The sequence below is a fragment of the Myotis myotis genome, unplaced genomic scaffold (genome assembly GCF_014108235.1).
Source record: "Myotis myotis isolate mMyoMyo1 unplaced genomic scaffold, mMyoMyo1.p scaffold_m19_p_8, whole genome shotgun sequence".
Classification (NCBI taxonomy): Eukaryota; Metazoa; Chordata; class Mammalia; order Chiroptera; family Vespertilionidae; genus Myotis; species Myotis myotis.
In genome coordinates this window covers 43,607,106-43,728,884 of record NW_023416390.1, presented here as the reverse complement: position 1 = coordinate 43,728,884, position 121,779 = coordinate 43,607,106, and the positions used below count along the sequence as shown (strand labels likewise).

At 38.6% G+C, this 121,779-nt stretch overlaps 1 protein-coding gene across 2 annotated transcripts; it reads right to left on the bottom strand.

Annotated features, from left to right (window-relative positions):
- Positions 1–14,427: 14,427 nt before the first annotated feature.
- On the bottom strand, positions 14,428–118,114 carry ATF2 (activating transcription factor 2). Of its 2 annotated transcripts, none has more exons than XM_036319012.1 (14): positions 117,956–118,114; positions 102,914–103,004; positions 92,778–92,852; positions 90,548–90,617; positions 82,339–82,435; positions 79,134–79,252; positions 78,867–78,995; positions 76,233–76,411; positions 75,601–75,715; positions 73,400–73,486; positions 59,119–59,268; positions 53,140–53,346; positions 42,717–42,822; positions 14,428–14,534 (listed from the first exon to the last, which is right to left on the bottom strand). In XM_036319012.1, the coding sequence occupies exons 3-14, from the start codon at positions 92,807–92,809 to the stop codon at positions 14,443–14,445; spliced, it is 1,383 nt and encodes a 460-aa protein (XP_036174905.1). In that variant the 5' UTR covers positions 92,810–92,852; positions 102,914–103,004; positions 117,956–118,114; the 3' UTR covers positions 14,428–14,442. The 2 variants fall into 2 exon arrangements, with proteins under 2 accessions (XP_036174905.1, XP_036174904.1); XM_036319011.1 differs by lacking the exon at positions 14,428–14,534 and adding an exon at positions 34,155–36,697.
- Between the last annotated feature and the right edge of the window lie 3,665 nt (positions 118,115–121,779).

Here is a 121,779-nt window from a genome sequence, read left to right as displayed (position 1 = left end):
CCATGTTTTCCTTTCAAGCACCTATCTTTCCACAAGTGATTCCCTTCTATTGATTTCTGAAGGGCCTGTATATGCCCTTGTCCTCTCCATGCCCTTGACCGGAATCAAACCTGGGACCCTTCAGTCCACAGGCCAACGCTCTATCCACTTAGCCAAACCAGTTGGGGCTGTTTAGAAGGAAGATAAAACAACCTCAAAAAGAATTGTTTTCAATTTTCAATTGAGGGCTTATTTTAAAGCAAATAGATGAACCTGCTGAAAGGGAGAAAGAGAGTGAGGAGGGAGTGTGGGAAAGAGAGGCTTTGTCATGACTTCCATGTGAGGGCAGCCTGGGACCCCTTTCTCCAACCTCATCTCCTTCCATCCTTTCTTTCACTTTATGGCTGGAACACATCATAATTCCCCAACTTGTACCCTATTTCAAGCCTCTGGGGTCTTACGTGGACTGCTCTGTGTCCAAATAGAGTTCTTTTTCCCTCCTTTTGGTACAGGTTCAAAACCCTCTGCCTTTCTCCTTTCCTTCTTGCAGCGGTTCTCAATCTGTGGGTCGCGACCCTTTCACAGGGGTCGCCTAAGACCATCGGAAAACACATATATAATTACATATTGTTTTTGTGATTAATCACTATGCTTTAATTATGTTCAATTTGTAACAATGAAATTGGGGGTCACCACAACATGAGGAACTGTATTAAAGGGTCGCGGCATTAGGAAGGTTGAGAACCACTAGGGAAAAAGAAGAGAGGAGAAGAGCCCTGACAGGTTTGGCTCAGTGGATAGAATGTCGGCCTGCTGACTGAAGGGTCCGAGGTTCAAAGGTTCAATTCTGGTCACGGGCATGTACTCTAGGAGAGTCTTTCTAATTACCTTTTCCTGTCTGTGTGAGGTACCCCCCCACCCCCTGGGGCCCAGTGCTATCCTGTGCTTATCTCTGTCATGGTTCTAGTCATATTGGATGGAAATAATCACCCTGATCCTCTTTTCTAATTAGATTGTGGACTCCTCAAGGACAGGAGGGTCTCTTACTCATTTTTTTTTAAATATATTTTTTATTGATTTCAAAGAGGAAGGGAGAGAGAGAGAGAGATAGAAACATCAGTGATGAGAATCATTGATTGGCCGCCTCCTGCATGCCCTCTACTGGGGATCGAGCCTGCAACCCAGGCCTGTGCCCTTGACTGGAATTGAACCCAGGACCCTTTATTCTGCAAGACAATGCTCTATCCACTTAGCAAACCATATAGGGTGATGACTCAGCACTACTAACATGTGGGGACAGATAAGATGTTGGGCTTGTCTTATTTCACTCCTTCTTCCATTCCCACGTGGAATCTTGGGTTGTCAGCCATGTCTCTTGCTTTCTTCTCTATTCATCGAACACCAGGTTCATCTATTTCAGTGGTTCTCAACCTTGGCTGCCTCCAGAATGAGGCCCAGAAATCAGGATTTTAAAAAGATTCCCAGGTGATTCTAATGTGCAGCCAAGGTTGAGAACCACTGTTGTAAATGATCCTTATTCATCACATATGCAACTTTGGTATCGGTTGGTTTAGTACAATCACTCAGGAGGGAGGAGACAAGGGAGAGAACATAATAAATCTAACTTCGTTGAACTATTCATTGGTTTCTGGTGATTTTTTACTATTGGGTTTGATTTCAAGAAATAGTTCCTAAGGAAAAAAACATTGAGAATGGACTCCCTCCAAAAGAAAAAAGAAAACATACTCCCCAAATGGTATAGAAAGAAGTATGTTCATGTTCTCCACAATGAGCCATAAAATCATTCTTCTCTGGTTAAAATCTTCATGGGCCTTAGTAGAAATCAGTGGACCAAAGACACTCAAGGCCAGAGATGGTGGCTTTCAAGATGAACTCTGATCTGACGCTTCTTCCCGTTCTCTTTTGTGTTGGTTCTCTATGGTGTGGAAGAAACTTGGAAGGGAAGAGAGAATTCTCAGTGAGTGTAGAAAAGAATAGATTCAGGCCACGTGAATCTATTCTTGAAAGAGAAACTTAGGTGGTAATTTATTTTACTGTGTTCAGATTGTCCCTCCATCCTTTCTGTGTCACACTCCCTTCCAGGTTCCTGTATCCCCAGGTTTCCCTTCAATGCTAATGTGAAGTGAGCTCCATCCTTAACCTTCTGGCTTCTTTACCCTCCTTCCCATAACCACCCGGGGTCACATCAGTTCTTTCCCGCTATTCTGGTCAGCTTTCCCCAACCCAGTGGTCAGCAAACTCATTAGTCAACAGAGCCAAATATCAACAGTACAACGATTGTAATTTCTTTTGAGAGCCAAATTTTTTAAACTTAAACTATATAGGTAGGTACATTGTTATTAACGTAATTAGGGTACTCCTAAGGCTTAGGAAGAGCCACACTCAAGGGGCCAAAGAGCCGTGTGTGGCTCACAAGCCGCAGTTTGCCGACCATGGCCTAACAAAATGCTTCCTATACTTGATCAGAATGCTATGTCTTGAAAATAGCATTGGTTTTTATAATGGCGTATTACCTGATGAGGAATAGAGTGTGTTTTTTTCTCACTTAGCTGGAAATAAAGCAGTAGCCTTATGGCTACAGAGTCAATGTGAGGAAGGGCCTTCACCACTTGGGGTGATTATTATGGGTGGTGCCTTAGATTGTTGATAAGAAAGGGCAATGAATGAATTGATGTTTCAAAGCATTTATCTTTCACTCAAAATTTCATTTTGCGCTTGATATACAAGCACCCAGAAGAGCCAGATTTGTTTGCTCTGTTACCAACTAGTTACATTTTTAGGCAAATGTTTTACTCCTTCTGGTTCTTCACCTCATTTGTAAAATGAAGGGATGCGACTAGGTTATCCCTAATGTCCCTTTTAGATTTAGCTGTCATGCTGTGATATTTTAAAATATTTAAATTAATAGGATTATGGGTAAAACAAGGCATTTTTATTTGACTCTTTAGTATATTTAAAGTGCTAGTATATCTAGTAAGTCTGAGTCAGACCTTACAGTTTCATAAATACCTAGTGTAATAAGGAAGCCATATTTTATTAAAACACTAATACTGTGATTTCATCTACAGTATCTTATACTAACATTATATGTATTGAATAGACAGCAATCCTTTTTTCAGGTTCAACAGGATCAACATTTAAAGTCTGCACTAAAAATTCCACTACAAATTGACTAGAATGGTTTCTCATTTTTAAGTTTTGTTGACTAAACAGAACTTAAAACCCTTTAAAATTTCTTTCTGCATTTCAAACTAATGACAAGTGTTTTGCTTTCTTCGTGTTACTCCTTTAGAGTCACTCCCATTGGTAAACATTGATTTGTTCCTCGCTGTTGAATGAAGTAGAAATTAATGAGGTGGTTTCTGCCTCACAATAACAAGTTAAAGTTATACTACTTTATCATGTCAACATAGCTTCGAACATGAGCAATCCCAGCACTATTAGCACAGTTCCCAAAATAGTGCAGAAGTTTGCTGTTGAAGAAAAAAAATTACAAAGCATATTTCTGCTAATGTGATAGGAACATGTTCTATTCCTCAGTTATGCTGGTTAAAGTTCAGATTTTTTATTTAAAATATTCACCATATGTGACATTCTCCCTAGCCTATATTTACATCACCAGTTGAAGCATTTATGTCCATAATGTGAATTTATTCAGAGGAGATTTGTTTCTATAACAATGTTTTCCTCAAACACTTAATCCAGGTGAGTTTCCCCCCTCTTTTATCTGAGGCTTTCTTAATGGATACTGTCCCTGATATTGGCATGGCATTCCATGGTTTGTAGGTAGCACTTTCATAGGGCAAAGCCATATATACATACCAGGTATTCGAGGCAGCACTTGCCTTAAACGTAAAGATTTAAAAAAACCAAAAAGAATACTTATGTCATATGCTATAAAATTGGCCTTGAAGCTTAAATCACTCAGGTAATGTTGAGGAGACTTAATGGTGTTCCGTTGACCACCAGAGGGTGCCTGAACTATATCCATAGGAGTGATCTTGGATCTTAGAAACGAAGTAAAATTTGAAAAATACGTAAGAATTGAAAACCTGCTCAGTTCCCTGACACAGGGCAGGAAAGAATCCCACCAAGTTATGCTAATAAGGACGTGCTACTGACTGGTCAGGCACAGATTTGGGATGGGCATGACTGAGGAACTGTATACTGCTGAGCAGTGCTTGCTCAGCCCTTATATCACTTCCAAAGTGAAGAGAAACTGCTTGTAGAAGGGGTGTGTGTGTGTGTGTGTGTGTGTGTGTGTGTGTATGTGGGGAGAGAGAGAGAGAGAGAGAGAGAGAGAGAGAGAGAGAGAGAGGAAGAGAGAGAGAAATTGGATTCAAAAGCAGAATAAAAAGGTTTTCTATTCCTGACCCAGGATAATAGATTTCTTGTTAATTGCTCAGCTTGAAGAGGAAAATTTAGTTCAGTAGGTGATGGAACCACAGCTGTTACTACAAACCTTAGGTAAGAATCCTCTAAAAGCATAGGTCCTATTTTTTTTTTTTTAATTTTATGATAGAATTTACTTTGACTTGTTAAAATGACCTCTGGTTTGGCATGGCTAAGAAAGAAAAAAAAAGGATAAAAAGGTCTGTCTTTCATTTGTTTTGACTGCATGTTTAAAGGAATACTTTATTTCCTGGTAAATAGTATAGCAGATCTTTTGGAAAATTTTATAGGCTTAAAATACATTTTCAAATACACAGGAGATAAAATACAGAGATTATGGCTGCTCTTAAGTACGTTTTTGTTCTGAACTACAATCATATTATAGTGCTCTAAGCCAGCATTTCCATTTGTGTGTTTTTCTGAGGTCATCAGGCATAACTAATGCACAGTGTAGCTAAATGTCTATTTGACTTGAGCAGTTGGATTCCTGCCAGATTTTGTTTTCAAGGGGGTATAAGGAGATTTGGCTACAAATCAAATCTCCCTAACATGGCCATGGTTTTCCTGGTTAATGTGGGTGTCCACGATAAGATGACTTACTCGAGTTAATTACATTGTGAGTTATAAATCCCCCAAATAGCTGTGAACTCTGGGAGAGAATTACACAATCTCTAATTAAATAACAGAGTGGAAAAAGAGAGAGGTATGTGTCTATGCTTAAAATCACAATCGAAGCTCAAACCTTGTCTACCCCTGTGAGGGATTTTTCCTAAAGTTCCTTTGTATACTGCGGTAAAATAGATCTTGTATCAGACATTTAGGACAATGCACCAACTGGAATTCATCCATCCATCCTTCACCCAATTAACAAATATTAGCTGGGTACCTATGTTATACCAGGCATTGTGCTAGATTCTGGCAAAAGACTCAAAGATGAATCATACATGTAATCAAATCTTTAAAAATTTGCAACCCCTGGGGATAAGATATAAACAAGACAATGACAAAGGCCACAAGAGGGGTACAGATGAAATAGTGTGTAAATTCAGAGGAGAGAAAGATTATTTCTAGCTGATGAAATGGATAAAGGCTTTATAAGGGATGAAGCTGGGCTTAGAGTATGGACTGAAATTAGGCCAACACAAGGAAGGAAGAGGTGGGGTCTAAGTGAGGGAAAAGCATGACAAAATTATTGAGGAAAGAGGTGGGAAATTCTGAGAAGAATGCCAGGTAGGACAATTTGGCTATTACAAGGACTCATGGGAGGAGAGGCTAAAGATGTAAGTTGGGGACGTGTGTATAAGGCCAACCTGTCACACTGATGTGTATTATGTTATCTCAGCCCTTCTATCTTTCTACATGTACTTGAAGCAACTAGGAATTTGGATTCATTATGTAAGGTAAGATGGTAAGAAAGATGGCTAAGACAAAATTCTAATAAATTTTGTCCCCAGTTTAAAATGAGTGCCAGAAATGGTGTGAAATCCTGTGCTTATCTCTTCCCATTTGAACCTCACGGCAAACTGGTGGTGTAGACCTCGGAATCTAAGACTTTGGATTCCCAACTCCAGTACTTGGTTAACTAGAGTACACCACCTTTCTTTGTAAACAGGTCTAGCCACAGACACATTTTTATCATTGGCATATTCAACTACATTGATATAGTTTGCTCATTGAGGACCTTTTATTGTAAAAACTAGAGGCCCGGTGCACAAAATTCGTGCAGGGGGGGGGGTGTCCCTCAGCCCAGCCTGCACCCTCTCCAATCTGGGACCCCTCTCACAATCCAGGACTGCTGGCTCCCAACCGTTCGCCTGCCTGCCTGCCTGCCTGATTGCCCCCTAACCACTCCCCTGCCAGCCTGATCGATGCCTAACTGCTCCCCTGCAGGCCCAATTGCCCCCCACTACCCTCCCCTGCCGGCCCAGTCACCTCTAACTGCCCTCCCCTGCTGGCCTGGTCCCCCCTAACTGCCCTCCCCTGCTGGCCTGGTCCCCCCCAACTGTCCTCCCCTGAAGGCCTGGGTCCCCCCCAACTGTCCTTTCCTGCAGGCCTTGTCACCCCCAGCTGTCCTCCTCTGCAGGCCATCTTGTGTCCACATGGGGGTGGCCATCTTGTGTGTTGGATTGATGGTCAATTTGCATATTACTCTTTTATTAGATAGGATAAGCCCAATATCATAAACAAATATTTTGCTATTAAAATAATTGAGTTTATCAAAATGGATAAAGGGCTTAACCATAAGACGGGAAACCATAAAAATCCTACAAGACTCCACAGGCAGCAAAATCTCAGACATATGCCAAAGCAATATCTTCACCGATACAGCTCCTAGGGCAATGGAAACTAAAGAGAAAATAAGCAAATGGGACTACATCAAAATAAAAAGCTTCTGTGGAATAAAAGAAGCCATCAACAAAACAACAAGAAAGCCCACTGCATGGGAGAACATATTTGCCAAAGTTATCACCAATAAGGGTTTAATCTCCAACATTTTCAGGGAACTCATACAACTTAACGAAAGGAAGATAAACAATCCAATCAAAAAATGGGCAAAGGACCTAAATAGACTCTTTTTGAAAGAGGACACTCAGAAAGCCAAGAGACATGTGAAAACATGCTCAAAGTCACTAATCATCCAAGAGATGCAAATCAAAACGACAATGAGGTATCACCTCACACCTGTCAGAATGGCTATCATCAACAAATCAACAAACGACAAATGCTGGTGAGGATGCAGAGAAAAAGGAACCCTTGTGCACTGCTGGTGGGAATGCAGACTGGTGCAGCCACTATGGAAGACAGTATGGAGTTTCCTCAAAAAACTAAAACTGGAACTCTCATTTGACCCAGTGATCCCACTTGTAGGAATATATCCCAAGAAACCAGAAACACTAATAAGAAAGGATATATACACCCCTATGTTCATAGCAGCACAATTTACCATAGCTAAGATTTGGAAATAGCCTAAGTGCCCATCAACAGATGAGTGGATTAAAAAACTGTGGTACATCTACACAATGGAATACTATGCTGTGGTAAAAAAAGAAGGAATTCTTACCATTTGCAACAGCATGGATGGAACTGGAGAGCATTATGCTAAGTGAAATAAGCCAGTCAGAGAAAGATAAATATCACATGATCTCACTCATTTGTGAAATATAGTGAACAACATAAACTTATGAACAAAAACAGATCCAGAGACAGAGAAGCATAGATCAGACCGTCAAACCTCAGAGGGAAGGTAGGGGAGGGTGGGGGTAAGGGGGAGAGATCAACCAAAGGACCTGTATGCTTGCATATAAGCATAACCAATGGACACAGACAACAGGGGGGTGAGGGCATGAGGGGAATGAGGGGATAAGAACACATATGTAATACCTTAATCAATAAAGATAAATAAATAAATAAATAAATAAATAAATAAATAAATAAATAATTGAGTTTAGGGTTGATGCTCCAATTTGAATCCAGTTTAGAAATTAAACATTTATTCACTTGACAAAATATTTATTGGCGATGACAATGTGCCAGGAGCTAAGCTACACAAAGAGATAAAATCCAATTAATAAAGCAAACAACATGTCTATTATGAACTCAATATTTTTGCAAAGTGTTTTGATAAAAATCTTTTATATGTGTTTTGTGCAGGCCCAAGGAAAGAAACATTATATAATTGGGGTGGGGTTAAATTTTTAAAATTCTTGGAGAGGGTTAACCTGCAGCTCTTGCCCTCAGATCTCTGGATAACACTGGCTGGTGGGAGCCAGCTGGCCAAGCAGTAGAGAGAGGAAGAGGAGAAGGGAAAGGGGTCCTTAGAAGCTGCCTCTCATTGGACTATCCGTGCCCCCAGAATGCCCAGACACCGCTAGCCCAGGACTGACAAGGGGTCCAAAGATAATAGGTTCTTCAGCAGATGAGTGCCAGATTTTAAAATTCCAATCTGAGGCAGAATAAACAACTTCCTATTGAGTGTCTATTGTGTCCACGAGTGACTTCATCAATACTCCTTGTTCTCTGAGCTTGGGTTGGCCTGATTCTTAGGCTTCAAAGACGTTGTGAGGGCCTAATACCTCTTGAGCAGTGAAGGGAAGCGGGCTGTCTTAGGTATGTCTTCCTGTGTTCCCTGTGTTTCCTCTGAGGAACAATGCCAATTAGAGAAAGATAGCCTCCAGGGACAGGGTGAAATCAAGTGCCAGTTCTAACAAAAAGAAGAAAACACCCAGAATGAGAAAGGCCCTCAGATCCGGCCTTCACTCCCGCAAGGCAGGGCCCTGCCTCTGGGTTCCCTGCCCTTTTCCAGTCCCTGGGCACATTAAGTTGTTTGTCCCTTCAGTTGAAGCTGTCTCCCTTGGGTCCAAAAAGCACCCCTCCCACTGTGATGGGAAACATAAGGCTTTCTATCACTCAACAGACATTCTTATCCCACTACTTCATGGAAAGAAATAGCTAATTCATTTCTCCATTTCCCTTTGTTACAATGCAATCTCCTTCAGGGAAAAACGGGTGTTGGCTTGTCTTACTGTAATCAGGGTCAGCCCCAGGCATCGCTTACATTAAGGAGTCAGGCTCCACAGCGTCCGCATTCTGCAGCTCCGCCTCTCTCCAGACATCCAGGCCTTCAGACTCCGCCCTGCTCTTCCCTCCCGCAAGCTGGGGGCTCAGAGTTTCACTTAATTGAAAATACTTAATGCCAGTTCTTCTTTAGGACCTGCTTTTAGTTTTCAAGCCTGTGCAGTCTGTGACAGTATAGGAATAGGCTGATACAGATGCTTGATTAAAATAAAACAAAATATATATAATGATAGAGTAAATATATATTTAGTTGGCCAAGACATAGAGACAACCAAAGTGTCCTTCAATGGAGGATTGGATAAAGTTGTGGTACATATATACAGCGGAATACTACTCAATCATAAGAAAAGATGAAATACTGCCATTTGCGATGACAACATGGATAAACCTTAAGAATATTATGCTAACCAAAATAAGCTAGTTGGGAAAAAATAAGAGCCATAGGACTTCACTCATTTGTGGAATATAAAACTGAAACTCATAGACACAGACACCAGTATGGTGGTTACCAGAGGGAAGGGGTTGGGAGGGTAGTAAATGGTAAATGGGGCCAGATATATGGTGACAGAAGATGATTTGACTGTGGGTGGTGGGCACACAATGCAATACACAGATCATGTATCATAGAAACATGCACTTGAAACCTATATTATCTTATTAACTAATGTCACCCCAATAAATATAATAAAAATATTTTACTCTCTCTCTCTCTCTCTCTCTCTCTCTCTCTCTCTCTATATATATATATATATATATATATAGATTCTCTCTATATATATAGATTCATTCTATATATATATATATATTCATGCACTGGGCCTCTAGTTACATATATATATATATATGTAACTAGAGGCCCAGTGCATGAAATTCATGCACAGGGGTGGGTGGTGTCCCTCAGCCTGGCCTGCACCCTCTCCAATCTCAGACATTCCTCTCACAATCCGGGACCACTGGCTCCTAACTGCTCACCTGCCTCCTGTCTAATCACCCCTAACTGCCTCTGCCTGCCTGCCTGATCCCCCTAACTGCTCTCCCCTGCCAGCCCGATCATTCCTAACTGCCTCTGCCTCAGCCCTGCCACCATGGCTTTGTCCAGAAGGACGTCTGGAAGGTCATCTGGAAGATGTCTGGTCTAATTAGCATATTACCCTTTTATTAGTATAGATGATTTTGCTCAGCTGAGGTCCCAAAACAATCATTTAAAATGCAATTCTACATGAAACCACCCCACCCAGAAGTAACCCATTCTTTTAACTACCAGATAACTCAAGTGTTTCAAACTCAAATATGAGTCTAAATCAGCCGTGGGCAAACTACGGCCCGCGGGCCGGATCCTGCCCGTTTGAAATGAATAAAACTAAAAAAAAAAGAAAAAAAAAAAGACCATACCCTTTTATGTAGTGATGTTTACTTTGAATTTATATTAGTTCACACAAACACTCCATCCATGCTTTTGTTCCGGCCCTCCGGTCCAGTTTAAGAACCCATTGTGGCCCTCGAGTCAAAAAGTTTGCCCACCCCTGGTCTAAATACATTTTACATTTTATTATAATTGAATATATGTGCAAATATATAAAATATATGTTTGTGAATGTATACACTGTGAATAACACACACACACATTCTACCTTTCTATATACCGGATCCTTAGCTCAGTACAAGTAGGGTTCTATTGTGTTTTTCTTTATATTTTCCAGCATGAAGATACTCAGCAAATGTAAGTTGAATATGTTAATGTAAAATAAAAGCTGATACACTGATTTCGAGTAGGCTGCTATGTGCTGGACCTCCCAGTGGGGAGCATGCTGGGATATTGGTAACAGCCTGGCCACTGCTTACACTGTCTTGCTCCAGTGCCTATATCACAGCAAAGCAAATGGAAGGTGTGTTTAAGGTTTGTACTGACAGCAGAGTGCCTGATAGAGGACTCCAGAGGTAGGAATGTTAATTATAACTGCTTTTCCACGTTTCCTTCGTTTGCAGTTCAGTGAAATAAGCTTTTCAAAGTCAAGCCACATTTTTTTCACACCCCTTTCAAGAAAATAATATTTTATATAAACAGTCTTTCTATACCCGATAGCTAGTGGCGTTTTATGTGCATACAGCCAGATACGTGCCTGCTTTTCCCTTTTAAAAACTGTTTTCAGTTAGAAAAGTGTTATTTTTTTTTACATATTTTTCTACATATAACAATTACAAAAATATGTATAAAAAAAGAGAAACCGTTGTTAATTTTCACTACCAAAAAAAAATGACCACGATTCACATTTGAGATTTTTCTCTCTGTCTCTGTAGATGCGGCACATGCAAGCATGGATGTGCCCTTTTCCTTCTCTGCCTCCTCAAATCCAAATGGCTTTACCCCCTAGCACAGCCGTGGGGTAGGGGCATGAATGCACACTGACCCACGCTGGGCCATTCAGTTACCCTTTCTCTGAGGATGAAACCATCATGTTTGAGTTAGGGGCTGCTGGAAGTAATCTCTGACCACATGGAATAAGAGACAAAAACAGTCTAGAGTGAAAGAGTTGCAGAGAAAAAAAGAGAGAGGACGAGAGAGCCCTGACAGCACCCAAGTGTCTGGTTCCAATTACTCTAAGGCGTGGAAAGATGCAGACTTTAAGTTCTGTAGATAGAGTAGATGCTTGGTGTGCTGCCCAGATTCTCCCCATCAGAGGTGCGGTACCTGTTCCCCCAGGTGCTGGGACGTCTGTTGTTGATGGATCATAACAGCAACTCCCCAGGATTTGTCCGTGGACTAAAGGAGGGTCACACACCCTCTCCGTGAGCAGCCTACATCCAATGCTTGGTTGGTATGTGGGTGCAAAGGCTTTAGTATGGGACAGTCCATGGCATTGCCTGTGGCACTGATTACAACTGCAACCAGTTCCACCTTGCCCTCTGCGCAGTCCTCCTTTCCTCGCTCCCTTACCAAACTTCCCACTAAACTTTCTGCATGCAAATCTGTCCCCATGTTTTCTGGGGAGCCTGACTTAAGACAGAGGGTGTGGCAGAGATGTCTAGATGTCCCACATGGTGCCTTCTCCCTTTCTTCCTTTGTAACATGGCTGATGATGTATCCTTGTAATCAATCACTCCACCATCATTAAGCTAGCACAAGGGGCTTCTTGTGTTGTGCAACCAAAAGGATTCTAAATAACATATCATTTTCTTATGATAAATCTCTAGAAGTAAAACTGTTACATAAGAGATGCACATTTTTAAGACTCTTGATCCCTATTGCCACATCATCCTTCAGAAACATTGCACCAACTTACATTCTCATCAATAGTGTATGAAAGTAACCATTTCCCAGACTCCGCACAACACTAATGTTATCCTTTTTAAAATTCATTCACTCAACAAACGTTTATCGAGTGCCCGTTGTGCGCCAGGCTAGGTACTAAATAAGGGCTGTGGATAAATCCCTGCCCTCATGGAGCTAACATTCTACGTGTGAAGAGACGATTAACAAAGTAAGTTGCATTGTGTACCAGGAGGTGGTAAGTGCTACAGAGACATATAAAAGGGGCTGGAGAGGGAGGCAGGCAGTGCAGGGGGAGAGCGCATCCATTTAAGCACACTGAGAGGTTAACTTTTCAGCCAAGACTTAAAGGATATAAGGAACAAGGCATGATAATATTTGGGGGAAGAGCATTTTTGGCAGAGGGAACAGCAAGTTCTGGAGGCTGGACCACACCGGGTGTGCTCAACGACCACCAGGCTGGAGGCTGGAGTGCAGAGGGCAAGGGGGGGCGGGCGGGTGGGGGAAGAGATGCAGCTAGTGAGGTCATGGGGGTTGCTGTGTGGTCCTGGGGATCGTGGCTTTCTCTAGACCAGATGAACAGCCATTAGAGGTACTGGAAAGGAAGAGTGGCACGTTCTGCTGTGTTCAAAGGGCGCCCTCTGGTGGCTCTGTTAAGAAGAGACTATAGTAAATGCAAAATTCAAGTGGCAAACAGTTGGGAGGCTGCCTATCTGCTAGACAGCGATTTTCAACCCTGTGCCGTAAGCATTTTAAGAAGATGCAATATTCAGTCAAGGGCACTGACCTCTTTCCCCTTAGATTGTCAAATAAAAGATTGACAACAGTCAACACAACTATAGCCGTTGGTGTAAACAAATCAAAATTATCGCCCCTTTTTTTTTCAAATCAGCAAAAAATATATTTTTTGTTGTGTTGCAGAATTTTAGCAATTAGTTTGTGTGCCGTGAGAGAAAAAAGGTTGAAAATCACTGTGCTAGACCAAAAGCGTATTTCATTTTGGTTTCTTTTGCACTTGAACATTTTATATATAAATTGATCGTTTGTATTTCTCCTATTAGAAACGGCCTATTTTAAGACCTTTGCTGGTGTTTCTATTATCATATTTACCTTTTGTTCTGAATTTTCAGTGATATTAAGAATGTAGCTCTTTGTCATATAAATGTAGTTCTCTGTCCCCAATTGTTCTTTTAATTTAATCCTGCTTATCATTTTTTTTCGGTAGAGAAATTTTTAATTTTTATGAGGAGATATATATATATATATATATGTTTCCTTTATGGATTCTGCTTGTGATATAATACTTGGAAAGTATTTTTCCAAGATTATTGCTTCAGTCTAGGATTTCTTATTTGCATACATAGAAGCTGGCTTCACTAAAGGGGAATTTATTATAATACTTGTGATTTAAACTGGAACCTAGAGGTAGGATATTTAACTAGGTCACTTGAGATTCTGGAATCAGGAACCAAAGCTTTACCTGGAACCAAAGCATCGCTCCCATCTCTCTCAGCTTACCTGCTCTCTCCTCTCTGCTTCTCTAAGCATCTGCCTCATTCTTCTCTGATAAACTGTTTATCCACACTGTGGCCACCCCAGTTCCAACACCACTGGCAAGTGGACTAGCAGCTCTGTGCCCCAGTTTTGACTCATGGAAAAGAGAAGCTAATTTACACATCTAGTAGCTAGGCCTACCTCTCCGACCACTCCCCCCCCCAAAAAAAATAAAAAATAAAAATGAATAAGCTGTGTCCAGGGAGTGTTAGAGACACAAGCTCTGGGGGGCTCCTCTTCAGGGGGGAATGGTGGAGAAAGAGCAGCTCTTAAAGGGAACAGAGGGCATGCATTGAACATATACCATAAAAGAAGTATAATCCATATCCGTCTATATTTTATTCTAGCACTTTTATGGTTTTAAGTGCTCCCTACATCTGAAATTCATTTTTGTATCAGGTATACCATAGAACTATCACTTTGTTTTATTTCATATTTTATTGCAAAAATTGTTCCCAAATTTGAAGGAAAAAGTTGAGCTTGTAACAAAATTGCTATTGAAATGAACCAGATGTCTTACATCTTAGATTGCTTCAAGGATTTGGATGACTATTGCTGTTTAAATAATGTTTATCTGATTGTTGGAAATTCCCCTTGGTTATATGTTTTGTTGTTGTTTCTTACCGATGACAAAAACGGGCCACAGGAGGGAATCAGCCAGACATGATCACTGTCCCTGATGGTTCATTGACACGAGGATGGGAGCCACCACCAGGCCACCGTGTTCCAGGAATTCTGTCCAGACCTTTGGTGGAGAAAAACAGCTGAATTCAGAAAGGCACTAGCAGTCCAGTGCCCGCCACATCCTTCCCATCCCTTTTTCCTGTGGGAGAGGGTATCTCTAGATTAGATAAATCACAGAGATGACTGAAGAAGCAGAAACCAGTCCAACAAACAAAAAACCAGACAAGATTGCTGTTAGAATTTATTTTGAGGGGGCTTGTCTTTGCCAAATAAGATAATTTTAAAATTAATTAATTATATCGTGATTTTTTAAAAAACCAGCCAAATAACTCTAGGCAAATTACTTCTTTGATTCTCAGTTTTTTCCCCCACTTACTACATGTCCCTGTTGAACTCGGTGATTTTGAATGTTCCTACAAACATAAGCATTCTGATGTAGTCATTTACCAGTTTCCTGTGAAGGGATGAGTTGGGTGTATGAAACCATGAACTAACTAAATGCTGCATTCCCCCAAGGCATTCCACCTCCACTAGAGCCAACACCTTCAAAGACTAACTTACCAAAGACACACTAAGAAATTAGCACACATTTCATAATTTCTCCAATAGTGATGCGTGGAGAGGAGGAAGATCACCTCTTTGCCCAGCCTGTAGTGGAGACTGCAGAGAACGTTTTATTTATTTATTTTTTAAAAAAATATTTTTATTTGATTTCAGAGAGGAAGGGAGAGGGAGAGAGAGAGAGAGAAACATCAATGATGAGAGAGAATCATGGATCGGCTGCCTCCCGCACGCTCCACACTGGGGATCAAGCCCACAACCCAGGCATGTGCCCTTGACTGGAATCGAACCATGACCTTTGGGTTCACAGGTTGACACTTAACCACAGAGCCACGCCAGCTAGGCTGCAGAGAACATTTTAAACAGATTTTCTGAAGTATAATTGACATATGACAAATTATGCATATTTAAAATGTACACTTTGATATAATTAGACATCTGAGTGCCCATGAAACCATCGCCACACTCAAAGTAGCAAACCTATCCATCATCCCCCGAAGTTTTATTATTCTCCTTGGTAGTCCCTTCCTCTAGCTAGCTGTTCCCCGGGAAGACCATGGACTTCCTTCTGTCACTATGGGTTTCCTTTCTGTCACTGCAGCTTAGTGGTCGTTTTAAAGAATTTTACAGAAATGGAGTCATGGCCTGGGTAGCCTCTTTGGACTGGCTTCTTCCATGTAGCATCATTATTTTAGATTCACCCATGCCGTTGGGTGCATCACAGTTCATGCCTTTTTATTGTGGCATTTCACCTGTGTCCGGTTTGGGGCCATTCTGAACAAAGTTCTATACACATTCACGTACAAGTCTTGACACGCATGCTTCCATTCCTCGTGGGTAAATACTTAGGAGTAAAATGATTGGGTCAGATGATCAATGCATTTTTAAAGTTTTAAGAAGTGTTTGTCAAGTGGTTGTGAATTTCACATCCTCGCCAACAGTGCAGGAGACCTGTCCCTCCACATGCTTGTCCACACTTGCTATGGTCAGTCTTCTTCACTTCAGCCATTCTAACAGGTGTGCAGAGGCATCTCAACATCTTGAGCAAAGAGACATGATGGGGCCTGGGGGGAAGGTTGGTGCTCATTCGTGCTAGGGAAGGCACCTTCCAGTTCATCTCATGCTCCTTGGATCCCTCAAACTAGTGATCCTGGTTCTTTAGCTGATTTTATGATTCTACACACCATCTGTGCCTTCCAATGCATTTCCTTTACCTTTGAGGTAGCCAGAATAGGCCTCCGCGCCTGTAACCAAGACTTCCATCTGCTGTTCAGTGGCTCTTGTTGACCCCTGCCTGGCAGGCTTTCCCTCATCTTCCACTGGTAACAAATCCCACCCACCCCCTAACCACAGCATCTTTGCCTCTGATCCTATTGCCTCGAAACCAAGATGGATTCCTCTTATACTTTGGCTATATGAACCAATAAATCCCCCTTGTGACTTCATCTAGTTTAGCCAGACTTCTGTCACTTATGATTGAAATTACTCTGCACCAAAACTTTCCCCTTGCTTAAATAATTGGACCTAAGATGATTTAACAGAAGTTCAGGTAAGACAGACCCTGAGCTGACCACAAGTTCATTTTGAGCTGGTAGAATGGCAAGACTATGATAAAACACTCAAAGATTAGACTGTGTTCAGGGGCTCAGGGGAAGGACTTGCTCTCTACCCACGAGGGCTGCCTTGCAAAGCTGCAAGTCCCTGAGCCCCAGAGGAGCTAGGTGAACATAGTTTGGGGACACATGAACAAAGAATCCTAACTGTGGGAGGGATGGATCAATCATACATGACTGCTTTGTTTCATTCCACATCCTAAAATAATGTGACTATTTTTCGGAAATTTTGTTTAGATATAAAGGAGGTTAGATATAAAGAGCTTAACCAAACACTAGTAGACCAACGAATTGCAACTTTTGATAAGTAGAAGCAGCTGCTACAGTGTTTGCCTTTTGCCCTAAAGGCCCAGTGGGAGAGGAAAAAGCCAGGGCTGCCTCCCAGGGCAGATTGTTTGCAGCTGGTCCTGTCTGCGGGCCTGTCCCCATGCTGTTAGTGCCGAGTCAACCTTCACTATTGCGCAGACGCACACCGCAGCCTTGGAAGGGCCCGGAGAAGGCACTGGCCCTGCCCTGGTGTGAGGCTGAGATGAGGTTAGACGTGAACTCATCTAATTGCTGTGTTTCATTTCGGTCGCTTCCCTCTCAGTCCTGGAGGCACAGAAGACAGAACTAACAGCGCAGATCCTATCTTCGAGTGCATTTCTTTCTAAAGAAAGAGTTGCCAGAACATTTGCTTACAGAACCACTGCTGGCTGGCAGAGCCCACGCGAAATGAACACAAAGGAATGAAAATGAGTCAGGGGGACCAGAATTACTGTTTACTCCACAGCGAAAGTGGTTTAACTTTTCTTTAGAACAGAAAAAACACACACCCTTTCTCTTGTTTCCAAACACTACTCCACCTCCATGCTGCTTTTGAAAAAGAATATATATATTTTACACAAAGTATGTATATTCTTCATATATATGTACTAGAGGCCCGGTGCACAAAAATTTGTGCACTCGGTGGGGAGGGGGGTCCCTCAGCCCGGCCTGTGCTCTCTCGAAGTCTGGGACCCCTCGGGAGATAACGACCTGCTGGCTTAGGCCTGCTCCCGGGTGGCAGAGGGCAGGCCCAATCCCTAGGTGCAGCCCCTGGTTGGGCTCAGAGCAGGGCCGATTGGGGAGTTGGGGCGCCGCCCCGTCATGCACAGAGCAGGGAGATTGGGAGGTTGTGATGCCACCCTCAGTCACGCACAGGGTAGGGCCGATTGGGGGGTTGGGGCACCGTCCCCTGTCACACTCAAGGCAGGGTCGATGGGGAGGTTGCGGCGCCACCCCCTGTCACGCACAGAGCAGGGCCCATCAGGGGGGTTGGGGCTCTGTACCCTGTCACGCACAGAGCAGGGCCAATCAGGGGGTTGGGGCACTGCCTCCTCTCACGCACAGAGCAGGGCCCATCAGGGGGTTGGGGCACCGCCCTCTATCACCCACAGAGCAGGACCGATCAGGGGGTTGGGGTGCTGCCACTCTCACACTCAGGGCAGGGCCAATGGGGAGGTTATGGCTCTACCCATCACACACAGAGCAGGGCCCGTGGGGGTGGGGGGTTGGGGAGCTCCCCCCTATCAGGCACAGAGCAGGGCTGCTCAGGGGGTTGGGGCGCCTTCCCCTGTCACGAACAGAGCAGGATGGATAGGGAGGTTGAGGCCCCGCCCCCTGTCACACACAGAGCCACAGGGCGATCAGGGGGTTTGGGCGCTGCCCCCTGTCACTCTGATCCCGGTGCCGGGAGGCATATTACCCTTTTACTATATAGGGTAGAGGCCTGGTGCATGGGTGGGGCCGGCTGGTTTGCCCTGAAGGGTGTCCTGGAGCAGGGTGGGGGTCCCCACTGGGGTGCCTGGCCAGCCTGCGTGAGGAGCTGAGGGCTGTTTTCAGGCTGGGAGTGACTGAATTTCCCAACCGCTCCTTTTTTTCTTTTTTTTCTTTTTTATTCTGGGCCAGCTTTAGCTTGAGGCTTGGCTCCAGCTCTTAGGTCTCCGCGGCTGAAAGTAGGTTTCTGGCCTTTGCATACAATGTTGCGAATCTGCTGGCTGAAGTCCGGCGGTATTTGTTACAATGTTTGAAACTGCAGGCTCAGAGGCCTGCAGCCGCAGGCAGGGAACGTTGGTTTCCTCTGTCACTGAGGCAAGCAAGCCTCATGTTTGTTTCAAGCTGCCTGGCTGCCGGCCGCCATCTTGGCTGACAGTTAATTTGCATATCTCGTTGATTAGCCAATGAAAAGGGTAGCGGTCGTACGCCAATTACCATGTTTCTCTTTTATTAGTGTAGATGTGTGTTCATAAACACACACACACACACACATACATATATATATATATATATATATACCGATAGTATATTGAAAGACTTATTTAAAAATCTATTTCTTGTACATTGTAGGTTCAAACGGCAGTGAAAAACAGCCATGGACATTTTAATATATGTGTGTTTATAGGAAGAAAAGTAAATATCTTGTAATACAGAAATTCTTAATTCATTACAACTGTTTATCCAAATAGAGGCAGCAAGAGGGGTCAGTCAGTGAATCATTTAAACCTCTTGAACCTCTATTGTTGTTTTCCCTGGCAACTTTTTGTTTTGTTTTGGAGTTTGCTTTCTCTAATTATAAGAGCAATATAAAATAATTGTAAAATAATCTGGAATATATGGAAAGTTATGAAAAACTTCCTAGGTTCAGAAAATGAATATAAAAACAAAAATGCATATTCTAGGTGGTTAATTTTACATTTATTAAATGTGCTCTATCTGTTGTTTCTCACAATACTTCTGACACCAAATGTGTTGGCTTTTTCCCACACCCATCGATTCTCCCACTTCCCAACCGGGTAATCTGCAATTCAATGCTGACCCTCACTGCCCGGAGCTAGCGCAGGCCCCAGAAGACCGCCCAGTCAGAAGCCCTGGGTTGTCACCTGTACTTCTGACCAACCAAACGGCTATCAATCAGGAGTTCCCATAACTCCCTCCTCAGATTCCAGGTTTGGTAGAATGGCTCACAGAACTCAGGAAAGCACTCCAGCACCTTCACGTGTTCATCAACTTGGAAGCTCTGTCAGCACCGTGGGTAGAGGTGTTTATGGAGGTATAATTATGTAAACATGGTTGATGAAATCATTGGCCATTTGGTGATTAAGCTCAATCTTCAGCCCCTCTCCCAGCAATGTAACCCTTAACCAGTCAACCTGAGATAATCCCCAATAAAACCTCTCCCATCCCCCAGAGGTCGGTTACCTAAGCCTGAACCAACCCACTCTCTGCTAATAACCCTCCTTTTCCTGTCCCCTCTCAGCCTGTAGAAACCTTCCCTTTTCTGTAGCTCTTGGGAACGCCTTTCTATCTGCTCGATGGGATGCTGCCCGATTCATGAATCATTGAATAAAGCCACATTGATCTGTAAATGTACTCAGTTGAAATTTTAACACTGGTTAATCTCCTTTTGAGAATCTCAAAGCAATTTAGCAATACTCCTCTCTGTCAAAATAGGAGTCTTCCAGTGTTTACAAGCATACAGATTCTTTCTAGCTCTGAGTAGTCAGTACCGATTGATTCCTCGTAAGTGGTCTCAGAGAGCCAACGTACTGATCCAATCTGTTCATAACTTTGTTGACCTTTGATGGAAACAGACTGACCAAAGGGTTCTGGGTCAGACAAGAGAAAGCCAGAATTTAAAGACCATCAGCCAAGTACCTGGATATTTCATATAAATTACAATTGTTCTGCTAATGGGCTTTTCTTCTTTATATACGCCTTGTGTGTGGGGGCGGGGGGCGAGTAAGGTGGATACACACGCAAACACACACACACACATGCACACACGCACACACGTCCCCGGGTAGAGGGGGTGGAGCTCTAAGTGTGGTCCTGAAGAGAAGAATCAAATCATCTGGAACAGAAGTTCTCAACCTGTGGGTCACGGCCCCTTTGCTGAAATGTTGCAACTTAAATTTTGTGTTAAGTTGAAACCCTCTCTAGTTTTAAACATATGCTTTAGCTAGAGCACTGTGATAGGTTAACTTCCCTGGGCTCCCTGGGCACTGAAACTCCCCTGCAGTCTGGGTGAACCTTGAGGTAGAGAAGTCTGGTTTTGTACCCCTAGGCCCCCCAGTTGGGGGATTAGTCACATTTTCCCCACTCTGTTCCCTCTGTCTCTTTCAAAAGTATCAAATAAAATCAAAATGAAAAAGAAAAAAAAGAAAGAACAGACCTGGTGAGAAACCTCTTCTGCTGACAGGATCCTCGGAGGAGCTTGAGAAAAGGGGAGGAAGGACACCCAGGACCAAGAAGGGCCCCCGCAGGGCCACGGCCTCTAGCGGACGTCTGCCCTCTGTCCTGGCCACCAGGCTGAAGTGCCTCAGAACCACAGACATTCTCTGCCTCAGCCCTGAGGTGCCTCATATGTCTTTTTTAAAAATATTTTTTTATTGATTTCAGAGAGGAAGAGAGAGGGAGAGATAGAAACATCAATGAGAATCGAACCTGCAACCGGGTCACGTGCCCTTGACAGGAATGGAACCCAGGACCCTTCAGTCCGCAGGCCAACGCTCTATCCACTGAGCCAAACTGTGGATAGAAATGAAAAAGCAGTCACCGTTTCCAGTCTCCCATCGCGACGCACCAAGAACAGCCTCCCTGATGGACCACCCCTCCCCACTCTCACCTGGAGAAGCCACACTAGCCTTTGCACCTGCGCCCACTTTAGCTAATCCCCGCGCAGCTGGGAATCCGAGCCTCGCCCTGGGAAGGCTCCGGGAGAGGGGAGTGGGAGGAAACCTGCAACGGCCCGTGGACCCCGCGTCCACACTCCGCCTGCGAGGGCGCTCAGCGCGGGTAGCTCCCCGGGCCAGCCCCCAGTCTCAGAGTTCAGAGCTGCTTCAGCGTCCTGGCCTCTTATGTCAACCATGACTTTCGTTCAAGTACGGTTCCCCTGCTATCCAAAGCAGAGCGCTTCCCATGAAAACTTTTGAATTAGGCGTAAAACGAAGAAGCAATTACATTAATTTATATGGAAAAAATGTAGAGTCTTCCCAGCCCCCCTAAATAACCTACCAAATCGTATCAAATAACACTAACATGCAGTAAAAACAGTGCCACTCCTGCTGCTCCGGGTGCAAACAAATGCTGAATGCAACCTTTGCCTGTTTTGTAAAAGTGAAAATCCTCTCCGTTAACGAAAACAGCTACTAAATGGTGGTCTTTAGCAAAAAAGTGGTGTGACATGAACTTTCAAAAAGCAGGGGATAGCTGGACTCCCTACAAGGCATTTTGCAGTGCGCCCTTGCCCAGTGGAAATGGAAACACATTTAAAATCATTCCTACCTACGTCCGTGAAGTCTTCCTGCATTTCCCAGGCCACTTCAGGCTGGAAGGCAGGCCTCGGCGTTGTGGGTTCCACCTCCTACCCGGTGTTTCTGATGCTGTGATTGCACTGGTTTAGCCAAGGTCAGGGGTGGGGGTTGCTGTTAGTTCCTCTGGGTACCCAGCATCAGAATGTTACTTCTACACTAGAGGCCCAATGCACAAAATTCGTGCAAGAGTAGGCCTTCCTTCCCCCGGCTGCCGGCACTGGCTTCCCTCTGGCCCCAGCTTTGTCCAGAAGGGCATCCGGAATGACATTCAGAAGAATGTCCGGTCTAATTAGCATATTACCCTTTTATTATTATAGATTAGGAGAGTCTTCCATGTATAAGTCTTGGTGGGGACCGATCTCCCACTACAGCACCTGAAGCAGACAGGTAAGCCCTCTCACCATTCCCTGGGAGTTAGTTAGCATGGGCAGCTGCGCCACTCAGATGCTGCCACCTGCAGCTTTAATTCCTGAGCAACAATGCAAAGACAAAGGGGCCCTTGAGAAAGCGTTCCCTGGGACAACAGTGTAGTAAGTGCCCAGGGGTAACAGAACTAGTGGCAGCTGCCCATTGTCCTAAAGGGTGACCCTGGCAGCTAACCAGCCCAGGCTAGTTTCTGTTCTTGGTCTCTTCTGCCCACTTGAGTGCTTGCTGCCCACTCTCCCCTTCTGTGAGACTTGAGCACCTGTCCCCAGATCCCAGGGACACCACCCATCACTGCCACAGCAGGCTCTGCAGCCCAGCACTCCGGGCTGACCTGCGGTGGGCTGCCGATCTGGTTGTGCACGAGCCGGCTTTCCTGTGATTGCTGCACACCTTCTGCTTGTCTGCTGAGAGCCAGCATTCGGCTCATTTTTGGTAGCTCCCAGGTTTCTTGGTTACGAATACATGTAAAAGCTCAGCAAGCTGGACACCAAGGAAGAAAGCAGGAAGAACAAAGTTCAGGAGGACGCGTGGCACGAGGGGTTTTTCCATGACCTGCCAGTTCCATGCCTGGACTCTTCCCTCCCCCTCTCCTAAGTCCCTCGCTCCTAAGCACAGTCTCTGCTAAGTTTCCAAGTGTTTATTTGGCACGACGTCCCATCTTTCAGCGGATTTGCCACCTCCACCTGCTTCTTCCCAGTTGACATTTTGGCTCAGAGGGAACTTCAAATTACATAACAGCAACGAGGAAGCTGTCATCCTGTTTTGCTGGCATCCCCTGAGGTCTTGTCCCCCTTGTGTGCTAGAGCCCCCGGGCCTTCGATCACTGTACACGGGCTTCTCCCGCTGTGTTGGTGAGTCTTGCCTCAGGTTCTCTGGAACACCATGGTCTGAAACACCAACTCTTCCAGGCTGCCAAGTTTCTCAGCACTTCCATGCCCCTCCTTTGGAGTCCAGGAGCTCTTAGCTACATGTCCTGCCCCGTTCTGGAGATCCTGGGCCCCTGTGAAGCTGCCCTGGGGCCACTCATCTAAACAGCTGTCCTGTCCAGGCTAAGCCGCCTCCTGGGGTCCTGTTGCGCTAGCGCCATTCCAAACACGAGGCATCTCCAGGAGGCTAGCGGCTTTCTTTGCCAGGTGCTGGAGAGCAGCAACAACCTCATTTGCTTTGAATTTCTCCCAACCTATCTGCTGGTCATCGTCACTCCCTGGCATCATAAAGTCGACCTCGAAGTGGGGGTCAAGGAACAGGCCCTCATGTGTTGAGTGCTCATCTCCCCAAAGCCTTCTAAGTTCCTCCCCAAACCAGGAAGCAGGGCCTGTACTCACATTTTGCATTTTTTCTTCTCCATGGTTCTTGATACACTTTGTGATCATTGTCCAAGCTTGCCTCTCAGTGCTAGGAGGCATAGCAAGAATCCTTTTCATGTTAAAGTGCTTAGTTCTTACAGTAGAGATCCAGGCCTCTCATTACTATTTTTGTACCCCGGGCTTTAAAATACCTGTTTTGAAAGTCAAAATTGAGCTACAACCTCTTTTTTTCTAAACTATCTCAATTGTTTCTCTGTAGGTCATGCACCTAGAAAACTATTCCTGCTTGATGGTTAGAGTGAGAGGGAGGGTAAAGAAATAGAAGTTGTATAATTTACTATGAAAACATTACCCCATTACAGAATCCTAGTTCTGTTACTTTCTAATTGTGTTCCCTTGAGAAAATTATCTGCTCAGAGCCTCAGTGTTTTAATTCATAAAACATAAGAAATAAATAGAACCTGATTCGTGCATTTGTTGGGAAGATTAAATGAGATAATACATTTAAAGTGCTCAGTGTAATATGTAGCATGTAGTTCTTACTTTTGCAGACACATAGTTGGACCTCATTAGGGAGGCCTCCATAAGAAAGGAGTTTTCAATGATATTTGGTGCAACAGGATTTTATTTGTCTAGCTTTTAACAGTTATAGCCAAGAAAAAAGACAAACAAAACACACACACACACACACACACACACACACACACACAAACCCCACCTATGTAAGCCCTTGTATATTTTAATATTAAATTAATGTTAAACTGATAATTACCTGCTAAAATAAACTGATAGTGTTTCCATTTCAAATTTTCTATAAGAAACTTATATGTTCTCTTCACTTTTAAAATACTACCACTAGGTGGTGTTTTGTTCAATTAATTAGAAAGTAACATTTCTTTTGACTCCTATCTCAGAAGGAAATGTACTGAAAAGTAAACATTACCACCTGCATTTCAGTCTTAATATTTACTTTCCTACTAATTCCAATTTTCTAGACCCGCTATGGTAAAAACGAAAAGTTTGCTTTTCTCAAGTGTTATGCACACTGTTCATTTTTCTTTCAATGAAGCGGAGATGACTAGGTCTTTCTTTTCTCCCCTGGGAAGGACCTGGGCACGGAGTATGCAGGAGGCAAGCCCTGGCACAGGAGAGAAGTATGAGTTGTTGCCTGTGTGAGAAATCACTTTTATTTACAATTCTTGCACCTTTCTTTTAAAATAAAAAATTCATGTTTAAAAAGTCAAATTCCCCTTTAAACTAAAGATACTAGACTTTTAAATTCCTTATTTAACAGTGCCTACTGCTCCTACTCTAGACATACTGAGTCTTCTTTAGTAATTTTATTACTAAAATCACTTTGTTTAAAACCCAAATTATGGATTACTTATAAAAGTACTCCCAGCTTGAGAACATTAGTTAAGTAAAATAACTATTTTTTTTTTTTCATTAGAAATAGTACCCACTCAAAGCCTTCCTTTCCCTCTATGTCCAACCTGGATTCGAACTCTAATTCTGCTACTTCCCGGCTCTATGACCTGGGCAAGCCTCCGTCTTCCCTGGGGTCGCTGTGGGCCGGCTCAGCTCTCAGCGGCTGTCCCGGGTCTGTCAGGCAGCCCCTCCGCGCAGCTCTCTCCCTCCGAGCTTCCCACCTACCCACTCCTTGCCCCGTAGAACTAGCTCCAGTGACAACACTTGCACATCCTCTATGCCCTGTCCACCCCTTCGTATCAGTCCCTTTATCAAGCTCTCCTACGTTGCCTAACCATTTAAGGGCACCACCTTTTTGCTGGGGGTCCCTGTAATCCAGGGTTCCCCTCCCTGAGGATCAGGCCCGATGTGAATCCCCCCCCCTCCCCAATCCGGAACACATTCACTTTTGTGAGGCTCTGGGACCTTGCTGAAGAGTGGACGTGACATGACAGGGACCCCATCGCATTCCACCCAGACTTCACAGCCATCTTTACTGTCTCCCCAAACCTCCCAAATGAACCCCCATTATCTGTCGTCTCCTGTCATCCCGTGCTCCTCAGCGCCCACTGTTTCTCTGATCGGAGCGCCCAGGACGGCTGGGTCTCTCTCCCCCGCCCCTTCCCACCCCCATGGGGCAGATCATCTCCTCTGTGGCCCCGGGGGAACAGGCCCAGCAAAGCCCCGCAGCGCCCAGTGCTCTGCACCCGTGCGCTAGCTCCTACCTACCCGCCCCGCAGTGAGACCCCAGGCTCCCAGGCTCCCACAGCGCACCCCGGAGGAGCGCTGCCTGGGAGCAGTTGGCAGGAGACAAGTCAGACGTGGGAACCCAGCGTTTCCCCAGGACTGCCCTCGAGGAGCACCTGCTTGGTGGACTGGGCCTTTCCCTCCGGTGGTTCCAATAGCCCCTTTACACTGTTTTAGAGCTCCTCCAAATCAACAAATAGCCCAGCCCCACCAAACGAGCGAAGAACAAAACCTGGCTGTGGAAGGAGCCCCTGCCCGGGCTGTGGGCCCCTTGCCTGGAGCGCCTTCCTCTGGCGCAGGAGGTGGGCTGGTGGGGAGGTGCCGGGCCCAGAGCCTCTTTGGCCAGAGTGACAGGGACGGCAGACTCAGAGCAGGCAGCGCAGCCACCGCCACGGCAGCCACACCTGGCTACGGAGCCGCAGGAGGAGCTGGGGAGGTGTGGGAGCTAGGAGGCCACAGCGAGGCCAGGCCGAGGCCGAGGCCGGGTGGCCACCTCCGCCTGCGGGTGCTGCACTCTCCCTGCACCTGCCCCGCCCCGCCCGGGAGCGAAAGCTGAGACCAGGTGGGAACATTTAAGTAGGCTTTGCTGATGGTTTAGGGATCATGGAAAATATAACCTACAGGAGAAGAAAAAAAAAGCACAAAGCAGCAACACAGTAGCGACAGCATCCACTTCTACACAGGGAGTCTTCTTTGTTATGGGGTGGGGCCACGACATTAGTAACAAAGAAACAGACTTTCCGGAGGAGGAGGCCCAGAAATCAGGATTTTAAAAAGATTCCCAGGTGATTCTAATGTGCAGCCGAGGCTGAAAACCACTGTCCTATAGAGTCAAAGGGGTAGTGGCCCTGTGATTACAGATGCACTTCTCAGGTTCTGGCTAGTCTGTCTCATAGAAGAATCGTTTTAACATCACACTGAATTGAAATTGGGTTGTATAACAAGCTAAGTTCAATTCCAAGAATTAAAATATTTTGTGACCCAGCTTATGCATGGCATGCTCTCTTACAATACATTTTGGTGAGGTGTTGTTCAGAATGAGAAGGTTTATTTATATTTTTGATAGATTTCCCCATCTAAATTTAAATAGTTTTTTGTCTCATTTAATACTGCATCCTTTGAGCGCTAGTTTGCCCAATATCCATATTGTCTGACCTCTAATTTTATTAGTTTGTATTTCCCAGCATATCTTCTTTCATTTCTTTATTTTCAACCTTTCTTCTTCTGTTACACGTCTCGAATAGAGTTAAAGGCTGATTGCTTTGTCATCCAACTGTATTTTTATGCTCTACTGTTGTTGCCCTCAATTTCATGATTTCCACTATATTAATTTTTTTTCCTTTCTTCCTGCCCCCTATAAAGCCTTAAAGAAGCGGTTCTCAACCTGTGGGTCGTGACCCCTTTGGCGGTCGAACGACCCTTTCACAGGGGTCGCCTAAGACCATCCTGCATATCAGATATTTACATTACGATTTATAACAGTAGCAACATTACAGTTATGAAGTAGCAACGAAAATAATTTTATGGTTGGGTCACAACATGAGGAACTGCATTTAAAGGGCCAGAAGGTTGAGAACCACTGCTTAGAGTTTCAACAAGCCCAATGAAGCCTTTCTTTTCATTATGTGCCTCAGTGTTTTCAGGGACCCAGGTCTTTTTAATCTTATTGCTCCGCCGTCTGTAAGGTGTTGACCTCACCTGTGTGACCCCGTGGCTCACCTCTAGCTGGACATTGCAGCCCAAGGAAAGAGAAGAGGGGATGGATGGATGACCCAGGAGTTGCACATGTGATTTCCATTCATCCAATGAGCTGGGCCACCATCACCTCCCCACCCGGGGAGGAGGGAGGCTGGGGAAGCCGTTGTGTGGTTATTGAGCTGTCATTGTTCAGATGCATGCCCACCCTTCTAAACGCTGGTTTTGGCGCTGGGGTTGTGGCTCTGCAAACTACATTCCTCCTTCGTCTGCTGACTTCGTGGTAAGTTTCAAGAAGAGGCAGTGGAAGGACACGAAGGTAGGAGAAAGGAATTGCTTCTTCCTTATTTGCTTTCATGTCACCCCCAAGAATGGTGCTGCACTCCAGTTGCATCAATTGGTCCCTGTCTCCAGCTTCTTTTGCCCTCCGAGATCTAAGTCAGCCTGAAACCTGTCCTCTGAGCCTTTAGGGTCTATATAACCTCAGTGTTTTCTCTCTGTTCCCACGCCTCTAGGAGTTGTAGCTGCTTCCTAAAGTTATTACCTCTCTTTTACCTCAATGTTCCTACTTGACTTTTCAGTTTTCCAACATCCATTAAACTCATTGGCTATATTGTATTCTCTCTGTTTAAATGCCAAGTAGAGCTTTGGTTTTCCTGAATGAACTCCGCCTGGCCGACGTATTAGTCTGCAGCTGGTTGGCCCAGTGCCACTAAATATTCTATTGCTGTTTAAGGAGTGGCCATGGGTACTGGGTACAACTACCTTAGAACAAACTAAGAATCTCAGTACAATTTCATTCTTCCCTTCTGCCCCACATACCTTCCAAGATTTGTTGAATCCATCTTGTGCTTTTGTTCCAGTTAATTTTTGTAATTTATGCCCATAGCATTTTAAGACCTTAAACAGTTAAACTCACAAATACAGTATCAATAATAATTTGGACTTAGCTGTACATCTCACTGTTTTTATTTTTTCACAACTCTTTCTGGTATATCAGATCTTCCTGTATAATGAGTTATTTATTGTGAATCTTTTTCCTTCCCTGGGTAATGTTTTAAGGGGAGGATGTATGTGTATGTGGGTAGGGGGCGGGCACACAAGTCTGGGTGTTAAAAAATGTCTTACAGTGAATGGGTACACAAGTCACTAGTGCTGTGTGTCATAGAATAAAGTTAATCGAGAAAAACAACAGAGAACTGGCACAGGGCCCTGGCACAGAGCTCTCATTATTGCAGCAAGCTGATCTTGGGGTGCACATGACCCAGGAGAGGGGCCCAAAGTGTTTTATATATTTATAGGGAAGATGGGAGAGAGGAACACTTAGTGGATATAACTATGGGATTGCCTGAGAAACAGATAAAGAGGCTCAGAGCTCAGTCTCTGGTATTTACCTGATTTTCTGCTGAACGGGATAAGCTGCTGAAAGAGGTGAGGGAATGAACCCCGAGAGCCCTTTGGATATCTCCTTAGTAACGTTTGCGCTAACATAAAACAAGATAACATGGCTGGGATTTGGAGTCAGAGCACTGTAAAGATTACGCTGAGATATTAGCTACGGTTCCCTGTGTCCTTGAGAACTATACGAGGTAACTTGAACCCTGATTTCACATCTTGCACGTGCCTAGAGCACTTCCTAGGATTTCTTCAAGTTCTTCCGGATTTGTGTAGCATAGTGGTCAATAGCCAAACTGCCTGCATTCAAATTCTAACTCTGTCGCCTGCGTAACTATGTGCCTGGGTTACTTAAACTTTCATTGCCTCATCTGTGAAATAGGAAGGTAATACACCAACTGTACTGACCAAATCTTTCCAGTTCTTCCCTTCTGACACCCTTGTGTTTGGGTCAAGCTATGTCACTCGTTCCTGGCTGTGAGCAGAAGTGACATTTGCGATCTCTGGAATTGCTGGTTTGAGACCCTCAAGAGTTCTCTATGTTTTCCTTTACTTTGGCACACTAAGAAGCAATGTTTAGAATAAGAATTGGCTAGTTTGCACACAAAATGAAAGGGAATAAAGAGTATCTTGTATTGAGGCCTAGTGGATAGGCCTACCTATATTTAACATTTTAGCGGCCTGGCATCAGGGTACAAAAGCATATATGTATATATATGTATATATACAGGGTGGGACAACAGGTTTACAGTTGTGAATATGTGAAACACAGTTTATTCTTGTATTATTAATTATTGCATTATTTTCCATAAACCTACTGTTGCCCCACCCTATATATGTGTGTGTATACATGTCTATATATGTATATATATATTATTTATATATATATATATCAGTTGTCTAGGTTTTTGAAAGTTATAAATTAAGAAAACAAATGATAAAATAAACCCTCCTGCCTTGATGAATATTTCCATAATTTAAAAAATAAAGTTATTTTTTATGATCAAAAGTCAGTAAAATAGGAAAGATGACTGAATTTAATTATTGCACATATTTTAGATGTTCTTTAATGGATCAACAATATTTACAGGAATAAAAAAATTAAGACACAAAATCTGACATTTGATATATTTATTTTTGCCTTCATTTCAATAAAATCACTATGTTAATATAAGATTTTCATAAATTCTGTTCTCTTGACAGTAGTGATATAAAGGGTTAAAAGCAAAATTAATTATTCAAACTATACAAAATTATAATTTTATCAAAATGGAAACTTATATAAATGCAAAAATAAAAAAGTAATTTTGTTCTCAAAAAACATTGTATTGTCCTATAATGGTAATCTATGAAAACGTAAAATAAAATCATAATTAATGAATATCAAACTTACTGCAATTTTTATTGCAATTTTAATTTAATGTCTATCTAGTTGCCAATATAAAGGGAATTGGTATCACTTCATGCATGCATTTAGACCTGAAATTTACAAATTTAAGAGTAATAAAAATTATTGATATTGCAAAATGTTTCTCAAGCACTGCACACATCTTTTGACAACACTACAAATTGAAACAGGAAAAGAAAATGGGTGTTTGACATTACTGGGAAATGATACTGTGCTTTGCAAGTTCTATTACATTTATGTTGAAAGACAAAATTTGACCCGTTAGTCTTTTTTCTTACCCAAGCATTCCCACTACTCAGATCTTTCCTGTACAAACTAGTGTTCATCTCTGACATCAGAGGTGACATGTTGTCCCTTTTGTTTTGATGACAAAGCAATGCAGGCAAGTGTCTTCCTGGGGCCTGAATGGTGTACGTTGGGAGCAGCTGGGTAAGGTCACGGGTTGTGCTCTGTCGGGGCTGAGCCTCAGATCTCAAGTGATAGAGGGACTCTTTTAAAGTATGGAGCTCAAGAAGCAGTCCCTTCTGCCCAGGTGTGAGGGGACCACAGTGGCACAGTTGAAGAAGTCATTAGCCCTAAGGTCTAAAGAATAAGACATTAAATGGTTTGGATGTCAAAGGCCAAACAGGACTAAACCTAAATAAGTTAGATAATAGAATTTTGGGTTGACTGTAATTTTTCCCATCAGTGTTTAAAATTTTTTAAATACACTCTTTTTGTACTATGGAAATTTTCAAAAACACCCAGAGAAAATAATCCAGGGTTAACAATTATGAACATTTCTTCAGCACTTTGGAGACAGTATTACATTTTCCTCTGACCCCTGTTGTAAGTCCGTTGTCATTTTTTATTTATCCGTGAGGTATCTTTTCTCTGCTTTTAAGATTCTTTGTCTTTGGTGTTCTAAAATAGTAACAGGATGTTGTCTAGATAGAGACTTAATTTTATGTAAATTGTTTCTTGTATTTGAGAATTCAGGTCTTATTTATAGTAGCTAATAGTCATTATTTCTTTGAATCAGTCTCTCCCATTCTTCTGCTTCTTTTCTTGTGGAACTGCAATGAGCTATGCAGGGACTTCTTATTCTCTTCTTTGTCTCTTTTTAAAAATCATTATTAAGGCCCAGCCAGTGTGGCTCCGTTGGTTGAGCATCATCCCATGCACCAAGAAGTTGCCGGTTTGATTACTGGTCGGTGCACTTGCCGGGGTTGCAGGTTCAAGGCAGCCAATTGATGTTTCTCTCTCACTGATGTTTCTCTCTCTCTCTCCCCCTTCCTCTCTGACATCAATAAAAAACATATTAAAAAATATTCAAGTATAGTTGATATACACTATATTAGTTTCATGTGTACAATATAGGATTCAACGTTTATATACCTTATAATGTGGTCACCATTATGTCTATTAACTATTTGTCAACATATAAAGTTATTATATTCCCTGTTGTACATTAAATCCTTGTGACTTATTTTATAACTGGAAGTTTGCACTTATTCCCCTTCACCTTTTCACACACACCCCCTCCTCACACACAGGTGCCTTTCTGTTTTGTTCATTTGATTTGTTTTTTTTACATTTCAGATATAAGATAAATCATACAGTATTTGTTTTCTTTTCTGACTTGTTTCACTTAGCATAATATACCCTCTAGGTTCATCCATATTGTTGCAAATATCAATATTTCATTCTTTTGTTTAATATTTCATTATGTATATATACCACTTCTTTACTCATTCACCTAAAGATGGACACTTAGGTTGCTACAGTATCTTGACTATTGTAAATAATGCAGCAATAAACATAGGGGTGCATATAACTTTTAATTAGTATTTTTGTTTTCTTTGGATAAATGCCCAGAAGTGGAATTGCTGGGTTGTATGGCCATTCTATTTTTAGTTATTTGAGGAATCTCCATACTATTTTCCATAGTGGCAGCACCAGTTTACAATCCTACCAATGATAATGGATAATGCAAAAGGGCTTATTTTTGGAGAATAATAGTATTGATAATTTCCTCAGTTCCTCATAGACCTCACATATGCATTTGTTCCCATTTATAAGAAACTCAGACAACTCTATATCATCTTAAATCCTGCTAAATAAACCCCATTAAATAATTTTTGCCTAATTTTTGTGCCAGGCTATAAAAAAGTCGATCTTCTTAATTTACATGTATGACATCATTTCTTGAGCTAGAATTTTTTAACAGAAGTTACCATGGTTTTAGCATGCATTACCTCAGAAGTGATTTTTTTCTGAAGATATGGGTAAACAATGCGATTTAACAGCCTTTAAATCGTGTATATATCCCACGTTCAAAGGCTGTTAAATCGCGTTGTTTACCCATAAATCACTTCTACTGTCATGGTAAACAACCTGCTTCCCTATTTATAATGGTTTGGCCCTCTAGCAACTTCAGTGTGAAATTATACCTAATTTGCCTACAAACGTCAGGTGGTCATAATAATCTGGCCACTCAGTGTAAATTCTTAGTGTCACACATCAAAATCTATAGTCTCAGATGTAGAATTATCAAAACTGTATTTAACAGTAAGGACATAAGTGAGAGCTAAGACATTATCTTTCCTGTCATCTAAAATACTAGTAAACATGCCTTTGCACTTTCAACATATCAGCTGTCAAACTGTTACAGAAATGCGCCAGCTTGTCTTCATGAAATCTTTTCTCTCATATCACATAATCCAAATTAAGCGCATGTCAGAATGTGTACCTTAAAATAAAAAATAGCCATGACTCTCTGTATCTTCAGATTTATTTAATCGGAGGTAAGACTGAAACATTACTCTATATGCGGCAGCAAAACTAGTCTTTTTCTTCAACCAGCACTAACCACTTCTAATACCATGTAACACACAAGCTACTTACTGTGTTGTGTTTCCCAGCACACACCCTCCCCTGCCATGTAGAATGAATGCAAGCTTCACAAAGGCAGGATATTTGGGTACTGCTAATTGGTGTATTCCAAGAGCCCTAGAACAATGACTAGCACCTAGTAGCACTCATTCACTGAATAAAATGATGTGATAGGAGCCCTGGCCGGGTGGCTCAGCTGGTTGGAGCATCATTCTGTTGAGTACACCAAAGTTTGATTCTCAGTTGGGGTGCATACATTGGGTGAGAAATGATGGCACAGATTAGGGTGATTGCAGTGTAAATGGTGAGATGTGGCTGAATTCTGGTTTATTCTGAAGGTAAAACAAACTGTTTCCCAGTGAGTTAGCTGTGGACTGTGAAAAGAGGGGAAATGAGAATGACAAGGTTGTTCTGGCTTAAGCAACTGGAAGAATGGAGTTGCCATCAGTTAACTTATGGAAGACTGTGGGAGAATTCTATGTGAGGGTAGGGTGGGGGAAGACCAATAGTTCAGTGTTGGATATGTTACTAGTATATTTAAGATGTTTTGTCAGGGATGCACCAAGAGACACCAAAGGCTGGTGGATCTGTGTGTGGGTGAATTTGAAGGAATGTTTCAGGTTAGGGACCTGAATTAAAGATTCATTGTACATTAATGGGGCTTAAACCGAATGCTGAGAAACAGGAATAAGGCCTGAGCACCCTGCAGTGAAAAAGTCTTTGAGAATGAATAAATTTTATCACAGAAATAGAGTATCAGGTTCTTCTCAGGTGATAAATGCCCGAAGGAAAAAAAAATATCATCAGGTGATGCTACTTTATGAAAGACAGGTAAGAACAAGCCAATTATGAACATAATTTAAAGATAGAATTTATTCTCTGATGGTTTACTCATGCAAACTGCACATGAAAGAAAATAGTACAGTTTGTGTAACATTGCAAATATAAGGACTCAAAATGCTAGGTACAGAAGTAGTGTGACATCCTGAAAGTCCAAATGGAATTTGTGTTTATACAACTAATAATGATTTTTATTTGCTGAGTACAGACTGATTTACAATGAAAGTTTTGCTAACGTTGGTAAGCTCATTAACCGTTTACATGACTTCTTACATCTATGTAGCTTTATTTTACAGTTGCAAGAATTCCTGTTATCAAAGAACTTTAACTTGCATAAATAATAAAATGAAAGGAAAATGCACCAAAGGACTTAGGAGAGAGAAAAATTGAGGCTTTTCCTAACCCATCCAAACTACAATAAAAATAGCCTTCTTGCAAAATTCATATTTTGTGCCTTTGAGATCAACTCCTTAGCATAATTATGGAAAAATCATGATTAGAAATTGATTACTTTAAAATTATAAAATCAGTTACAAATTTAAAAAAATTTAGAATTATCAACTAAAATGTTCTCAGTTTTAACAAACCAAACAATAAGATTCCTATTATCTTCATAACTTAAAAGTCCTAAAATGTCATTTGTATAATTTGAATGCTTCCCAGTCTGGAACTTAGGCAGGTGAGATATTTCTTTGAGTTGTCAAGGATATTCCATGTAGGTTTTAAATGTCAGTCTCATTAGGAGATGGCACTGAGACTTTAGCAAAGAGTGTAGTATGGATGCAGAACAAACTACACAACTTATTATAAATGCATTATAGATATTTACATAATGGAATCCTGCTTGAATGCCAGAAGTTGCTACTGGGTAGGACTCATAACTATTTTACAAAGTTCTCTTACACACATCTACTACTTTTAAATTTTTAACAATTTAGTCTATTTTAAAATATTGTACTGTATTTTGAACGTAACTGCAGAATAAAAATAGATAATGGCACATTAGAAAACTCAGTATCCCACAGATGACTGGATAATGAGAAAAGTGTACCTACAATCATCTCATCAGAAACAAACTACATCATGGAATGTTAGTTATCCAAGCCTGCACAGTAATGACGTTTTAAATTGCAATCACCTATTGGCCAGCATCACACTGAAGGCATCGTTAAACATTCAAGCAAAGATTGCTGGCATAAACTATTGAAAGACACAAACACACACACACACATACAAATACTCTCTCTCACTCACTCTTGCTTCCCACTTTATAATTACATTGTTCTAAAGATAGATACTGATTTCCCCCCCCCACAAGAAACATTATCAAAATTTGCTACTAAAAGATGACAGTGCTTTCACAAGAATAAGTACAAGTTAGCTTGCAAGTACAAGACAATGGGGGTAAACAGTCTTAAATTTTCTAAGTAGTAATTTTAGGCTTTTCTGGCAACTATACCATACTTGATTATGCATAAACTTCTCAGTTTGTAACCTGAAACCTGAAAAAAAACACCCAAAAACCTAATTTCAAAAAATTATTAGATATCTGATAACCCTGTATTGTACATTATATAATTTCATATTTTATTAGCCTCAAAACATAAGGTTTAAAATACTGAAGTTAAAACTTGAAAAATAGTCATTTTTGAAATGATAAAGGATTCCAAAATTCATGTTTACTTAAAATCTTTACAAAGAAAAATGCACTATTCATGATCTTGATTTAGTTTAAGATTAAGTGTGCATAAAAGCACTGTATGTCTTCTACCATGTTTTCACTCAAAAAGTGTTTTCTAATGTTCTTCCTTTTGCATAATGTGCAAAATAAAAGGCAAAAAGGTTAAAAGCAACTTTCTCTTGCTAGTGCTTTATGACTTTGTTAACGTACAAAGTCAATAAGGATTTAAGCAGAACTTTGGTATAAATGATATAACAATATTACCATCACAGTTGAGGGATAAAAGGTGGTCAAAAGAAATGGAAGTGGGAAGAGAGATTCAGGAACACCCCCATTTATTAAACACCACCAAACTAAAAATGAAATAAACCACAATGAATTATAATACAATTTATACATTGAGCACAGAAAAATTAATAAATCTAACAATATTTATAAAAAAGCAAAATCAGCCTTTTTCCAGAGAATAAAAACTGTTGTTCAGTCTGATCATCAACTGCTGCTACCCCAACTTTAGAGCCAAATTTAATTTCAAGTAAAAAAAAAAATTTACAACCACAGATTTCGCATAAATGGAAACTGGTCTTTCCTTGATTTCCCTTTGAAGTCACTAATGAGTATCTAAAACTGCTGCACTGCAAGGTTTCTAATCAACTTCCTGAGGGCTGGGCCTGGGAGGAAGGAGCCATTACGATCTGTGAAAGTGCAGGCTCTGTACTCTGGTCCGCCATCTGGGTGAGGACTGAAGTGGCTACAGCTTCTGCCTTGGAGGTTGAACTGACTCCATTGGATGTGCTGACAGAACTATGCTGTATCGCTTCCGTATGTGGACTACTTGGCACTGACAGGTCTTCTGAACTATCATCTTTATCAGCAGCTGAGTGGAAAAAAGAAAAATTGCTCAGTTTCTTAAAATACTGTAAGAATGTTTCAGTAGGCTGAGTCCATATACAGAGTAAAAAGTGACAAGATATTCTGTAAAATCAGTTATTTAGAAAAGTCAGTATGATGGGAATTGAGTAACTGAAAGGTGGCTGTAAGACATGAAGTGGGCATTTTATCCCCAACAGGTCAACCAAAGGCACAACCACACAGATGGAAACATCTGGGTACCCAGTGCCTCAGAGAATAGAGCTGAAGAAATATGTGCTAAATAGAGTTAAACTGGGGTAGGAACTTGGGAGAAAGACCCCCATCGCTATAATCAAACCCTTATCAAACAACACATTTAACAAAACCAATGTTTGTCTACATCTCATTCTTATTAAAAGATAAAAAAATGGATTGCCACATGCATAAACAAAATGAATTCTTATATACAAATTACATCTTCAAATTATTCCCTCTGCAGTCTCCAGAACTATATTTATTCTAGCTGACTTTCCATCTCCTGCAGCACTGGGTGATTACAACACCTGATTCTAATGATGCAGACACATGAGAATAAGCAATATTTAGAATTTAAATGCCACCAGCTGTTACAGTTGCATGAATTAACTGAGATTCAAATAAAAATCTACATAAAAGTCTACAATTAAATATATTCAGGAAAGGGCATTCTATTTATAAAAATAAATCTAACAATTTGTAGGCTTTTGAATAACAAATCTCCCATATATTTTTTATTACAGAAAATAATCCAATAGTGAAAAATTTGATAGGCACAATACACAAACAGTTATAGTGTATTTAAGTTATGAGACACAATGACAACACAAACACCTATAAACCCAGCCCCCAACTCTGAAAGAGAACATTGCCTTAGTAACCCTGATGCTTCCTAGCAGCTCCTCTCTTTACCAAAGATAATTACTGTCTGCTATTTCTTTAACCATTCCGTATTTTTTCTTTGAAGTTTTGCCAAGTAGGTATGTATCCCTAACAATATTGTTTAGCTTGTTTACTAATGAACATTCTAAAAACAGTATCATACTGGATATATTCTTTTGCACCTTGTTTTATTCACTTGGCATTAAAATAATTTTTATTTGGTGTTTAGAAGAGACAATTAGCAGGCTTTCTATCAAATCCGAGAATGCATACCGGCCTTCTTCTCAATGGCTAAGTCCCCATTCTGAAAGTCAATTATTAAAAGGTCTGCACCCTATGAAGCAGAACTTATCCTATGATTTATAATATGGAAAGACGGACCCACAAAGCACAACTTATATTCAAATAAAATTCCTTATTCTGAGGGTTTTCTTAAATATAGTAATTTTTAGGAATTTTGACATACTTGCCCCCAATTCCTTGATTTTTGGAAAGCAGGTTTTAATAAATATAAATGAGAAAGAATCTCGCCAAAACCGGTTTGGCTCAGTGGATAGAGCGTCAGCCTGCGGACTGAGAGGTCCCGGGTTCGGTTCCGGTCAAGGGCATGTACCTGGGTTGTGGGCACATCCCCGGTGGGGGATGTTCAAGAGGCAGCTGATCGATGTTTCTCTCTCATCGATGTTTCTAACTCTCTCTATCTCTCTCCCTTCCTCTCTGTGAAAAATCAATAAAATATATTTAAAAAAAAAAAAAAAAAAAAAAAAAGAATCCCATCTTCTCCATAATCTGCTATGAATGCAAAACCACATCCTTGGATAAAAATTTGACCTCAAGTTATAATAAAAAAAGTCACAGTAACTCTTTTAAAAATTATAATAAATGTTATAAAACACAATTTCAATGGCCAACACAATAGTTATGTGTTCAAAGAAAACACTAGAGACTACTAAAAAGCTCTCTTTGTTGATGTGACCACTAATCTTCAACAGGACAGCAAACTGACCTTTCTCTCAAGGTTAAGTTCTAGGGGTGCACCAGCTTTCAAAAATAAAGAGGCTGATCTGTGATGAGTGTAATAAGGAAATGTAAATATATAGTGAAGGCAATGACTCAAAATTAAACAGTACATTCTAAGGAATAAGTGATTGTCTCCAGTCTTTCAGAATTAGGTAACGCAAATCTTTAGGCTATACAAAGAACAGGTACTCACTTATAAATTTTGTAATTATAAACTTTATAAATACCTTTATAATGTGATATATCTGCACCCATATCCATTTCCAGAAAGTGAGGGGAGAAAAATTACTAGTATAATCACAAGTACCAGACAGATACAAGAGATCTTACGGCACTCAAGAGCCATTTTCAGGCCTATATGTTTAAAGAAACTAGCTGTTTGACAATTCACTCTTTAAAGTTCTCTACCTCTGTTCATATATATTTTCAATACTGAAAATACAGGGTATGGCAAAAGTAAGTTCACAATTGTTTGTATGGAAGATAATAATAAAAATAAAAAGTAAATAATAATAATACAAGAATAAACTGTTTTGTGTACTCACAACTGTAAACCTACCTTTGCCCCAACTATATAAGTTCTCAAGGACATTTGGGACCAAGAAGCTTTTCTTCCCACTTATGATTATAGAAAAAACTATTATATACTTTTAATTATGCTCAGTGATCTAGAGAATATGACTTAATGGCAATAAGATCACCTTGTGCTTTATTCTTGATGGAATCCAAACATTTAGAAAATATATTTTCATTCACATTTTATACTATTTGACTGTTAAGGTGCCAACTGTCACAGTTTTCCCATGACTGAGGGTTAAAACTGCGACCCTGTGACAGTGTGACTTTAACTGTCACCTTTACCCATAAGATTTTGTAATATTCCTTAATTTCTACTAAACCTTAGTTTTCTCTCTCAAATGTTTTGAAAGAATTAGCACTACAGCTCACCACCATTAGTAACTGCTGTGTGCAACATGATTAACAGTGTTAGGTATTTGTGAATTTCCCCATATTTTCTATAAAATTTAAATATGCACTTAGTCAATCTCTATATTTACCTTAACTATTAAACAACAGAGAAGTTGTATTTTTGCAAAGACTTCAAATTTGAAAATAGACATTACTTTAAAATTTCTACAAAATCGAATTATCTCCCCAGAGCTGAAGAGAACAAATTTTATGCTACAACTATACTTGTTAATTGACTATCTAGATGACTAGACAGGAAAAAAGGCAGGTATAGTTCCCAAAATTAAAAATGTCTTTCATTCTCACAACATAGTATAATAGATATTCACTAAAACTTATTCATCTAGATTTTCAGTCAGTTTATTTAAGGGTATAGGACATAAACCCATACACCTAAACATTTAAAAATACCTTTATAAATTATTGACTAAAATGAAAAATTGGCTTATATTTGCTGAACATATTCTGCCTAGAGAATAGAGAGAAAGCTGTTGGGATTATCTAGTAAGTTACCTAGGATTTAAAAATTGTAGATACTTTTGAATTGAATGCAATGAGTTAATTTTCTTTCTAGTTTATAGAATCAATTATACATTTACTTTTGAACTATACTATCAAAATTCATAGTAACTCTCTTAAGAAAACCATGTATGTATAATGCTGAACTCAGTAGCTTCTATATGAAATTACGTTAAATCAGATGGGAGCCCAAAAGGCCTCATCCCTGCAGCAATCATTGTTAATACAAACTCCAAACATACTTCTACATGGGCTCAATTTACTCCACAATGTGTTTCACCATCCTGTCAAAATGACTAGATATCAAGTATACACTAACTGAAATAAAGAGTAATTTACAGGAATTCAAGTGTAAGGTAGAAGATTCTGAGAATCAAATCAATGATTTGGAATACGAGGAAGCAAAAAACACCCAATCCGAAGAGCAAAAAGATAAAAGAATCCAAAAATATGAGGATAGAGTAAGGAGCCTCTAGGACAGCGGTTCTCAACCTGTGGGTAGCGACCCCTTTGGGAGTCGAACAACCCTTTCACAGGGGTCGCCTAAGACCATTAGAAAACACATATATAATGACATATTGTTTTTTTGATTAATCATTACGCTTTAATTATGTTCAATTTGTAACAATGAAAATACATCCTGCATATCAGATATTTACATTATGATTCATAACAGTAGCAAAATTACAGTTATGAAGTAGCAACGAAAATAATTTTATGGTTGGGGGTCACCACAACCTGAGGAACTATATTAAAGGGTCGCGGCATTAGGTAGGTTGAGAACCACAGCTCTAGGACAACATCAAGCATACCAACATTCGCATTATGGGGGTGCCAAAGGAGAAGAGAAAACAAGCTATTGAAAACCCATTTGAAGAAATAATGACAGCAAACTTCCCCTACCTGGTGAAAGAAATAGACTTATAAGTCCAGGAAGCAGAGAGTCCCAACAAGAGGAAACCAAAGAGGCCCACACAAAGACACATCATAATTAAAATGCCAAAGGTTAAAGACAAAGAATCTTAAAAGCAGCAAGAGAAAAGCAGTTAACAAGAAGAGCAGCAGGAAGAAAAAAGGTAAAAAATACGAACAATAAAATGGCAATAAGTACATTATCAACAACTGAATCTAAAAATCAAAATAAACAAACAAGGAATCTAATGAACAAAATAAACCAATGAATAAAATAGAACCAAAGACATGGAAACATGGAACAGATTTGACAAATCTCAGAGGGAAGGGGGTGGGAGGTGGGAAGAGATTAATGAAAGAACTTATATGCATTACCTATGGACACAGACAATAGGGTGGTGAAGGCTTGGGACAGGGCAGAAACCAAGTGGAGGGGGGCAATGGGAGGAAAAAAGGGGACGTGTAATAATCACAACAATAAAGATTTTAAAAAATTATTAGCTATCAAAGGACTGAGATTTATTTGCTCAAAACTGACAAAAATCAATGTTCTATATATGGCAATAGAGTTGCTAAATCTATTGAATCTTTTAAATTAAAAAATATTGCCCATTCTGATGAAACTGCTTACAATGACTACAAGTGAAGATGGTGGCCATTAAGTTTTATCTTGAGCACTTGAGGAACAGTTTGCATCCCATATAAAATGTTTCTTTCTTTTGAATCACTGACACTGGCAAATTAAAATAAAGTGGATACATATGGTTGAAACAATCTTCACATTTACAAATATCCTGAAATACCTCTAACTCATAAAAACGAAAGCTGTGGGTTATGTATTATGAATGTTGCCTAATGCATTCCTAGCTCTGTTATTTGTTACAAATTTATGTACAATGGACAGGCCATTTATTCAAGAGTTACAGCTGGTTCCAACATTGTGCATATTACCAAAAAGAAGGACATTATAAGAAGGAAAAAACACAATTAACCTCTAAAATGTGGAAAACGGAAGAACCTCATTTTTAGGGAAAACATTTAAGAGGAAAGTGATAAGCAGATAATGTTCTATTTTAGCATTTTTATGACTAACTAGAAGATTCAATACAAAGGTTCACAATAATTAAAACCCCCCCACACACAATGCTGATATCTAAGAAAGAACAACAGGATCTGATACTGTAAATAGATACTACATACAGGTGTCCCCCTAAAAAATGTATACACTTTTTAACAGCTGATAGCTCAATTTTGAAAAGGAAATGTATTTTAATAAACACTGACTATGATTATCAAAAGTGAGTGTATAAATTTTTGGGGACACCCTATTTTAGTAAAGACAGTTGATTTAAAAAATACACATCATACTCAACAAAGGCTGGACGGGAAATGCTTCACCATGTCAATCTAAGACAAAGTGTTATACTTTTTGATTATAAACAAAATAATCATCAGTATTTATAGTATATTTTAAGTTATTAACTAACCCATTTTGCTAATCCATAGTAATCCCTAAAATAAAAGCTAGAAATAGGAAATTTTTAAAAATAGATTCTAAGTATACCCCATTCCATAATAACCTTGTAGAAGTCTATTCTATATTAAATATAGGAATTTCAGTCTCCGTTTTTTGATGGAAGCTTGGTTCACTGTGGCAGTATTTCACTGATGTAGCCTAAGGCTGTAGGTAATGGAACATTACTCACTGTGATAGCCAGATTTCTTCTGCATGGCGGTTACAGGGCAATCTTTATGAGCCAGAAGAAGCTGTTTCAGCTGTGCCACTTCATTTCTCAGCAGGGTGACTTCACTCTGGAGAAGAGACAAGTTATGTACCTTACCAGCATCAGATTAAACATTTCTTACTGTTTAAAACAAGGGAAGGTTAAGATAACGAAAACTGAACATCTTTAATGGAATATCAAGGAATAAATAAAATATGCTGCTTAAATATGTTTAATCAGTACATATCAGTTTTCTATTTTAGCATTTGTATAAAAACTGCAACTTTTATAAAAATTTAAGATAACACAACTAGATAACATATTTCAAAGTTTTTATATTACCATTTGCCTTGAAGCTGCTTATCACATATTAGAGATTACCTGTTGAAGATATTTTTTATTATATGTATGTTACATGTTCTTTTGTTTGAATAATTAGAGTCATCAAGGGAGTCAGGATACATTTTTACTCATCTATTCACTTGAAAATGAAAAATTTATCCTGAAAACTCAATCAAGTTTCTAAGAAACTTGGAAAAGCTCCTTTTGGGAAACCACAATAACCAAGGAATCACAGATACCTAGAATGCAATGCAAGACACTGTGTTGGACACGAAACCAAAAAAGTAAATGTAATATCTAAAAGGCAGAGTTGCCTTTGACCTAGACAATTCGTACACATCTAAATTTAAATCTGATAAATCAATGGTGATTTGTACTATTCCTTATTACAAAACAAGCAAGTCAGCTTTTGTATTAGATACATTAATCTGGAAAATTCTCTGTAAAAGTTCCAAATTGAGAGAATCCAGTTAATTTTATTGGGTCATCCACAAATATTAAAGACATATAGATTAGTGATAATTATCAATGCTCAAGAGTTAGAAATAATATGAATTTAACAAATTGATAACATAAAAATCTTAATTTACAAATACCTTTACTTATTTTAACTTACATTAACCTTAACTATGCAGATTTCATCCATGAACCCAAAATTAAATGAAGAAATATAGCAAAAGGGTGTACACAAAGCTCAGGCACTTCATTTTCCACCCCTGAGTCTCTTATGCAGAAAACTTAATGTAAAATAATTTAGCAGATTAGACTCATTAGGTCTCCTGATGTGATTAATGACAAACAAAAAAATCAAAAGAATAAAAATTAAGCAATCTAAAGGCAAGTTTGTTGGGTCAAATAGTTCCTCACACCCCAATAATAATGAACTGCAACACTGTGTTAAAGCACAAAACAAAAATTGATGCTCATAATAAAACTGAACCATTAATAAAAGGGTTAAATTGTTTAGAATATTCTATTTGAGACAAGAATGGGTTTAGAGCAGCCGTGGGCAAACTATGGCCTGCGGCAGGCAGCCCGTTTGAAATGAATAAAACTATTGAAAAAAAAGACCGTACCCTTTTATGTAATGATGTTTACTTTGAATTTATATTAGTTCACACAAACACTCCATCCATGCTTTTGTTCCGGCCCTCCGGTCCAGTTTAAGAACCCATTGTGGCCCTCGAGTGAAAAAGTTTGCCCACCCCTGGTTTAGAATGATCAAAGTACAAAAGGGAAAGCAAAAGTTTTGCCTTAAAAACAAACTGTTATTTAGGAAACTTATTTCTATGAAATACTGCATCAGTGTCAATATTGCTAAGTACAGTGGGGTCTTGACTTACGAGTGTCCCGACTAACAAGTTTTTTGAGATACCAGCTGTCTCTTGGCTGATTTTTTGCTTTGAGTTGACAGAGTAATTTGAGTTAACGAGCTCCTTAATGAGCTCGGTCTCGGAACGAATTAAACTCGTAAGTCAAGGCCCCACTGTATAGCTCTTTATTAATGACACAGTTGATGAGAAACCATTTTATGAATAACCCAATATATACCTTCCAAGAAAGTTTCCTGTCTGCTGTGTCAGCTTGATTTTGAGACTTGTGTCTACAAGTTTCTTTCATTAATTTCTGAAATATAACATAGGGCTGGATGGGTACGTCAAGCAAACACAATCTGGTACCTGTAGCTACCCTACACATTAGTGTGAACCTATGATATAATCAATATTTAATCATTTTTACTATAAAAATGAAAATCTGTATAGCTAACTAAACACATACTGTTATCTCTAACTAGAAAATCTGTCCTCTCCTTTTTGCCTTGCTAATTATTTTACTCATCTTTAAGTCAACTCAGTACAGCATAAGTTTGCATAGAAAAAGAAGTGAGATGCCCATTTCTTTGTTCCCACAACCCTATATACTTATATGTGTGTGTGTATTAACACAGTACTTAGGACACTGGATTCTAATTTTTGGTTTATTTGTTTGCCACCCCTGCCAGACTGGGATTTTCTCAAGGGCAGATTATCTTGTTTTTTGAATCCCCAGAGCACAGCACAGGCTGGCACAGGCTGAGTACATAGCTATATTTAGAGAGGACCATGGAAATTCTATGTCCAGGAGGTAAAAAAATACCAAAAAGAGGCAAAGTAAAATAAAGGACATGAAAACATTTTGAAAATGTCCAATTCTCATTCAAATGTGAGCAATTATTGATTTTTTTCTAATCAAAGTAAAACCTATTTGTTAAGATAAAGCAATGCTGAAAAATTTATTATTCTGGTTTAAAATAAAATGTAAATTATTTTGGCATTTTTTTTTTATATTTTATTGATTTTTTACAGAGAGGAAAGGAGAGAGATAGAGAGTTAGAAACATCGATGAGAGAGAAACATCGACCAGCTGCCTCCTGCACATCTCCTACTGGGGATGTGCCCGCAACCCTGGTACATGCCTTTGACCGGAATCGAACCTGGGACCTTTCAGTCCGCAGGCCGACGCTCTATCCACTGAGCCAAACCGGTTTTGGCTATTTTGGCATTTTCTTACCATTGCTCCATTCTATTTTTAGCTACTCGAAAATTATATACTAATAAACAAGTTGTTGTTTTTTTTTTTTACAGTTTATCTGTAGCAGATCAGACTGATAAAATCAGATCAGACTAATCAGTCAAAATTACTCACAGGTATCTGGCCACATCTTGATGACCACAGGTATCCCATAAATTTATGATCTTTAACTTACTAGTTCAGCCACTATTCTCAAAATTAAAGAAATAATGTTAGATGATTTCTTCTTTGGGGAATTTTTCATTGCTAAAGATCAAATTTTTCTCATGTTTAGTCTTCAGAAAAATCAATGATCAAATATCAAGATTCTCACCACACAGTTCCAAAGGTTGTCATGGATGCAAAACCTACACTTGAGAATAAAATAGTTGTCTATAACAGAAATATAGATGATGGGGTTCTATTTTGAAAATATTTTGCAAAATGAACGTGAATGACCTGTCTCTTCTTCTCATACTTTGATTTCTTGCTTCATGTTTGTCTCCTCTGCTAGACCACAAATTTTATAAGTTCAAGGACAATGTCTTTTTCACTATTATATTCCCTGTGTCTAATAACATGCCCTGCACATATTAAGCACTTATGCTTAATGACAGAACAAATAATAACTAGTATTTGCATAGCACAGTTACAGAATACTTTTCTATATCCTCTCTCACTTATAAAGTATTTTATGACTTTGACTGATGAGAAAGTAAAGGCTTAGAAAGATTTTTTATAAAGGCTAGTAAAAATAAATACTAGGTCTCAAACTCTTAATAAAATGCATGAGGTACAGGTGGCATCACTATTACCGTTACCCCCTTCTCTAGATAAAATACTAAGGGGGTGGGGGGCAGAGGAAGATAGTAATATCCTATTTTTTTCAGGAATTAAAACATTGTATAGCATCTTGAATTGTTGCTATTCCTTTCTATTTCAAATGATAAATACTAAAGATTTGACCCTATTTCTTTAATGTCAACGGACCAATAAGCAAAACCTTTTCCATATCACTAACCTATGAGTGAAAACTCCTCATGTATCCAGCTATCAAAGAATGCTTCTATTAATTTGTTGAACCTCTTATTCCACATACATTTTGCAATACCTAAGTTTTAAAAGCAAAATCCACAACAAAATTTCCAAGTTTTATCCACGGAGTAACTGTTGAGTTAGTCTGACTTTAGTTCATAGAGGAAACACGCTGAAGTTGTAAACTGAAAACCCCCAAAATGATGTAACTGAAAGACAAAGGCATACGAGGTTAAAAGCATCTATACTAATAAAAGCCTAGGTGGCCCTCGTGTGCCATGTCGTCACAAGATGGCTGCCACAAAATGATGGCCACACGCACAGTGGAGGCGGGGCCCAGCGGCCACTCATGTGGTGAGGCCTGGGGGTCCTGTGGCGCCATGCGGCATGGAGGAGGCCAGTCCCAGCATCTCTGTCGCCTCACACGGAGGAGGCAGGTCCAGGCAGAGGAGGCAGGTCACGGCAGGGGAGGGCAGTTGTGGGCCATCAGGCCAGCAGGGGAGCAGTTAGGCGTCAATCAGGCCGGCAGAGGAGTGGTTAGGGCCAATCAGGCTGGCAGGCAGAAAAGGTTAGGGGCAATCAGGCAGGCAAGCAAGCAGTTAGGAGCCAGCGGTCCTGGATTGTGAGAGGGATGTCCAACTGCGGGATCGGGCCTAAACCGGCAGTCGGACTTCCCACGAGGGGTCCCAGATTGGAGAAGGTACAGACCGGGCTGAGGGACACCCCCTCCCCCATGCATGAATTTCATGCACTGGGCTACTAGTTTTAAATAAAAGACAACAAAATCATGTATTACCTTAAAAATATGTTATAATTAACAGCACCCAATTCTTGGTCTATATTATCACAAATGTCTCTAATACAATTTGATAAAATTGCCTTTTTAGCAATGATTTTAGAAAGCTAAAATATGGTTAAATTTCATGACTGTGGCAATAAGGTTGAAGAATTAATACTTTTAAAAATCTAATATATGTTTGGTAAAAATATTAACAGTCATACCTCAACATTCATTAAATCTTTTATTGTATGTAATATACAAGTAACGATGAATCATTACTGCCCACTATACCAATCAACTAAGCCTGTATGTCACATGAAGGATTATTTAAAAAATGTAGAATTGATGAATGTGTTCACATAAACTACAGTTTAATTATTTATTTTACATTCAATTTTCTTTACAAGTCATTCTATTCTTCACAGCTAGTGATTTTACTGTTGGGAGACTGAAAAAAATTCTTTTCTCCCTGAATCTACTATAAGCATGTTAACTCTTCACACTCTGAAAACTATGGTCTGTCACTATTTTAAAACTTTTTATTTTGTTTGACAAATAACTATAAACAATAAAAATAAAAATCACATATCCACTTGAAATAATAAAGTCATAATTGAAGTGTCTTTTCTTCCCAAACCATCTATGCTTCCCCATACCCTCTCTTCTCTTTACTACTGTTACATCCTGGTAAATGTCATTCCTAAAATTTTACCTATATGTAGAGATTCTTTACTATATGATTTCCATACCTACACATTTATCCATCTAACTTAACTATAAACCTTTTACTAATGAAAAAGATTTATGGTATATATTTTAGTATGCAACTAACTTTTTATTGAGTAATTTATTGAAGTGAAATTCCCATAATATAGAATTAACCATTTTAAAGTGAATTAATTCAATGGCATTTCGTACATTTACCATGTTGTGCAACTACCTCCCTCTGTCTACTTATAAAACATCTCTGTCACTCTAAAATAAAACCCATTACCCATTAACCAGTTTCTCTATTTCCTTTTCCCCCCAGTCTCTGGCAATGACCACTTTGCATTTTGTATCTATGCATTTATCTGCTCTAGATATTTCATACAAATAGTGTCATGAAATATGTGACTTTGTGTACAGATTCTTTTACTTAAGCATGTTTTGAGGTTCATCCACATTTTAGCATGTACTTTAAATCCTTTTTATGCCTAAATAATATCCCATTGTATGTATAAACCACAATTTATTTATCCACTCATCCACTGATGGATGTTTAGACTGTTTTCAGCAACTTTCTTTTTGCCCACAACAATGTATTACAGACATTTTCCCAGGTTAATACATACAAATGAACCTTATTCTCTTTTTTTGCAGAAGTATTTTCTTTAATAAAATTTTATTGACCTCAGAGCAGAAGGGAGAGGGAGAGATAGAAACATCAATGACAGAGAATCACTGATCAGCTGCCTCCTGCAGGCTCCCAAATGGGGATTGAGAGACCTCAACCACTGAGTCACACCGGCTGGGCTTGCAGAAGTATCTATAATAATAAAAGCATAATATGCTAATTAGACCGGACATCCCGATGAAGCCGGGGCTGCGAGGGAAGCCCGGGTCCCAGGTGCCTGCAGGCGGCCGGAGGGAAGCCTGGGTCCCGGGTGCCAGAGGGAAGCCAGTGCTGGCAGCCGGGGGAAGGAAGGCCTACTCTTGCACATATATTGTGCATCGGGCCTCTAGTTTTAAAGAAAATCCCTGATAACGTATCATTTTGCCTATCTTCATATTTTGGTATGTATCTCTAAAACTGAGAACACTTTCTTATTTAACACATTGTTTGCGGGTAGTTTTTATAGCGCGCTAACAGGTGGCACGGGCCATTTTTGCAGTTGAATAGATTGATTACCGTTATACCTGGAAGTACATACATAATTCACCATTGTATGTGTTAGAGATCCAAATTTTGTCCTTTGGAATTCATATATCTGCATGTTAGCATCCCTTTAGAGCAATAAAAAGTATAAAAATAAACGTATTTATACATTACCCGCATTCTACCGCTAGTCTATAAAAAATGTATTAATACGTGTCCCACGCTCTACTACCAGTCAACAAAAACGTATAAATACGTTTCCCGCATACAATGTGTTAACTATGATGCCATCATAACAGTTTTTAATGATAAAAAATACTGATTTTACTTGTTCTGTTTGTAATTTGAGGTATTAACCTCTATAGTTGAATATAACTTTAGTTAATTTAGTGATTTCTTGAATTTGATTTCTATTTAAACTTTATGCTTTGAAAATGATGTGCTAGCTAACTTATACCTAGATAAATCTTGCCTTTATTCCTCCAGTCAAGAAATTTCTACCTCATGTAGGCAATAAAAATGCAACACATTTTACAATGACATTTTAATTATAGTTTGCATGGTGGAAAAAACATGCAATTAATGAAGTAAAGATTATATTTATTTTGAATACTGAATTTTCCAAGGTTTTCCAATAATAAAGCATCAGTATTATTAATAACTAGAGGCCCGGTGCACAAAAATTTGTGCACTGGGGGGGGGGGGGTCCCTCAGCCCGGCTGTGCCCACTCGCAGTCTGGGACCCCTCAGGGATGACCACCTGCTGGCTTAGGCCCGCTCCCCGGGGGATTGGGCCTAAGATGGCAATCAGACATCCCTCTGGCAGCCCGGCAGCCCTCAGGGGATGTCCACTTGCCAGTGGGGAACAGGCCTAAACTGCAGTCGGACATCCTTAGAGCTGCTGAGGAGGCAGGAGAGGCTCCCACCACCACTACTGTACTGGCAGCCATCAGCCTGGCTTGTGGCTGAACAGAGCTCCTCCCATGTTGGAGCGCCCTGACCACCAGAGGGCAGCTCCTGCATTGAGCGTCTGCCCCCTGGTGGTCAGTGTGTGTCATAGTGACCAGTCATTCCCAGTCCTTCTGCTGTTAGGGTCAGTTTGCATATTACCCTTTTACTATATAGGATAGAGGCCTGGTGCACGGGTGGGGGCTGGCTGGTTTGCCCTGAAGGGTGTCCGGATCAAGGTGGGGGTCCCGCTTGGGTGCCTGGCCAGCCTGGATGAGGGGCTGATGGCTGTTTGCAGCTGGTCACACCCCCTTCAGAGTGGGGGTCCCCACTGGGGTGCCTGGCAAGTCTGGGTGAGGGGCTGAGGGCCGTTTTCAGGCTGGCGGGTGACTGAAGCTTCCAACCTCTCCTTTTTTTCGTATTCTGGGATTTATTTACCTTCTATGGCTGTCACTGGAGCTGAGAGCCGGCTTTAGCTCTGAGGCTCAGCTCCAGCTCTGAGACCTTGGCTGCTGAAAGCAGGTATCTGGGTTTGTTTGGCTTCTACAATTGAAACACTGTTGCAGCTCCAGTTCTGAGGCCCGGCTGGCTGAAAGCAGGTTTCTGGGGTTTGTTTAGCTTCTATAATTGCAACATTGTTTCTTAGAGTGCAGCTCAGAGGCTGGCAGCGGCAGGCGGGGAACCTTGGCTTCCTCCATCACTGGAGCAAGCAAGCCTCCTGTTCACTTCAGCTGCCTGGCCGCCATCTTGGTTGGCAGTTAATTTGCATATTGCCCTGATTAGGTATGGTTAATTACCATGTTTGTCTATTATTAGATAGGATAGTGACCAGTTCTGCAGTATAACTAAGGAAACAGCAATATCTCATTAAAAGCTGTTAATACTGCTAAAACTTGGGTCAAAGCAGAAAACTTCAAGTCCAACAACACCCTGTAAATGAGACCATGTATTTATATAACATTTATAGTTTTCAGTCATCATTACTTCTTAAGAAGGTAAGTAAGCCAAATGACAAAGGAAAATATTAATACATTTCTTATTAAAATTAAAAATTTATGTATTTAAAAATACCTGCATTCATTCTGATTCAACTGATTTATGCAACAACCCAGAGAAATAGACTAGCAGGTATTAGCTCTATTCTGTGGACAAGACAACTGAGGCTAATAAAGAATGATATGTTTAATGTTAGATTTTCGCAGTAAGTCGGAACCCACCTACATAAGCACCTATGGCACTCATATAGAGCACATACACAGCAGTAATGAAGTGAAATAGTAAAAAAAAAATTTAAAAGATAACAATTCCTGACCTTTACTTGTGGTAAATAAATAATAAAAAACATAAAGCACATATGTACATACATCAAAATGATGGAACTTTTTTTAAAATAAATAAATGGGAGATGACAACATAACCACGAAACAACGTACGTCGAATCTGACGTAACCTGAGGACTGTCTGTATATACTTGAATCACTTTGTTAATATAAATATTTAAAAATTTAATCGTAAAATTAGTTTAAAAATTATTTAAAATAGTTTTTTAAAAGTTAATATTGTAACAGGGATACCTGGTAAAGAATAGACATTTTTATAGTTGTATAAATAAATTGGTACCTATAATCTGTTTCACCGAATTTATGAGGGGAAAAAATTTATACCTTTTTTCTAAAAACTTATGAAAATCGTTCTTAAGAATTCGTTTATCAGATGATAATATAATAATTTCTTAGTATACCCTGGTATATAAAGTATATATTTGAAGTCTCTGTGATGTGGTAAATCATTTTTAAATTTTTTCTAAATGGTTAAAATAAGTTTTATAAGGCAATTTGTTCTAAACTAACATGCCAATATTCAAAGCACAACACAGTATTAAAAAATGTCTACCTCACATATGAAAATTTTTTAGGTTATAAAATTTATATTACAGGTTAAATGCTATTCCTGATGCTAAAAACTTTTTCCCAAGCATTTAAATAGACATTTATATTAGTGATATCTTTAAAGATAGAAAGATTTAAGAAGAGAGCAGTTCTCATCATCAATTTAATTACACAGAAAGATTTGTTTTTAACTGGGAATAATTTAACTCAGAAGACTGATCAATAACTACAATTCATTAACATCAATTTTCTAGTTGATGCTCATCGATTGATAGTTTAGATTTTATTGGAGAACGTTCACAACATTAAAAAAAAAAAAAGAAAAAAGAAAAACAAAAAAAAACAGAAGGAAGGAAATAGATTTGGTGCTCCCCCATTGGAAATCTTACCAAAGACTGAATAGGAAGGAGCCTTAAACCTTTATACCCACGAAGTTCCTAAGAAATGTATCTGAGGCACATTGGCAGGGCAGCATAAAATGATTTCTATTGCCACTGGCCATATTGTACCTGTTCTGTGGATAATAAGAGTCCTTCAGTTTCCAAAGCTGTCAATCTGGCACCTTTCTTGAGCACTATATTCACTTTAAATAAAACAAAACAAAACAAAATTTATAATTCAAAGAACAGAAGGACTTAAAAACAAAACTGCTACTAAAGCAACTTTATCATTGTGATATAAACCAAAAATTGAACATGAAAAGAGAAATACCAGTGATATTTTTAATTTTAAAATTCTTTGAACTTTATATCACAACTTTTAAAGTTTAAGTACTTTTGCACTATACAATTAGACACATATTTTAAATTACTTCATTGTATCAGTATTGAAAATTTTGTATTATTTTATCTCAGTATCCAAATAAGTTTATAAAATTAGGTTTTACATACACACACCCAATATTGTGTCCTACAATATTTAGATGGCTAAGTAGAAAAAAAAAAGAGTTGTAGTAACAATTATTAAAATACATAAAACAAAATTTACACATATGCCCCCTACCTGTAGTTGTCCATTTAATGAACTCAAGTCTTCGGCCTTCTTCTCTAAAGACTGAACCCAGACTTTCCTTTTTTGTCGGCATCTTGAAGCTGCTGCTCTATTTCGCTCCAGAAACTTCCTCCTTTTCTCATCAGGATCTTCATTAGCTGCTCTTCTTCGACGACCACTTGTATTTTGGGTCTGTGGAGTTGTGTGAGCTGGAGAAGCCTGTAATAAATAGAAATGGAAGCTTTTTAACACAGGCAGTAAAGGGTGGCAAAAGGGGAGAGCTACTACATTCATTTTCTAAGTCTCATTGTATATATCAATATTTTGGGGCAATGTGAAAATCACCCAGTGGTTTAACAAATTCCTTGAAATAAATGAGCACTGCTACAATAAGATTCTCACTAAATCACTATTTATATTAAATAAAGTCTTTAAAGTTTCTATATTTTCATTTGTATAGAAATAATATGAAGAAACTGCAAATTCAATACAAATGATCATATAAAAATCTTACATTTTCCCAAGTATATATTTTTTTAATATATTTTTTATTGATTAAGATATTACATATGTGTCCTTGTCCCCACGTTACCCTCTACCCCCCCCCCCCCGCTCCCTCCCTCACCCCCCCGTTGTCCATGTCCATTGATTAGGCCTATATGCTTACATATAAGTCCTTTGTTTGATCTTTCCCCCTTACCCCCACGCTCCCCTACCTTCCCTCCAAGTCCCGACAGTCCAATCAATGCCTCTCCGTCTCTGGATCAGTCCTTGTTCATCAGTTTATGTTGTTCATTATATTCCACAAATGAGTGAGATCCTGTGGTATTTATCCGCTCTCCAGTTCCATCCATGCTGTGGCAAATGGTAAGAGTTCCTTTTTCTTCTTCCTCTTCTTAAAGAATACCTTTCAGCATTTCATATAATGCTGGTTTGGTGGTGATGAACTCCTTTAGCTTTTTCTTATCCGTGAAGCTCTTTATCTGACCTTCTATTCTGAATGATAGCTTTGCTGGATAAAGTAATCTTGGTTGCAGGTTCTTGCTATTCATCACTTTGAATATTTCTTGCCACTCTCTTCTGGCCTGCATGGTTTCTGTTGAGAAATCAGCTGACAGTCGTATGGGTACTCCCTTGTAGGTAACTGACTGTCTTTCTCTTGCTGCTTTTAAGATTCTCTCTTTATCTTTTGCTCTTGGCATTTTAATTCTGATGTGTCTTGGTGTGGTCCTCTTTGGATTCCTTTTGTTTGGGGTTCTCTGCGCTTCCTGGACTTGTAAGTCCATTTCTTTCACCAGGTAGGGGAAGTTTTCTGTCATTATTTCTTCAAAAAGGTTTTCAATATCTTGCCCTCTCTCTCCTTCTGGTACCCCTATAATTCTGATGTTGGTACGCTTGAAGTTGTCCCAGAGGTTCCTTACACTATCTTCATATTTTTGGAATCTCTTTTCTTTTTCGGTTGGGTATTTTTTGTTTCTTTGTATTTCAAATCTTTGACTTGATTCTTGGGATCCTCTTGTCTGCTGTTGGATCTCTGTAAATTATTCTTTATTTCAGTCAGTGTATGCTTAATTTCTAGTTGGTCCTTTTTCATGTCCTCCATGGTCTCACTATACTTATTGAGGGATTCATTAAATTTATCGGCGGTTTCCATAAAATTCTTGAAAAACCTTATAAACGTGGCCTTGAACTCTATATCCAATCGTTTGCTTTCCTCCATTTCTGCCATTTGTGACCTGTTTCTTTGTCTCCGCATTTTGGCAGCTTCCCTGTGTTGGTAGAGTGGCCCTGTGCGCCAGGTGTCCTGTAGGGCCCAGTAGCTCAGCCTCCCCAGTTACCTGGGGTGGACACTCTTGGTGCACTCTTGGTGCCTTGGTTGTTGTAGGATCACTGGGAGGAATTGACCTCCAGGCCAATTGGCTGTGAGAATCAGCTGTGTCTAAAGTGGGAGAACTTCTGTGCTGAAGACACCCTTCTGGGGCAAGACTTGCTTCAGTGGGGCTTTGGTGCTCACTGAGTCTGCTCCCTGAGTGCGTCCCTTATGGATCTGAGGAGTTGCAATCTGGATGGTCCCCCTCTGACCACTGGGTACAGTGGCTCCTGGATCTAAGGAGGTGCTAGTTCAGCCTCTGCCTGAGGCCACACAGCAGGAGCCACGAAGAGGCTCAGCTGTGAAGCAATGCAAGCCGCTGCGGGGCCTTGGGCCTTCTCTTGGAAGTTCCGGGTCTGCCTGGCTCGGCTGCAGTTAGGTACATTCACATGCAAAAGCCTCTGTGGGGCGGGGTCTCAGGGAATCAAAGGGTGGATCAAGGAGCTATGGCTGATTCTCCGCCCGGAGTCGCGGGTCTCAGTGACCCGCTAATTGCTGCAAGCACCTCTGAGGGAAAGCCGCCTTCAAGTTCGCCCGCTGCCCGACAGAGCAGCTTCTCCCCGTATGAGTCCTGGGTCCCCAGAGACTTCCCGGAACCGGAGTTCAAAGCAGTCAGGAGCTTGTGATTCAAAAAGACAGCCGCGTCCTCAGGTGCCACCCCCTTTCCTCGCACGAGCCGCCGTACCTCTGCACTTGTACCTCTGCACTTCACCTCTGCAGCTCCTCTGGCTCTCAGCGTGCTTTTCTTTCCTTCTAGTTGTAGAATTTACACTCAGCCAGCCTTCCTGTTGTTCTGGATGATGTTTGCTCTGTCCTTTGCGGTAATTTTCAATTATTGTGAGAGGCGGCAATTTCCCGGTGTTTACCTATGCCGCCATCTTAGTTTCTCCTCCCAAGTATATTCTTAAATTACATTAAGGTGTTATTCAATCCTTTGAAAACTAATTATAAGGTACTAAAGTAAAAATTTAATAATTGCTTATTTAAATTCACTATGGGAAATCACATTTACTTTAAATCTGTAAATTTTCTTTAAAAATTGGTTTCTCTATGCCCTAGCTGGCTTGGCTCAGTGGATAGAGCGTTGGCCTGTGGACTGAAGGGTTGTGGGTTCGATTCTGGTCAAGGGCCCATGTCCAGGTTGTTGGCTCAATCCCTAGTAGGAGGCATGCAGGAGGCAGCCAATCAATGATTCTCTCATCATTGATGTTTCTATCTCTCTCTCCCTCTTCCTTCCTCTCTGAAATTAAAAATATATATATATTTTTAAGAAATTGGTTTCTCTAAAATTAAGGCATGAATGTACATACTTTGGTATACAGTCAGGTAGCTCTTAATGACAGGGATACAGACTGAGAAATGCATTGTTAGGCAATTTCCTTGTTGTGGGAACATCATACAGTGCACTCACCCAAACTTAGATGGTAAAGACTACTACATCCCTAGGCCACATGGTATAGCTTATTGCTCCTAGGCTACAAGCCTGGACAGCATGTTACTATATTGAATACTATAGACAATTTTAACACATGGTATTTGTGTATCTGAACATATCTAAACATAGAAGAGGTACAATAAAAATAGAGAATAAAAAAAAATGATACACCTGTATAGGGCATTTACCATAAATGGAGCTTGCAGGACTGGAAGTTGCTGTGGGTGAGTCAGTAAGTGACTGGTGAGTGGATGTGAAGGCCTAGGACACTATGGTATACTACTGTAGACTTTACCACCACCTCACTGCCATCTACTTCCACATCTTGTCCCGGTGGAAGGTCTTCAGGGGCAATAACACCCATGGAGCTGTCATCTCTTATGATAAAAATGCCTTCTTCTGGAACACCTCCTGAAGGACCTGCCTGAGGCTATGTTGAGGAGGTGTAACTCTTTTCAGAAATATGTCTATGATAGTTTGTTTTTCCCCCCCCTTTTTCATCATTCATTTGCTTGTAAGCATATACTGTGATCTTAGATCCACCACCATATATGCAGTCCGTCACTAAAACATTGTTAGTGGCACATGACTCTATACTCAGCTTTTCTTCAGTTTTTGGGATTTAGGGTAAGTCTTTTTCTAAGGGTCAGGTTCATTAATGCTTATTTTCCTGGGGGTAGGATCCCACAGGAGCCCAGATTTTCATTTTAATTCATCCCCTGACTCCTCAACAGATTGGCCTGGTATTTCAGATCAGCCAGAGATAGAAATCTTCACTTGTTAGTGATATTGTCTAGTGTCTAGGACTATAGAGCAATAAATAACTCCAACCCTCCTACAAATCCCAAAACTGTACCACAGAACACTTGAATATGGAGACAGGAAATGAACTCTTGGAAACAGTGCAAAGGAAACACTTTGTGGCCACAGACCCATGATCCAAAGAAGCCTGAAAACAATCTTTTACCTATAATTAATTGTATTTTAAAATGGTGTAAACAAATAAAAATTCTATTTTCTCCTTATCTATATAACAAGCAAACATTTTATATATAAGATCAAGGTAAGTTTTGCAGGAAAATCACCAAACTACTTCTCATCCTACAAACTCCAAAAAATACAATGCTATGATTTAATTCCTTTTCCAAATAACTAGCATTAAAAATTATAAGGATTATTCCATTTATACTGTATTTTAATTATAATAAAAATTAAGTATTAGATTATTTTATGTAAATAATTCCAAGTTAATCTTTTGGAAAAATATTTTTATGGCTGACTTCAAAAAAGGCAACCTTGAAATATTTTATTTACTTCATCCTTGTAACCTACAGCAGGGTTTTTTTACTTTTTATTTTACTCATTTGGCTGAATAAGAAAGAACAGTTTTTTGTTTTTTTTAAATTGACAACTCAGTTATTACAGCAAAGGCTAAATCCAAGTATTATAAGTGAAAGCTATTATGTACATTTGTTGTATTTTTACACCTAACGAGAACTCGAGGCTAATTAGAGGAGTATATACTTCCTCCTCTCCCTTCTTTCATTGATTCATTCATTCCACTTCATTAAATGTGTGTATGTGTGTGTGTGCGTGTATATATACATATATATATGTGTATATATATGTATATATATATGTATATGTATATATATGTATATGTATATATATATACTATTCTAGAAACTAGAGATACAGCAGTGGAGCTTTCATCTAATATAGTAAAATGTAAAGATATAAATAAAAGTTAATCCATGGAAACTATAGCTAGTATAAGAAAATAAATTATATTCATTTCTTTTCTTTTAAATAAACTTTTAAAGATGTAAAAACCATACTTAGCTTGCAGACCATACAGAAAAACAGCGCTGGGGTTCATTTGGACTGAGGGCCAGCTTGCTAACCCCTGAATTATGACATTAAAACACACTTACTTACTTTCCCTCTCTCCGACACTTAGTAAAGTTGTTTAGTGGACGACAACCACAACTACATTCCACTTTGTTGTAAGTTTCATAAAGATAAAATGTAATTATCTAAATACCTATGCTTAGGAGGCATTCTAAAACTTGCTGTTCACTTGTGTTTCTTTAAATGGAAAGTTCTGCTTTTTAATGCCAATTCTAATTCTTTAAGTAGCGAAGATAAAAGCTCTTGAGTTCTGAAATATTTAACAGAAATACAGTAACCCTTTACACTATAGAAATATACTGTAGACATACAAAAATATCAATCACCTAATAGGCAGTCCAGAACTAGAGAGAAGTAAAAAGGGCCTCTAATACAAACAACTGCTATATGGCATATCTTTTCCTTTGGTGATGTTTCACAAATTTTAATTAAATAATTGTTTTATTTATGTGAGTAATATAATACATATATACATTACTTGAATATAATCAATAGCAAATATGTTTCCTTAAAAGTACTGATGGATATTGTGCTATATCAGACCAACATATATATAGGGTGTTCTATGCAGTAATAACTGCTCAATGGACTGATGGACTGGACTGATTTTATTTATTTAATATTTGAACTACCTTTTTCTAAGATTTCTGATATACTTTTGGAATAACAATATAACCAGAAAAATTTTTTTTCAAAGTATATAGTCATTTAAGTTACACTGTATTTGCTTTTTTAAGGATGATAGAATGCCGAATGATAAAAACAACACACCTACCGGAGTTTCTGTAGTGGATGTGGCTGGCTGTTGTAATGACTGTGGTCGAGATTCCTCTGATTGAGTCCTAACCAATCCGCTACCGTGACCCTTTACAGTATCGCCATTGGTCACAGGAGGATGTTGCTGGGTCAAAGCAGCTTTTAATCTCTGAAATGCAAACACCAATTTTTTAAAAATTCTCTACTTTCTACCCAAATCCAACTCCTAACATACTCTTTGGTCAAACAAAAGAGATACTTGTAAAGGAAGGCATAAATTCATTCAGCTTCAAAATTAGCTCTGATTAATCATAATTCATTGCATTACTAAGATCACTATAAATATCAATAAGATAAACAAAAGGACCTTTGGAAAGCTTCCCTGAGTCTTTTTGTCTAGTACTACTAGAGAATTCTGAACTTTCTTGTTCCTAATCAATTTTGAGAGTGAAAATTAAAAACACTACTGACTGAAAATAACTGTTCAACTAAAATAAACAACATAAGTTAATTATGTACACTTTCACCTATTTCCCCCACCCAATTATTGTATCCTATATCTCAATATTCTCAGGTTCTTAGTTTCTTAGACCAAAAATCTCTTCTTTTCCAGATATGGGCCATCTGATCCCTGCAAGCAACTCTAATGTCAGTGCTTACTGCGACAATGACTTGATGTTGCATTTTTTCTTTAGGCCACTACACTATCTGTCAGGCTAAACCTCCTCTGAGAACCTTACAGCTGGTTTTGTCTCCCTTAAGTCTTCCTAGTCTCCAGTAAGCAGAACTACGTCTAAGTCTATCCCTTCCACTATGTTCCATTTCACCAGTTAATTGGACTGTACCTGACCCACTGTCAGGGTGTGGCAGGTCTAGTGTTAGAATGAGGCCCTAGACATTTATGGCTACCTCTTCATAAAGACACAATTTGAATAAAGTTTATTATTTTATCAGCAAAAAGTGTCATATGTGATATATTATCTCCCCAATCAGACAGTAAGCATTTTAAAAGCAGAGATTAACTTATATATATTTATTTGCATCCCTTTTAGCAGATGGTACATTATTGATTTGCGTCATATATGAAAAACACATACATTTGCTAATAAATAGAAATTGGTTTCTTCGGTGAACATGACATGTGATTTGGGGGGGTAGTTTTATTGTTATGATCTGTAAATTTGAAATAATTAGCATACTATAATTGAATTATATATCTTAGTGATGAAAGAGACCTCAGGAACCTAGGAGACCTGTAACTATTATTGCTGATAATATTATTAACTGAGATATAGTCCTCGAGCCCAAAATAAAGTTTTCTCACAACATTTGATGCAGAAAGATGTCAATTACATTTTCCTAAGATCCACACTCAGGTGCAAATTTTAGGAGAGAGGCTACAAATATTGGTATGATAAGTGTGTTGCAATCTATCCAGTGCTTCCCAAACTTTCTAGAAGTTAACTGCTTGGATATTACATGCTAAAGCAGATTCTTGGTAACCTTTCTCTCTCCCTTCCCTGGATATAGCAGAAAGGGGTGGGTAAGCAGAAAGGGGTGGGTAAGCGAGAAGAACTTTTGAAAAAGGCTCCCAAATAAATAATTCTAGTACAACTGCTTTCATTCATGCCAACTAAGAACAATTTAGAAAATTTGACAACTATTCAAAAAGTTGAAGTTTCTTTATTTTCATCTATGCATATCTTACCTTCTATAAATGATCCAGATCCCTTAAAAACTGAAGCATATATGAAAAGATTAACAAAATTTCCACTAGGCAATAATTATACCTGGACAACTGGTTAGTGGGCATTTTCTCTTTACTACTAATTGTTGTAAATTCTGAGTATGATTTAAAGAACAAAGTCAGCAGTTTAAAAAATGTTTTACTGAGGAATAAGTTACTTACAATAAAATGAACTCATTTTAGTGTACAGTTTTGAGTTTTAACAAGCACATATAGTTGCTGAACCACCCCCTACAGTCAGAATACAGTACAGTTCTATTACCCCCCAAATTTCCCTCATGCTCCTTTCCTGTCATTCTCCCCTCACACACCCAGCCTCTGAAAACCACTAATCTGTTTTCTGATCCCGAAAACTTCACCTTTTCCAGACTACCATGTAAATGGAATTGAATCCAGCTTCTTTCCTTTAATATAATGTACTTGAGATCCATTCATGTTGTGTTCAATTAGTTTCTAACAGGACAGTATCCCAGTTTGACAGATTAGGAAACCAGAGATCATTTGCCCAATCACACAGCCATTAAGCTAGTTCAAATCCTGGATTTGTCTAAAAAAAACCACCATAAGGAGTGATCAAGAAATAAAATCTGAGGCTGGCCCAATTGGTGGGGCTCAGTGGTTGAGCGTCAACCTATGAACCAGGAGGTCATGGTTCGATTCCCGGTAGGGAACATGCCAAGTTGTGGGCTTGATTCCTGGTGTGGGGTGTGCAGGAGGCATCCACTCAATGATTCTCTCTTATCATTGATGTTTATATATCTCTCTCCCTCTCCCTTCCTCTCTGAAATCAATAAAATATATATAAGGCTGGATGGCTTACTGCTTCAAAAGACAACCACAAAGGATTAGGATTGCCAAGTCTGATATTGCAACTGCTAAAGCCACACTATCTGAGGATCAGGTAGGTTTCTTGCTTCCTTCCTGACAGAGTACTTCTTTATGAACTGCCAAGAGCACAACAATATGTAAAGTCATAGTATCTTCACTGGTTAGTATACATAATGTATACTATATACATATTTGTATACATGTTATACACCTGCAAAGACAATGTTCAGAATTTAATTCTGCCTCAAACTATCCATGTGACTCTCAACAAATCATTTAATCTTTGAGTCTCAGTTTCCTTACCTGTACAACTGGGAATGAATAATGATAACTTCCTTGTAGGGTTAAGGTAAAGATTAAGTATAATATGCAAAAGTACCTGACTCATAAAAGGATTTCTCCAATGTCAGCTTCCTTATTTCTTCAAAAATGGCCTCTATTTTCTTTGCATAAATGTATGGGTGGTGATGCCAAAGAATCAGGAGAGTTCCTACACTTTTGTATTTTCAAAATGTACTTAGGAAAAATTAACTTAAGGGTCATCTTAAGCACTGGTTTAGCCTCAGACATATTTTATTATGTAAATACACTGCATCTTTCAGAATTCAGATAATGTAAAATTCTTAGTTCATCCCCTTATTTTTATTTTTCCTCTTTCTTAAACAAGCAGAAACAACAACATTAGTGACTAAGAAACAGAACTTGGGATAATATGGCAATGGATGAATTAAAAATAAAATCAGGTAAGTGACCAAAGCAGTAGTTGGCTTTGGGAATGCTTAGGCTAAATGGTCAAAGAAGAATTAAAAGTAGAAAGATAGGAGTTTAAAAGTGTGGGTCATATAAACAGAACAAAGAAGGAGAATCTGGAGAGGTAGTCACTCTGCATAGTTATATCTTTTAAAAACAGAATATTAGACATCAAAATACAATAAACAGTGCCCAGACTAGTGTTAGGTTAGGGCTTTCATTTCTGGATATAAAAGGTGCGTAAATATAAGTAGCTGTTGAGATGTGAAACTTGGTAAAATCATGTATTGGTAAAACATTTTTATAAGTCCTTAGGTAGAAAACAGAATTGAAGAGCACTTAAAGTTTTATAGAGAGGAGCTTAACTCTTAGAATTAATGAAATATAGTAACTGCACATAGGAGACTCTGAAGTACATAAACATCACTCTCTTGAATAATCTTTAGTAGGGCAAGTAACTACCTTCCAGAGCACTTAGAACAGCATCAGTATTCATTCATTATCCTCTCTTGACTGCCCCAGGGTATACAGTACTCATCCAGTGAAGAAGCTCTAATGTTTGCTCCATGCTGTTACATTGATTACAATGAGTCTGACTTGGAAAGTGTGCCACTGAGTATAAAATTTTAAAAAAAGATTTTCAAGGGTTAATTAACACTGCCCTGAAATGCAGATTTTTTAAAACAGCAATAAATATACATGTAAACCAAAAATAATTAGAATGGGTTAGGTAAAAAAAGTTGTCACTAAATATGATTCATATAAATTTTACAATTGTATTAGGATATCTACAATCCACCCATATATATATATTTGCTAGAGACAATTTAAAGAAGGACAAATACTTTGGATCAAAAATTAATTTAAAAATATAAATATAATGGGTGTTTATTTTACAATTTAATTTTTGAGCTAGCACAGATACTGGACATCAATTAGTTCAATCACCATCTTTCAGACAAAGAAATGAAGGCCCAAGAGTGAAGTTAATTCCCAGAATCATAGACTGAATTAGAAGCAGAGCCAGGATAAGAAATTCTGTCTGTTGACTCCTAGTTCATTAAACATATTTTAAACAAAAGTTTTCCAAACTAGAGCTTTTGTCTATTATTTAGTATTCTATGCATATTAGGATTCAATAAGAAATCAGACATTGGTAAATCCATTGCTAAGATCAAAATTTCTTGCAATAAATATAAGATTGAAAATTCAACAAAATTAAATATTTAAAAGTCTATATTTTCCAACATGTACAATAAAACACTGACATAATTTTAATTTTAAACTAAAGATATATACCTCATTTGGGATAAAATGAAAATATCTTTATTTCTATAATTCTAAGCAGACTGCTTTAATGTTTAGAATTAGTTTTTAGCGATGCAAAATTCAACTACTGTATTAAAAACGTTTTTTTTCCTACAGAGATAGTCAGAGATAGATTGTTGTGCTGATCTGACATTCACTTTAAGAGGTAATCTGCTAAAAATAATTTGCTATTCAAATTCTACGTTATATGTTGTATTATTGAAAATAAATTTTATCACATCTGTCAGAACTTAGTAGGAACAAACTACTCCATCATAGTACGAAGAAAAAACAATGTTCTCTAGAAACAATTTATGAAAAAGTCAGATCCATATTTCATATGTGCCACAAAAGCTCATCAGAGTAATAACCCTCCTTCTCCTGGGTGTTATCCTACCATCTGCTGCTCTATTACTTATCTTTATTTTGCAACTAATTAACAGCATAATCTTCTAAATTCAGCAAGTTAATTATCATTATTGTGGTCTTTGCAGCATCATCAGTCCTCATGAAGTCTTGTCTCCCCTCCCCCCAGAGAACATATGAAAATGAAGTAGGTTGGGAGAGAGTCTGCTTCTTTGGAGCAGGCTCATTAGGTGTTTGCTGATTAGCTTGGCATGCAGAGGCAGGTCAGAAGAATTCTGCTGAACATGAGGTTCCATGCCGGGCCTAACTAAGTTAATGTACGTTTCTGAACATTTGCCAAGATGCCCTCTGTCAGCTCTCAGTAGAAACCCCCTGCAGAAAGCCTACTGGCTACCCACTGTGTTTAAAGATATTTCTCAGTTTGTCACACTAGTCTTAAAGGAATCATTCTGGAGAATACCACTTAGGTAGCTTACCATATCTTAAACAAAACTCCTAGATGATTAACATTCAGAAGATTTACTTTTTTTATTACAAATATTACATAAGAAAATTGTTCTACCAGAAGGGTAACAAAGATAGCAAATATCTATGGTTTATGTGTTTAATGACAAACAAAATCCCTATACCTAAATTTGGTAAGATACAGTGCAATTTTGTAGAAAATAGGTCCTATTAATTTTTGTGTAGTTTAAAAAAGTACTAGATAATCTTATATCTGTGGCCCCCCCCACCTACATTTTTTTTTTACCACTCTTACTTCTCCAAAGTTTTATTTTAGAGTCCTTAAAATAAATTTTAAAAAGCGCTTGCTCTGAAGAAATTGCTTTAGTAGAAAAGGAGGACCTCATGTCAATATTTATAGTGGACACAAACACAATGCATAATATCTTCCTATAAGCACTAGGCTTCTGAAAATCAGGGCCCCACAGAAGCATCCTTAACTACCTTAGAATATAAATACTCTTCTCTTCAGCTACATGGGCTACTCATTTTATGTGTTCCAATGCTGCTGTTTATCTTACATTATTTTTAAGCCACAGATCATTTTAGTAGAATCAGCACTGCTATAGTATTTAGCATGTCATTCACAGATTGTGACCACAAAGGTAAAATGAATCCTAAAGAGACATGCAGAACCAAACAGAGAGGATGCTCTACATATTTTCAGAGATCTGAAAAAAACAACAAAACAAAATCCAACTGAAGTACTGAAAGAAGAAATTCTAAGTTTTATTAGGGGGCTGGAGACTGGTGAACAGTCAGGAAAATTAATTATGAAATGTACAGGAGAAGTGACTGGGAACCACTAATTTGGAAAGCATGGATTTGGAGTTCTATCACTGATGGAGGAAAGAAGCAAGTCCCATGACCACCTATCTGGTCATTGAGAAATTTTGAATATTCTGTGTACTGGGATATGAACCTAGTTTCGATTTTCTTCAGTTGGGATGATCATTTCTTCATTTGGTAAGTCTTTTTAGTTTTAGCTTTCTGAAGCTTAAAAAAATAAATCTATGACACAAACATGTTAATTCAAATTTAGAAAAAATCTGTACCTATTTGGTATTTTATGTTCTAAAAGTACCTAAAATAACAGAGTATCCTTGGATTTCAAGTTAAAATGGTTAAGATTGATTTATTCCTGTGATTTTAGTTAAAGAGCTAAAATAATCTTATTAAGCCTCTAAATCAATCATACAAGAGTATTTTTAAAAACCATGCCTCTTTGGTTATTATATGCATATTTGCATAATCCATGGGCAAGACAATAACGTGGTGAAGGGGGGCGGGAGGGGGCAGGAACTGGGTGAAGGCAAGCAATGGGGAAAAATGGGGAACATCTGTAATACTCTCAACAATAAAGATTAAAAACATAAAAACCATGCCTTATTCTATCTGTTAAGTTTAATTAAATTTAAAGGTTATTAAGTACTTGGAAAAGTTGTTAGACAACTGAGGTACCCATAGAGAAAATGGGATATATTAAGTTATAAAGTTTAATAAAGATGTTTAACATTATGTTTTAAGTTCTTTAAAAGTGATAATTATATAATTAGATTTGTAAATTGATCTTGAGAACTTATAAAAGAACTAAATTTTAAACTAATAAATCTAGTATTATTTTTTAAAAGTAGTCCCTGAAAAAATATTTTTTGTGCACAAAAGTCACCATCAAGGGAATAAAAAAAAATCAAAAACAAAAAACATCTAATTGATATGATAAAATCCTGTCAGTACCTGTTGAAAAACATAATGGCCTTCTTAAAGGTAAGAAGATAAGACTTTTTTTTTTTTTTTTTTTTATAGGTTTTTCTTTTCAGAGAGAGAGGAAAGGAAAGGGAGAGAAATATCGAGGTGAGAAAGAAACATTGATTGGCTGCCTCCTGCATGCCCCCTAATGGGGACTGAACCTGCTATCCAGGTATGTGCCCTGACCATGAATTGAACTGGCGACCTTTTGGTGCACTGGACAATGCTCAACCAACTGATCCACACAGGCCAGGGCAGGTAAGACTTTCTTGACTCTCTTGATGATCACAGACAACATTTGCATAAATAAGTAAATAAATGAATAAATAAATAATCTCAAAATGTCAGATTACATCTGAATTTCTTGATATGCAAGAAATATTTGTTAAATAAATAACAATCAACAGAAATAACTGTTAAATGAGACTGAAGCAAAATATTATAAACACGAATTTATAAAAACAAACTATTTCTGGTTAATCCCTAAGGTTGGTAGATTCATTTGTCCTTCTAACAATATGTAAGTATAGCTGATGTTGATGATAATGACATACAAGCACTGAAAATTCTTAAACAGATACTGAATAATGTTTATTCTATGTTACTAAGACAGGGTAAACAGACTAATAATATTTGGTAAAAGTATCAAACCAATAGTGAAGTGTGAAATAAAATAATTTATGTACAATAAAATAAACGCAATTAATCAGAATTCCTTTAGCATTCCAGGCAATTGATATTTTATTACCAGTTCATGTTACCTGAACAGCGGCAACATCTATTGTTTTCACAAACTAGCCAGAGAGCTATGATATATTAGAAAATGGAAACAAAGGACAAATATATCAAAGTTGATATGTTACCAAACCACAGTAATTAAAATATAAATAAATAAAACATAAAAGAGAAAAGCTTCAAAATATTTGGAAATTATAAAATATACTTTTTACTTAATCTAAATTTTATTTATAAACAACTAGAGGCCTGGTGCATGAAATTCGTGCACGGGTAGGGTCCCTAGGCCTGGCTGGTGATCAGGGAGGATCAGGTTCCCCGCCTCACCACCTCCTTCTCTCTTCGCTCCCTCAGCACCCCACTGCCACCGCTGGTTGCCCGCCATGTTCCGTGCCGCCTCCTGGTGGTCAGCACACGTCATAGCGAGCAATTGAACTCTAGTTCTCCCAGTTGAACTCCCAAGGAGACACTTTGCATATTAGCCATATATACCCCCTATTACAGTTATGAAGATTGAGATAACAGCCAGATAAGATCAACTGAGATAATTATCCAGAGAAAGTTATAAGCCAAATAGATACCTGAGCTTCAAGGGTAGGTAACAAATATTTTCTTCTAAATAATTATTGTTGTTTGTGAACCTTGGAAAATAAAGTCTTGCTTCTCATTCTGCTTCCAATTCCACTTATTCTAATATAGACAAGGAGCGCTATGAAAATGAAAGAGACCTGAGATCCAAAAGCAGATCCTCGTTGATATTGCCAAGAAGCTACCAGTTTACACAAGAACTGGGAGTGGAGGTCAATTCATCCAAAATTAACTAGAGAGGCAGATTAGCAAGTATCTCAGAAAGTCTGTCATATATATCCTCAGGCTAGTCCTTTTTCTCCCTGTCTTTTGAAAAACACTATGGAGTCTTTCTCAACATTTTATTATAAAAAATTTTATACATTTTTTATATACCTAAGATGGAAAAATCATACAATAAACATCTGCATACCCACTACAACCTACTGACATTTTACTATATTGCTTTTTCACACACTGTTCACAAACCCATCTCTCTATCCATCATTCATAAAGCCAACTTATTTTTTGGTGCATTTTAAGTAAGTAGCAAATGTACATATTCAACTAAATATTTAACATTCTTTTGAGGCTGAAATATAGATATAAAAACATGCACAAATTGTTAGTGTACCATTCAGTGTTTCCACAAATGTATACACTTGTGTAATCAAAACCATACCCCAGAACCTTCTCTCATGTTCCTTCCCACTATTCTGATATTCTTTCATCATAGATTAGTTTTACCTGCTCTAGAATTTATATAAATGGATTTATTAAAAATACTGAAATAGAAAAAAAAAGAGTGAGAGAAATAATTCTGAAATATCTTATTAGAAAAAGGGCTTAAATAGAAATCTAGTTGATTAGATAAATACATCTTATACAGGACTATTAAATTCTTCAAAACTTAAAAAAAGAAATACAGATTGTTTGAGATTTCACGAGAAACCAGAAATCTAGATTTTCATGTGGAAATAGTTAAAAATTAGTAACAAGTGAAAAGTTTTCACACACAGAGATCAAACAAAATATAACTTTGAACCCAATACGTCCAATATACCTCTAGTTTGTAACCACTGTTCTATCACATCGTTCTGTTTTCTACTGCCAGAAATTATATAATTTCCTGTCTGTCTCCTTTTCACCACATATCAGTATGCCTGGAGATTAAAAAAATAATCATAATCACCATATGGGATTAATGCTCTAACAAAATTAATAGCAAGTCTTTAATATCATCTAATACCCAGATCATATTAAAATTTCCCCAACTGTCATATGGGACCTTAATAAATATTTGTTAATAAGTAAATGATAAATGAAGATAAATAACTAAAAGTATACTTCCCAAAGTTTTTAAACAATTTTCTTTATAGTACCATTAGAGTGATTTTGTCAAAAGAGCCTTACTCTTCAAATTTTAAAAAGCAAGTAATTGGTTCAGCTAGTATCGTTCTTGTCATACAGATAAAAACAGTAAAACTCCACAGTGGATATTTACCCAAGAAAAGACATGTTTCTCCACAAATACTGTACAAAAATGTTCATAGCAGATTAACTCATAATATATAAACACCAAAAACAACCCAAATGTTCATCAACAGGTGAGTGGATAAACAAACTATGATCTATTTATACAATGAAATATTATTCAGCAATAAAGGGAATGAAATATACAACTATCAGTAAGTCTCAAAAGTACTATGCTGAACACAAGACAGACACAACAGTTTTAAATATAGTTTTAAATGCGTATATTAAAAGGTAAGAAGATTTAAAGCAATAATCTAAGTTTCTACTTTAAGAAGCTAATAAAAGATAAGCAAACTAAACCCAATTAAGTAGGTGAAAGGAAATATTAAAAATAACGGTTGCAATCAATAAGTACAAATAGCGCAGCTGGTGTGGTTCAGTGGTTGAGCATATAGGAAGTCACAGTTAGATTCCCAGTAAGGGCACATGCCCAGGTTGTGGGCTCAATCCCCTGTGGGGTGTGCAGGAGGCAGTCAATCAACGATTCTCTGTCATTGATGTTTTTCTATCTCTCTCTCCCTCTCTTCCTCTCTGAAATCAATAAAAATATATTTACAAAAATAATAGTACAAATATACTAAGAAAAGGCAAGCTACAGACTAAGAATATATTTGTAAAAATTTTGTCTTTAGTATATATAGAAAGAATTCATGTAACACAATAAAAGACAAGTAACCCAATCTAAAAATGGGCAAAATATATCACAAAAAAGTCTAGTCAAACTGGAAATGCAAATAAAAACCACAAGATTCTGCTATATGATCGTAGAATGTCTACAAGAAAAATGGTAACAAAACCAAATGTTGGAAAAATGTGGGAACAACTGGAATTCCCATACATTGCTAGTGGGAATGTAAACCTCTGGAAAAAGCTCTGGCAGTTTCTCATAAAGTTAAATGAATACCTGTCCACTCTTTGGTAGATAGACGAAATGAAAATATACATCCAAAAAATTTATATAAAAATGTGCATAGTTGTTTCAATCACAGTAGCTAAACAATAAAAGTCATTCAAGTGCCCATCAACAAGAGAATGAATAAAAAATTGTGGTATATTCTATTCATACAATGGATACTAACTTAGCAATAAAAAGCAGCAAACTGTGATACACTCAACAACATGGATAAATCTCACAGACGCATGCTGAGGTGAACACAATATATATTGATTCCATTTACATGAAGTTCTAGAACTAATTGTTGGCGACAAATATAAGAACAGTTGGGGGGGGTGAATTGATTGGCAAGGAAAATAAACGTTTTTTTTTCTCTAAATATATTTTATTGATTTTTTACAGAGAGGAAGGGAGAGAGAGAGTTAGAAACATCGATGAGAGAGAAACATCGATCAGCTGCCTCCCGCACAACTCCCACTGGGGATATGCCCGCAACCCAGGTACATGCCCTTGACCGGAATCGAACCTGGGACCCTTCAGTCCGCAGGCCGACGCTCTATCCACTGAGCCAAACCGGTTTCGGCGGAAAATAAACTTTATGGGTAGAGGTTAATGTTCTATACCATAATAAGGATGTTACATGAATGTACTTATCAAAACTGTACAGTTAAAACTGGTTCATTCCATTGTATGTATATTTTACATTGAAAAAGCCTATTAAAAATAATTGAATGGGAGTAGGGAGTGGTCTCTGGTATAGATAAAATACAAATAGTAGTTATACTGCTAATAATTGAAGGTGGGTGATGGGTATGTGGGGATTCATTATATTATCCTGTTTACTTCGTCTATGTTTGAATTTTCCATAATGAAAAGTTTCAAAAAGGAAAGACTAATTTCTGAGTCTTATTTAATTACAAAAGGACAAACATCTATTATCCCAATTAAAATAGGCAATCATCTAAATATAGCTATTTCACATTAGCAAATTTCTAATAAGAAATATTTGGATCATTAAATTTGAGTGGGGCAACCTGTGACTCCCCATGCTATTTTGGGTGCCTTCATCAATGACTGTTTTCCATATATAAATCTGTGAATGTTACAGCTTTGGTATTTTTTAATATACAAGCACACAAAACGCTTTTATTCTTATTAATTTAATTTCCTGGTGACTTAATAGAGAAAGTTATTTAGGGAAGTGCTTAATTTAATAGTTTCTACAAATATGGCCTACTCTTGTAAGTCAAGAGTTTTTTTTTTAACTTGATTTGTTCCTTTTGAATTAATTTGTAAGAAAGGAAGCCCACTGAATATGTAAAAATATTTTTAGATGTAATGCACAATATGATCTCTTTAGCTCCCATTTCTATTCTCAGTTGTCACTAATAATTTTTTTATTAGTACGATATGTTTAACGTAAAAATCATAAATAAAAAACATTCCCAGTGAAGCTCTTTGGCTATCAAGTAAAGATTCGTCTTAGTATTTCCGAAGTTTTGACCTAAACATACTGTTATGTGACACATTTCCCTCTCAGATTTTCAAGTTCTCTCACCACAATCAACAACCAGCTTTTTTTTGCATTCCTCAACCACCTATTTAGTTCATTCAGATGGTGTGTAAGTTTTATTGTTAAAAAGTTATCACGTGACAATTTCAGATTGATTATTTGCACTAATGGAGATTAGCAATAAAAAATTTAAAGCCTTGAAATATAGAATAGTTTTATGTGTATAAATTTGTATAGTTAATATAGTGCTTAACATTGAAGTGAAGCAAGTAACAGGTGCCTAGTAACTATTTATCTATTGACTAGAGGCCTGATGTACGAAATTCGTGCAAGGGGCTCGGCCCTCGCAGCTTTGGCTGGCCCTCACAGACCTTCACAGCCTTGGCTGGCCCCTGCAGCCCCGGCTTCGTCAGGAAGGTCATTCAGCTGTTCGGTCTAATTAGCATATTAGCTCCTTATTATATAGGATTATATAGGATTTCCTAATGATACATTCATTAATTGCTGTTAAGAAGAAACTGCCCAGTATTTTAGACTGTAGAAGGGAGAATCACACTGATTTAAAAAAGATGATGACAATGCATAGAAGAGGCACTGTATTGTATAGCATTTTGGAAAACAAGCCTAGCTGCTGGCTACCCGGCAAGCTGATGGTGGTGGGAAAGGAAAGACACTCCATTCTTATTCTGGAATCATGGCATAACGCAAAGGTGAGTGGTGTATACTCTATTCACTTATTTGTTGGCTTATGGGCACTGTAAGGTCTCTTCCTGAAGCTGTGATAGAAATCCACACTTTCTTGGTGCAAGCTCAAAGAAACTGCTGTCTTCACCTCACCCCACAAACCACAGTCAGTTTACCATGGTCCTGAGGCCCAGGGTTAGGGAACTGGACAGCTAATAAAATAGACCACACACACAGAGTTAGCTCAGTGATGTCACTGAGCACACCTAATTGTAGAATAATCCCCAAAAATATTCTTGGGGATATCCTCTGAAAGAACAACATGAACTGATATACATTTAAGACTTTCTTAAGTCTTACTACCCTTTGCTTCAAAGGTTCACAACATAAGTGAGAAGAGAAAACATTTGTTCTCTGCCAAAGCCATGATTCAAAATTCTGGCTTTGTTATCCTTCAGGGATTATGACAAAGCCTCTTAGGGAATTCATTTATATATAATATAAAGTAGGATTTAAAGTCATTTTAAGTAAAGGCATTAGATGGAATTTAAGACATATGAAGGGTAGAATTAAAAAAAAAAAAAAAGGGCAACAACTGCAGGTCTTCTAGCAAGAACACTAGCAAATTTAAAGGATATGGGGCTAAGAGAAACCCCAGAAATCTAAGTTTAATCTGTTTGTTTTACAGATGAGGAAACTGAGTCCAGAAAAGTTAAAGTGGCCTGGTTAATGGTAATGAATAGCAGGGTTAGGATTAAAATGAAGACACATGTCTCCTGACTCCTAATCTGCCGTTCCTTCCTTAAACAGCAATAATTTCTCAGTATCTGAAACACAACTCAAAAATATGATTTTCCTTTATATATTACGTGCAATGGTGACTAATTGTGTACTATTTCAAAATTACTGTCAATACTGTTCTACAAATGTATATCACTGTTTAAAACCACTTATCAGCACTGCGTTCAGATGATTAGACCTAGTTTCAGCTGTAATATTCATAGCTTCCACCAGGAGGGCAGTTTGCTTAAAAAAAGATACAAGCAGAAACCAGACAAGAAAAAAAAAATCTCAAAATCAGCTCAAGAAATGGACAGAACAAATAAAATGTTGTTTACCATTTTTGCTTCTGACTGTACTGGTTGAGGAGAAGAAGGACCTGGAATTCCTGGAACACTAGGCACCATGGTGACTGGTCGAACGAGCTATGAAAAAGATATTAAAAATAATTGCTAGAAAACATATTAAAAATGAGATTTGTACTTTATTTGCACAATGGCTGCTATAATAATTTGAGACTTCAAATCAGAAGCTATATCTAAATCCTTATTGATCTTAGATCCTGATTTACTTTCAAAAGTTATCAATTTCTAAGACATTTGCTTTGCTAATCTTCATTCAACTTTCACAATTTTTTAAAATCGTTCCTTTTTATAGAAACTCACAGTATCCAAAGTGATTGATGCAAAACTTCTCACATATCTGTCACACTTACATTCTGAGGTGAAAGGAAATGTCAAAACTTGTGACAAATAGGCATGAAAAATAATTTCAACACTGAATTGTGCTTTTCTAAAATATATAAAAATAGCCTAATATATTAATATACTGCATGATATAAAAAAAGAATCTAATAACCTCTAATTTCTCTAATAACCTAGAACAGATTTTTCAATTTTGTTTTTTGCCTTTTGTTTTTGAGCTAGTATCAACACTGAGTGATTAGTTATTGTGTAACTAAAGTATACCTCTTTTTCTTTTTTTTTAATATATTTTATTGATTTTTTACAGAGAGGAAGGGAGAGAGATAGAGAGTCAGAAACATCGATGAGAGAGAAACATCGATCAGCCGCCTCCTGCACATCCCCCACCGGGGATGTGCCCGCAACCCAGGTACATGCCCTTGACCGGAATCGAACCCGGGACCCTTTAGTCCGCAGGCCGACGCTCTATCCACTGAGCCAAACCGGTTTCGGCTAAAGTATACCTCTTTTTCATTTCAGTTTCTTTCATTAGTTACATTTCATAGGATAATACATAATCTCAAATGCAGGGCAAGAATGTTTCCCCTTCAAAAATATCCTCAGAAAAGAGGAAGTAGTCACCTTATATTTAGTCTTTATAAAGTCTCCCAAATAATGAATTTGAAGAGCAAAGTTCTATTTGAAGAGCACATACATAGTCAAGATGATTTCAATCAATGCTAATCCTGGATACTTTAAATAGCACTTAGGAGAATTAATTAATGAAAATAAATATTTAACATTAATTTCAGTAACATTATGGGGAATATTCTCACCAAAAGTGTTGGATGTTACTATAAGTAGGCTTTTAAAATTTTTTTTAAAGCTATGCAATAAATGATTATATGGTACTAATCAGAAATATGTACCTACAAGGTGAAAAAAGAAACTCTCTTTTTATTATATGAATGAGTATTAGAAATTGGGATAAGACTTCCAGAAAGAGAATACTAAATTCAAAAAGTATTATATTGAAACTTCTTAGGTAAAAACGAAAATAATGTGTTTTGAAAAATTGTGCCAGATATCTTAAAAAGCCACTCTAATGATGCAAACTTTAATACTGAAGAGACATTTGCAGAGTTTGAATAAAATTGTTTTATGAATGTGAAAATAGGAAAAAAAGCATTATTTCTAACTTACATAATTCTAAAGAATGTGCTTTTAAATATTCACTAAATTATTAAATATTATAATTAGATATTTAACTACTATCTATGTCTTTTAAATTTTATATAATTAACATGCCCCTCAAACAACTTTATTTTTATTTTCCCATTAGAAAAGTGAGGGACTAACTATTGTTTTAGACTGTTTAGATTTTCACATACTTGAATTGCAAAAATAATTCTATAAACCCAACTTGACCATAAAATTCACAAAGAGTGTTTTTATAAACAATTTCTACAATATCTGAAATACCATGGAGTTACCTGACAAGTGTTCTAGTATAAATATCCTCTTAAAGAATAGAAATCTGTGTTAATATTTGAATTCTACAAATCTAAGTCAAATTAAAATGGGTTGACTAGGAATAATGTTCTCAGTATTAAAAATACAAGGAAAACAATTAAGATTTTTGGAGAATAAAAAGATGTTTTCTATCCAATTATGTTTTTCTTGAATGGTACATGTTATCACTATAAATATCAAAGAGGAAATACTACTTGCCACTAATAAATAGTTTGTTGAATTCATTTTCATAAACCAATTAAACAGCCCAAAGGGTATTTTCTGATTACAAAGATAAGTTTTGCTATAAAGAAAAATGTAAATAGTCTAAATCTCAAACTTACTGGTACTGCAGCTGGAACATGCACATTAGAACTTGTAATTGATGCAGGAATAGCAACAGGCATGGTTTGTCCATTGGGAAGATGTAATAGAAGCGGAAATGGGCCTGGTACAGGACTAAGAAAAACAAAAAAAGGGAAATTAAAAAGAGTATTTTTATTCCTATTACTGCAGCATTAAAAAAAATTTCTAATCAATGCAAAACAAACTGCAAAATTTATTTTTAATTGCATTTAAAATGCATAATGCATGTAGCAGTGTGGAAAAAATAACAAGAAAAAATGGAAAAAGTTGAGGATTTACTTAGGACAATCTCCAATATATTAAATAAGAAAAATCCTTATCAGAAAGCTCTTAAGAGCCTACCTGTCTAAAAGAAATACCATCTAAATTTTAGGTATTTATTTTCTAATAATATATACATATACATATACATATACATATACATATACATATACATATACGTGTGTGTGTGATATACATATATATACGTGTGTGTGTGACGACACAAGTACTTTTTCTAAAAATCAAAGCATGCAGAATATGACAAACACAAAACTAAGGTCACAATTCAAACTATAAAACAACAAAAACTTAATTCATAAACAGTAATTTGATGGCCCAAATTACTTACACGATTGGCCTATTGGATGATGGTGCCTGGGTGATTACAGTACTTGAGGTTGGTGAAGGTACTGCCTGCTGAATAATTACACTTGAGTCAGAACTTGTAAGCAGCACATTGGGAACTTGTAATGATGCTGGACGAACAATAGCTGATGTTGGCTGTGCAGTTTGTGCCAATGGTACTTCCTATTTAATAATGAGATAGAGTAAGAGTGGAATTTAAAAATGCAAGTCAATTCATGTACCTTAATGAACAGAAAATAACACATTTTGAAAAGTGTCCACAGGATGATACTTAATACCCCCCAAAATAAGTATCTAAAGTTAATTACAAGAAAATTTTAGAAGCAGCTGTAAAGTTTCAAATGCAATGTTCGTATTTTAGTTTAAAAACATCTGAATGGTATTATCAGTACAACTTGTTTTCCTATCAATCCAGAAGTAAGTCAGGCTGAGTAACTTGGCTATGATTCCATGAGAATTTTATTAAAAGATAAAAATACAGCCCAGCTGCTATGGCTCAGTGGGTGAGCATCGATCGATGAACCAGGAGGTCACAGTTCAATTCTCAGTCAGGGCACATGCTCAGGTTACAGGCTCAATCCCCAGTGGGATGTACAGAAGGCAGCCAATCAATGATTCTTTGTCATCACTGATGCTCCTCCTATCTCTCTCCCCCTCTCCCTTCCTCTCTGAAATCAATAAAAATATATTCAAAAAAATACAAAGCGTTCTTAGGAATCACAGAACTTAAAATCCAGAAGAGATTGCTAAGCTCTACTCTATCACTATACTATAAAAAGAGGAAAGAGGCCTTGGTCATTGTGGCTCAGTTGGTTGGAGTGTTATCCCATACACCAAAAGATTGTGGGTTCGATCCCGTCAGGGCACATACAGGAAGGAGGCAACTGATTGATGTTTCTCTCTCACATCAATGTATCTCTTACTCTCCCTTCCTCTCTCTAAAATCAATTTAAAAAAAAGAAGAAAAGAGGTCTAGGGAGACTGTTATAAGCTTATACATATCCAATAATAGAAATATTTTTTAAATTTAAAGCAATGCAAATGTTTATCCATTATCAATGATTTCTCAGTATCCAATGGTTAAGTAATATTGATACCTTGAATATAAAATACATAATTACATAATTATGTGAGTTAGCCAGGACCTTACAGGTGGTCTTTTCCCCAGTTTTACAGATCAGGAAACAAAGAGATTAAGGGCCTTATCCAGAACTCCTTAACTAGCTAGTTAGTATAAAAACTGGGTCAACTGTGTACTTTGAATTGGCTTTTATGTTGCCACTTACCAAAAATCTTATTAAGAATGAGTAACTATTCCCATAACCCTTTAAAAGCCTAAATAACGCTTGTCCAATTTTTCATAGAAAGATAAACTAATACTATTAGAAATTCACCTATTCAACAAGTTTAATAATATACAACATGCTCTCAAGGACCAGTCATAAGAAGAGACAGACAATAAACAAGTAAAACAAAAAGAATTTCAGATTGAAATATGCTGTAGAGTAAAAGTACAACATGATATAAATAATGAAAAATTAACTTGAAGAAGGTTGGAGTTGGCTACTTTAGAAAGTACAGTGAAGTAAAGTGAACTTCTTTGAAAAAATGGTTATTTGAATTGACACTGAAAGGATTAGGAGATCATTATAGTGAGAAGGAAGCAACACTATGAGTAATGTGTTTGAGGCAGGGAAAAGCTTGCAATATTTGATAAAGACACCAGGAGAGTGGCATGAGGTGAGGTTGGATGGGTAGACAAACCCAGATCAATGAGGGCTATGGAAGGAGTGTGAGTTACCTTAAATGCAATGGCAAACCGCTGAAGGATTTCAAGCAGGGAAGTGACAATGTATTAAGATGGCTTGAACTAAAGTGGTGACACTGAAGACAGATGAGGATAGAAGGATATACTCAGGAAGTAGGTCTGATAAGATTGGCTGTTGACTTCAGTGTGAAGGAAAAGAAAAATAATTAAGGATTCTTGGCTTGAGAAACTAGATGGATTAGGAGAAAATATACTGAGATAGGACAAACTGTGGAAAGAATCAAGAGCTCTAATTTAGACATACTAAGTTTAAGATGAGAGCCAGGTGGTTCAAGTTACTAGGCTATTCAAGATTCAGAAGTGAGGCCCTAAAACACCTACTACAGGCCTGTACTAAAACAGTATCATCATCATCTTAGTGCTGATACCGAAGATGCATTGCTGAGAATGAGTAACTATGCCCATAACCCTTAAAAGCCAAAATAACCTTTGTTCAATATTCATTGTAAAGATTCTTAATTAAGCTGTCACTGTATATAAGTAGTTAAAAATAAAATAGCAAAACCCAGAAAATTTAATTTATAAATTTATATATCCTTTAAAAAGTAAGTTTTATCTAAAGTGACTGCTGATCTCCCTTATAAATATTCTGTGTGTAATAAAAAGCTAATTATCTATAAAGCTAGAATCTTCTTTCCTTGAAATTTCAGACTATTCACAGGCTTTCACATATAACCTGACACTAAATTATGTACAATTTATTAGTTACGTAGATCAAATATTAATCCTTACTTGGGAAGCTAATTTTCCACTTAGTATGTGTTTCTACCATAAATACAAATTTCTAACCTTTTCATCACCGGTGGTAGACTCTGGGTGAGGTAAAGGACTATCTTGGTGAGTTGTTTCTACAACAGATGGTTCCTCAATTTTGCTTCTTATAATGGGTGTTGCAAGAGGGGATAAATCTAGAGGCATCTAAGATAAACATAAACATTAAAGAAAATATTAGGAGTTAAAAATAAACCCAATCAGTGTATCTAAAATAAAAAGAAATATAAACTTTAATTGTTGTTCTGTGAGAAGTACTCTTTAATATCATAGTGAACAACATACTTTTTTAATGTCATCTTCTGAGGCTTTCTTGAATTCATTCTCAAATGGACTTGCCAACTCATTAAACAAACCCACTTCTTCACAGTTTTTCAAGAATCTTGTTGGTGTTGGGGTCTGATCTGAAATAAATGTCAAGAAGCAATCATATAGATTTAAATATCATAAAGAACCCTAAAATACACCTAATAAATTAACAAATTAGCAGGACTGCTTCAGTCAGCTGTTAATTTTCTCTTTGGAAAGTCCTTTTCCTTTAAAGCAAACAAAATTTGGTTAAGTTTTTGTTGCAGTTCAAGATATTTCCTCAAAGTTTATGAACCATGAAAGAAATCCTTCTTGTTCCTTAGTCCATACCTTCTGAGTAGAGTGACATACACATCCTCTACTCAGAGATCAACTATCATCATTAGTCAACATAAGATTTTTTAAAATTTACATTAAAAATTATGTTTAAAATACATGCAGTTTTGGGAAAACTAGACAAGAGCATGTATATACACTCAACTTGGCCCTTCCACTAGTGCTCATAATCTATTACGAAAGCATGCTTAACATAAAACAATCTTTAGCAGGTAAATCAAAATACTACAAGAAAAAAAAGGTTAAAATAAGAGCCCTATAATAAAAACAAACTAAAATAAAACCCTCCTTATTACTACCTATTGAAGCCAATTTTCAATTTTAATGCATTTTTTCAAGCTTGTACGAGGAGTTAGCTATGGAAGAGTTCCATATCTATGGTATGCTCTAGCACAATTTATAGGGCAGCAGAGGACTTCAACTTTACATTTTAAAAACTTGAAATATTTTCACTATATTTGAACATTACTCATGCTAGTGCATTAACTCATGTACTACCTTACATGAGTTATACATATAAGTGTTGGTTACAGAACAAATGACTGTTAAGGTCCACATGTACTAAAAAATAGTAAATTTATGAATTTTGCCTATTAAATCTTATTATTCTCAAGGCTATTTATTCAGATAGATCAGAGTTGGTAGTACACTGAAATTCTAGTCACCTTTTACATCTTTTAGGGCATCAATTTTATATGTTATATCAGCAATCTAGCCTAAGCAAAATAAAAGTATAAGATGACTCCTAGTTTAAAAGAAACAAAACACTCCTAGTTTAAGCTAAAATATTAATAAAATCTTTTGTGAAATTAATATTCATACATTTGTTAATTACTATGTCTCCAAAATGGGCATTACTTACTCTTTTATCATTGCCCCCACACATATACTAACATGACATTAGAGTACTAATGTTTACTATATATAAATAGTTAGCATTAAAATGACCTACTTGTCATATTACACACAATGTAGGCCTATCTCAGATATTATTATTATCAGAATTACTAAAGAACTCTATTGTGTCATCCTTTTACCTATTAGTCAGTCTGCAACTTACATACCCTCACCCCCCAAAAGATTTCTAAAATCATATGATAAAAGGACCCAGCATACATGCATCAGCTTAGGTCTAACATGACTGAATCTGTAAACTGAATATAAATTTGAGTCTTCTGTTCACACTTAAAGGGTTTATCTATCTAAGCTCAACAGTAGGCTCCTAATTTGTGTTAAAGAGAGAGAAAAGTCTTAAAAATAAAATGTATATGCATAAATCACATTCATCAGTGATTACTGGAATGATCAGGCTTGAGAAAAGTCAACACAGGCACAATTGTTTAAACATGCAGATGGCTTATGACTGTTGATCATCAAATACATAGTACATACAGCATGCATTCTATTTACATAGTAATGCTAAATTACTCACCTTCACATAAGTAAAAAAATGGTCAAGTACTGTTTCTGAATGTGTTCTATTTTTTTTATTGTACTAAATGCAGATAGAAAAGTAGTTTTTAGAAAGCAATCTCAAACACTTTTGAGTTAAAGTTACAAAGAGAGATACTGCTCTAAGACAGTTGGTTTTAGAGAAGCAAAGACTTTCATACCTAGAAGAGTGACCCTTCCAGGCTGTTCGTGTTATACTGCTTATTTGACTGTTTTTTGGTTCCAGCTTATAATATCTGATATATGACACTCTACAGAAAAGCACACCTCACTCTTTTTAGCTTCCTTTTACTTGTGGAGTTGAAGACAGGTTGAACATTTCCCTACATTTTTCATAAATAAATTATTTTGATAATTTACCAAATTTTTGTTACCTCTAATTTTTTCATTACAAAAAATTTGATGCTGAAAGTACTAGAAGAACCACCTAATAATATTTGCCTCATTATTGCTCCAAAGATTGCATATGTAAAACTGATCTCTAGATTCGGGTGATAATTTTAAAGTATTAATAATATTCAGTATTTAGATATAAATACAGATTTACAAAGAGTAAAACCTAAGCTTTATAGAAAAAATTTAGTGTTATTTTGAATATTTATGATATGTGAATCTGTGGTTATGATACTAAAAGTCTGAAATTTATATAAATATATTAGACTTCATATAAACATTTTTATCACAATACTTAAAAAATATGTAAAATATGGTAAAATTACTAATATTATGTGTGTGTACACATACACAGATGTGTGCTTATATATATTTAAGTACCAAAAAAGGAGCAATTAACACAGCATGGAGGACAATAAACCAATGTATATTCTCTTTTCACATATTGTGAAAGATAATCATCTGCTTAGGTGATACTGTATGTTCATAGGATCAACATACAAAAACGACTGAATTTAGGAGAGTATTCAGAGTTATTTTACTAACATGGATGTTTAGTCCAAGGAAATAGAAACAAAAATCCTAATAAACAAGTCGGCTAAGTGATCTTTCTCCAACAGGAAGAGTGTGATCATTTTCTATCTTCGCACAGCACTGTAGACCAGGTGTGAACGGCTAAAAGAAACAATAACTAAACATCACATTAGTTCAATTGTCTATTAAATGTAAACTTTTGGAGAGGGAATGAATGCTCCCAGGTTTCTAATTAACTTCCACAAAATTGACATTGAAATCTACATTTGAAAACCATACAAGAAGTGAAATGAATGGTCAGAAGGAAACATGGATATGTAATGGGTAAAATACATGTTGCCAACATTTATTGCAAATGAAGTCATTGGAATATCACCAGACTATATTATTTACAGAGAATACACAAAAATTGTGCACATTCCAGGTGAAATATGTATATAAGCTATTAATAAAAGCATATACTAACCAGCCACAATGACACTGTCATTACGTGCTGGACCAAATTTCAGTGTCATCTCATGTTTATGTTTATGGACAGCCAAATGATCCTCGTTGGTAAAACGCTGTGGCAAAAAGTTTTAAAATATAGTTAAGATTTTCAATTTGATCAAATAAGTAAAATAAGGAAATTCATTTCCACAACATGTAAAACCACCATTAACAATGAAATAGCAGTCTGTTAACTATAAAAGAATCTATTGTTAGTATAGGTAAACATACTAGATTTCAAGTAATCATAGAGAAACCTATTACCCAAGAATAAGCAATGCTGATATGTTACTAGGTCTCACAGCTCACTTGAGAGCATATAAAAACAAAACCTGAGGCAAAGAAACTTTATATAAATTTCATTGGACATTAAAAATAGGCCATTATTAATTTCTGCCACATCACAATAAAAATATATGCTCCGTGATACAATGACTTTTGAAAAAAGTACTGTATTTACATAGACTTCAGGTTACTTACCACTTTTAAAATGAGAATTTTCTTATAAAAATATTACACCTGGATGATTTAAGAAATAAATCAGGTTCTTTATGTTACCACATATAAAAAGAATGCCTCTGTCACAATTCAGTGAAGAAATAGTAACCAGTATAATAATAGTTAATTTTAAAATAAAAAAATTTTACTTAAAATATTGATTTTTCCCCCACCACAGTCTTTAAAAGTGAAGCAAAATTATTTTTAAAGCTACATTTAACTTGGATAGGCCCTGCATGCCAAAGGCAACATTAATGATTACAACATAATAAATGCATAATTTAAATATCTCCTGAATGTCTGGACATCAACCTTTATGAAGATACTCTTTTTTTTTTTTTAAATATATTTTATTTATTTTTTTACAGAGAGGAAGGGAGAAGGAGAGGAATAGAAAGCTAGAAACATCGATGAGAGAGAAACATCGATTCAGCTGCTTCATGCACACTCCCTACTGGGGATGTGCCCACAACCAAGGTACATGCCCTTGACTGGAATCGAACCTTGGACCCTTGAGTCCGCAGGCCGACGCTCCATCCACTGAGCCAAACCGGTCAGGGCTATGAAGATACTCTTTACTAAGTAATTCTTATAACTGAAAATTGGGTACACTTACTCTTTGTTATTTCAGAGAAATAACTATAAAATGCCAAGTTAAGAGATCTAAACTCACTCCCTATGTCCCTACAAATGGGGGTGTTAAAACTATAATATTTGAATTTAGTTCCCTACCAGTGGTCGGCAAACTGCGGCTCGCGAGCCACATGAGGCTCTTTGGCCCCTTGAGTGTGGCTCTTCCACAAAATACCGACTTCTGCGCATGGGCCATGAAGTTTCAATCGCACTGTACATGCGCGTTCGTACATGGTATTTTGTGGAAGAGCCACACTCAAGGGACCACAGAGCCACATGTGGCTCGCGAACTGCAGTTTGCCGACCACTGCCTAAACCATCAAATTGGATTCCTTCTCTTGTGAAATCTGTTGCATCTGAACACTCACCTTCAATGGGACCATAAGCAGGTTCTGAACAGGGGTCATATAAAATGTACACAATGTAAAAGAATGAAACATTTCTTACCATTATGCTCTTTATTCTAAAGTTTTCTAATTATTCTAAAAGTATGACACTGAGTATCTACCTGTATCATCCTCAAACCAACCAGATCCTCACTCTGTAGATGATAATCTCTCTCATTAATGCCCATTATGCTCTGCATAATGCCTTGGTTATAGTACCTATCAATATTATATTGATTATTTTGCATGCCTGTCCTTTTAAGTAGTCTGAGCTATCTGTTTGAGCTCCCCCAAAGTTAACATACAGTATTTAATAAATGTTCAAAAGAATGAGCTCCTTACAATTAAACAGCTGAATCTTCAAGCCCAGTCTAAAGAAGAAACAAAAATAAACCACCAAAACCACAGATGTTCAGTGAAGTCAATTAAGCTTTTACTTAAGTTGGCCATATTTTGCTATCATATTAAGTACGGTTTACCACTCAGTCTTTAGGTTACTGTATACACGAATAGAAAAATGTCTATTATTATATGACCCCTTTTCAGAACCTGCTTATGGTCCTATTGAAGGTGAGTATTCAGATGCAACAGTACCCCTATCCCTTAATTTATTCATTTGTTCACTCTTCAAACATTTACTAAGCAGCGACTATAAGCACTGGGACCATAACCCAGTTTTCCCCACTCAAGTGCTATTTTCATATGCTAACATTTTAAGAATCCCTTTTAAATTTGGAGAATTGACAGACTATTGAATAACAAAGCTCTTGGAGAGTGACATATCTGCAGTATACTGGCATTATTTCATTGCTTTTAACTTTGCATTACATGTTTAAAAGTACATGCCTTATATTTCACACTAAATGTATCTTAAAGCAAAATTCATTTTGTTACAAATAACCTAACAATGTGACTTCTTCACGGAAGAGAATCAGTAAACATTTGTAAGTGAATGTATTTTGGTAGATAGAGGTCTTAGATTTCAAAACAGCAAAGTCAGCATAATTAATACCTAAGAACTTGGAAAATTACCTCCCAGGAATTTTATTCTACCAATATCTTCTGCTTGGATTGCTTGACCACAAATATTCAAATCAAAGAGCAACTACATATAGAATAAATAACATTACATTTTGTACAAAACATGTGAAAATGGCACCAAGATGGATCCTAAGTGAAAAGTAGCAGCTAAAAAGACCCTAAAAAACATTTTGGGTCATATTAATACTAAAAGGGGAAATGAAAGAAATATGAATGTTCAATCTCCAGATCAAATTTACCTAAATGCTATTTATAGTGAACTGTTGATCATATAATGATATCACTTATATACATGGATAAAATACTCTAAAATTGGCAGTTGATACAGGTGAGTTTAACTTGGATTGTCATATACGAAAATTTATTTACCTCTAACAAGAAACTTAAAGACAGCGGCAAAAGGCAATCTTGTCAAAAGGTGGTCACCAATAGGCTTGGGGTGAGGGGGGAGGGACAGGAGAGGGCAATGGGGGGGAAAAAGGGACATATGTAATATTTTCAACAATAAGATTTCTTTTAAAAAAAAAAAAAAGATAGTCACCAAGAGAAGATATATAACAGGGTTGGGCAAAAGTAGGTTTGCAGTTGAAGAGTACACAAAACATAGGATTTATTCTTGTTTTTATTTCCCTATATATATACATATATGAATAAATAAAATGCATCTTTTCAATAAATGCTTATATAAAAGTAGCTACTACATGCTAAAATAATTTTTTTGCAAAATCTGTTTGAATTGCTTTCCAAGGCAAATTTAAAACATTTATTCTAAAAATATGTATTGAATAAAACTGTAATGATACTGCTAGCAATAACAACATATTGAGAACACAAGAGCACAAATTCAATGCGAAATGGGCACAGTATTGTCTTAAACAAGACTTCGAGCATATAGCTGAATAAACAATGAGAAAAGCAGTCAAGAAAGGTAGGACAGGATAATCATCTCTCTTAAAAGGTTAAAAAAGGAAGGGCAACCTGATATATTGAAGGGATGTGAATCAGATGCTTTTATAATAAAGCAATATAAGCTCTGATATATAGAGAAATCTGTTATTCCAAGGCATGAACACTTGAACGCACTCACTAGAATTAACTTCCAAGAAATCAGTCAATCTGCATTTAATTCACACACATGACATAGATTATTATTCCTATTTAACAGATAAATAGGTACAACTAAGTTATAAAGCCACCAGGATAATACCAGTTAAAGTTTTGATTTCCTAGGAAATATTATTTGAATCTAAAGAAAGACTATTCCATTTCTGTTCTTAGAAAGATTTAACAAATGGATGTTGCTAACGTTAGCCAGGTTACATTTTTTTTAATCCTCATCCAAGGATATGTTTTTTAAATTGATTTTAGAGAGGAACAGAGAAAAAGAAACATCCATCAGTTGCCTCCTCCAAGCGCCTGGACTGGGGACTGAACCCGCAACCTAGGTATGTACCCTGACCAGAAATCAAACCTGTAACCTTTTGGTGTATGGGATGACACTCCAACCAACTGAGCAACCCGACCATGGCAGCCAGGTTACTATTTTGATCAGTAACAGTTATAAGATATTATTATAACATCAAGATTATTTTAAATCCCTTAGGGAATAAATACAGGCACACACACACAAAAGAAGTAATAATACCCCAAACTGGAGTGTTCATGATAAAGCCAGTGCTTAAATAAACTATAAGAATAAAAATTGGCTTAGCTTTTAAAAACAATATGGCAAAATGTATGAAGAACCTCAAAACTGTGTATACATTTTGACCAAGTAATCTATTTTTAAGAATGTATTTTGAGAAATTAATTAGAGATGCATATAAAGGATTTCATCACAAAGTTGCTTATAATACTGGAATTATAAAACTATATATAATTATGGCATATTATATATACTCAGAAAATTGTATTTTATGTAATTATATGAAAATCATACAAATTTAATAAGTTATAAAATTATAAAAGTCTATAATAGAGGAATGAGTAAATTCTTTATGGGACATGCTCTGGCAATAGAATAGGACACAGCAGCTTAAACCCATGTTTTCAATTAACACACAAAACGCTTATGATACATGCAATGCAATCTGCATACTGATAAATATACAACTATGTAAATGCAGTAAGGTCCCAATTTTGTTTTAAAAAATAAAAGGGGAGAAGGGCTTATGAAATGCTCCTAATGTTAACAAAGTCTTCTCTAGATTTTATTTTGCCATTTTAAGCCTGTCAACATTTTCGGCGAAACTTTGTTATTTAGAGGAAATAAAAACTATGTTAATTGAAAGATAACAAATACAAAGACCTGTATTTAAATATACCTTGAGGCCTGAACATTTTATTTATTACAGAACACAAGGATAGGCTTGGGTACAAACTTATTTCCAATACTTCCTGGTTTTGTGACTCAGAGAAATGAGGCCATAACCACCCATTTCATAGAGTTGGTGGAAGCATTAAGTGACAATCCACATAACCTTCTTAGCACAGTGGCTAGCTAAGTTAAAAATATTGTTTTTATTGTTATGAAAACTATTATATGAATCTTTAATTCCTCAAATACTATTTGAAACAAGTTGGGCACAGATAAATAATAGGTATGGGATACCCCTAACTAAGAAACCAACACTGATACATTACTGACAACTAAATTCCAGACGTTGAAAACTTTGTTTTCAACTTTAAAAACATTACAGCAGGTCCTTGAATGGTCTTGCATTCATTTTTGCCTATGATTGTTAGATGTCGTTTCACTTAAAGTTACAGAATCTACTAACAATATTAAGTGAGGACTTACTGTACCCAGGTTAACCAGATTCAGGCTCCAAATGACTTACTGCTAAGCCCCCAAATGAAAAATCATCTCTGAAAACTATGAAAAGGATTGCTAACTGTCCCTCAATCTCTATTACTCAAAATTTTCCCAAAGGAATTTCCCAATTTTAGTTGAGTACCTGGCTGCCCAGAAAAAGACTACATTTTCTAGCTCCCTTTGCAATAAGGTGGCTATGTGATTGAGTTCTTGCCAAAAGAAATAAATGAAAATTATACGCATTATTTCCAGTTAATATTAATAAAATGGTGAGTGTGTGTGTGTGTGCTCTGTTTCCCCTTCGCCCTCCTTATTGTTGGAATGTGAACCTGATGGCAGGGGCTGGGCCAGCCATCTTGGACCTAAAAATGGAATTCACATGTGAGGATAGCAGTGAGCCTGCCCTGGAACTCCTACTTCTGGGCTGTTACATAAAAAACAAACTGTTCAAGCTATTGTTAGATTGACTTTTTGACCTAATTAGCATCCTTAGTAATATAAGAGGCTAAAAATTTGCCACCCCTAAGTCTATTTAAAACAGCATGCCAGCCGTAGCCGGTTTGGCTCAGTGGATAGAGCGTCGGCCTGTGGACTGAGGGGTCCCGGGTTCGATTCCGGTCGGGGGCATGTGCCTTGGTTGCGGGCATATCCCCGGTGTGGGGTGTGCGGGAGGCGGCTGGTCGATGTGTCTCTCTCATCGATGTTTCTGGCTTTCTGTCCCTCTCCCTTCCTCTCTGTGGGGAATCAATAAAATATATTTAAAAAAACAAACAAACAAACAAAAAAAAACAGCATGCCATAGCTTCTAAAGGTAATTTTTTGTGTGCAACGGAATAAACAGAAATGTAATTTTGTTTTTTATGGTGACTATATTGAAGGAAATATGTCTGTATGCTTTCTTTTCTCTATTCAAACCTTCCAAACCTCTACCCTGCCCTTTTTACTTTCAGTTACTACAGAATAATTGCCCATGGTCTATTTAAGGCCAGTCCCTTTACTTGAGCACCAGATCCCATCCTTTCTTTTACCTACTTAAGGACCCCAATCCTGTAACAGTCTCTCTCTCTGCAGGGTCAAATATGCTGTGATATTCCCACTATACAATGCAAAACAAATAAGCTCCATCTTCAATCCTTCTCCAGCTATATTTTTCTGTTCCCTTTAAGCTAAACTCCAAGTAAGAGCTGTCTTAGAATGTTTTCCACTTCTGGTTCTCCCCATTTTCTCTTTAACCTACTGCAATCACATTGTTGTCACTGCCACGTCAATGAAACTACTCACCTAATAATCTTCGTATTTCTTAATCCAATAGTAAATACTGAATTCTCACCTTTTCCTATCAACTATCTGACTACCTTGTTCCCCAACTTTGAAACACTTCTTCTACCTGACTTCCAGGACACAATTTTCTTGTTTGCTACTTCTCAGCTTTCTATTCTACATCCTCCCTCTCCTCCTCTTTCTGACTTCTAAATACACAGTGCCTTAAAACTTAATTCTTCCCCTTTTCTCTATCTATACTATTTAAATATGGAAGATAAGCAAATATGGAAATTACAGATTATTAGACAAAATGTATTACAAACCTTGACAATGTAAAAAACAAATTATCAGACATCAAGAAATGAAAGAAGAGGTAGGAGGAAGTATGAATGTTAACTCTTTTCACAATAGAGAGTCTAAAAACAATTCTAACTCCTTAATATTTTCCTTTTCATAATATTAGACAGGTCTTTTAAGAAACAATCTCTTATGATATACATACACATATATATTCTATTAGCAATAGGTTTCCTTTTGTTCTGCTCAATTTAAGCAAATTTAAATAATACTTTTTACTAAAAAATGGCGTATATTAGTAAAGAATCAATCACGAGATAACAAACAATTCTTACTATTTTAAGAAAAGAATAGGAGAAGGAATAAGGGGCTTGTTTGAGACTGAGTTTCTAAGAATAATTCCTAGAACAACATAGCAAAACTGGCTCTAGCAACATACTGTGTTTACTATAATTCGGGGTATTACAGAATCATGTTGTGTCTGTTCAATCCATTCCAGCAAAATGGATGACTTGAGTAATACCACCTCTTTGTCCATTTAACTCAGTACCAGGTCCAAGGAGTAAATGTGATATGCCAGAATAAAGCACTTTCATACTTAATTTTTATTTATAATTTATCTATTTAAGTAGTCTGTAATTTCATTACACATTGAATTTATTCTTTAATTCTTTAGTACCTGTAGTTATTTTAAGATTAGAATAATTATAATAGCATAAGTTAATAATTTAATAGCCTGTTACAGAACACTGAAATATTTCTGAAACAACACTGAAGTATTATTTTCTGAAAATGCTTCCACACATGCTCTGTATTAAAGATGTTAGCTTTAAGAACATTAATACATTAGTAATACTCTCAGGTAAATATTAGCTAATTTCATAAGAGTTTAGCAAATAAAATAATTTTCATATATGATAATGTACATCTAATTTCCAATTAGGCAGTTTATAGTGCTTTTCAACCAATAATGGTCAAATGAAAATACTTTTAAACCCTAGATTTTGTCCAGGTTTTCATCTTTCCATTATAAGATATAACTTTTTTTCAATATTAGACTGAATTTTTTAAAACTCAGATAATGCTACTGAGAAAAAGAGGAATTCCTTCCCCAAATTATTCTGGGTTATTTTCTTTAACTCCAAAACTATACAAAACATTGTAAGAGAATCCTTTTAATGACAACATATACTGTCATCAGTGTTTTAACAAATATATATACACAAAATGATTTAAAGTAATTTATATATTACCTGGCCACATCCAGGGGCAGTGCATAGAAAGGGTTTGTCATCACTCATATTCCACAGGTCCTTGTATTGCCTACAGTAAAACATTAAGAGAGGGTTAATGTTTTACAGTACAGATTCTTAATTCAAAAATAATTTAAAATGTAGTATTTTTTATTTTCACTAAGTTTGTTACCTTTTCTATCCAAATGTGAAATGATACACTTTAGTGACATTCTAACCATATCTTCTATCTTATTATGAGTAGACAACTATATGTAAACACGCAGATTTTATACTATAGAAGAAAAAGATAGGGCCCCTGCCAAGATGGCTCCATTCGCACACCAAAAAGGATGGGGATCTGATTCCACATAAGGGCACAGGTTGTGGGTTTGATCCCTGGTCAGGGTTGGGTATGGGAGGCAACCGCTGGATGTTTCTCCCTCCTCTCTCTCTCTCTCTCTCTCTCTCTCTCTCTCTCTCACTTCCTCTCTCTAAAATCAATAAACATATCCTTGGATGAGGATTAAAAAAAAAGGGGGGGTGGGAACCCTGATCTATCAGGCTAAATGTTACCTGTTAAATAGTAAAGTGCAGAAAGAAAGAAATACTGTAGCTAGAAAATCACCACTTTAACCCCTAATAAAATAATATATCCAGGCCAGTGGTCGGCAAACTGCGGCTCGCGAGCCACATGCAACTCTTTGGCCTCTTGAGTGTGGCTCTTCCACAAAATACCACGTGCGGGTGCGCACGTACAGTGCGATTGAAACTTCGTGGCCCATGGGCAGAAATCGGTATTTTGTGGAAGAGCCACACTCAGGGGGCCAAAGAGCTGCATGTGGCTCGCGAGCGGGTTTGCTGACCATTGATCTAGGCAACTATCGTCAAAGTGATGGGAACTTTATAATGGCTGAATTGGGTCAGTCTTAAATTAACATCACTAACAGTGGGACAAAAAAAAAATTTACATGTTTCCTGATATGATGTAATAGAAAACACACAAAATACTCTTAGGGGTAAAAAAAAAAAAAAAAAAAAAAAGTCAAACTTAATGTAATTAAGCCTCTGTAGATACAGCTATAGGAAATATAGGTGATAGAAAAACATGTTGAACAACACTACCAGGTTGTAATTAGCTAAATTCTATAGGAAAAACTACCCAGTCTCATCAATCAATATTAATAAAAGAGTAATATGATAATTAGACTGGACGTCTTCCAGACAAAGCCTCAGTGACTGCGAGGGCCGGCAGTGGCAGCAGCAGCGGGGTGATGGGGGCGGTGCCTTCCCCTGATAGGCCTGGTCACCTGCTGCAGAGGGAGGCCAGACTGTGGCTTAGGCCCACTCCTCACGGGGAGTGGGACTAAGCTGTCAGTAGGACATCCCCTGAGGGCTCCCGGACTGTGAGAGGCGGCAGGCCGGGCTGAGGGACCCCTCACCCCCAGTGCATGAATTTTCATGCACCAAGCCTCTAGTAGATAAATAAATAACAGGGAACAAAAGAGAGTAGGAAATAGAGGGAATTGTTTTAGTTTAAAAGAGGTTTAATAAACATACTAACAAAATGCAATATGGTGACTTTTTTGGGTCCTGATTTGAACAAAACAACTACAAAAAGACATTTTTGAGTCAAGATTATTTCCTACTTTTAGATTTAGACTTAAAGTTTCCATTATGCCTTCTATCAACTTGTAGGCTTTTGTTTTGCATTCTTTCTAGAAATTATATATAACAAGTGTATTTGATGCAACGAAAAATTTTGGCCTTTTCAATACTAGCTTGTTAACTCTTCAGAGCAACGCTTCCCAAAGCATTTCTGGTAGGAATGACAATAGCTATTATAGAAAAAATGTAAACAAATTTGGAAAATGCTGGAGTACTTTCTTTTGGTACGACTTCTCAGAGCCATCAACATGTTCAAGTGAAATGATTAAAGGAGCACCTAGAATATTTTTTCCATATCCATTTGCTAATTGAACCATTTTTTACAAATTATCTCATGGGACCATTATTATTTGTAATCATTTTAAGAGAAATCAGAACCCTAAAATATGTTTATGTTTATCAGAGTTAAGTGCATTTAGATGCTCTATTTAATAATTTAAAAACAATAGTATATTCAACTAAACAACACACTAGATAAGTGTTTTCTTATTAATGGAAAAACATTTATCTAGAAACAACCTATGAAAAATTTTACACTCTAAAATATTAAAATGGGTAAAAATATCAAATATTGCATACATACCTGGCAGAATTTACATGTAACTTGAATTTCATAAGTTGAACAACTTATCACGTCCTTTTTTTCATTGCAAGGATACTGAACAAAACAAAACAAAACAAAAACCCAAGTGGTTTTTCACTCTTAATAGTACTTAAAGATTTCTTCAAACACTGTAGAAAAAATAATACTCAAATAATGACACTGTTACTGTCATCCAAAAATCCAGTCACTATTAAGAATCTTTACAATACAGTACTACTTCTTAAATATGAATACCACCCATGTAAATAACTTAAACATTTATATACTACTAAATATATATAAGATATATATTAATATATCAAACTCCACCACAAAGAGAGTAAAAGAGAAAGAAACATTTCATTTGACCTTTACAGCTGTGGTTAAAGAGTAGCCTTTAAAAGGGTGAAAAGCCTGACTTCTGAAGTCTGATGAGGAAGATGAGAGCTAGTATTTCAAAGTATTTTAAAAGGCTTTTAATTTTTTAAAATGTAGTTCATGGTGGTGAGGTTCTCAGCCTAATTCATCAAAATCTATCTGTCTCATAATGTATTTGATCTATATAAGCAGTTCTCACTTCCATAACTTTATAACTTACTTATTTGATATTGTTTTAGGACAAGTGATTTATTGAATCTATCCAGAACAGTGGTCCATTAAAACTGCTAATACTATTTCATCTTGCATTCACTGAAATTCCATCTAGTAGGTGAACAGAGTAACTATATATGCTTATTTAAATAAGCCAATGGTACAGAAAGAAAAATTTATTTTTCATTAATTTTGCTTCTATAATTGTGGTAACAAGAATGTCTTGCTCAGAAACAGTGGGTGATTCTTGTAAGAAAATCTGTAAATAGTCACAGTTCTGACCCTGGAGTCAAGAGTGATGTGGTATAGGAGATAGCAAAAAGAAAGTTTTTTTCCTGGCTTCAGGCAAAACTTCTATCTGGTAAGATTCAATTTCTTCTTTCACATCCATCTTTACCATGCTGTCTGTGAGAAGAGGGAAAAGAACACTAGAATAAGCCAAAGGAAACCTATACAAGTTATGCTCTGTCATTACCAGTAGAATGTGGGCTCAGTGAGGGCAAAGAACTTATTTTTGGGTTAATTACCTAAAACAGTGCCTAGCTCATAACATTTACTCATAAAATATAAGGAATGAATACATAGCTGTATGACATGAACAAGACAAATAAGTTTAGTTCACTTTATCACTATATTGCTTTGAAAAACCAAAACAATATTTAAACTTAGTTAAGTTCCAGAAGCATTTAAACATCTTATATATGCCAAAACACAAAAATTTTTAGAAAAAAACAACAACAGTGCTTACATGTGAGAAACTTTTAGTCTAGCAGAAGAAAGAAAAAATACAGAAATGTAATTTAAATTCCTTTGGTAAGAATGAGAGTTAAAATACTATAAGAATATAGAGGTAGTGCAGGGACCACTCTGATTGTTCTAGAAAAGCCTTCTGAGAGATTGAACCCTTGGTACACTTCTCTCTCATTCTTTCCACTCCTCTACCACAACTGTCCCCTTTCTCTAAAAAAGAAGTTCCTACCTACATATCAGCCTATTTCCTAGACACCCAATAAAAATTCCAGTTCCTTATTACTATTTTTCTACTTAACAAGTAGTGTACAGAAAGGTCCCATTCCTCAACATCCACACCAACAGTACATATTATTTTTAACACTTTTTTAGATTAGTAAAAAACAAAACGAACAAAAAAAACACCTAATTTTCAAGTTGCATATCTTGACATGGTAATAAGGTTGAACTTTTTCATACATGTAAAATGGTTATCTGTGAAATGCTTCCTTTGCTGATTATTAAAAAATAAAATGTTAGAACAAAATTCTCTTTCTTGAATATATATCAGAGGCTTTTTCTTATGATATAGATTTCTGATCATGTACCTCCACTGTGTTCCTGATGTGGTCCTAACTAGTCAATCTATAAAAGTGGTCCCCAAAAGTGAAATAACTTACTCCAGGTAAAAAATGAGACAAGAACCTTTCAACTGCTATACTGTGCCTACCCACAGGTAAGCCCGGCTCCACTAATCATATCAGCTATTATACCTTGCTATTCTATACCTACCAATTATATCAAAATTTTATGTAAACCACCTTTACAAAAATAGTACAAAGGACTCTCTTGTGACTTAAAGACTCAGTTGTATAACTCTACATCAATTAAAATCACACATAATATAAAATGCCAATAAGAATTTAGTAAAGAAGAACACTGTAAGGAAAGATGAACAGAAGAAAATGGGAGAAATTAACTGGCAAACCATTTCTTATAACTTAAAATGAATATAACTTAAAATTAATATGAAAGCCAAGCCTCCAGGGGGGAAAAGTGGTGTCTTCATAGGAGGCAGCTTAGGCAATTGAGGGATAGTCCACTACAGAGTTTTAGAGCCTGGGTAAGACAAGCAAGGTGTCCATGGGTGGGAAGAGGGTTTGGACCTGAGGGGAGTCTGAGTTGGCTGAGGAAAGTGTATGGAGGGGGCATGTACACTGATGTGGGATGTCAATGCACAAGTAGGGTGAGGAGGCATCCACATGAGGTAAGAAATAGGGTTGGGACCATTCCAGCAAAAGATATCAAGGCCCAAGCAGAGGATATGTACTGGGTAAGGAGGAGAGGACCTGTTAACAACAGGTAATTCATTATATATAGGAATTGACTGAAAAAGTAACTATTATCAAGGATGTAGTAGGTGAAGGTAAATTCACATTGTGGGTGAAGATAATTATACATAATGAACCTTTGTATGAGCTAAGATTTGATATGAACTCATGACTTTCCACCTATATGTATAAAAGCCTAAGCAACCATTACGACTGAACAACTGGAACGACTGGTCAACCAGTAGCTATGATGCACACTGACGACCAGGGGGCAGAAGCTCAATGCAGGAGCTGCCCTCTGGTGGTCAGTGCGCTCCCACAGCCAACCTCCCGCAGTCCCTCCCCCCAGCCAGCCAACCTCCTGTGGTCCCTCCCCGCCGGCAGGCTGGCCAACCTTCCGGGTCCCTGCCCCTGGCCAGCAGGCCCTGATCAGCCCTGATCGCTGGCCAGGCCTAGGGACCCCACCCGTGCATAAATTCGTGCACCAGGCCTCTAGTATAGATATGAAAATACAGAAATATAGATGACAACACATATATTTCCCTAGCTGTGCCCTCTGAGAGGGTCTGGGAACATTGATACCCCTTTAGCAATAAGCCCACTTAGCACCCAGATGTTGATGTCTAGATACCATTCTCCACCGAAAGGAACTTTAAAATTTGGCAGATCTCAGGGCTGGGCAGGGAAAGTACAGGATGGGCTTTGAGTATCTTGAGCCAGAAAGTAAAGAAGGACTTACATATGAATCTGGTCAGAAAGTGGCCAAATCTAGGACAATTTGAGAATCAAAATAAATAATGGCATTAATGGCTCAAATCATGAATAAAATAGGATCCCATTAATCCATGCTGATATAAAAGAATAAACTGAAAGTTTCACAAGACAGAATATTTATAGCCTCTCTACCACCCTATAAAATACATTTTAATTATTTAAGCCGAGGGTAATTTATAGTATAAAAATCTGACAAACATCACTTTACTCAAGTATCCAAATTCACACTAGAAATAGGGGAAATCAATACCATGTGCCTTGATAAGATGCAGTAAGAAGGATATATTATCGCTTCCATGATAGTCATATCAAAGATACATTACCTGAATTTAGTCATGAAAAAGTGTTACACAACTCTAAAGTGAGGTAAACTCTTCAAAGTAACGGCCTATAATCTCCAAAAGTCATCAAAGTCAAGGAAAGTTTGAGGAAATGTTTCATATTGAAAAAGACCAATGAAACATAACAACTAACTGCAATGTGAGGTTCCAACTGAATCTTATTGCTATAAATATAAAAGACATATTGGAATAAATGGCAACACTTAAATGTGATGTGCAAATTAGATGGTAGTAATATATTAATTTCTTGATTTTCATGGTTATATTGTGATTTTGTAGGAGAATGTTTTATTATAGAAAACAAAGTTTGGGGGGGATGATGAGACATCATGCTGGCAACTTACTTTTAAAAGATTCTGAACTTTAAAAAAATTTCAAAAAGAAACTTAAATTTTTAAAAATTTAAATTAAGAAAAATTTATAGTTTACATTGTATATAAATAATATGCACTAGAATAATTCACTATACAACCATTATATAATTAGTAGGTAATTTTTAGCAGTAGTTATATGAGAAAAATACTGTAAAACATGGATTCTCTAACAATTCTCTGCTTGTTTCTGGTTTATAACTTTCATGTTATGAGATACCAATGAATAGAAAAACTGTATTCTGTACTGCAAGGTTAAGAGCAAACAGAATAATACTATAGAACAATTTCTATATCTGAATAAAGTCTCCAGGGGTGATATTAGACAATTATTTGTCCAAAAGGATAGTTCCCTTTAAAAAAATGAGATGTGCATTAGAGCTGTTAGATGATCCTTTAGGCTGCAGTATTAATATCCCCAGGCCATTTTTGAATTCTGTCATTCAAATAATTCAGCTGACAAAAATATTCACTCTTCAACATTTCTAATTAAAAACAAATAAAAAGGAAACTAATTCACTTTTTAGAAAATAATGTGAGTAAATGAATTTTAAAAAATAAATAGGGGACAATTTCTGGTGACTAACTTCAGAAATCTTTATGTTCTAAAATGTGAATTTAGCCCAAGCTGGTTTGGCTCCGTAGATAGACCCTCAGCCTGCGGACTGAAGTGTCCTGGGTTCGCTTCCAGTCAAGGGCTCCACTCCCCAGAAGGGGGTGTGCAGGAGGCAGCTAATCAATGATTCTTTCTCATCATTGATGTTTCTCTCTCTCTTACCCCTTTCCCTTCCTCTCTGAAACCAATAAAAGAAATATTTTTTAAAAAATGTGAATTTAACTGATTTTCTAGTTGGTTATCCTACCTAATAAAAGAGAAACATGGTAATTAGCGTACAACCGCTACTCTTCCCATTGGCTAATCAGGGCAATATGCAAATTAACTGCCAGCCAAGATGGCGGCCGACAGCCAGGCAGCTTGAAACTAACATGAGGCTTGCTTGCTTCAGTGACAGAGGACTCCAACGTTCCCCGCCTGTCGCTGCAGGCCTCTGAGCTGCAACTCTAAGCAACTATGTTACAAATATAGAAGCTAAACAAAAGCCCAGAAACCTGCTTTAGTCCGCCGGGCTTCAGCCAGCAGGATTGCAACATTGTAAGCAAAGGCCAGAAACCTACTTTCAGCAGCTGAGGCCTAAGAGCTGGAGCCAAGCCTCAAAGCTAAAGCTGGCCCAGAATAAAAAAGAAAAAAGAAAAAAAGGAGAAGTTGGGAGCTTCAGTCACCCCCAGCCTGAGAACAGCCCTCAGCCCCTCACCCAGACTGGCCAGGCACCCCAGTGGGGACCCCCTCCATGAAGGGTGTGTGACCAGCTACAAAGAGCCATCATCCCCTCACCCAGGCTGGCCAGGCACCCCAGTGGGGACCCCCACCCTGAAGGATGTGTGACCAGCTGCAAACAGCCATCATCCCCTCACCCAAGCTGGCCAGGCACCCCAGTGGGGACCCCCACCCTGATCCAGGACACCCTTCAGGGCAAACCAGCCGGCACCCACCTGTGCACCAGGCCTCTACCCTATATAGTAAAAGGGTAATATGCCTCCCAGCACCGGGATCAGCAGAGCCGCGAGGCCTCCCAGCACCGGGATCAGCGTGACAGGGGGCAGTGCCCAAACCCCCTGATCGCCCTGCGGCTCTGGGTGTGACAGGGGAAGGCGCCCCAACCCCCTGATCGCCCTGCAGCTCTGTGTGTGACAGGGGAAGGCGTCCCAACCCCCTGATCAGTCCTGCTCTGTGTGTGACAGGGTGCGGCGCCCCAACCCCCCCACCCCCTACACACAGGCCCTGCTCTGTGTGTGACGGGGTAGAGCCATAACCTCCCCATCGGCCCTGCCCTGAGTGTGAGAGTGGCGGCGCCCCAACCCCCTGATCGGCCCTGCTCTGTGGGTGATAGAGGGCGGCGCCCCAACCCCCTGATGGGCCCTGCTCTGTGCATGACGGGGGCAGCGCCCCAACCCCCTGATGGGCCCTGCTCTGTGTGTGACAGGGTACAGAGCCCCAACCCCCCTGATGGGCCCTGCTCTGTGAGTGACAGGGGGCAGTGCCCCAATCCCGATTGGCCCTGCTCTGTGCGTGACAGGGGGTGGCGCCACAACCTCCCCATCGACCCTGCCTTGAGTGTGACAGGGGATAGTGCCCCAACCCCCCAATCGGCCCTACCCTGAGCGTGACTGAGGGTGGCATCACAACCACCCGATCTCCCTGCTCTGTGCACGACAGGGGGCGGCGCCCCAACTCCCCAATCGGCCCTGCTCTGAGCTCGACCAGGGGCTGCACCTAGGGATTGGGCCTGCCCTCTGCCACCCAGGAGCAGGCCTAAGCCAGCAGGTCATTATCTCCTGAGGGGTCCCAGACTGGGAGAGGGCACAGGCTGGGCTGAGGGACCCCCCTCCCCACCGAGTGCACAAATTTTTGTGCACCAGGCCTCTAGTAGAACTATAATTGTTGTTAACCTCTTACCTTTAAAATATATTTCAAAAGAGATTTCTAAAATAAGAATAATGTTTAATACAATATACATCATTCCCCAACATTTCTAATATAAATAATTTATGAAATTTATTTGGAAAACATCTGAATGTCTATTGTATACCAAATACCATATTAAGAATAAGAAATACATATAGTCCTCGCTCTCAAAATCAGCTTAGTGAGAAAGACAAACAAGTGAAAATAATTATAATTATAAAGATATACACAGACACTATGGGAACATAGGGAAATAAGGAGTATACTGGAGCAGTCATCTTCCTCAGCATCCACAGTGCTCTTAGAGATTGCTCAGTAAAGGGCAATCCTATATATCCATGCTCCTGACATACCAGGCTCAGGTGAAGCAGGGGAGACACCTGGCCAAGTTAAGCCAATCAGATTACCTCTTCAGGAAATTTATAAAAGAAAAACAAAATCAGCCAAACAGAGGTGGGCACCAGAGATTCATAATCATACTCAGGACTGGTGGATATTTTCTGTCAGGTTCATACTGATCATACTCCAGAATGGAGTAGACACTGAAAATGAGATGAGAAACAGTTCAGCTAGTATGAAGGATCATAGTTTCTGTGATGCCTAACTATGCTTATGATTGGGTCACGAGAGAGTCTTCTCTATCCTGAGTGTGAAGCTCCTTTTATTTTTCTTAACCTGAATTTATCTGATTTTCTATCCCCTAACTAAAACAGTACCTGGTCACGCCTAGAAAAAGAGTTTGGGAAGACTACTGAAGGAAACAATGTCTGAGCTTAGTCTTCTCAATGAAAGAGGCATCAGCCAGTTAGAGATGATGTTTTGGCAGAGGAAACACCATGTAGAAAGCACAATAAAGCAGAATACACTGAAGGATCTCTAAGAACTTCTGATGGTTGACGTGTACATAGGTTGAAGGGAAGAGCGGTAATGACAGAGAGGGAAGCACAACTTGAAGGACCTTTAATGCCTTGGCAAGGAGTTTCAATGCTATACTTTCCCCATCCCACCTCCACTCTGAGGTTATAAACTAGGGCCCTGTGTCAAAATGTTCAGCTAAGCCCTAACCGGTTTGGCTGAGTGGATGGAGCGTCGGCCTGAGGACTGAAGGGTCCCAGGTTCGATTCCGGTCAAGGGCATGTACCCTGGTTGCGGGCACATCCCCAGTTGGGGGTGTGCAGGAGGCAGCTGATCGATGTTTCTCTCTCATCGATGTTTCTAACTATCTCTCTCCCTTCCTCTCTGTAAAAAATCAATAAAATATAAAAAATAAATAAATAAATAAACGTTCAGCTAAGAAAGTTTTTCACATTTTTAATTGGTTGGGGTGGGGGTGGAGGTTGGGAGAGAGGAAGAAGAATAAGCAACAGAGCCCTGACTGGGGAGCTCAGTTGGTTAGAGCACCGTCCTAATACACGAAGGCTGCGGGCTCGATCTCTGATCAGGACATATACAAGAAGCAACTAAATGAATGTATATATAAGTGGAACAATAAACTGATGTTTCTCTCTATCCCCCTTCCTCTCTCTCTCTAAATATCAATAAGTAAATAAAAATAAAAAATAAAAAACATACAGAGACCATATGTAGTCCCCATAAAGCCTAACATATTTACTATGTGGCCCTTTAAAGATAAAGCTTGCTTAACCATGCTGTAAAAAAGTGAAAAGATTTAAAGCAGGTGAAGTAGATAATGAAAGGGGCATATTGGTAAGATCACTAATGTAAGTGTGAAGGCTTGATTAGAGAGGGCAATACTATACAGAAAACCAGTGCAATCTACTGCTAACCTCAGGAAAGAGAATAATGGTCTAAAGTCAAGCAGCAGCAATCAAAATGATAGAAAAGGACCTGCTTATGAAAAAAATGCTCTTAGGATAAAACCTCATATCCTTACATTGTTTCCAGCCCCTTGCCTGAACTGCCTTCTGCCTCCTACCTCCTATCCCAATCTTATGCTGACTCTTCATCTCTTGGCTCTAGTTATGCAGGCTTTTAATCAGCTCTCTCCCTCAGCCTCATTTCCCATTCACCTATCCCTTTCATAGTTAACACTACTCACCTCTGATAGTCCTCCATCCACTCTCTCCCCAACCTGAAATATAGATCTCTCTTTTACTTAGTCATTTAGTCAATAAATATTTATTGAGTAGGTGCAGGAGGGTAGGAATTGTGCTAGATTCCAGAGTACAGTGATATAGACACAGTACCTGTCCTCATGCAATTTACATTTTATGGAAAGAGTTCTAACCAAATGAGTAGACTTGAACATTTAAGTTAGACAGGTAGCTCAAAATTATTTAATGTAGGTATCAGTGTATAAGAAAAAATTATTGAGTGTTGCCACACTTTTCTCCTTATACCTGCTGAAAATTTTTTACTTTTTCAAATACATATGTACATTTAAATTATTTTCTAAATTTGTATCAAAATTAGAGTAAATGTACATTTACATACAGTTTTTCTTTTGATCTGAATCTCCAGATTAAGATACAACAGCATATGCCAGTTTGCTTGTGTATCTTCATATATCTGACAAAGTCTATCACCAGGCCAAACTGAAAGATTTTGTATGCTGGACCACATTTATTAAATCAGTATTTTCTTTCCATTTTTAGAAGCTACATCCCCAAATTATAAATGGCTTGAGACCAAAACTCATTGTACTTTGTATCTTTTTTTTTATATATATATATATATTTTATTGATTTTTTACAGAGAGGAAGGGAGAGGGATAGAGAGTTAGGAACATCGATGAGAGAGAAACATCGATCAGCTGCCTACTGCACACTCCCTACTGGGGATGTGCCCGCAACCAAGGTACATGCCCTTGTCCAGAATCGAACCCGGGACCCTTCAGTCGCAGGCTGACGCTCTATCCACTGAGCCAAACCAGCCAGGGCTACTTTGTATCTTTTAACATCAGCACACCGCGGCTATGACAGAGATGTTTAATAAAGGTAAATGTTTGAATATATAACGTCCTATTAAATGTTTCTGATCATGGTACTAAACTTAGCTGATATAATTTAAGCCAAAAGCAAATAACTTTGACATTTTAGTTAGCTGTACAGCCTTAGAGTGGGTGAAATATTTTTGAAATGTAGAAAATGTGTCACGGATTAACTCCTGTTACTATCCTTATGAAATCCTAGGAGAATTGGGACTTTCATCTTAGGATCCTGTAGTATATAGAAGGCTCCCTAATCAGAAAGGTTTAAGAGCCTCTGGGTTAAACAAAATTAAACACTTCAATGTAAGTATTCAGTGTGCTGCTATGCACAGTAGCTCTAAAAGGACATTTCAAATTTGCTGCACCTCAGAATTTTTTTATTACCAGAATTTTTTTTTATCAATATGGTAGAACACCAGCATTCTGAGGACTACCATCTGGAAACATCTGTTAAATTCAGTAATATTTGAGAGACAATCACAAAATAAGAAGACACTTTTGCACTAAAAGTTTAAAATCTCTTACCTTTCTAGTTGGTGGGCCATGAGCTTTGGTCACTCTGCTGCCAGGAATCTCCCAGTTCTAGGCAGGTAAGCAGTGCTTCTCAGGTTTCCTTCTAAGAGGCAGAAAAGAGTGAACTCATTATTCTGTGAGATCCAAAGAAAATGCCTCATACAGTTCAACTCCATCCACTATATTTTTAAAATGTGTATTTTATTTTATATTTTAAAATGCATGTGAATTTTGCTTTCCATGCTATTATTTTTATATAAAAATTAGGGTTCCCTCCAAAGTCTTCAATGCTCCAGGAAGATATTTATCTTGTGGCCTCCATAACGCCAGGTACACTGCCACTTATGATAGTACTAGTGACCCGGTGCACGAAATTCGTGCACATTAAAAGGGAATTAATTAGAGGAAATATTTTAATGTTGCTATTTGCCCTTTCTCTATAATAGAAGTGTCAGAGATAAAAGAAAATTAGTAAAATGTATATGAAAATCATCCTCCTGTCAGAGTCTGAGGTGCGCCATGGGAACCAGAGTCAAGTCCCCACCCACCCATGTGTGCCTTGAAATCGTGCGAGACCCAGACCCGGCTGGCCCCACCCCCACTGCGCTAGATCCAGGCCCGGCCGGTCCCACCCCGTCAAGCCCCGCTGGGTGGGGTGTGTGGCCTCAGGTCGCCTGGTGCCGGGGTGGGGGGTGTGGCCTGAGGTCCCCCAGCCCGGGCCTGGAGGCGTGCCTTGAGGTCCCCCATCAAGCCCTGCCAGGTTGGGGGCATGGCTTGAGGTCCCCCAGCCTGGCGCTGGGGCGGGGGGCACAGCCTCAGGTCCCTGCTGATTGCTCATTAAGGCTCATTATGGGAACTTGGCCTCCACTGTGGGTGCAGCTATCTTGTGTTCTGGGATCCTCCGCCTCTGCTGTGGGCGCAGCCATCTTGTTATGGAGTGACGGTCCATTTGCATATTCCCTCTTTGTTAGATAGAATTAAGTTTTAAGGATGTAAGTATGGCAATGGAATCTTGGTGAAAGGAGAAAAATGAAGCATCCTATCCTATATAATAAAAGGCTAATATGCCAACTTCCTGCGTCCTCCCGCCCTGGGCAGCCTGGCCGATGACCCCGATCGGTGCAGGCTGGCTGGACCCCACCTGTGTACAAATTTGTGCACTGGGCCTCTAGTTTTACCATAATAGAAGGGAGAGGTAGTCAAAGACGACAGGTGAAATGGCAGTACGAAATCTGAGCATCAAAATTGTTAGTTCAGATTATAGTGTTTCTTCTGTCAGTGCTACCGACACTGACAGAAGAAACAACATCCATGGGACCTAGTTTATGTGATTCTTATTTGGAAACAGCTTGACTTTTGTATACCTGAATCAAAATTAGGTTCAGCTGTGAGTGACAGAAAACTCAAAGAAACAATGGCTTAAATGATTCTGAAGTTTATGTCTATCATATAAACACAGGCAGTCCAGAACTGTGATCATTAGTAGTCTACGCTCTTTCTATCTTGTTCTTTTGCCACCCTTAACATGTAACTGCTCAAGGTATAGTCATTACATCTTTTGATCAGACAAGAAGAAGGAGAATAGGAGATAAGCAATAGCCTCCCTTTAGGGAAATTTTTCAAAAATCTCACAGGAAACTTCTATTTACCTCCCATAGGCTAAAACTTAATCACATGGCCACAGCTAGCAGGAAATCTGGGAAATATATTTTTTTATTTCACCATATGCTCAGCTAATAAGGAAAAAGAAAAGAATGAATATTAGTGGACAATTAGTGTTTCATTCATTTCATTCTAAAATGTGAGATGGCTGGATACCTGTAGAGCTGCCTTAGCAGTCTACTGAAGGGAGCTTTCGAAAGCAGAAAGTCCTGCCCAGTGATCAAGGAACAAGACCAATGTCCACAAGGACTACTCTAAATATGCAAGGCCAATCTGTAGGTGACAGAGGAGAAAATCTGAAGACCACAAAAACAATGCTAGAGTAAAGAAACAATCTATATTGTACTTTAGGAGGGTAAACTCATTCAAGCAATCCACAAAACACAGAATTATTCAGGACCATTATGCAAGCATGGGAGTGCCCAAGGTGAGACTGGGTAAGAACTTGGCAGAAAGCTCAGTTACAAAATGCATTAGGGAAAGGCAGTGAACTCAGAAGCAAGATGTTAAAAGGGAAAGTAGACTTTCCTCTCCCATTATTAGGTCATGTATGAACTTCAGAGATTTCCCTATTGTACACTGTTGGAAAGAGGGTTGCACTTTACCTTGAATAAAGTTGGCTGAAATAGCCTTAGTATGTTTAAAACTGATGCAAATACCAGAAGCAAGGAAGACTCTCGTTTCTACTCTATCCTGACTACTGTGTACATGTTTCTTATATTTGGATTTAACTAAACTGTGGGTAAGGGGTAGGATCTCTGCTGAAGGGGGCAAACACTGCTAATGGCAAGGCAAGTATTCTGGAAAAAGGTAGATATTGTGCCAGGAAATAGGGCACAAAAGGTAGCTTGAGAAAGGAATTCTTTAGGACATGGACTCAGAGGAGTCTAACATACTCAAAGGCAATCTTGGTTGGAAGAGAGAAGTTGGCTTCTGGCCTTGTGAGAGGATGGGAGCTAGGCAAAAGGGGGACACTCTCTCCAGGCAGCAGTGTTCAAACAGGTGTATATAAGGCTTTCCAAAAGACATCTGAACACGTTTTAAGAAAATCAATTCCAGTATCTTCAACTTCCCTATGTTTGCTTTCCTAAAAATGATCTGCCTACTTTTCTTAAGTCCTCAGTCTTCCACACTGCAAAAGAAACCCATCTTTCTCTCTCAGATCAAAGCTTATTACAATACATTGCCCCAGGTTGTAAAATCCTCCAGGGAACAAAAGATAATTTAAGATGTCTTAAAGCCTCCATTAATCAAGGTACCATTAAACCTCAGACTTGTCTTTTCCTGTCTTATTTTTGTTAAAACAAAGCATGGCTTTAAGAATACTGTTTTGTCCTATATTTAGGAATGTTCTGAATTCAGATATATTGCATAGTGTAATGACTGTAACAATAAAAAACAGCCTCATTTAATGATTTCCATTCTCACAATATTCTCCAAAAATGAATTGTCCTGACAGAGTGCTCCAAGAGAACAAAACAAAGAGGAAATCAGTAAGAAACTTTGAAAAGTTTAATTTACATTTGTTGCAGAGACAATAAGGTGATCAATAATTACTTTAAAATATTAAAATACACTGGATTCAAGTAAAGTTGTTAGAGAAGTGTAAATTAAATAAAACTTCAATAAGAAAAAGGAACAACAAGCCGAAACCGGTTTGGCTCAGTGGATAGAGCGTCAGCCTGCGGACTGAAAGGTCCCAGGTTCGATTCCGGTCAAGGGCATGTACCTGGGTTGCGGGCACATCCCCAGTAGGAGATGTGCAGGAGGCAGCTAATCGATGTTTCTCTCTCATCGATGTTTCTAACTCTCTATCTCTCTCCCTTCCTCTCTGTAAAAAATCAATAAAATATATTTAAAAAAAAAAAAAGAAAAAGAAAAAGGAACAACAAAAATTTCCAACTGTTTTGCCAGGCTGTCAAGGTTCAGTGCATGAGAGTCGACCTATGAACCTGGAGGTCACGGTTCGATTCCTAGTCAGGGCACATGCCCCGGTTTGCAGGCTTGATATCCAGAAGGAAGCAGCCAGTCAATGATTCTTTCTCATCATTGATGTTTCTCTTTCTTTCCCCATTTCCCTTCCTCTCTGAAATCAATAAAAATATTTTTAAAAAGATGAATTCAAGTTTTTTTAAGTGAACATATCAAGATTTTATTGTCTCATAATAAAACAAAACATGTAACTTAGATCACTTGGCTCTTACTTTCCCAGTTCAAAATATATACATATCTTAAAAGGCAGCATTCTCTTAGATCTGCAGTTAGGCTCAACTCATTCAAGCTTCAACACAATCTTCTTGTAGTTTCAGCCTTTTTGCAGAAAACTGGCTTAGTCTGCCCACCTCAGCCACTCTCCTTCCTGTCATAATGCCACTTTGCCTGCACATACAGAGAATCCTTGCCCTTCTTGTACTGTATGGCTTTGTAGGGTTGATTCTTGCCACTCTTACAGAAAGTATTGTAGGAGTGTTAGGAACTTTACAATGTTTGCAAGAGTGCTATCAACATGGAAAGTGAAGTTTGTTTTTTTAAATCAATACTAGTATCAAATCATCCTGGAACCTGGGTACTTACAAAATAGTGGTATCAATATCTAGAAAAGCCAGAAATTATACTTTTCTCAACTTTTAAAATCAAATTTCTTTTCAGATGCATATGAGTGTAGTAGGTAGAATGGTCCCCCAAAGATGCCCACACCTAAATTCCTGGAAACTGTGAATAGGTTATGTTACATGGAAAAATGGACTTTGCACATGTAAAAAGATTACAGATCCTAAAATAACATTACCTGAGTTATCTACCCAGGGGGCCCAACATAATTACGTGAGCAGAGAACTTTCTCCCTCTGGAATCAGTGATTCAGCAGCTGTAGCCGCAGTCAGAGTACAAGTCTGGGAGAGACCTGATCTGCCATTACTGAAGGGGGGCAGCAAAGACCAGACCTGGCTGGCAGTCAGCAAGAAAGGAGGGACCTCAGTCCTATAACTGCATTCAGCCAACAATCTGAATGAACCTGGAAGTGAATTCTTCCCCAGAGGCTGCAAAAAAGAAATGCAGCTCTGCCAACACATTGATTTTGGCTTTGTAAGACCCTAAGCTAAGGTGCCCAGGAGGATAAGCTTATGTCCCAAGGCTTCAAGGGCATCATCATCTTACAGAGTTTTCTCTGTGCTATTATTTCCTTACTAGAGGCCCAATGCATCAATTCGTGCACCAGTGGGGTCCCTCGGCCTGGCCTGTGGGATGGGACTGAAATCAGCTCTCTGACATCCCCCCGAGGAGTCCCAGATTACGAGAGGGCGCAGGCCAGGCCAAGGGATCCCACGGGCACACGATCGGGGCTGGAGAGGGATGTGGGAGGTTGGCTGGCCGAGGAGGGACCCTGGGAGGGCTCCAGAGCGTGTCCGGCCCATCTCACTCAATCCTGATCAGCGGGACTCCAGCAGCAAGCTAGCCTACCAGTTGGAGCATCTGCTCCCCGGTGGTCAGTGCATGTCACAGCGACTGGTCGATGGTCTACTGTTTGCCCCCTGGTGGTCATTGCATGTCATAGCGAGTGGTTGATTAGCCTTAGCATATCATTGGCATATTATGCTTTGATTGGTTGAACGGACAACTGGATGACCAGACAATTAGCATATAAGCCTTTATTATATAGGATATCTTGGTCAAGCACCACAAAAATGCATGAATTAATCCTAGAGTTCACTTTAGAAACAACAAAATAACAAACTTTAAACTAAGAGTTTGAAAACCTGCAGCTATGAGCTGGAAGGACTTCATTCCCTTTTCAATATTTCTATTATTAGGAAAATTTTAAATAGTATGATTTCACTGCAATCCTCTCTATTAAAAAACGATATACCAGTTTCAGGGTTGCCAAAAAGAATAAGTGAAATATATGTAAAATAGTACAGTGCATGGTACTCATACATTATCCAGTAAGTTTATTAGAAGTTTCACTGCATTTTATTGACTTTAAGTGTACATTTTCTTAATGCTTAATTAATGCTATGCTTATTGCCTTCTTTATTTTTAAAGCTAGAAACTGAGACCTACATGTGTAGTTTAACTTTTAGAAGATTTTTACATTAACCTCTAACCCAAACGTTATTTGGTACATAACGTTTAGTTCATCAATGTAATTAAATCAAACTCCAGAGATGTAAAAAAAAATATAAGCCCAGCTTTAACAGGGAAAGCAGCAGTTTTTCATGAGTATACTAAAGTTCTGATGAAATTCCTCAGGTTAATGGGACACATAAAGAGTATCACAGACTTTTCTCAATATTGTATTCATGAAAGTACATTATTAATATCTGAATGGTGATGTCAGCCCCATATCTCAAAATATTCTTTAATAAAAATCATAAGTCTAATTTAAATTTCAATTTTAAAGTGAGTTTTGATTATTCACAGATCTCTAATCACTAGGTAAGGTAAGGCAAACAAGTCTAAAATTTTTATAGTTTAAAATTACAACAGATCATTAGAAATATATAAATACAAAGAACTTACAGACTAATGGTTATGAATATGAACAGTGCTAATCCATGTTTTTACTAGTAACATTTTAGATTTGGTAATTGTATCTATTATCTATCCTATCTAATAAAAGAGAAACATGGTAATTGGCGTACGACCGCTACTCTTCCCATTGGCTAATCAGGGCAATATGCAAATTAACTGCCAGCCAAGATGGCGGCCGACAGCCAGGCAGCTTGAAACTAACATGAGGCTTGCTTGCTTCAGTGACGGAGGACTCCAACGTCCCCCGCCTGCCGCTGCAGGCCTCTGAGCTGCAACTCTAAGCAACTATGTTACAAATATAGAAGCTAAACAAAAGCCCAGAAACCTGCTTTAGTCCGCCGGGCTTCAGCCAGCAGGATTGCAACATTGTAAGCAAAGGCCAGAAACCTACTTTCAGCAGCTGAGGCCTAAGAGCTGGAGCCAAGCCTCAAAGCTAAAGCTGGCCCAGAATAAAAAAGAAAAAAGAAAAAAAGGAGAAGTTGGGAGCTTCAGTCACCCCCAGCCTGAGAACAGCCCTCAGCCCCTCACCCAGACTGGCCAGGCACCCCAGTGGGGACCCCCACCATGAAGGGTGTGTGACCAGCTGCAAAGAGCCATCATCCCCTCACCCAGGCTGGCCAGGCACCCCAGTGGGGACCCCCACCCTGATCCAGGACACCCTTCAGGGCAAACCAGCCGGCACCCACCTGTGCACCAGGCCTCTACCCTATATAGTAAAAGGGTAATATGCCTCCCAGCACCGGGATCAGCGGAGCCGCGAGGCCTCCTGGCACCGGGATCAGCGTGACAGGGGGCAGTGCCCAAACCCCCTGATCGCCCTGCGGCTCTGTGTGACAGAGGGTGGGGCCACAACCTCCGTATCCACCCTGCTCTGTTCGTGACAGGGGAAGGCGCCCCAACCCCCTGATCAGACCTGCTCTGTGCCTGATAGGGGGGAGCTCCCCTACCCCGATCGCTCTGCGACTCTGTGTGTGACAGGGTGCAGCGCCCCAATCCCCCCACCCCCCCACGGGCCCTGCAGTGTGTGTGACAGGGTAGAGCCATAACCTCCCCATCGGCCCTGCCCTGAGTGTGAGAGTGGCGGTGCCCCAACCCCCTGATCGGCCCTGCTCTGTGGGTGATAGAGAGTGGCGCCCCAACCCCCTGATGGGCCCTGCTCTGTGCATGACAGGGTACAGAGCCCCAACCCCCTAATGGGCCCTGCTCTGTGAGTGACAGGGGGCAGGGCCCCAACCCACTGATTGGCCCTGCTCTGTGCGTGACAGGGGGTGGTGCCGCAACCTCCCCATTGACCGTGCCTTGAGTGTAGCAGGGGACGGTGCCCCAACCCCCCAATCGGCCCTACCCTGAGCGTGACTGAGGGTGGCATCACAACCTCCTGATCGCCCTGCTCTGTGCATGACAGGGGGCGGTGCCCCAACTCCCCAATCGGCCCTGCTCTGAGCCCGACCAGGGGCTGCACCTAGGGATTGGGCCTGCCCTCTGCCACCTGGGAGCAGGCCTAAGCCAGCAGGGCGTTACCTCCCAAGGGGTCCCAGACTGCGAGATGGCACAGGCCGGGCTGAGGGACCCCCCTCCCCACCGAGTGCACAAATTTTTGTGCACCGGGCCTCCAGTATATATATAAAAGGCTAAGCGACTATCCGACCGTCTGATTGGCTGGTAGTATGATGCGCACTGACTACTAGGGGGCAGATGCTCAACACAGGAGCTGCTAAGCTGCGGTGACTTAGCAGCGATGGTTCTCGGGTGACATACCCCAGAACCAGAGAGGAGAGAGCCCGATTCCGGGGGGGTGGGGGGTGTTACCCGAGAACCACCCTCTTGCAATTCAGGACCCGTTGGGGGATTTCGGAGAGCTGGTTTCAGCCCGATCCCTGCAGGCCAGGTTGAGGGACCCCACCTGACGGAGGGACTCTGCTCACTCCGCAGATGCCGTGCAGGGACCTCAGGAAGTTGGCTCCAGGACATGTCCGGCCCATCTCACCCAGTCCCGCCCCGCTGGCCACCTTCATTTCAATGTGCACGAATCCATGCACTGGAGCACTAATATAAAATAATGTCCAATAAATTATTTTTGTTGAAGGTAGATGTATAAAATGTACTTATCTATCATTGTTTTTGTTTTCTTACTAAAAACCTGTCTTTTGTAAAAGTAAAAAAACAAACAAATTGATAGCTCCTCAAGTATTACAACAATTCATAGTTGTCACTGCTATTAAAAGTACGTAAATAATTTCTCAGTATGAAGAAGGCACAAATAAGATAGGGTATGAATTATGTACAATGCCCATTACAACAATGGTAAGCTCACCTCTCTCGATTCCTCTCAAAGTATGCCAAAATTTAAGGAAGTGAAAGAGATATTACTACAGAAATAACCATCAATTAAACACCTATATTTCAACAATCATTAAAAACCTTCCTTAACAATGATAAAAGACACCAGTGACTTTCGACACTGGTTAAGAACTAATGATGTAGTTATATTAGCTGAATAGTTAGTAAAGAATTCAAAAGAACATTAGAAATGTGGTTCTTTAATTAAAATCATCTCTTCCACTATAGTGGGAAAGAAATGGAAAGTCTCTCTGAAATGTTTATAAGTGGGGTTGGTAGAACAGAAAAAATAAGAATTGGATTTTATGGCCCTGACCGGTTTGGCTCAGTGGATAGAGCATCAGCCTGCGGACTGAAGGGTCCCAGGTTCGATTCCGGTCACGGGCATGTACCTCGGTTGCGGGCGCTTCCCCATTGAGGAGTGTGCAGGAGGCAGCTGATCGATGTTTCTCTCTCATCGATGTTTCTAACTCTCTATCCCTCTCCCTTCCTGTCTGTTAAAAAAAATCAATAAAATATATTAAGAAAAAGAATTGGATTTTATGGAAATCATAAATAATTCCTTATCAAAAAATATAGATATGCTATACTGCATGTGTTTTATATAGAAAAGCCTGATTTGGGGTGAAGGGGTGTATATGAAACAAAAACGATGATATATCCTCTCACATGGATTTACGAAAATGCTAAGGTGGTAAATTCTACCACAAATTATAAATTCCTAGGGAAACCAACTATATTGCCAAAGCTACCAAATAGATGGTTGATGTCTGCCTTCAAGTCACACCACACATGTGCCAGGAGGGGCTGTGATAGATTATTATTTTTGCATGAACTTTAACAATAATAATTACCACAGCACATACTGAGTACTCATTAAGTTTCTGACAGTGTTTCAAACGTTGTACATACGTTAATTATTTCAATTATCACAACAAGCTAGAAGTTATATATTGTTATTCTTAAGGATAAGGAATCAGGCACAGAGAAATTATTTGCTCAAGGTGACGCAATGGTAGAACCATGACAACCTGGCTCCTAATAACTTCCCTAAGACACTGATTACATACTTACTATGTACCAGAAAATGATATGGAGGCAGCAATAACTCAATTTGGCTATATAATATGCATATTCTTTATTTCAAAGGTTATCTATGTGGAAATGTCATTATGAATTTTAATAGCTCATAAATCTACGTATAGTTCATAAAGTATTTTATTAAAACAAACTAGCATAAGACATGCCACATATAATCTATGTAAAACTACATAAAATTCAAGAATTATTATTAGACTGTCAAAAATTTTAGTAATCTTTAAGAAAAAGTCAGTGAAATGACAGAAAATATGGAATATATCTGTTCCAGCACATAGATCACTGGTAGACAAATAACTAGAGATTGATATGGTCAACTAAATCAAACTGCTAAGTAATGCAACTTATTCCCATTAATAATTCCTAATTAAATAATTATTTGTTAATAAGCACAACTGTAAAGTTGGTGAAATTATAACAAAACTGATGCATTCATATTCTGATGGTGTAAATTTGTTCAAATGTTTGGGGAAGCAAAAAATTAGCAACTGGGGAAACATTTATATCCTCTAACCTAGTCATCTCATTTGAGAATAGTATCCAATGGAAACAATTCAAAATAAGTACATGCACAGAGATGCTCAATTCACTGTTAAAGTAGGCAAAAAGTGAAATAAGTATTTTCCTATTGGGCATTTAAAATTGAGGACATTTTAACTGTCATTTGGTAAATGTCATGTAATCATTAAATATTATAAAACTTAGATAATATGGGGAAATGTTAATGATATAAAAGTAAAATAAAACTAAACTCTGTATTATAATTCTGTAAAAACTATAACACACATGCACAAATTAGAAGGCAACAAAAATAATAAAAAAGGCCCTGGCTGGTGTGGCTCAATTGTTAGAGCACTGGCAGGAGAACCACTGAAGGGTCGAGGGTTTGATTCCTGGTCAAGGGCACGTACTTTGGTTGCAGGTTCAATCCCCAACTCTGGTCCAGTGAGGGAGACAACCAATCCATGTGTCTCTCTGACATAGATGTTTCTATCTTTCCCTTTCTCTTTCTCGCCCTCCTCCTTCCCGCCCCTCCCTCGCCCTTGCTCTAAAAAAAAAAAAAAAAAAAAAAAAAATCAATGGGAAAAATATCCTCTGGTGAAGATTAACAAAAAAATAAAATGAAAATGATTATCTGTTAATAGGGCAAAATTGGAGTTGATTTCTAGTAACATTATTCTAATAAATGTTCAATAAATAAAAGGAAACACACTAGTCTAAACAGTAGAATTAGAAAACCCCACAAAGCTATAAAACTGAAATAGCAAAGGTTTAGGTTCAGTTAGATGAACTAAAGAACATTTAGGGAACATATTTATAAATTTAATTAATTATACATGAAGGTAACCATATACTACCAAAATAGCCAAAATGCACTTGGTATTTTGCCAAATGGCTTTTGCTAATTATTATCATTCCCACCCTGTCTTTCCCCATTAATCTTATTGAGAATCTCTGTGGTAATAACCTACTACTAGTATTGATAGTGTTTTTATTCCTTAGATACCAAGACAGAAAAAATGGGTGAGAACCCCTATTGTTAAGATACAGAATACAGAGATGGGTGACTAGGCCTTGCCCCCAAAACATTCTACTTATTTACATCCTTTCCTGTTACAAAAAGTTTTTAATCACTTTACTACCACTGCAAACTGCCAAGGAAAAAAACAGCATCACTAAATGTACTTAAAAATGTAAGTAAAGACAACAGTTTTAAGGTTGTTAAAAAGAATAAATGAAAATAGTATATATGTATATATAATTATGATATATATTTATAATAATATATGCAAAACAATTCCAATTGTTGCTGACTTTAAATATCCACAAACTCCTTTAAATTTCTATGAAGCTATATCTTATTCTATACTTTTTAATCCTGAGCTTAAGAATCAGAACAAAAAAAACCAAAATGTTTTATGGGGTTTACCCCTAGATAGAAATAGGTAAATATTATCACTACTACCTCATTATTAAAAAATTAAGAGAACATGCAGCATTTTAGATAATTTCTTAGTCTCAAAGAATAGGGGTGAGTGTAGGTTAAATACAGAAACACTATGTTAAACTGACTACAACAAAGAAAATTTGGGGTTTTGTACAGTATATTTTAGTTACAGAGAATAGCATAACAAGTACTGATTTTTACAAGGATTAGTTGCATATCCAATTTTTGTTATCCACTGGTTTTTAAATGAGAGATTCTATTATTTGCCCTGGGTGACACAGTGAGATCCACAAACTTGATCTAACAATCTAACATACCAGCAGAGAACATAAAAATCATTGAAATCCAACTTTTCCAAAATACAAAAATTTAGGTAGAGAAAATGTAGATGATTTCTTGAGTTAACGCTACTTTTTAAAATTTATTTTATTTTATTATTTTTTAAATATATTTTTACTGATTTCAGAGAGGAAGGGAGAGGGAAGAGAGAGAGAGACATCAATGATGAGAGAGGATCAATGATTGGCTGCCTCCTGCACACCGCCTACTGGGGATCAAGCCCGCAACCCCGGCATGTGCCCTTGACTGGAATCGAACCTGGGACCCTTCAGTCTGCAGGCTGACCCTCTATCCACTGAGCCAAACCAGCTAGGGCAATGCTAGTTTTAAGTAGTAGGTGTTTGATGCATAGCATATAATTTTTAGTATTCATATAGCTAAGTCCTGAAGTATAATACTAATAAAAAGTATCCCTGCAAAATATTAAAGAGCTGACATAATAACCATTTCTACTGTTATCTTAGTTTAAAAACATGAAACAGCCCAGTCGGTGTGGTTCAGTGGTTGAGCACTGACCTATGAACCAGGTCACCGTTAGATTCCCAGTCAGGGCATATGCCAGGGGTGCAGGCTTGATCCCCAGTGGGGGGCGTGCAGGAGAAACCCATCAATGGTTCTCTCTCATCATTGATGTTTCTATCTCCCTCTCCCTCTCCCTTCCACTCTAAAATCAATAAAAATATATTAAAAAAACGACAACACATGAAACCAATACTCCCAAGTAAAGAAGTAAATGCAGGAATTTCTGGAATGCATGTTTATGTACCTTAAAAACACACATGCAAACGACTCTTTCTGAAAACTCCTTCCTTGTCAGTAAATACAAACACCTAAATTCAAAATTATCACAATATTGTATTTTAAATAATTAAAAACTTAATGGCAGTAGCATCTTCTCAAAGCAAGCTTAAACATGTTTTAGGAAAGCAACATATCCACCATAAATTTGGAAGATTCTCATAATTACTTTACAAAGACTAGGACTCTTAATTGTAATTCAATTGGTGGCCCTGAAGAGGCATGAATTTTCTTGACTCTGTTTCTTGATCCTCTATTTTTTAACATACTTTACATCAGTGTTCCTGCAATTTTGAAAAAAAAAAAAAATGTTTGCCATGGATTCCTCAGTCAATGTAACACATTAAGAGATATAATTGCTACTGTAGGTGTCTTTCAGGGCACTTAACCTGAAAGTCAACCATAGGATTGACTTTTTAACAAGCTTCTCACCTTCACAGCTTTGGCACAAAAGGCCAAGGATACATGGGTAAAGATTATGCCTACAAAGACTATTGCTGACAATGCCAGTGATTATGAACTTCTTCAACTAGGACATGTGCTCAGAGGAAGAGTTTCTCTTCTCATTTCAAATATATACATTAAATTCGTGCATTGTTACCGTTTCCATGATTTAAAATTCCTAAGAAATTGTAGCTTTCACATTATAATTTAAGGATGAGTCCATAGGCCTACCATCCATCAGGAGTAATCCCTTTTACTCCATCATATGCACTTCACTGTTGCTCTTGTCTTCACCAGTTTTAAGACGCCCCATTAAACGCGGACAATTTCACACCACATGAGGGCACACAAATAGTCCCCAGCTCCTACACCCTCTCCTCCTCCAGTGTCGGTTCAAGGAGGAACACAGAACACACACACACACACACACACACACACACTCTCACACACACACACACACACTCTCACACACATTCACACACACACAAACTCACATACACACACACTCACACATTCACACACACATTCACACACACACTCATACACACACACACATTCACACACACTCACATTCACACTCACACACACATACACATTCATATTCACACACACACATACACACACATTCACACACACATTCACACACACTCACACACACTCACATTCACACACACATTCACACACACACTCATACATACACACACATTCACACACACACACATTCACACGCACATACATACACACACATTCACACACACATTCTCACACACACATTCACACACACACTCACACACACTCATTCACACACACGCATTCACACACACACACTCACGCACATTCACACACACACACATTCACACACACGCACATTCACACACACTCACACACACACGCACATTCACACACACACTCACATACATTCACACACACGCACATTCACACACACTCACACACACACTCACGCACATTCACACACACACATTCACACACACGCACATTCACACACACACACACACACACTCACACACACGCACATTCACACACACACACACACACGCACATTCACACACACACTCACTCACACACACACACACTCACGCACACTGGGCTCTGGTCCCTAGGGCATCAATACAAAACACAGGTTATTTCCCAACAGAAGCTCCGCAGTCCATCCAGGGAGGTGAAATGTAGGGGTGGGGGGGGAGAATACAATAATCAATACGCACCCACACCTCAGCCCCGCCCCACCGGGAAGAAGTGGGGGTGGGGGTGGCGGGAGTGTGCGAGGGCAGAACGGGCAGAAAAGGCCGACTTCCAACTCCAGGGTCCTCCGTACCATTTGTCCTAGCGCGTCCCCCGCAGCGCGAACCCCTGACCCTGTTCCAGTCGCGCCTCCCTCGGCTCCATCCCCGCCACCATCGCATCCACCGCCCCCAGCCTCCGAGTCCGAGGCGGGGAGACCGAGCCAAGCCTCTTCCTGCTGCATCCAAGGTCTGGAGGAGGCCCGTCTCCCTGAAACCCGAGCATCTCCGACCTGTGCCCAGGAACCTCTGAACCGACGAAAGAAGATAAACCGGGGGGAGGGGTCTAAGAGGAGCCGTTATCCCTTTTTCCTCCTCGTTAGGAAAGCGCGCGAGCGGGGAGGGGCCGGACCGACGAAGAGCAGTTACCTAACGGGCCGGCCGCGCCACTCGGGCGCTGCAGCCGACGCGGTGCGGCCGCGGAGGTGGCAGCACCGTGAACCGCCCGGAGGGCCAGGCACTGAGGCGGGAGCGCCCGAGGTGATGGGAAGCGGGGGGTGGGGACCAGGGTGAGCGGCGTCGCCATGTTAGCGCCTGCTTTCTCCGTATCCCGACCGCCTCCAGCCCTGCGGCCCTCTCCCCATCACTACTCACCTGTCTAAGTCACTAATTCATGCTTCTTTCGGTCGCCGGGAAGACCCGACCTCCGCCGTGTTTACAAACTACCCTTGCAGGAAAGGGCTGAACGGCACTTTAAAGGCCACGGACTCCCACAGGCTTCCGTCCTCTCTCGCGAGATCGGATTGACAACCCTTCTCCCCGCCCTCTCCCGGCATCCCCCCTTTTCTCCTCGGGCCCCGCCCCTCCGTGCACACGCCCCTCCTCGCCTTCTTTCAGACGGAGCGCCTCCGTGTCAGGTGATTTCATCAGGTTTAAGGGAAGGGGCGGGACTTCAGGAAGGCGGGATTGAGGGGGCGGGGACCAAGGAACACTCGGTAGCTGGTGATTGGACGAAGAGCACGAAGGGCGGGAAGCAGAGCTGGAGGGGGCGCAACCAGGGAGCCAACACCAGAGTGTGTGGTAGCATAGGACCTGCGGAAGCCTGTGATTGGCAGCCGGCTGGGGGCGGGGCACTAAAGCAGGTGGATGTGGAGGTCGCGGGAAGGAGCTGGCGGTGTGCGGGGAGGGAAGGTGCGAGTGGCTGGGCGGAGAGCGGGGACGAGTCCCCCGAGCCCAGCCCCAGAGGCACCGTATTTCCGTTTTTGTCACTTCCCGGCCCTGGGTAGGAAAAAGGTATAAAGCGGTGGGAGCCGCGCGCCTGAGCCCACCTTCCTGCCACCCTGAAGCCTGCGAAGGGGAGCGTCGGTGAACTGAGATTTGGAAGAGGCGGAGTTTGCCGGAAATAACCCCAAACCCCCATATGCTAAAGCGGGAAAGTCAGATAAGTCAGTTCTGGAAAGAAAAGGAAAAGCCTTCGCTCTCAATGGCCTTTGTTCGAATTTCACTAAGCTATAACTAGATTCTTCCGACTCCTAAGCGTCTAGTAGTATATGATGGTAGCATATAATAATGTTTTAAGTAACTTAAGAAAAGGACACACAATGCCTTCTATAACAGTAATTTAAAACAATGCAAGAACTTGTTTGTAAGAGAGTCTTCCATATTTTGGTGTATCCTATATTATCAATTTTCCTTTATTTAGTAGTTATAGATACGTATCAATATTAGTAGAAATAGTTTCAACCCTTAAAACAACAACTATTTTAGAGAGGACCAAAGGACACTAAATTAGTGTCCTTTGGCATAGAAATGGCACTCTTTCCACAATATTATCCCACTGCTTAATATGTTAAATTAACATGAGAGACAAAAGAAACCATACAGGGGTGGGCAAAAGTAGGTTTACACTTGTGAGTACCAAAACACAGGGTTTATTCTTGTATTTTTATTTATTAATTATTGTGTTATTTGTGTTCTTTATTATTTTGTATCCTTTCTTATGATTTATCTTTAGGTAACGATGGCTGGTAATTTACCTGCTTTTGCCCACCCCTGTATTTATTTCTTTGCCACTGACACACATAAACTCCTAAAAACACCAAAATAAGTACAGTGCTGAAATTATTTCTTTTAATGTTGCTCTATTATTATCTATACAACTTAAATATTTAGATGTTAAGTGTATAGATATTGGTTGTTCAATAAATACACACTGGCATAAATTGAGAAGTATGATCAGGCCCCTGTGAAAATTTGCATTATTGATAAATGGGAAGTCTTTTCAGTATCTTGTTTTTTTCATTTATTAAGTGCTCATTTCTAGTCCATAACAAAATTATGAATACAGTTTATGGAATAACATAAAATTTATTCACAAACATTATCTCTAAATCAAAGTGGAACTGAAATTGTTGGAAGATTGTGGGGAATAGTATTTGAGAGTTAATGAACCTGCAATTCAATAATGGTATCCGGCATAAATGAAATTGTAATGGCACTGGACATTTTAATAGGTCGAGCCTGCAACCTGGGCATGTGCCCTTGATCGGAATCGAACTTGGGACTCTTCAGTCCGCAGGCCACTGACCCAAACTGGCTAGGGTGTTAGTTTGTCTTTAGCTAAACATACTCCAGGGCATCCCTTATATCTGCCTTGGACTGCATTTTCACAGGTATCCTCAAGATGCAATCCAGTACAGTGCATTCGCTGGAATTTTGCGAGATCAGGGGTGTGTGTGTGTGTGTGTGATGAAAAAGATGGACAAGGCAAGGCAAGAGTATCCACCCACCTGGTATCAGAGATATGAGATGAAAACAGTGTGGCCCTATACATACAATTGATTATTTTTAGTAGCTTCTATCCATGGCAGGTCATCTTTTCCTATATCTGACAGCCCAGGGTTTCTCTGCACATTGCTAAAATGACCTATGTTATAGTTACCTCTCAGTGCCTGTTCTCACTATGGAAATTTCCATGCAGAGAATTTCAAGTGCAGGGGGACCATTGTCCACCTCCCACTCCCAACCTTTGGTTTCTCAAAATAAAACTGAGTGGCCAGATTATTACGACCACCCATCAGTACAATGAAGTGAATTAGTTATGCAAATAATAATAATAATAAAACCTTGAGAGTATTTGCTTAGGAAGTTTTCAATATTCAGTATTTTTGAAGTGTCAATGAAGTACTGATGTGGTAGTCATAATAATCTGGCCAGTCATAATAATCTGGCCACTCAGTGTATTATTTAGTACTGTGTGTGGCTTTGTGGGGGAAAAAATTAGAGGGCTGTATTTATCTTTAAATCATACCAATCAGTTTATGCTGGGTCAGTGAAAACAGCCCAGAGACAGAGAATGGAATCTAAGGGCTCTATTTTCATCTTTCATATCAATGCCTGCTCCAATCTCTCATATCCCACTCACTAGACGGAGGACTTGTCAACATTATATTGTTTTCCCCACACTAAGTTATCAGTAAAAATAGATAGAACCACTCCTAGAGTAAAGAATTTTGCCTGGCATTTCAGTATCTACCCTTCACTGCTAGTCAATTTGTCAACCTGAGGCCCATATAATACTAAAGCCATGAACTCCTATGCTAGGAACCAAGACTAGCCTGGGCCCTTAGACTAATAACTTGTTCTTTCTAGGTACCTTCTAACCTTGGATGCAGCCTCTTGAGTTAACTGTCTATCAGATGCTCTGTTTCTGTATAGTTCTTCACTCATAAAGCCAAGATGTATTGAACATAAACATGTCAAGCACTGTTCCTGGTGCTGAGGCTACAACTATAAACAAGACAAAGTCACTTAAGGAGGCTGTCATGGGGAAGGTGAGACAATACATCTATATATATAAAAGCCTAATATGCAAATTGTCCCTTTGGGAGTTTGACCGGGAGACAAATCGCTGGCTATGATGTGCACTGACCACCAGGGGGCGGCGCGGAACAAAGGGAGGCCCAGGTGGTAGCCAGGGAAGAGTGGCCCTGTCCAGCAGCCGGAAGGTCCTGATTGGCCCTGATTGCCAGCCAGGCTTAGGGACCCTACCCGTGCATGAATTTCATGCACTGAGCCTCTAGTATGAAAATAAGATTTAAATAGTGGTAGTAAGTGCTATGGAGAAAATATAGCAAGGGTGTAATAATATGCAGTATTATAAGCTTAATTCTTTTATATGACTTTAGAGGACTTGAGAGCTACAGATATTTCTACAGAGGTAGATAAATGCTTTGAGCTGCCCTTTGGCTATAAGTATTAAGGGAATATTAAGGGGCAGCCTCTCAATACTCTCAAATACTGAGCTGTCCAGTGGCTGAAAGACTCAGCCAACCTGTAGCTATTTGAGGAAGCAAACCCTGGGACTCTCCTATAAGAGGAGCAGATCCTGGAGTCTCCATGGCTGGGAAGTGCTGACTAAAAGCTGTTGTTGAAAGGCAGCCAACAACCATGGGTCCCCTTAGGAGTCTGCCAAGGTC

What these genes read in the sequence shown, in the direction of transcription:
- ATF2 (XM_036319011.1), bottom strand. Translation starts at nt 92,809, where the DNA reads ATGAAATTCAAGTTACATGTAAATTCTGCCAG. An exon ending in CTGCCCCTGGATGTGGCCAG is followed by an intron (nt 82,436 to 90,547) that starts GTAATATATAAA and finishes TTTTTGCCACAG; the next exon opens with CGTTTTACCAACGAGGATCA. An exon ending in CATTAAATGGACAACTACAG is followed by an intron (nt 42,823 to 53,139) that starts GTAGGGGGCATA and finishes TCTCTTCTCCAG; the next exon opens with AGTGAAGTCACCCTGCTGAG.